We start from the raw sequence: 129,847 nt of genomic DNA on the forward strand, positions 1-129,847 counted from the left end.
AATTAGATAATTGCATGAATACAGGTGTACCTAATAAAGTGATCAGTGAGTGTATATTTCTCATTTTAGATCAGGCTATGCAAAATACTTAGCTAGCAATCAGTTAGTGCTTTGTTACATCCTTTATTAACCATTAATACTATAATAGTAAGTCTTCCTAAAACAGTAATTAACACATGAATTAAGCACAAATGTATATTCAGTTCAATACATATAAAATAATGCCTTTTTAATGTTCTTATAAACACTTCTGTACCACTGGTTTGCATCAACTGAAATACATTAGTTCGGTATGGATAAGCGCTTTACTAAAAATGAAAAAACATTATCAAAATGAATATATATGAACTTATTAAACAATAAATCTTTTGCTGCAGTGAATATAAACAAATAACATACTATTTCTATATGGCCTGTTTATGTATTACCAGTATTGGAACAAGCATTTGTAATTGATCAATTAACTATAAACTAATGCTATAGAAATACTTTATACTGTGAAGTTATAATAAAGTGTTACCTTTTTTTATGCAAAAACACAGACAGAAAATTCCATCTATTCAATACTAAGGCAGTTAATGGCAGCTCCATGGACTATTTTCGGCATGGTCTACTTTTATATGTTTGGATGCTTTTTTTTTTAAGCTTTGAATTGAGTCACTATCAACTGCCATTGTATTGTATAGATAGACTGGGATACTTATTAAGATTTTCCTTTTGTATTCCACAGAAGAAAGTCATGCAGGTTTGGAACAACATGTTGGTAAGTACATAACGGCAATTTTTGTTTTTGGGTGAACTGTCAATTTAAATCTACTTAGCTTGCATGAAACTAAAATAGTGTCCATAAATACTTCAAACCTCAGAGCTCAAAGATTAAGCAGCAGATCTGATATAATAGTTTCATTTCATGCAAGTTAACGATCAAGCTATTAACTACTATATAACCGAAGGTAAAAAGTGTACATTTGCAATTCATGAGAGGACAAATTTCATAACTAAACATTAAAAGCTTTCACATTTCAAGAGGCTAAAGATTACTCTTTAGCTTCTATCCATTATATGTTTATTCACAGCAGTGCCATGGCCAAATGCAGATACACGTTTTGGCAAGAATTAATGAACATTTACAATACAATAAAACAATGATAGTTTACAATTAACGCATATTCAATTCAATTACAATTAAAATCAATCAAACCCAAAACAACACAGTTCATTAAATAATAAGCTAGATAAAAAAATAAATGCAATTAATAACCTTGTGTCTGAATGTAGTTATATGTTTGTTCCAAACATGAACAGGCTTCAATGACAATTCCAAGTCAGTTAGATTGGAATAATTTAAATTTACATCACATGCATTTATGAGCGTTTCATTCAGCTGCCATGTACTACTGGCCTGGTCATATAATGTAACTATATGAAGTAATTGCCACATTTGAAGCTTAAGCCCCTAAAATTGAGCCAAGTGCATATAAATTAAAATAATGTAATTGAATATTTGTCTTGTTCCATTTAAACTGTGATACAGAAAGTGACATCAACTTGCTCACTGTGTAGTGAGTTCAGATTTGTAAACTGTTGAGAAAAAAACAGCACAGCAAATGAGTTTGTGAATGAATAGCAAAACTTATTTCTTATAATTTATCCTAAGAACTTCCGGTTTTTTTTCTTCCACTTTTTTGTGTGAATCCAGCCTCTGGACAGTTCATTCGCTAACATCTGCAAATGGGCGAGGAATGTTTGAAAACCTCTGCTCAAAATGTTAACAATGTGAAGTTACTATAGACTGACAACTGCACTGTGGCAATACCTTGAAAACCAAGTGAGATTACCCAAAATTAGCTTTATAGCAGGGCTGCATGATTATGACAAATCATAATTGTCAATTATTTCCCTTCATATTGCCATTGAGATTAAATGTACATTAAAATACATATTTAGTGTGGAGCATGTAATATGTAGGCTACACATCCAAAACAAGCAGAAGGAACGGTGTTCCTGAGTGACTTTACTGTTTCAGTATATATGCTTTATAAATACCAGTAAATCACATTGGCCCTCTTATTATCATGAAAAACAGTTTGAGTAAATTAAACACAGAAAAAGAGCAATGTGCACGTCTGTGATTGGTTGCAATGCTCAACCCCTGCAAAAAATATACTGATGTAAAGGGAGTAGACCAAAATGAAATGCTTGGTAATTGACCAAGCAGTAAACGTCATCTCAATTATTTATTTGATTAATTGTGCAGCCCTACTATATAGCCACTGGGGGAGTTTGAGACTTTGTTGAAAGCCAACTACCATAGAAGCAAAGGACTACAATGTCGAACTTCAGGATGAAGGATGAGAACTGGAGTTTTGTTGTACCTCCACAGATGTCACGGGTTTTTAGAATGTGCATGAATGTGAGATTAGAGTTTTTGTCTAAATACTTGTGTATTTACAACCCAGTTTCACTGATCGGATCTTCTTACTTTTTCCTGAAAGAGAGAAAAATATTAGATCACAATCAGTTCCCTACATCTATGAATGGGTGTTTTTGTGAGGTGAAGTCAGTCACCTGTTGAACGCTACTGTGATTGGGAAGATTGGGTCGATCTGTGCTGCAGATTTCACAGCCTGGTCTTGTGGACTTATTTATGAATGTACAGGAAGGACAAGACCATCCTGACTAAAGAGAGGCAGAGAGAGAGATGCAAAGAAAAATGTTAAATTCGACTATTAGCAACGAATTTCAACTATTTGTGTATCAGCGCTCAATGTAATCCAAAGAACTAATTAATAAATACACCGATCAGCCACAACATTAAAACCACCTGCCTAATATTGTGTAGGTCCCCTTCGTGCCTCCTAAACAGTGCCAACCCGCATCTATCCCGCAAACATCCATTGAGCGACAGTTTTGTGGACGGAAATGCCTTGTTGATGAGAGATGTCAACAGAGAATGGCCAGACTGGTTCAAACTGACAAAGTCTACAGTAACTCAGACAACCGCTTTGTACAATTGTGGTGAGAAGAATATCATCTCAGAATGCTATTCTGAGATGCAAGTTGGCGCTGTTTTAGTGGCATGAGGTGGACCTACACAATATCAGGCAAGTGGTTTTAATGTTGTGGCTGATCGGTTTAAATAAATATACACATTCAATCTTAAAGGGGTAGTTCACCCAAAAATTTAAATTCTCTCATTTACTCACCCAAACGAAGATTTTTAGAGGAATATTTCAGCTCTGTGGGTGGCCAGAAATTTGAAGCTTAAAAAAGCAAATAAAGGCAGCATAAAAGTTATCCATACGACTCCAGTGGTTAAATCCATATCTACAGAAGCTATACGATAGGTGTGGGTGAGAAACAGATAAATATTAAAGTCCTTTTTTACCATAAATTCTCCCTGCCCAGTAGGTGGTGATATGCACGAAGAAAATGAATTGCCAAAAAAAACCCCAAAAAGAATGTAAAAGTAAAAGTGGAGATTTATAGTAAAGAAGGCCTTAAATATTGATCTGTTTCTCACTCACACCTATCATATCACTTCTGAAGGTATGGATTTAACCACAGGAGTCGGATGGATAACTTTTATGCTGCCTTTATATGCTTTTTGGACCTTCAAAGTTTTGGTCACCATTCACTTGCATTATATAGTCCTGCAGAGCTGAAATATTCTTCTAAAAATCTTTGTTTGTGTTATGCTGAACAAAGTCATACACATCAGGGATGGCATGAGTGTGAGTAAATGATAAGATATTTTTTTTATTTTTGAGTGAACTATCCCTTTAAAAGACATAAAATTATTTTTCTGACTGATATTTTAATTAGCATTTTCAAACAATAACAACTTATAATAACAACATGCCACAATGGTCAAAAACTTTTTTCATCTCTTGCTTGTTGAAAAACTAATACAAGATGTGACATCTTTGTGATGTGTCATTACACACAGCAAGAACATAATAAATACATCCATAATAATACTTAATAATCTATAAAAATACTTGGTAATCTTATTTTTTATGCACATTAAATACAAATACAATAAATAATCATTCAACTGTAATTTAACATTCTTATATTTAGCAGGCTAGACCAAGACCTCTGCTCCACCTTGGAGAATGCACTCAGCGGAAGGGTGGAAGCCAAGCTTAATATGTTTAGTGACATTGTTTATGAAGAATGTGTACGTAGATTTGGGGAAGCGTCAGTGAAGGGGCGTGGTCCCAGGGTGTTTGGTAGTGGAGAAAAGGAAATACTTCAGCTGGTGAAAGAGCGGAGGCAGCTTCACAAGGCATGGAGAAGAGCAGATGAGCATGAGAAGGGCTTGAAGGTATTGTGGGATGGCATATGGGCTATGATGTTGGTTTTGAAAAGGGCAGAGAGAATTTGAGGAGAAGGGAGCATGAGAGGAATGAAATTCGACAAGAATCCTTTTAAATTTGCCAGAAATCTTCTCGAAGAGAAGAGGAGTGGAAAGCTGGTGATGGCAAAGCAAGATCTAGAAGATCACATGAAAGAACAACTAGGGGATCCCTATAAAGACAGCCCGCTAGGCTCACCAGCATATGTCCCTCAGCCAGCGGAGCCAGTAGTGGAATTTGAGTAGCTCCACCCAAGTTGAGTGAGATAAGACAAGTGGTAGAAAAAGCCAGGGCAACTTCAGCCCCGGGCCCGAACGGGATACCTTATGGGTTGTATAAGCGGTGCCCAACAGTTCTTAAACAGTTATGGAGACTACTGAGAGTTGCCTGTAAGAAGCAGTGCATACCCCTAGAATGGTGAAGGGCAGTGGCCATCTTTATACCCAAAGAACAGGAATTCACCAACATAAGTCAGTTTAGGAGTATTGCTCTACTGAATGTGGAGGGAAAAATTTTCTTTGCGGTGGTAGCAAGCAGAATGTCTCATTACCTCCTGAAGAATGGATACATAGACACAAGCTGCTAGAAGGCATGCGTACCAGGTTTTCCTGGATGTGTGGGGCATGCGTCAGTAATATGGGAGCAGTTCCAATCCAATAGAGATAAGAAAGACCTCCACGTAGTCTGGCTTGTCCTGACAAATGCCTATTGATTGATTCCAAACCAGCTCGTCAGCTATGCACTGGAGTTTTTCCATGTACCAGAGTGTATAAAGAGCTTGGTAGATAGTTACTATGGGGACCTGAAAATATGTCATGTAACACAGGAGAACATAACTGGATGGCAGCAACTGGAAAAAGGGATTGCGATGGGATGTTCAATCTCTCCCATCATGTTCAAAGCTACATTCGAGATCATCCTAATTGGTGCCAGACAGATGGCCTGAGGAATCTGTGCACAATCTGGGGAGAGATTGCCAGCACTGTGCAGCTATATTGATGATGTCACAAGTAACCTCCAGATTTCTGCATGTACAAACAGACTCTTAAAAAGACTGGAAGAGCTTTTGGCATGGGCCCAGGTCCGAACAGTTCGTGCCTGGAAGGCAGAGAAGGTTGTAAACAGGGTGGTTTCAAGACTGAAGCAGCATGAGATTGTTGGAAGAACCCAATCAGGAACAGCAGGCCTTGAATGGGGGATGGCTCTCAAACTGTGGTCAGCAGCCTCTAAAAAAATAACAGAAGAAAGTGATGGTAGAAGTAACTAAGATGGAAGTGTAAGGGTATATGATTCGAGCAGTCAGCCAGCAGCAGCAAGGGTGCTGGACAGTATGGGAAGGTGCATTTAATAGAGTTTTAGGATGGGCTGACCTGTGGAAGATACGCCAGGCTGTTTTCTAATAAGATCCATCTATGAAACTCTTCCAAGCCCTGGAAATTTGTCTCTGTGGTATGGTAAAGAAGAGAGTTGTCCTCTCTGTGAGGCCCCAAGAGCAAGTCCGCAGCATGTGTTGGCTGGGTGCAAGACTGCCTTGGCACAAGGACAGTACAGGCGGTGGCATGATCAGGTTCTGTGAAAGCAGACAGGGATCCTTGAGGTGTGTAGAACAAAGGCCAACAAAGTCCATCATGCTCCTCAGAGGAAGTACATTGAGTTTGTTAGAAAGGGAGGTGCTGCACAAGGCATGGCATTTAGGGATGAAAGGTCAATCCTGGCACATGGAAGTGATTGGTCAATGGTGGTCGACCTTGGTCAGCAGCTAAAATTTCCTCCTGAGATTGCCATTACCTCCTTGAGGCCAGACATAGTGTTATGGTCAGCATCAGCTAGGAAAGTCATAATGATTGAACTTACTGTCCCATGGGAAGAGGGACTGGAGGCAGCCTATGAGAGGAAGAAGCTAAAATATGCTTATCTGGCCACCGAGTGCAGGGAAAATGGATGGAGGGCTGCCACTTACCCTGTGGAGGTCGGGTGTCGAGGGTTTATTGGAACATCAATGCAGCACCTGTTGAAGAACACTGGTATCTTTGGATCTGCGTTGAAGAAGTCTCTCAAAGAAATGGCAGAGGAAGCAGAAAAAGGGAGCTTTTGGCTATGGTTAAGAAGGAAGGATGAAAAGTGGGGTGTGCAGAAGTGAGAAAGTAAGAATAGGGAACAACTGTGATATGTGGTGAGGTAGCATGTAGAAGAGGAAAGGGGTGGGGAGGAATTATTTCTGCTGACCCACTCGCTCCTTATCGGGGGTTTCTGGAAGGGGATTGAGTGGGGGGTAGCGAAACCAGGCCAAGCTAGGCATTGGAGGGGCGGCTGACGCAGTCTCGCGACTCGCCTCTCAAGTCGCTCTCCTACTCAATCTGTTGGAGGACTGGTTTAAGGATAGGCACTGGACAAGTGGTAGGTAGAGATTGATAGCTTGTGTTTTTCTAACAGAGAAGAGATCTTGGATGTAGCTAGGTCTGCTCATGGGGGGTGGGGGGGGGTGGTATTGATGTATTGATCGATTGAAAGGAGGAAGGTTTGGTGGGAAAGCAACAACGAGAGACAACCCGAAAGGATCTGGTGTCCAGCTGCGGGAGGTGGCAGGGAGACGTCCCTGACCATTGCCCCACCACAAGGAGATGTTCCAGGATTTATGGGGCAAAACATCCTTGATAGGTGGCTCCCGGCTGATGACCCTGTAGCTGGTCAACTGAAGGCACCGGTGGAGGTGCGGAAGGCTGTAATGCCTAACATGTTAAACATTTACCTGTGCATCTGATTAAATATCCAAGGTTCCCAACCTTTTTGACCAATGAATTTCCATTACATTTCCATGACCCTTCCAGTCATGTCTGACTTCTGAATCATTTTCCCAATTGACCAACTGGCTAATTAATCATCCAGGCCGATTTGTGAACCATTTCAACTAATTAAAGGGATAATTCACCCAAAAATGAATATTCAGTCATTGTTTACTCACCTCTGTGTTGTTATAAATGTCTTTCTTTTTCTTAACACAAAGGTAGAAATTGTGAGACAAGTGTATGGTGACCACCTCTTCAAGATTCAAAAGGACACAAAAGTATAATTCACAAGTCTAATTAATTATTCCATGAGACTCATGATTGTTATGAAAGCATACAACAAGGTTTGGTGAGAAACAAACCAAAATCGAATGTATTATTTAGTGAAAATGTTCACTGACCGTTGATCTCCTGTGCACGCTCATGATAGGGCATGAGAGCAACAGTTCACTCAGCCCCCTCACGATATTTGAGTGTTCGAGCGAGTGTTCAAAAACTTGTTTATCAAAATACAGATCCACCACAGCGATAGCGACAACAGAACACAACACAGCTGCACACAAACCAGAGAACAGAACTTACTAAACATGTCTGAAAAATTGATGCATTTCTATATACAGCCTTATTTTTTTTTAAACTGTTTGGACTGGTGCCAGTTCATAGCGGCAAAGTTACATGCACGATGCTGAAAATAGAAAACAAGTGATCGATAGAGTGTACCCTCGCTCATCACTGCTGGTTAGGACAAAAACTCTGATTAACATCAAAAATATACATTTTATCATGTGTCGTTTTCCATCAGGTTAGGACATAGTGTGTCTGTGGCTGCCTGTAACCTCCTCTATATTTCGGTTTGATTTCAGAGTACTCCGTTCAAAAAATAATGCATCCATTCTTCGACTACAAGCTCTTCAGACCTGTTTAGTAAGTTCTGTTCTCTGGTTTTTGTGCAGCTGTGTTGTGTTCTTTTGTCACTATCGCTGTGGAGGACCTGTTTTTATATACACAAATCGAGTTTTCGCTTGAACGTCCTTCGCCGCGAGGGGGCTGCGTGAACTGCTTCTCTCGTCCACAGTTTCACTAAATAATACATCAGATTTTGGTAGTTTCTCACCAAACCTTATCATTTGCTTTCATAACAATCATGAGTCTCTTTTTTAGACTCATTATACTTTTGCATTATTTTGAAGCTTGAAAAGGTAGTCACCACAAACTGCCATTGCATGACATCACTGAGCACAACATATTTTCACAATTTCTCCCTTTGTGTTAAGAAAAAGAAAACAGGGGTGAGTAAACAATGACTGAATATTCATTTTTGGGTGAACTAATCATTTACTTAAAAAGAACCAACTCAAAAGAACGATTCGCTCACAAATCGAACACCACTAGTTTTACTCTACACAAAAGCAATATCTAGGTGATTAAATATTTTTTAGAGCGGAGCAAAACTATTATTACTAATTATTCACAATAGATATTTCAATGACTTTTAGGATTTGATTAATTTCCAGGACTTTTCCAGGACTGAAAAACACAATTTTAAAATATATTTCCAGGTTTTCCATGACCGTTGGCTCTAACAATTTGCTTTCAATTATTAGTCACGTAGATAAGACACACATAAGACTTGGTAGCCAAGGTGCACATCAAATTATGGGAATACAGTTTTGTAGGAATATGTGTTGTTACACTACGTTGGAATCGTTCCAGTTTCTAGAAGCATTTTATTTGTTTCATAATATGCAGGAACATTGACATGAAACTATGATTTTCTATGCTACACTGACACACTTCACTTTGATACACTGTGAGTGTACATTTCTAAAAAAATTCTTAAATCAGTACTGTAAATAAGTGACCTGCTTTCATGAGAAATCAGAAACCATGTGCTGGTTTCAAGAAACTGTAAATGTGCATATATCTCAAGTGAAATATGTCACCATTACCTGCATGTTACTTGTTTTCAGTTTGGACCCTCCAAGTTGCAACCTCTCAAGGTTAATTATGTCACTAGTTTTCTCTGTGCCACACCCACTACCACCTGTTTAACCAATCGGAAACAAAAAATTAGTTAGGTAATAGGTACCAAAAGACACAGCATGGCATACTAAACTTAACTGCTTACAAACTTAAATCAGTACTAGTTTTGATTACTCATCTATTGAACACAACACACCATAACCTAGAGCAGTACAAAAGAAAACAAAGGACAACAAAAAAACTGATTATGTAAGAAATGACTGTTAAAAAGTATATGATCTGACTTGATGTAAGCAGCATCCAAAATTAACTCTAGCTAAGTGGTAAATGTGAGCAAAAATAATTGGGAACTGCAATGCTGGGTTCCAGCCCAACTTTCAGTCTAGGTAAAAAGCTTTTTTGTTGGTGTAGAAGAATTACACAAATTAACTGGCAAATTTTTGTCAGGCTGAGAGACCCAAGCTCACCTGTGCTACTGTGGCTAAATCGGGGAGGTAGCGTGCTGTAGCCTCTCCAGTCGTGGCCAACGGGGACGCTGCTGGTTGGTGTGGGGGCCGTTATGAGGGCTGGTGGTGGTGCAGGCATCAGGAAGGCTTTCTTCTGGTCCTGCTGACACAGCTGGTGACTGAGGCAGGCGTGACGGGCAGACAGGAGGTAGAGAAACACTGTGTCACCGTCCCTGCATACTCCGTACGACGCTAAAGAACGGCCATCAGTGCACAGACACTGACTGATCACCCAGCGCTGTACCCTAGGGTGAAAACCATACTCAAGAAACATCTGCAAGAGACACGGAGAGAGAAAAAGATTAGAAATAAACATTAGAGTTGTGGCTTTAAGTCTATTAGCTTTAAGGTCTTCATATGCTTGTACATTATAATTAATTTCATGGGATTTTCAATTCAAAATTCAACAAATCAGAAAGACAGCAACCCAGCAGATATTTTTACTTCATTTTGTCAAGATGTTATATCTTTCATACCTGCTGCTTAAGAGAAGCAATAGTCATATGAGGGAGGATTTTAACTGTGACGCAACAGGAAGATGACGAGTCCTCTACTACCACTGTTAAGCTGAAAATACAAACAAGAGGAAGTAAATAAGCATAGAGGGTCTTGACCCATGACATGCTGTGAACTTTTTTTTTTCAATGTTAAGACTTAGGTTAAAATTTAACTATACAGCAAAAAGTTTTAAATACTTGACTAGGCATGTTCCGGTAAGATATTTGTTTTTGATAATTGCTTAAAACTTTTATTGTGGTACATGGTATTATTGCAGTGTTGTATTACATAACAAAACAGGCTAAAATATAAACAAACTTTATTATTGTATAATTATTTTAGCTTGACAAAGCCAACATACTGTTATTCTACAGACATGGTTTAGGGTTTTTCCCAACTCCCTAAACCAAGACCAAAACTCCTACTACAGCTTTAAAGCTACAGTTGAAGTCAGAAGTTTACATACATTTAGGTTGAAGTCATTAAAACTCATTTTTTAACCACTCCACATATTTAATATTAGCAAACTATAGTTTTGACAAGTCATTTAGGACATCTACTTTATGCATGACCCAAGTAATTTTTCCAACAATTGTATACAGACAGATTGCTTCACTTTTAATCGACTATATCACAATTCCAGTGGGTCAGAAGTTTACATGCACTAAGTTAACTGTGCCTTTAAGCAGCTTGGAAAATTCCAGAAAATGATGTCATGCCTTTAGGCAATTAGCTTCTGATAGGCTAATAGGAGTCAATTGGAGGTGTAACTGTGGATGAATTTTAAGGCCTACCTTCAAACTCAGTGCCTTTTTGCTTAAGATCATGGGAAAATCAAAAGAAATAAGAAGTCCAAAATTTTTTTTAAGTCTGGTTCATGCTTGGGAGCAATTCCCAAATGCGTAAGGTACCACATTCATCTGTAAAAACAACAGTACGTAAGTATAAACACCATGGGACCACGCAGCCATCATACTGCTCCTAGAGATGAACGTAGTTTATGTACACCTTTTGACTTCAACTGTCTTGAGATGTTGCTTCAATATATCAACATAATTTTCCTTCCTCATGATGCCATCTATTTTGTGAAGTGCACCAGTCCCTCCAGCAGCAAAGCATTCCTACAACATGATGCTGCCACCCCCATGCTTCACGGTTGGGATGGTGTTCTTCAGCTTGCAAGCCTCACCTTTTTCCTCCAAACATAACGATGGTTATTATGGCCAAAGTGTTCAATTTTTGTTTCATCAGACCAGAGGAAATTTCTTAAGTAATATCTTTGTTCCCATGTGCACTTGCAAACTGCAGTCTGGCTTTTTTTTTGGTGGTTTTGGAGCATTGGCTTCTTCCTTGCTGAGCAGCCCTTCAAGTTATGTCGATATAGGACTTGTTTTACTGTGGATATAGATACTTGTCTACCTGTTTCCTCCAGCATCTTCACAAGGTCCTTTGTTGTCGTTCTGGGACCAAACTACGTTCATCTCTAGGAGACAGAATGCATCTCCTTCCTGAGCGTACCTTCAGGTGTTTGGAAATTGCTCCCAAGGATGAGCATAGTCAATTAAAAGTGAAACAATCTGTCTGTAAACAATTGTTGGAAAAATTACTTGTCGCGCACAAAGTAGATGTCCTAAAAGACTTGCCTAAACTTTAGTTTGCTAATGAGTGGTTAAATTTGTTTTAATGACTTCAACCTAAGTGTATGTAAACTTCTGACTTCAACTGTATATCTATCCTAAAATATAAAGTTTTATTTGTTTCACATTTATGGTGGTTACATGACAAGTTATGTTATTTAATAGTTTTGACTTTACTATTATTATGAAATGTGGGAATCTGTTACAATAAAGAATGAGTAGGTGTGTTCAAACTTTGACTGATAGTGTTTGTATAAGAGAAAGTTTCTAATTTAGGTGCTGTAATTGGTCGACATTTCTTAAGTTTATAATCACTTTTAATCACCTTTTGCAGTTCACTAAAATAGTCCTGTGGTATGACAAATTCATTTTTAAAAGTAAAAATATTCCATATAGTCTCATGTTTGATATGAGGTCACAAAAATGACATGCAGAATAAGAAAAACAGTTTAAAATAGTTTTAGATGAAGTACAGCATGTCACTGCTTGAAATTACATGAAGAGAGCACACAAACCTTATCTCTCTGTCCTCAGTGTCCTTTAGAGCTGGCTGAATACTCAGTGCTGTCTGCTGCTGAGCCAGATCTGTGGTGTACCGAACCGCTGCATGAGTGTCTCCTGCCTCTATTGCTCGAGAAAGCTCTATACACAACTCCTCTACAGCAGATGCAGGAGAAGCACAATAACACAATGCTTACTAAATGAATTGGGAATAATTGGACTTGTCTTCTGACACAATAGCTGTATTACAGTGGCATTGTTAACCACCACACAAACTATATAAATGTGATCTATTCTTCCTAAATCAGATAATCACATAATCAGATGTCAATAAATAAAATCCTAGTGTGCTTTTAATGGAGGTTGGAACCTCAGCCATTTTCTGCACCCGTTGGGGCTGCGGCCATTTCATTTGTTCCCTTTCGGGCAGCCGTCACAGGTCCCCCTCTCACCCCGGGCCACAGTGTGGCAGCACGTCCTGTAGTTATGCCAATGCATACAGTTTATTCTGTGACTGTAAGATTGTTGCAGCGAAATAAATGATCAAGAAAAACAACACATACCTTTTGTTAAGAGCGACAAGGTAGAGTTTTTCTCTTCACACTTCATATATTGTAGTTCATCATTTGACGTATGTGAAATGTTGGCAACTTTTGAGAAAAAAAAAGTTAATTAAAAGTTGAGTTATACACTGTAGTTTTAAAATGTAGATGGCTAGAACACGCTGAAAGGCCATCTGGGATGTTAGGTTTGTTGTATTTTCTGTAGGTCTGTGGTCTTGGTTCAAAAATAGTTTTCCCTTTCATTTTCTTCATAGAGATTTCAAATAAATAATAAACCTTGAAACAAATCTGCGAATTTTGAGATGAATCACAACATAAAATTGTCATTTTACAATGGGATGAATTACTAATTCCATAAAGCACTGCGAATGATTCAACTGAATCCAAAAGTGACAGTATAAAACAATTGACTGTTATTTTGTAGATTTTAATGTAGCAATGACTTCTGACCTCTGTGTGCCTCTCGGAGCGACGACATCATAACAGTTGCCCACTCCTGGGCCTCCTGCTCGCTGCGGAAGGTAAACGTCAGACAGTCATGAGGCGGCTTGGTGAGATGAAGTTCGTGACTTCGAGCCGATGTGACCTCGTACTTCATTGAGCGCAGATCAAACTCTGCTAGAGACTGAGAGAGAGAGAAAGGCTTATTAGATCTGAATGCTGCAACAGCAACCTTTAATCACCTGAGAGTATTTCGACACTTTTAGATACTTAAGCCACTGTTACAATGCAGGTATAGGGTGGACCAAACTGATATCTATTGCATCAGAGAACAAAATATCAAAACAAGTGGCATCTGCACACACACAAAAAAAAAAAAAAAAAAAAAATCAGAACGAAACTTTTCTGAGCAATATTTGCAATGACTTTTAAACAACTGGTGCAAAGGTGATTTTTAGTGGATGTATGAAGTCTGTTCCCCTCAGATGTAGTTTCAGTATGTAGTTTCAACCGTAAAGGGTCTAAATTAGGTGTGTCAAACTCATTTTGGGTCGCAAGCCTGATTGGACCAAGCAACATTGCTTGGGGGCCGAAGTCTATATTTATAAATTATATACTGTGTGTATATATAAATATACAGTATATATACACACACACACACACACACAGATCAGCCACAACATTAAAACCTTTAATAATAAAGCCTAATAATGTGTAGGTCCCCCTCGTGCCGCCAAAACAGCACCAACCCGCATCTCAGAACAGCATTCTGAGATGATATTCTTCTCACAACAATTGTACAGAGTGGTTATCTGAGTTACTGTAGACTCTGTCAGTTTGAACCAGTCTGGCCATTCTCTGTTGACCTCTCTCATCAACAAGGTATTTCCATCCACAGAACTGCTGCTCACTGTATGTTTTTTGTTTTTGGCACCATTCTGAGTAAATTCTAGAGACTGTTGTGCATGAAAATCTCAGGAGATCAGCAGTTACAGAAATACTCAAACCAGCCCATCTGGCATTCATGTGTGTCATGATGCACAGTGCTCATTATACAGGGTCTCATCACTCCATTCAGATAAGGAAGCACTACTGTTGTTGCGCGCCTCTGACACCTAGCGGTAGGCTCTGCCATTACATCCCTTATTTCATCAGATAATTTCATAACCAGCATAATGCATTTTTCTGCCTTATATGATCAAGTCATACAGGGGCGCGATTCCTATTTCACAGTATATTTACATTTTATTACTCATTCAGGCATCATTATAGTGCAGAAATGTGTATTATCTGTCTATACGTGAATCATTTATTCTTTTATCACTGTTCGGACCATGTTTCAATCAATGAGGACTTTCAAGCATTAGGCTTTATCAATGTTCCAAATTTCAAAGGTCATCACGAGTTTAACAACTATGTTTGGCTAACTACATTACATTTTAAGTTAAGTATCAATGCATTTCAGTTTTTGCTCTGTTCACGTTTAATGCGCTCGTGGTTGGGGCTGTTACATTTAGTATCAGGTAAGTAAGGTTTTGTTTAATCATTGGATAAAACCTGTGCCGGATTAGTTTTCACAGCGTTCGAAATTTCAAAAGCTCTTTATTTTTTCCGGTACTGTTAATTTTCTGTTCCTACTGGTAAGTCATAAGCTCCCTCTTAATGCTTTCCATGTCATTTCTACAACCATGTTTGCCTAAACGCATTTATTGATTTTTAAAGTTAACAATGTTTTTGCTTTTCGCTCCATTCACTGTAAATATATTTGCGGTAAAGGCAGATTACATTTAGCAGCAGATAAGTAAGATTCGTTCACTCTTGGATAAAATCGTGCCGGATTAGCATTATTGCGGAGCAGATACTGAATATTCATTCCACTGAAGCTTTACATGTCATGGACCATGCATCGTGCTGTTGGTTTTACGGGCTTTATTAGGAGCTTAAGCTTCAATCATCACATCTTTCGCATCTACATACTTCAACCCCATTCAAGGCTGGGCACGGCACCCTCCTCTCCAAAGCAAACATCAAGACACTTCCAAAAGTCATACCCATTCACCCCGTTGCTCATTTTAGCATCATGAAGCAAACTGTACTTCACTGTCCGGCTCACAAATGACTGTAGTTGTAGTCTGCACATTTAAATCTACGTCTGATGGCTCATGCCAGATCATTCCAATATTTTAAGCTCCCACCCATATGCACCTGCTCCTATTCTCTGCACCTCTATTCCCATGCCACTCTCAGCTCTGCCTGGACGTTTAAAAAACAAAACAAAAACAATTCTCACAAACTGGGCATACCCTCTCCAGTGGAAAAACCATAGCCCTTCTAACGTTTCTCAGTTTCCGGCATCGTGCTCTATTTCCCCCAGATGCAAGCTTCCCCGCCTCTCTATTAATTAGACAGATCATTAGTTCACATTTCAAATCAAATCAAATCAAATCACTTTATTGTCACACAGCCATATACACAAGTGCAATGGTGTGTGAAATTCTTGGGTGCAGTTCTGATCAACATAGCAGTCGTGACAGTGATGAGACATATACCAATTTACAATAAACATCAGATTCACACAACACAATTTAAACATCTGTTATACACATAATTACACTCAACAATATACAAATAATAACATACACTGTACAGTATACAATACGCTGTTTTTGTTTTTTTTTTTGTTTTTTTTGTTTTTTACTATAAAAATACCCATTATTCAATAAAAATTAAATTAAAATATATATAAAAAATATATGTATATATATATATATATATATATATATATATATAGAATGTACAGTATTGTACTGTATTGACATTCAGGCTGTCGGTTGATAGTCAGTTGTTAAGAGAGACATAATAATAATAATATAATTTATGACAGTCCGGTGTGAGATATAAGAGTAAGAGTTATAAAGTGCAGTGCTGATGTATATTGATCGTGAGAGATCAAGAGTTCAGAAGTCTGATTGCTTGGGGGAAGAAGCTGTCATGAAATCGGCTGGTGCGGGTCCTGATGCTGCGATACCGCCTACCTGATGGTAGCAGTGAGAACAGCCCATGGCTCGGGTGGCTGGAGTCTCTGATGATCCTCCGAGCTTTTTTCACACACCGCCTTGTATATATTTCCTGGAGGGAGGGAAGCTCACCTCCGATGATGTGTTTGGCAGTTCGCACCACCCTTTGCAGTGCTTTGCGGTTGTGGGCGGTGCTATTGCCGTACCAGGCGGAGATACAGCCAGTCAGGTTGCTCTCCACAGTGCAGGTGTAGAACCGTGCGAGGATGTGGCGGTTCATTCCAAACTTCCTCAGCCGTCTCAGGAAGAAGAGGCGCTGATGAGCCTTCTTCACAACGACTTCAGTGTGGATGGACCATGTGAGTTCCTCAGTGATGTGGACACCCAGGAACTTGAAGCTGCTGACTCTCTCCACTGGTGCTCCATTGATGGTGATGGGACTGTGTTCTCTGTCTTTCCTTCTGAAGTCCACCACAAGCTCCTTTGTCTTACTGACGTTGAGGGAGAGGTTGTGCTCCTGACACCAGTGTGTCAGAGTGTGCACCTCCTTTCTGTAGGCTGTTTCATCATTGTCAGTGATCAGACCTACCACCGTCGTGTCATCAGCAAACTTAATGATGGCATTGGAGCTATGTGTTGCCACACAGTCATGTGTGTACAAGGAATACAGTAGTGGGCTGAGAACACAGCCCTGTGGGGCTCCAGTGTTGAGGGTCAGTAATGAGGAGATGTTGCTGCCTATTCTAACCACCTGGCGTCTGCTTGACAGGAAGTCCAGGATCCAGCTGCACAGCGAGCTGTTTAGGCCCAGAGCCCGGAGTTTCTCATCTAGCTTGGAGGGCACTATGGTGTTGAATGCTGAGCTGTAGTCTACAAACAGCATTCTCACATAAGTGTTCTTTTTTTCCAGGTGGGAGAGAGCAGTGTGTATTGTAGATGCAATGGCATCATCAGTGGAGCGGTTGTTGTGGTAAGCAAACTGCAGCGGGTCGAGATTGAGTGGCAATACAGAGCAGATGTAATCTCTGATTAGTCTCTCAAAGCATTTGCTGATGATGGGGGTCAGAGCAACAGGACGCCAGTCATTTAAACAAGTTATTTTTGATTGTTTTGGAACAGGCACAATGGTGGATGTTTTAAAGCATGTGGGGACTACAGACAAAGCGAGGGAATGGTTGAAAATGTCCGTAAAAACACCAGCCAGCTGGTTCACGCACGCTCTGATGACGCGGCCCGGAATGCCGTCTGGGCCCGCGGCTTTGCGGATATTCACCCGTCGGAAGGATCAGGTTACATCCGCTACAGAGACAGAGAGTGAACTAACCTCTGTAGCTTCAGCCGCGCGAGCTCTCTCCGTGAGGGCGGTGTTATTTCCCTCGAAACGAGCATAAAAAGTATTTAGCTCATCCGGTAGAGAGGCAGCGGTGTTCATGGCGGAGTTTTTATTCCCTTTAAAGTCCGTGATGATGTTAATTCCCTGCCACATGCTTCTAGAGTTGGTGGTGTTAAACTATCCTTCAATCTTGCTCCTGTACTGGCGTTTTGCTGTTTTGATAGTTTTTCGGAGGGCATAACTGGCTTGTTTATGCTCCTCCGCGTTCCCGGAATTAAAAGCGGAGGTCCGCACATTAAGTGCCGCGCGAACATCGCTATTGATCCACGGCTTCTGATTCGGATAGATTCGTACAGTTCTGGTCGGAATCACTTCCTCTACGCACGTTCTGATGAAACACATTACGCTATCAGCGTAAAGCTCGATGTCGTCATCAGAGGCGGACCGGAACATCTCCCAGTCCGTGTGATCAAAACAGTCTTGTAGCATAGAATCTGATTGGTCCGACCAGCACTGGATCGTTCTGAGGGTGGGTGCTTCCTGTTTCAATTTCTGCCTGTAAGCGGGCAGAAGCAGAATTGAAGAGTGGTCCGATTTGCCAAATGATGGGCGGGGGAGGGATTTGTAGCCATCCCGGAACGGAGAGTAGCAATGATCCAAAACCCGGTCCCCTCGTGTGTTGAAACTAATGTGTTGGTGATATTTTGGTGCGACTGATTTTAAACTGGCTTTATTAAAGTCCCTGGTCACAATGAACGCGGCCATTTCCTGCCAATTGGACCTCAAATTTGTTCCCCGTTGCTAATCACCGGAACTGATTTTCCCTTTCCATAACAAAACCCTGAAACCTCAGACGGCATGTCCTTTTGCACGGACGCGCTCCCTCTTAAGGTCTTGAGGCTACTGTATAGGAACATGATTCGCAGGGAAATGGCCAGACCGATTTTTCACTCCCCTTCATCTACATCTTCAAAATTCACCCCATCGTCATCGGCAACATATTATGGGGTCCCCCCTGGGCACGCGTGCGTATCGTCGTTTTTTGCAACACCACCACTGCCGCCGTGATCATCAAAGGCAGGTCCTCCTTCAGGCTCCTTATCCCCTACAGAGACATTTGACATGGCAGAGCACCAACTGAACCCCATTCCCTCAGCCGAGCACATTCCCAGGTTTTTTTCAATTCAATTGCTACTCTCCATCTCGTTTCAGGTGTTCCATTGACTATGTCCCTCCACCAGCATACTTCTCACACCTTTCGAACCTCTATCGGACTATGCCCCTCACTCCTCCCCTTTAGATTCTGCTAAAACTCGCCCATACATTTCACCCTTTTTCTCAGACACTCCAAAACAGACCATGCGGGGTGCAGTTGCAGCATAACGATATCTATAATCCCCAGCTCCTCCTGCCTCGACACCTCAACTGCATATATCTGTAAACTAGTTCATAATCCGCATCTGACCCCTCAAATATTGTGATCCCCTCCCCTAGTCTCGGGCACTCATTCAGAATTGGTGCGGCCACAACAGCTGCTCATCAAGGACTATCAGAACCCACAATCAGATGCTCAGCCTCTGGTCTTCTTCATCCAGAAATCTATTCGACCCAACCCTCATATCATCACACATGCTCAACTCTCCATCAGCCATAAGTTTTCATACCTATCTGGTGGTGGTCGGGGGCTCTCACTGCTCATCCACATCTTTTCCCACACTATTATCAAATTCAAGCACATCTATTGTGCTGCAAGGCCATTGCATAACCATATCCACCCTCCTCACCAGGGCTTCCACAATTCCAAGCATGGTTTTCCTTTGCATAGGTACTGCACAAGCCTAACTCACCTTGTCAGAGGGCTCATAATCAACATGGGATATCTTTCAACAAAGGGCATTACACAACAACATTGCCATTATCGTATGGCTTTATGCATGTTGTTCACATTTTGGCAAAGATGACCATCAAACAACGGCCGCCCTTGTTTGAGGGCTCAAGCCTCATAGGATATCTTTCAATAAAGGGTATTGCGCACAATGTCCCATTATCATATGGCTTTACGCTACGTTGTTCATCTTTTGACAAAGATAACCATCAAACAATGTCAGCCCTCTTCGGAGAGTTCATAATCAAATGTCGTTTTCTTTCAATGAAGGGTATTGCACGCAACGTCGCCATTATCGTATGTCTCTACGCTACATTGTTCATATTTCGGCAAAGAAATTCCAAACAACGCTGCCCTGGTCAGAGGGTTCATAATCAAATGTTGTTTATCTTTCAACAAAGATACTGCATAACAACGCTGGCCTAGTGTAGGGCCTCATATCACGTTGTTCATCTATGGCAAAGATTATGCACAACCATGGGCTCCTCGACAGAGGGCCCAAAATCTAACTCAGGGACAAGAAAATAATCAAACTCAACAAGGAAAAAACTAAAATCAAACTCAGAAAAACAAAATGCTCCCTCTATCATAAAAGCCACAATCCAATGCAAGCACAGCTTAACCTATTGCAAAGGTATTGCACAACCATGCCAGGGATATTGTGTATTTCATACAAGTGTCAATTCTAGGTGTTCACATGTCCTTTTTTCACTTCTCCAGAATGAACACCACACATGAGACCTGGTCTGGATCTTCTCTTATGGGGGTAGTATTTTTTTCCTCTCTTTTGGGGTAGGCTCCTCACCCCCTGCCTCCTATCTCCGGCAGGATATGACAGTTCCGAGTACAACTTCTTCGGTACACCAGACGGGGCTTACGCCAAAGAGAGACATTTCGTTTTTTTTATATTCATCAAATAAATGTCATCTTAAATTTTACTTAAGTCTGCGTGTCATCCTGATAGAAATGTAAGCGCGGCGTAGTTCTAGCAGGAAGACTCACAGCTGTACATCATTGCACCATTAGCTAGGTTACTCCTAGCCAATCATGTGTCAGTCATCACTTTATAAGCCTGCTTACAATCACATTGCTGTTTCAGTGTGCCAACACGGCAAGACGTTACAGATGTAATGACTGATGCATGTCCTCATGAAATAAGAGACTCTCTCCTTGAAATCCAAACTCAAGAGAGACACCCAGGTGTTACGGTGATGTCTCGCTTGTACATTTGTGATTGGATCACCCAAATTGTATCATAATACCAGTGTACACATGGTCTCAGCGGGGGACGATTGTTTGTGTAGTTGATACACTACAGTCCTGAAGTTTTTGCACCAGCATGACGAAAAACACCAGGGCATTTTATTTTCTTTATGGTGAGCAACTGTTTATCTCTTTGTCGTGTTTCGCTGTTGGTCCGGGGGATGTCAGAAGTTTCGTTGGGGAGCACAAGGAAAATCTTTGGGGGCAATGCCTGTAAAAAAAGTTTCAAATTTACAATATTCCAGGTAAGATTTTGTCCTGTAATATTTGTCTTAGTTCCCAACATGTTAAGTTTTTAATGTCAAAAAGACATTATGAAATGCAACAAACAACTTTAAAGTGGTCTTTTCTCAGTAATGGAATATCAGTAATATTCCTAACATAACCTAATGAAACCCTAGAGAATGTAAGAAGACTATTATCCAAATATCCGCCTCCTTTAGCTTGCTAAAGAGACTTCTTGAAAAAGGAAATACATCAATGCATAAGGGTCTCTGATGGTTAAACAATGTTTTTTTAAATGATACAGACAGATCTAGTTAAAGACAGTTTGAATGACACTGGCAAACTGACTAGCAGATCACAGACAGATATTGCTGATGAGTGCAGAGAGAGAGAGAGAGAGAGAGAGAGAGAGAGAGAGAGAGAGAGAGAGAGAGAGAGAGAGATGTGTGTGTGTGTGTGTGTGTGTGTGTGTGTGTGTGTGTGTGTGTGTGTGTGTGTGTTTGTTTGTTTACCACGCTGCGTCCTCCGCGGTCGGTGTGTCTGAGCGTGAGTGTGAAGAGTCCCGCTCGGTTCGGATTCATACTGAGCTGCAGCCGCAGAGAGTCTGAGCCCACTGAGAGCGGTCGAACCGACACCCGCACCGACATCAGCACAGTACTGCAGCCCGAGCTCACAGCCATGCCTTCAACAGAACGACCTGTACAGATCAATGAACGTTCACAACATCCTCACCACCACCATCATCATCATCATCAACATCACGATGGGTAACAAGCTGCCCATTTCAAAACAGGAAGAAGGTCCTTCTGATATTTACTTCTTTGTCTTTTTTTTTTTTTTTTTGTCGGTTGGCAAACCTGCTAATGGTGCATTACCGCCACCAACTGTACTGGAGTGTGGAACATCGTGAATAGGAGAAAAAAAGACTACAGGTGCATCTCAATAAATTAGAATGTCGTGGAAAAAGTCATTTATTTCAGTAATTCAACTCAAATTGTGAAACTCGTGTATTAAATAAATTCAATGCATACAGACTGAAGTAGTTTAAGTCTTTGGTTCTTTTAATTGTGATGATTTTGGCTCACATTTAACAAAAACCCACCAATTCACTATCTCAAAAAATTAGAATACATCATAAGACCAATAAAAAAAAAACATTTTTAGTGAATTGTTGGCCTTCTGGAAAGTTACTGTATATGTACTCAATACTTGGTAGGGGCTCCTTTTGCTTTAATTACTGCCTCAATTCGGCGTGGCATGGAGGTGATCAGTTTGTGGCACTGCTGAGGTGGTATGGAAGCCCAGGTTTCTTTGACAGTGGCCTTCAGCTCATCTGCATTTTTTGGTCTCTTGTTTCTCATTTTCCTCTTGACAATACCCCATAGATTCTCTATGGGGTTCAGGTCTGGTGAGTTTGCTGGCCAGTCAAGCACACCAACACCATGGTCATTTAACCAACTTTTGGTGCTTTTGGCAGTGTGGGCAGGTGCCAAATCCTGCTGGAAAATGAAATCAGCATCTTTAAAAAGCTGGTCAGCAGAAGGAAGCATGAAGTGCTCCAAAATTTCTTGGTAAACGGGTGCAGTGACTTTGGTTTTCAAAAAACACAATGGACCAACACCAGCAGATGACATTGCACCCCAAATCATCACAGACTGTGGAAACTTAACACTGGACTTCAAGCAACTTGGGCTATGAGCTTCTCCACCCTTCCTCCAGACTCTAGGACCTTGGTTTCCAAATGAAATACAAAACTTGCTCTCATCTGAAAAGAGGACTTTGGACCACTGGGCAACAGTCCAGTTCTTCTTCTCCTTAGCCCAGGTAAGACGCCACTGACATTGTCTGTGGTTCAGGAGTGGCTTAACAAGAGGAATACGACAACTGTAGCCAAATTCCTTGACACGTCTGTGTGTGGTGGCTCTTGATGCCTTGACCCCAGCCTCAGTCCATTCCTTGTGAAGTTCACCCAAATTCTTGAATCGATTTTGCTTGACAATCCTCATAAGGCTGCGGTTCTCTCGGTTGGTTGTGCATCTTTTTCTTCCACACTTTTTCCTTCCACTCAACTTTCTGTTAACATGCTTGGATACAGCACTCTGTGAACAGCCAGCTTCTTTGGCAATGAATGTTTGTGGCTTACCCTCCTTGTGAAGGGTGTCAGTGATTGTCTTCTGGACAACTGTCAGATCAGCAGATTGTGTAGCCTAGTGAACCAAACTGAGAGACCATTTTGAAGGCTCAGGAAACCTTTGCAGGTGTTTTGAGTTGATTAGCTGATTGGCATGCCACCATGTTCTAATTTTTTGAGATAGTGAATTGGTGGGTTTTTGTTAAATGTGAGCCAAAATCATCACAATTAAAAGAACCAAAGACTTAAACTACTTCAGTCTGTGTGCATTGAATTTATTTAATACACGAGTTTCACAATTTAAGTTGAATTACTGAAACAAATGAACTTTTCCATGACATTCTAATTTATTGAGATGCACCTGTAAATTCTGTTATATTAACCAATTTCTTTTAGATATGCCAACAATGCATCAAATACTGTGTACTGACCAGATGAATGTTGCAAAAACGTCTGTAGAGATATGTTGATACTCTTGTTTCTTAATTTTTGTATGAGCTTGATTCTTTCCTCATCATATGCTTTACAGGAGAGAAGCACATGCAGTTTCCAGCTGATCACATTGTATACAGTTTCCAGATACATGCTTTCCTATTATAGAAAGTGAAAAGTTCACACCAGAGTGCCCACTACAGAGACGTGATTATTGATTCTGCTCTCTCTGTCCTATAACTGCCTCTGCCAACAAAAATCTGTCTTTGAATATTATATCGTAGGGCTGAAACGATTAGTCGACGTTATTGACAACGTCGACAATAAAAAATTTACGACAAAAATGTTCACTACCGAATAGTCGTTTGATCTCATTTAACGTAACATGAGATCACATGAAACTCTAATGATGACGTGCGAGAGCAGTTCACGCCTGACTGATAGGAAGAATTACACAGATCACAGTCCAGATGAACTCTAAACTTTCCAAACAGCTTCAGGTGATGTACATCACAAAGTTTGAGGGAATTATACAAAAATACAAAATAAGTAAATACAGAAGCACTCTCATTGTGGAATAAGCGGAGCCGGAGCTCTTTAAAGGAAACACCTCGGCGTTACATCTTAAATGCAGTTATATTTAATGCGTTATAGCTTTATTAAAGTTCAAATAATACAGAAGCAGATCATGTAAATAACTACAAACTCTGAAACTGTCATTTCTCTGTACGGTCAGCGCCTCTTCTATGAGCTGTGCGAATGTCCTGATCTAAGGGGGAGGGATTGAAACTGCACCCGGTTGATGTACGCTCTGTCACGGGGATGCTCATCCCTCGAGCGTGCACGCTTGATGCAGCTAGATTATAACGTGATGGCACGCAACTTATTGTATCATAATATATGTCACTGTGCATTTCTTATCGTGAAGAAAATTGGCAATACGCAGCTTTATAAATAAGAGAGAGTTTGTTTTTTTGAGAGTTAAAGATGGATTGAAGTGAACAGAAAGGTGAGAGAGTCTTCGCCCCAATTTACACTGCAACAAAATAAATTTTGTATTAGTTTTTGTTTTGGCTTGTTTTCCAATATAAATATCTAAAACGCCTTTAAAACAATGTACATTTACTTTAGCAGCTATACTGCAGAAGAACAAATTGTTATCTGAGAATGTTGAATATAATATTAAAAATACAAATATTTTAAAATAGAACAAAATTCTTTAAAAAAGATGCATTCACCTGAGAATCAGCATATAAGATATTTAGACTTGCTTTTAGAGAATAGATCTTTTATAGTATATAAAGTATATTTTGTCTTTACTGAACTGACAGAAGTATGAACAAGTGAAAAAATACACTTATATATAAAAAACACTTATATTTAATATTCTCTTAAATCAAGTCTAAATATCTTATATGTTGCTTCTCAAATAAATGCATCTTGTTTTAAGGATTTTTAGACAATTTTAAATGAAAAAAAAACACTTGATAACAATAGGATTTTTTGCAGTGAATTTCTTTACTGAATTAAACTTAATAGAAAGTATTTCTTTCCCTTTAATTCAGTGAATGTCATTTAGAGGTATTTTTAAAAGATGATTTTGTCCTCTTTATTGTTAGTAAGCACGTTTAATACAACCTTTTAAGTCAGGGCACAAGCTGAATAATCGGTTAAGAGCTAATGATTAATCGTAGCAATAATTGCAGAATAGTCAAATATTCATTCTAATAATCATTAGATTAATCGATTTCTATCGGTACAGTTTTTGTTAGCAAACACTCTTAACCATCACTTTAATTCTGCTTTACCCAGTGTGATGTCTAAAGTCTATCGGTTGATGTTTTAAAGCTTGCTTTGCCAGATAATCAGCCTCTTCATTCCCTTAAACCCCTACGTGAGCAAGTACCCATAAGAAGTATATGACAATACCTAGTCTGTTAATTCTAAATATGCTTTGTAGAATTTCACAGACTACATCATCTCTGGATGATGGCCTCCCCCTCGCCAGAATACTGAATATGAGACAGCGCATACTAGAGCATTCATTGGTTGGATTTCCTCCACCCATTGCAGTGCTAACATAATTGCCAATAATTCTGTGGTATAAACTGATATATGGTCTGTTGTCCTTTTCTTTACATATATTTTAAAATGTGGGATGGATATTGCTGATGCTGTATGACCAGAAATAGGGTCCTTTGAACCATCTGTATAAATCTGTAATACAAAAAAATATTTCTGGTTTATATATTGTCTAACCACAACCTCCTTGTGAAATCTCACATGGTTTATTATTGGTTATTTCCTGTAGCTGCAGATCTACATTTGGCACTGAAAACAACCATGGGGTGTTGCAGACCAAACAATGGTGGGGCTAATCTCCATACTTCTCAGACCCATTTCCTGAGCCTTTCTACCAGCAGTCCAACCAAAACTTGTGACTTTGTTGTTTCCATGTTCCCAGGAATCCTCTAATATCTTTTTCACAGGATGATTATCTGCATGACCTCTAACTGATACCCAATAGACCATAGACAATTTATGTCTTCGTATGTCCAGCGGTATTTTGCATGAATCGTAATGATTCATGAAGCGTTCCATTCAACTCGTAGAGTCAGAATTTCCACGTTTCAACTAGAGAAAGTCCAACGAAATGACACATTGTGTCGGACTTCTAACTTGGAAACTCATGCAGAAATCTTCAACTCCCATTTCGTCGAGATGTAAATGTGTGTTATGTCACACAAACTTGTCGGCATCCAGGGCAGGGAGGTTTGCAGTCAGTGACAAACATTCACTTTTATTAAATAATATCCATTAATGAGTCAAAGTTCTTACATTAAATGATAATAAAACGTGTTAAGCAAACGTTTTGCAGAGACAGGTGTTCAAAACACGGTTAATTACACTCTCTTTTGATTATCCTAATGATAGCATTGCAGCATCGTATCCGTTTGGTTGCTATGAGAGGTCTCTGACAATCAATGTACCCCTCAAAATCACAATGTAATCAATCTCAAAATTAAAATTAAGCTCTTTGACACGTTTAGTTGTCAGGTAATTGTCACTGAATTTGAATTAATTGAAAAGTCACATCATGCGTGACCACCATCGATTATCATTTTCATGATAGATCATTGCTGCCACGTCTGAGTACCCGAGTACTTGAGTATTCGTGCCCAATCCTAGTGTGGTTGCCTTCCAGTCCGCTGCGTGTCAGCTGGGTGTCCAAGGAGGATACCTTGTCTTCGCCCGCGTGTCAGGAGCTAGATTGCCCTACCCTACTGGGTGTCATTCTGCACCTCAATAAGTTTCAACGGAGCTCTGCCGAGTTTTCGATGTGGCCTTGCTGCAGTATGATGAACCGATCACCGCCCGGAGGAGGCGGTGGAGGAACCAGGCGCCTGCTCCTCAGTCGCTGACAGCATCCACGGCCACGAGGGCTGGTTCTCTGCTGCTTCCAGCATCTACGGCCATGAAGGCCATTCCCCTGCCACTGCCAACAGCCACGGAGGTCATTCTCCTACTGCTGCCAACAGCCACGGGGGCCGTTTCCCTGCTGCTGCCATCGTACACTGCCATGGAAGCTGTTCCATGAGTCGCTGACTGCGTCCACGGCCATGAGGGCCATTCCCCTGCTGCTAGCTGCTGACAGCGCCCATGGTCACTGAGGCAGATCCCCTGGTGCAGCCAGCGCCCACACCTGCCATGGTCAACGAGCCAGCACCCTCGCCTGCCACGGTCAACGAGCCAGTTCCTGAAACCTCGGCCATTCCAGAGCCAGCACCAGAAGCCTTGACCACCCCAGAACCAACACCTGAAGCCTCAGCCGTCCTAGTGCCAGTGTCCTCGGTCACGAAGGCCATTTCCCAGTCGCTGTCATGCGTCTTCTGATAATTACAATAACAGAAAAACAAAACGTTTTTACATGTGTACACTTGTTGTCTATTTGTATGGCTTTCGCCCTATGTGGAAAACAAATGCGAGGTTAAGGAAACGGGAGTGGTTGGGAAGAAAATCATTGCACGCAGAGAACAGGTGTAATGGAAGTCAGCTGTTACGTGATAGCTGTGCAGTATGAATAAACCTCACTCCCCTGGCCTCAAGAGGCGCACTAACGACTGATGCTAGAGGCTGTAGCCTATAGCTTCCTTGTTAGTGCACCCGCCTCCCATGCCAGTTCAAATCCTGCTCAGAGCCGGTTGAGTAGGACCGGTTACAGTGGTGCCGTGACCCAAATGGGAGTGAGGTTTAAGGAGGTGAGTGTAACGGGAGCCAGCTGGTATGTGCTGTGCAGTGTGTGTAAACCTCACTCCCCTGGCCTCAAGAGGCACACTAGCGACTGACGCTAGAGGCTGTAGCCTATAGCTTCCTTGTTAGTGCACCCGCCTCCCATGTCAGTTCAAATCCTGCTCAGAGCCGCTCGAGTAGGACCGGTTACAGTGGTGCCGTGACCCAAATGGGAGTGAGGTTTAAGGAGGTGAGTGTAACGGGAGCCAGCTGGTCCATGCTGTGCAGTGTGTGTAAACCTCACTCCCCTGGCCTCAAGAGGCACACTAGCGACTGACGCTAGAGGCTGTAGCCTATAGCTTCCTTGTTAGTGCACCCGCCTCCCATGCCAGTTCAAATCCTGCTCAGAGCCGCTCGAGTAGGACCGGTTACAGTGGTGCCGTGACCCAAATGGGAGTGAGGTTTAAGGAGGTGAGTGTAACGGGAGCCAGCTGGTACGTTCTGTGCAGTGTGTGTAAACCTCACTCCCCTGGCCTCAAGAAGCACACTAGTGACTGACGCTAGAGGCTACAGCCTTTAGCATCCTCGTTAGTACGCCCGCCTCCCATGCTGGAGACGCCTTTAGCATCCTCGTTAGTGCTCCCGCCTCCCATGCTGGAGACGCTGGTTCGAAGCCCGTTCTAAGCGGTTGAGCATGACCGGTTACATAGGTAAACATGGAGTAAAAATCAACAGGAGAGTTCCGGTGCGGGATAGAAACTCGTGGAAAGGAGAAAACAGTCCCGCGCAGACCTGTATTGGGACGGATGATCATAGTGCTTTTTTGTCACTTTGTACAGTGTTTGCAGTGAATGTTATCATTCTTTATAGTGAATGGTCACTCACCTGATTTCCTTAAGCCCTCTTCACAGATGCACTTTAGTGCTGCGGTCTCGTGATCATGTGACATGCAGCACAGTCTACAGTGCACGTTCAAGACATATTTAATTTAAGATGACTGTACACAGTGTTTCCCCCGAGTCCACTCGAGTAACTATCATTTCCTGACACTGCTTTCCACTCCAATTTAAACCAACAAGGTGTAGCAGCCCCATTGACTAAAACAAATTTGATCTCTTTCACTGATGTTTGTGGTTGTGTTCCTTTTATTCCTTTCACATGTTTTGACTCCACAACACACTATAAGAGCTAAAAACAAGCAAATAAAACAATATGGGTATTTGCAGGGGGAAATGTATTTAAACAAACCAATGAGACAATACAATTTGCTATTTTACAACAAAATCACACATTTAGCCCAACATCTATGCATAAACAACATAAATCTGACCATAAACCAAAGTAACTGACATGAAGATAAATATATTCAAAATCTAAACACATAAAATTAACATTACTGACCTTGTGTGCTTATCAACCAGGTATCAAAAACAAAAAACTAAATGGGCAAATTTCCACTTTACAGCTCTAACTACACTGTGGCTCATTAAAGGTGCAGTATATAAGATTCAGAAACCCTTGTTATTAATGACACCTGTGGCCGTTAAGTGAACTGCAGTGCATGTGGAAGCTGGAGGAGCTGAACACGCAGCGCCAGCTGAAGCTGCAGCCCGACGATGTTAGGAAAGGTAGGTAGGGTGGTGTAGGTAGTTTTTTTGCAAATAGAGTTTTGATGGTCCAGAGGGAGATAGGTGGCGGTAATGCACCAGTGGGTTTGTGAACCGCCATAAAACAGCAAGAAGAAGAAGCAGTGAACTGCAGCCATCTACCCGTTGCTTGTGCTTGAGCTTGTGCACACACTCCATAGGGACATGAGCAAGCAAGCATCGGCAAAAACAATGACGTAACGTACAAAGAGGCTGAACGTGATTCACCGGCATCATGCTGACAGATGAGGTAGCATAATTTAGGGTGATCACACGTCCTCTTTTTCCCGGACATGTCCTCTTTTTCGGACCTTAAAAAAAGTGTCTGGCTGGGATTTCTAAATTTGCAAAAATGTCCGGGATTCGGCTTTAGTTGCATTATGATGTGCATCTGGTCTAATATTCTAATATTTATTATTCATTGTGTGTGCGCGCATATTTGCATTGCTTTAACCCCTCTTTGTAAGTCCCGCCTTCTCGCACACCAATTGGTCGATTATAAGAGGCTTGCAGCAACTATTGGCCAAATTCCTGCCTGTCAATCTCTCCGCGAACGCGCAAAGCGCTGTTGTGTTCAGCATCAAACAGTTGCTTGACAGCAGCAGCAAATGACAGCTGAGTGGAAACAATGCCCAAACGAAAGTGCAAATTTACAGAAGATTTGCACAAAAAATTCCCATGCTTTCGTTCAGGTCGAGATCCGTGGGAAGCAGAATGTATGACATGTAAAGCTGGCACTTATGTGTCAGTTGCTAATAAAGGTGCAAGTGATTTAGAAGCACACATTAGCTCTGCGAAGCATAAAGGGTCAGCAAAAGGTGAAAGTTAATCAAGTAAATTAACGGACTACTTTTTGCGACCAGGTAAAATTGTTATCACATTGTTTTATTTTCCATGGCCATTCAAAATAATAGTGATAGTAAATGAAGGCACACTCATGGCATCAAATATTTTATTTTAGTACATGGACATTCAAAAGAATGTTGGAAATTTGTATTTATTTATATATACATGTATTTATGTTATGCTAAGAGAGTGTATTTTTCACTGTATTAAAGTTTGTATTAGTAGTAACACTGTTTTGAACCCTATTATTCCACCCCACCCCAATACCCTCCCTCTTCCCCCCACGAAAAAAAAGGTGTCCTCTTTTTGGAAAACCAGAATATGGTCACCCTAGCAAAATTAAAATTCCCGCATAGCCAGACGGCTTGTTTTAGTACAAACTTTGAGACTAAACTAAAACTACTTATCAGCTAACAAAGCATACTGATACACACATACATCTACTATACCAGACAGTTTACTGTTGCACTGCACTGTTATGTTGCACTATTGTATGTTTTGTATGTCATATGTTGTACTTCGATCAAGAAACCAGCGTATTTGCTTAAATTTATCCTGTATACCCGACTTTTAGTATAAAGAGAAGATTGTTGAAATTATTTGAAAGTTACGAAGCAAGGTAGCTCGCAATTCATCAGCGTTAGCAGGCGAGATCAAGTTAGCTAAAATTACACAGATCAATCCTTATGGCACTATATTTCACATGCTTTGCAGTTATGTAAGCTTACCTGTCCAATAAGAAGAACGCCACTTCAGGATCGGTTTTGATCCCCAAAATCGAACGAAGGTCCCTCCAGTAATCAAATGACCTGCCGATGTTCACTCTAGTTTTCTCTCGACCATGATCATGTTCCCGCTTAACCAGACGGGATTCAGTAGATTTTTTATTTTTTTTATTTTTTTTGGGCTTACTCTGAGTTTGTGTAGGAGTCGGTCTTGTGCTGGGAGCCGGACGTTTGCTTGATTCCATCTCTAAGATAACATTACCTAGTGTTACAGTTTGTTGCTGCTGTTGAATAGTGGAAGAGAAGCTATTACTGTCTGAGGCAAGGCTCTCGGGAGTGTGCATAAACGTCATACCCTTTGGATTTTCCCTGCAAAAGTGACCTGCTCCCTTCGCGTGAAAATCAGTCTACAGGCTTTAGTAGGCAACCTTGAAAGTCTGGGAAGGGCTCATTTTTTAAGTTGCGTTACAAGCCGTTCACACATTGGCAAAAAAAAAGGTGAATACTATGTGAAAATTGTTACATACTGCACCTTTAACTGTTATGTATGTGGTGTGCTAATTGCTCTCTCCTCTTCTATTCTCTCTCCCGTTCTTCAGGGGCACTTCAAAATAAAACATAAGGGGGAAATAATAACAGTAAAAACATAAAAACTACCTGGTTTTATTGGAGGCCTGCCTCTGACTTGGGAAATTACCAATCACAGTTTAGAATTTGGGGTGGCACCTTGGGTGGCCAGTCAAATTCTAGGGGGGGAACACGCCCCTGCTGCACATGTTGGGGTATTATGGATTGAGGTTGCTAATAGATTAGCCTAAAAAGCTTTACAGGAGAGGGAAATTGATGTTCAGGTGCCTATGGTTGTAAACAAGAGCGTAGCCAGGAAATTACTTTTGGGAGGGCCTCAATAAAAATGGATGGGACAAGGTTTTGCCCACATTGTTTTTTTTTTATTTTTATTTTTATTTTTTTTTTTACAAATTCTCCTTAACAACAGAGAAGCGGCACATTCAATCAGTTCTTTCACACTTTCAGAAATCAGAATTTATGCATTTTTAAACTGTTTTATAAATATATATTTGAAGTCAAATAATAATCTCTAATATTCTGGGTAGTAATAGCCCACCCCGGCCCACCCTTGGCTATGCCACTGGTTGTAAATGAGACAAAATCTAAAATAAAGAAAAAGTTCATAAATAAATAGCAGGAAAGATGGAACAGAAGCAACTCGGGTGGTGAGGAAACTGCACAAGGGAGGGAATAGAAAAGCAGAGATGATGTTTTATTAACTAGATAAAATTGGGACATACAGGTTTTAATTCAACTTGTAAATCAAGGGTTAGCATGGAAATGGGATTTGTGATTGTTTTGGTGTTTTAGAGGATATGTAGTAGTGTCAGGTTTTCAGAGCATCATTTGCGCAGGTATATACAGTGGGTGGCGGTAATGCTACTAATGAGTTAACAAACATTAACAAAGTTTTTTTTTTTTTTTTTTTAAATGTACAAACAAACAAACAAGGCAACTTTAGAAATCAACCCTCTGATAACAAGGCAGACAGTCCAAAAAAAAAAAAAAAAAAAAAACATCATGACAAGTTGCACAGTGTTAGCATTGTGTAGCAAATAACACAAAAACATACAAAGGATATTAAGTAAAAAAAAAAAATAAAAAAAAAAATTTGCAATGGGATAAAGACACATTACAATGCATCTAAATCATGTAACATTTTCATAAGTGTAATAGCTTGAAATTATACATAGGGACATTCTCAACTTTCCAAGTTCATTTTTAAAATGTGGAAATGAATGGGGTCCATTATAACACGGAAGAAGAATCTCTGAAGCAGTTGTGACGTCATAAGGGTTGCGTCACTGCTCCTGAGTCTGCTGTGTGCTCATCTAGAAATGAATTTATAATTGTAAGAAACATTGTTTTTTTTTTATTCAGCAGGCTCCACTGAGATATCTGAACAAACAGATGAAGATACTGTGCTGCGAGTGATGAAACTGGTGAGTGTTTTTATTTTCATGTGTTATCAGATTTGTTCAGTTCATGTGACGATATTTCATGTGTTTGTGCAAACTAATATTGAAGATACTCTCTTAGAAGTCACTTGATAGTCTATGGAAAGAACTATATGCTGGCCGTAATCGATTAAACTGTGAATCCACGTGTTTTATATGTGACCATATGTTGGCGCAACTTTCATACTTTATGACAACACGCGACTTCCGTTGTTGCGCAGCGTCTCCGTGTTTTTTATTTATTTTATTTATTTTTTATTGAAAAGAATAACAGATTTACAAACAAAATAGGCATTAACAAACAATGTTAACCATTTACAGTTCTCAAAAGGCAGACATAGTTAACAATTATAATACGTGACAGCAATAAGCTTAAATTAAATATAAAGTAATAGAAAAAAAAAAACATATTGAGAGATACGTTTTTGCAAAGGGGTATCAAAAAGCTATGGGGTACTTAACTCGTTGAAAAAGTTGGCTACTGTAATAGCTTTTTCATTTGAAAGGGTACCAAGAGATGTGGCAACTGCTTTAAGTTCATTAACAAAGTAAGGAAAGGAAGGAGGGGTTTTTAAAAATCTGCATTTGTGAATAAAGTATTTAGCAAGTTCAAAAAGGTTATTCATCAAATAGTGTTGTGAACTAATCTTTCTTAAGTACACCAAACTTAATTTGTTTGTATTCAAGAGGATTTACACATGTAATAATACATGACATTTTACTATATAATTGGGACCAAAATCGCTTGGAGTAATTACAATCAAAAAAGATATGCTTAGTGGTTTCAATATCAGTTTCACAAAATTTACAAGTGTTTTCTCCAATATCAAACTTTGATATAAGGAATTCTTTAGATGGGTATATGTCATTCATTATTTTGAAATGAAGTTCTTTCACTTTAAATCTACCAATGAAAATACTTCTAATATATTTGTTGTTACATTTATGATCTCTAATAGACAAATTACCCAGACAAAGAGATGGGAGAGCGAATGTCACAGAATAGTGTGAAAGAATCCCTTTTATCAGTAGTATCATGTTTTTTGGTATGGCATTTATAACTGTATAAAATTCTTTAGGGTGACATACAAATCCATGTTTTGAACAAAAATCATTGTAATTGAACACATTACCATAATTGTCCATCATATCCAATAGGGAATAAATATTATATTGAACCCACTTTTCATAAAATAAAGACTTGTTATGGTGTACAATAAAACGATTGTTCCAAATACAAGTTTTATGTGGACTAAAGTTGTGAGAAAATGCTAATTTCCAATAAAGGAGAACCTGCTGATGGAATGCAGATAATTTAAGAGGCAATTTGGACAACTCAAAGTCACATTTAATCAAAAATTCCAAGCCACCTACTTTCCCAAATATTGAAGAGGAGACCGTAAACCATAGGCTGTTTGTATTACAAAGAAATGATCTTAACCATTGAGTTTTTAAAACACTATTCATTATCTCTAAGTCAATAACATTTAATCCGCCTTCTTCGTAACTATGAACTAAATCATTTTTGTTGATATAGTGATGCTTATTTTTCCAAGTAAAGTTAAATATTACAGTGTTACATTCTTTTACTAAGTGAGGTGGAATAGCTAAGGAGGAGGCTGGATAAACAAACCTAGAAAGTAATTCCATTTTAGTTAACAAGATTCTTCCATAAATTGAGATATCTCTTTGTATCCAAAAATTAAGAATATTTTTTGCTTTTAAAAGATTGTTTGCAAAATTTTCTTGGATGTTTTGATTGCTATCTCTAGTAATAGTTATCCCCAAATATTTTACAGATTTCTTTATTGGTATATTACATAAAGAGTCCAATTCACTATCATGAATTGCAATTAACTCACATTTATTTATGTTTAAGTATAGACCTGATGCCTTGGAGAACAGATTAATTAATTGGATAACTTTTACAATTTGATGTTGGTCCCTTAAAAAAATCACCGTATCATCAGCTAATTGGCTAATACCAATCTGTCTTCCAAATACATTTAATTTATCAAAGTTACTGTTTTTATCTATCAAGACAGCGAGCATTTCTACTGCTAAGATAAATAGAAGAGGGGAAATGGGACATCCTTGCAACCAATTCCTCGAGAAATATTAAATCTTTGGGACGTCCCAAATGAAAGTGAGATAGAACTATTGATGTCTTTATATAACATTTTTATAAAAGAAATAAATTTACTGCCAAAACCGAATTTTTCAAGAGTGTAAAATATGAAATTATGTTCAATTGTATCAAATGCTTTTCTAAAATCTAAAAAAAGAATATAGCCGTCATCCTCAATCCATTCATGATAGTCTAAAATATCTAGAATTAATCTGATATTATTATGTATTGATCTGCCTTTTAGGAAACCAGACTGCGATTCACTAATTACCTGGTTTAATTTATTCTTGAGTCTATCGGAAAATATATGAGCTAGAATTTTGTAGTCACAGTTAAGTAGAGTGATGGGGCAAAAGTTATCTATATGTCGTGTGTCTTTACCTGGTTTAGGGATAAGAATAATTAAACCTTGTTTCATAGTTGAAGATAGTGAATTATCTTGGATACACTCAGAAAAGGCTTTAAATAATAGTTCTCTCAAATCTTCCCTAAAGAATTTATAGAATTCGGAAGTGAGGCCATCAGGGCCTGGACATTTCCCTGAACGTAATTTATTTATTGCTTTATCTACTTCCTCTATTTTGATATCAGCCTCACATAAGTCTCTAGTTTCCTGGTCTAATTGTGGTATGCTAGTGTGTATACTGTCAAAGAAAATATTACAGTCTGATCCAGAGAAGGATGAGCTATATAAAGAACTATAGAATTGAAAAATTTCTGAGGAAATAATTTTAGGGCTGGTATTTATATCTCCATTTACGTAAAGAGAATTTATAGCATTTTTTTCTTGTCGCTTCTTTTCAAGCCTACAAAAATAATTATTACTTTCTCTATCCATCTTGCTCTTGATCTCACATACGCTCCTTTACCTTTTTGAGTATATAATTCATCAATTTTGGATTGTAAAGATAGAATTTGTAACTTAGTTTCATTGTCCATTTCACATTTATTACATAAATAATTTAATTCACTTGTTAATTCTAACTTCAATTTTGCTCTGGCCTTACTTAAATTTTTACTAAATTGTATAGAAAACTCTCGAATCTTGTGTTTTAAATATTCCCATTTACTTATGAATGACATAAGGTCCTTACACGGTGCCACATTTTTAATTAGGGATTTAATTTGCAAGCAAAAGTCTTTATGTTTTAATAAATTAGCATTGAATTTCCAGTAACCCTTGTTACGTGATTCTCTTTTGCCCGAGTAGAAGGATACAGAGATACAACAGTGATCTGTTAAAGGTGCTGCGGATATTGAGATATCTTCAATAAAATCAATTAGACTAGATGAGGTTAACCAATAATCAATTCTTGATTTAGAAGTACCATTATGTTTGAACCAGGAAAATTGTTTAAGATTTGGATTCCCAGCCCTCCAAGCATCTACTACATTATTTTTCAAACAAAAGTTAAGAAGGTTAAGATTGGGGTGAGAGGCATCAAATTTAGGTGGAAAGCGATCTATCGCTTCATCCATAACCATGTTGAAATCTCCTCCTATGATAATATTATCAGTTGGATATACGAGTTTCAATTCAAATAGAGAGTCCGAAATTTCAGAAAGTAATTTGTTGTTTAGGGGAACATTATTGTAACCATACACAGTGAACAAAATAAACAAAACATCATTAATGTTTAGAACAACTGAAGCCCAGTGTCCGTTTGAGTCTGTCTTTACCTTTATAACTTTGCCAGGTAAGTTGTTAAACAGTATTGCCACTCCTGCAGAATGTGTAGAAGCATGACTGAAAATGATTTTGTCTCCCCATTGACTCGTCCAGAACTTCATATCATCAGGGTTGGAGTGCGTTTCTTGCAAAAACATACAATGTGAGTTTTTACCTTTGCAAAAAAGAAAGAAAGCTTTTCTTTTGATAGAGTTACGGAGACCCCTTGCATTTAAAGAAATACATGAAAAAGATGATTTCACTGAAAACATTTAACAAGTAAGAGCAACAACAATATAATAAAATAAATAAATGAATAAAAGTAAAATGTGAAATAAGAAAGGACGAACAGTCAAATACGTTAAATGTAACTGTGCTCTATAGAACACAAAATAACGTTTCTCTCAAACAGAGCACTGTAACGAGATCTCGCTCAACAGCAAAAACATGGCAAGATATCCCATTTACACCTCTTGTCAACAAAGAAGGCGAAAGTGAACGGTTGTTGCAATCATCCGTCCTTGACAATCCGGGCGCCCTCTATGTAGCCATAGGGACCACGGTAGTATGCTTTCTTCCCTGCAGCTCTAGCTTCACTGATCCTCGGCCATAGTGCAGCGCGGGCTTCTCTGTCTCCCTTAGATAAATCTTCGGTGAACTTTACTCCCCTGAGTTTACAGACATCCGAAGCTTTGGTGGAGCGCCAGAACTCATCTCTGTGTTTCCGCATGCAGAACTGAATGATCACCTGCCTGGATTTATCCTTCGTTTTGGGACCAACGCGGCGGATTGTATCCACAATGTCTTCAAGCTTGTGCTGCAGGTGAGGAGCAATTTCCGCTAACAGCGAGACAACTTCTCTTCGAATGTCTTCACCTGCTGTTTCCTTCATTCCGATGACTCTGAGGTTCCATCTTCTTTTATAGCGTTCGAGCTCCGACGTGCGGCTTATCAGATCTGCGTGTGATGTGCTAACAGAGGAGAGTTGTTTGTCGAACAAGTTTAATTTTGTTTTACAGTCCTTTATTTCCGTCGCATTAAATTCCACGGATCTTGTCAGGTTAACGATCATTAAACTGTTCTCATTGATCTTGCGCTCAATGCTGCTTAATTTCCCATCTAGTAGATCAAATCTGACAACTAAAGTTTCCAGGAGAGCTGCATTGGAAATCTCGGAGCTCTCGTCACCTTTCTGCTTCTTAGCTAAGGTTTTGGTTGGGGTATTCTGCGAGGAAGAAGATTCTTTACGTTTCTCTTTGTGATCGTTGTAGTCGATTTCCATGGCGTAAACGAACCCGAAGAACCCGAAGTTTTTGTAGCCACCACTTTGTGTCCTGGAATAACTATTTTCGGATGATTAGAAGCTTTTTTTGCTGACATTGTCCATATACTCACTGATACGCGATAAATGGGATTATAAAAGGCTGAATATTAAGAAAAACTTAAAGGTTTGCTGGAGAGCTGAGAAAACTACATGTGCTTAGCCCGCCATCTTGTTGCCTCCCCAGCGTCTCCGTGTTTATCCACGAGGAACTTGAGATAATGGCGAGGATTTCTCCACAGTGGGCACAAACTTGGAGAATATTGTGGACTCTGTGCATGAAGAAAGGAGGTGGGACGAAATCGTCAGGTGGTCACAGAGATGAGTTCTGGCGTCTAACGAAAAACTCTGCGGTGTGTAAATACTTGAACATCAGTCGAGCACATTACCAAATAGCAAATGTCATCTGATACAGACATACTCAGAGAAATTTCTCCTCCATTGTTGTTCAGTCGTTGTACAAGTAGGCTGTGACGGTTGGTCGGTGTGGTTTTTGTCCCGTCCTTCCTCCACTGTGATTGGACGGCTGGGTAAAAACTGACAGTTTTACCCAAAGCTGAAAATGTTCAACTCTCGGCGACCAGAAAAAACGCTTTTGTGCTCAGCGTGGAATTAGACGCTCAGCTCTGTCTTTTAAATACGCGGCGCTCAGGAAAAAACGCTTTGGTGGACACACGGCCTAAGGGTTAAAATAATTGTTGCCAGCTGAAACATATTAATCACTGTAATAATAATCCAATAATAGGCTCTTAAGTATCTGCTTATTTAAATCGAAACGGTGACTTTTTTTTTTTTGTTTTTTTTTTTTGGCCAGGCAGTGTATCTGTTAACGTCTCAATGTGTTTTGGGGTTTCATGGACATTTAAAGGAATATTCTGGGTTCAATACAAATTAAGCTCAATTGACAGCATTTGTGGCATAATGTTAATTACAACAAAAATTAATTTCGACTTGTTCCTCCTTTTCTTTAAAAATAGCAAAAACCGAGGTTACAGTGAGGCACTTACAATGGAAGTCAATGGTGCTTACAAATTATTCATGCTTATGTTTCAGCTGGCATTATGTGTACGGTTGTTTTGTTTTTTTGTTGCAACAGATAATTTTTTCATCCTCTCGGTCCCTTAGAATGAAATCTGCATTACATGCCACTGAAGATGGAGATTGTTAAAGAGGAGTTTAAAGAGGAGAGTGAAGACGTCAGTATTTCAGAACCATTCAGACTGAAGAATGAAGATACTGAACAAAAAGGTTGGTGCCCATTCTTGATTTTTATTTAATGACTGCTGGAGAACGTTAACACTCATTTTGTATTTTGATCATGTTGACCCGAAGAGGATTTTCTTTTGCCTGAAAATACTAGTTAATGTTATACTATTAGACTAAAACTTTCTGACTCTGCTCACACAGGGTATCAAAGTTTACCCCCCAACATTTCAAATGTCCTTTTTTTTTTCTTTTTTTTTTCTCCACTTTGTTACACTTTTGGTGTTCCTGGTAAAAAATTACCGGCCTGTTAAAAATTGCTTATAAATCTCTCATTATGCTATATTATTAACAAATATTCTTTTTGTCAAATTGTTTTTTTCAATTAGGACAGGTTTTGTATTTCTATTTGGAACTTACTGATCGTAGGTCTCATTGACCTGAGCTTATACACCTCGGTTTTTAAATGAAAAAAGCATTCTTTTTAGGTTATTTTGACCAAATTAAATATCGTAAGAGAGCATCTTTACACACTAGTTTGTTTAAATGTTTAACAGGGAAGTTTGTTTTTAAATGCTTTTGTACAAAATGGCACAAAGTCACACTTGTGGTGTTGCCGGTCAAAAATGATTAAAATGATTGGGGGAGATAAAAAAAAGAAAATAGAGTGTTCAGGAGCATATGTGCATGTGTGCTTGCAAACATAAAAGCCTTGACCTGTGCACGCGCACATACACACACGTGCGCACGCACAGTCTTTAGTACACACTTGCTTTTTCACAGAGGAACTTTATACTACCCTGAACTTTATCCAACATTCATTCATCCATCCAATATTATCACACACACACACACACACACACACACACACCTGAACTTTCTTTGTCCCACAGTGACCCCTCTCCAATAGAATCTTTATTTCTTGATCTTTCTTTCATCACACCTTTCAGACAAAATATTATGACAAAGTGTTTTGGAATTTTCATGCTCTCACAAAGAAGCAGATCAATGTTTACTAATATACTGAACCTTTCCCACAGCTATGGTATATAAAGCCTCACACCGGGTTCACACATCCTCCGTGAGTGAGGCATGAGTGGCATGTTTTCGTTTCGGTGCACATATTACCAGATGACACTGTTTATACTGCTTGAGACGTGAGGTGACCCAGAAGTGTCCCAGACGCAGCAGTGAGCAGATAGTTTCTGTGTTGAGCCCGTTTTTGCAGCGCGGCTCATGCTGAGCTCAGTGGGTCTAGGTGCAGTACAACACTAAAATAATCAGATTATTGAAAAGACACAAAAGCAAATCAAAATTATTCAAACCGAACCTATAGTGCACTACATTTTATATGTCTGCATGAAAGTAAACTCAATAAAATATAACATAATAAAGTATTAATAAATTGCCGGACCCTTTTCTATTCTGTATATACGTAGATGTGTAGTATAGACAAAACATTAACCAATCAGGACCAAGTGTGCTGATAAAGATGAAGTGCACATGACTGCCTGCTGTTGTCCTTGAAGCAGCAATAATCTCAGCTTTGCAAGGCTAAAGCGATGGACGATGCCAGACTGATTGTGGAGGGGGAGAAATACAAAGTGCTTTACAACCCTCAGCATTCTTTATGCAAAGATTTGTTAGCCAAGGAAAAGGCTTGGGAGGCAGTAGCTTTGACAGTTTGTGCAGATGGTAAGTTAATAGTTCAATTTTTTTTGTTGCCAGGTAACATCACATTTCGAAGGTGTTATGTACATTAGAATATTAATCAACATTACATTTACGCCAACAAATTTAATGTCAATACATGCATCTTTAAGTTAATTTTATGTTAACACATTTACTGTGCAGTTTCTCCTCTGTAACCAGATGTGGATACAGAGTTGTACTTAATTTGTGTTGGCAGCCTATACATGTAACAACTTAGTTATTATCATGGCTCAATTTATTTTAGTTGAAAGATACATTTGTAATGACACTGCAATTGTTTTAATTCCAATGTTTATTTTTAGTTTTCACACATTTTTCACACAATTTTAAACAAGGAGATAAAAAAAGAGTGTTGAAGTATAAATAAAACTAATAGTCTAGTCCAGTCTTGTCAGTAATAATATCAAGGGATGCACCGATCCGATACCTGGATCGGTATCAGTATTGGCTCCGATACTGAAGCTTTTAGAAGGATCGGGCATCGGTCCGACAAGCCCGATCCAAATCCGATACTATGTGTTAGTCATGTTCGTTACTGTCAAGCTCAAAAAATGACATTGAAGAACCATAAAAACACCATTAAAGCAGTTCATATGACTCGTGCATTTTATTCAAAGCCATTTGAAGACGTGTGATAGCTCTGTGAATCACAAAAGGCTGTGTTTAATAAGTAAATATATAGTATGCACAGCGTTAGCGAATGGTGCTTCTCTGTTGACACATTCACGCACAGGCTGGTGATGCACTCGCGGCTATTTTTAGCCTTCACAGCGGTGCGCAATATTTGAGCTCCACTCAAGAACAGCATGTCAGATGTAGATGCTCAGTGTTCGGTTCACTTATAATATGCATTTAGAACGGCACCGGAGGTGCATTTTACCAGAATTTGAATAAGAAGCGAATTAAACTACTGTGAACTTGCCTACAAACAGACACATACAGGATTCCTGGAGAGTTCAGAATGTCAAAATAAAAGCGTGAGGGTTTAAAAAGTGCACGATTTAAATATATTACTGTTGTATTTAAAATTAAAAGTCAATAATAACAATATTAATAACAATTTATTTTTGTTATTATTGTCATCATTAGTATTTGTTTACAATTTATAACAATATCTAAGTTGAATGGGTTCCAAAAAATAACTGTGTGAATGAAAAGTGGACCAATGTCTTATAACTAAATTGAACAAAAAAGAGATCTGAATCCTTTAAAGTCCAGATGCAAGTTGAAAAAAATTTTGGGAAAAAAAAGGCAAAAATAAAACACTGGTTTATTTTCTACTGATGACTTATACTGGAATTACTGTTAATTTTGCTGCTACATTATCCAGTATACTAGTTAATAATAAAGAGTTTCTTAATAAGCTATCCATTTATACTGAAATAATGTGTAGTTAGAGGTTTGTGTTTCTTTACATATTAAAAAGTACTCCCAATTAGTTCCACACAATAATGTAAAGATATTCAAAACTGATTATGCAAAAAAACAACACTGGTATCGACTTGGGATCGGTATCGGCCGATACTGAGATTTCCGATATTGGGATTGGAAAATAAAAATTGGTATCGGTGCATCCCTTACAATATCAATGCAAAGTCTCTCATAACTCAGTTGACTTTGTTTTCAATCTTCAGTGCACATTGCAACAACTATGGCAAGTCATACACCATGTGGTTTTGCCAAGACTCACTGTCTTCAGGGGAGCAGAAAAATCTGTGAAGCTTTTCGCGCACATCATATGCTTCTCTGCTTCCCCTTGTTCCACCTATGTGTCTGGCAGGTTGTAGAACTTCTCTGCCTCATCAAGCTACCTTTGGTTTTGTGATGTCGTCAGTAAGTAGTTGTGAAGGATGTATGTTGCCATCACAATAGAGTCTGAATTCTCTGGCTTCACATTCATTCTGGTATGGAGTACAATCTATCTGGAACAAAGAATTCCAAATGTGCACTCCACCACCATCCTGGTTCGAGATAGTTGAAAATCCGTCTCCGCTGTGGAATATGGACTCCAGGAAATGGTCTCATCAAGTATGATTTTAAAGGAAATGCAGCATCTCCCACCATTTTGTATGGCATGGGTCCTTGTACCCCTGATTCCGGTAAAGGACAATCAGCAGGCACAGACATGGTTTTGGCTTCCATTCCTCTTCCAAGTGCAGAGCTATTATACACCCCACCATCACTGGCTCTGCCAAAGTCACTGACTTGGGCAAAGGTGAATTTGTTGTCAGCATCCACCAGTGCTAGAAGAACAATGGAAAATGTGTTCTTGTAGTTGAAGTACAAGCTGCCAGAATGTGCAGGAGCAGATATTTGCACGTTTACCATCAATGGCACCCAGGCAGTTGGGGAAGTTCCATTTTGTCCGGAACTTGAAGGCAATGTCTTTCCACATGGTTTCAGTACGTTATGGGAATTGTGTTGCTGTAAGGGGGTTTAGAGGAAAGGAGGAGGCGAGAACCGGCTTGACAACTTAAATAATAATTTATTAAACAAAAACACACAACTAAAAACACAGCACAGCTGTCTGTAATTCTCTCTCTCCCGAACTGTCGTCCCCGGCCGCCTTTATCCCTCGCGCGCCCCATCAGGCTGATTGGGGACCGGGTGTGTCTCATTCCAGCCCGGCCCCGCCCTCCTCAGCTCTACACTCCTCCCGGCGTTGCCTCAGGCCGGGGAGCCCCCGGCATGACGTACATCCCCCCCACCCTTCCTCTCCGGGTGGGGGGGCGTGCCTTATGCCCCGACTGCCGGCGGGTCCTCCCCGCCTTCCTCGACCTGGGAGGAGAAAAAACAACAACACAAAATGGCGAGGGAAAGGCCAACACGGAGCGGCAGAGAGGAGAGAGAGAAAAAGAAACTCACCGGTTCTCTGATGCGCCGTCGCGTGGTCCTCGATCACTACTCCACCCTCTCAGGCGGACTGCAGCCGCTCCTCCCCGGGCGGACCGGAGTCAGACCTCCGACCCCCAGCGGACAGAACGCCCCTCCGCGTTCCCGGCGTCCCGTGGAGACTCTCCTCCGCCCCTGGCAGCGGCCCTACCACTCCAGGCGGTCGGGGAGTCACTTCCCTCCTCCCCCCGCGGACGGCGGTCTTCTCTCGACCCCTCCGCGTTCCCGGGGGACGGCAGGGCACTCCTCCGCCCCCGGCAGCGGCTCCCTCGCTCCAGGTGGTCGTGGAGTCCCGTCCCCACTCGCCTCGCGGACGGCGGCCGTTCCCCGCGTCCGGGTAGTCGGGCTACTCCGTCCCCCGTCGGACGGCAGCGGCGCTCCCCTGGGTGGACGGCAGTGTCGAGGACTCTGCGACGGGAATCCCTCCTCCTTCCCGGGTTTCGGCACCAGTGTAAGGGGGTTTTGAGGAAAGGAGGAGGCGAGAACCGGCTTGACAACTTAAATAATAATTTATTAAACAAAAACCCAAACAAAAACACACAACTAAAAACACAGCACAGCTGTCTGTAATTCTCTCTCTCTCGAACCGTCGTCCCCGGCCGCCTTTATCCCTCGCGCGCCCCATCAGGCTGATTGGGGACCGGGTGTGTCTCATTCCAACCCGGCCCCGCCCTCCTCGGCTCCACACTCCTCCCGGCGTTGCCTCAGGCCGGGGAGCCCCCGGCATGACGTACATCCCCCCTCACCCTTCCTCTCCGGGTGGGGGGGGCGTGCCTTATGCCCCGACTGCCGGCGGGTCCTCCCCGCCTTCCTCGACCTGGGAGGAGAAAAAAACAACACAAAATGGCGAGGGAAAGGCCAACACGGAGCGGCAGAGAGAGAGAGAGGAGAGAGAGAAAAAAAAAAAAAAAACCCTCACCGGTTCTCTGATGCGCCGTCGCGTGGTCCTCGATCACTACTCCACCCTCTCAGGCGGACTGCAGCCGCTCCTCCCCGGGCGGACCGGAGTCAGACCTCCGACCCCCAGCGGACAGAATGCCCCTCCGCGTTCCCGGCGTCCCGTGGGGACTCTCCTCCGCCCCTGGCAGCGGCCCTACCACTCCAGGCGGTCGGGGAGTCATTTCCCTCCTCCCCCCCGCGGACGGCGGTCTTCTCTCAACCCCTCCGCGTTCCCGGGGGACGGCAGGGCACTCCTCCGCCCCCGGCAGCGGCTCCCTCGCTCCAGGCGGTCGGGGAGTCCCGTCCCCACTCGCCTCGCGGACGGCGGCCGTTCCCCGCGTCCGGGTAGTCGGGCTACTCCGTCCCCCGTCGGACGGCAGCGGCGCTCCCCTGGGTGGACGGCAGTGTCGAGGACTCTGCGACGGGAATCCCTCCTCCTTCCCGGGTTTCGGCACCAGTGTAAGGGGGTTTCGAGGAAAGGAGGAGGCGAGAACCGGCTTGACAACTTAAATAATAATTTATTAAACAAAAACCCAAACAAAAACACACAACTAAAAACACAGCACAGCTGTCTGTAATTCTCTCTCTCCCGAACTGTCGTCCCCGGCCGCCTTTATCCCTCGCGCGCCCCATCAGGCTGATTGGGGACCGGGTGTGTCTCATTCCAGCCCGGCCCCGCCCTCCTCAGCTCTACAGTTGCCATCAGTTGCCTTTCAATAGTTCTGCAAGTCATGTGCACACTCCCGGCAACAGTGCTTTTGCCAACTCGATATTGGGTAGCAAGGCTGGTAAAGCTTTCCCCTGTTCCTAAGAATCTGTGCAAACGGAGAGAAAACTGTTAGAATGTTGTTACACATTTAATTTTGTAACACATCTAATTTTTTTCACAGTAACTGATTGCAATCAGCGTTGGAAAGAACTTGGACACATTTGTTAAATGCAAAAGGCAAAAATATCTGCCAAGTGGTTCTGCTGGCGGTACAATCAGAGAGTGGAAGTATGAGAAAGTCAAGTCTTTTATTTTACCCCATATGCAGTCCAGAAGGTCAGCATGCTATACTGTATTCTATAGACCTGTCCTTAGATAAAAAGCAAAGTTAAGATAGTATTACAACTTTTTGCTAATTATTGATTTTGCAGAACTTTATGCAATTGACATTTTTTCTCAACTACAAGTTAAAAAATGAAAGTGTTTCAGTAACGTACAAATGAATGGCAAAATGAATTATCCAACTGTTAATACATCTTTAGCTCCAGAAACACTCTACGAACACAACCAGAGGAAGCACCTCTGGACATGAGTGTGGTTGAAGAGGACATTGAGCCAGAGCTGTCTGGCTTATCGAGACCGGAATCTCTATTCCTTTCTCTGTCAAGGCCTGCAACCCAGAACTGATAACCCCACCCCTTCATCAAGTCAACAATCAGCAACCCCCCACATCACCATTTGGAGCCCTGAGGTCTGACACCCCCTCCCCTCACCCCAGAGTTCAAGCACTGATGGCTGAACATCAGCAAGGGAGACATAAGAGGAGGAGATCTGTTTTGCCAAGTGTAGCTGAGCAACAGCTTTTAGATATCATTACACAACCAAACACTCCAGCACCACCACCTGTGCCTAGAGAAAAGGATGAAAAGAACTATTTCTGCCTCAGCTTAGTTCCTAAAGTGAACAGGCTGCTCCCAAGGAATCAAAGCAGAGCTCAAATTCATATACTACAGTACCTAGCAGACCTGGAATTGGAGGATGAACACCAGCGACAACAACCCACACCAGCCCAACCAGCTTTTACAACCACAACCAGCGAACAACCACAACATCCAGCATTTCACCAGTACCACCCCACCCACTCCTACTATCAAGAGCCCCCATCATCAATGTATCATCCTATGCTATACATTTTTTGGTTACTGTCAGTGAACCTATGCTGATTTATTTTTCAATTTTAATATTCCCATTTTAAATGGGAACATCAGCTATTCTTTATTTTGTATATATATATAGTTTATAGTTTGCTAAAAAATAAGTTTTAATGACTTCAACCTAAATGTATGTAAATTTCTGACTTCAACTGTGTGTGTGTATGTGTGTGTATGTATATGTGTGTGTGTGTGTGTGTGTGTGTGTGTATGTTTGTATGTGTGTATATATATATATATATATATAATTATGAGCCAATGGTTTCTTTGTCATTTGTTTTAGTCTGGAGCCCTGTTTTTCCTGTATCTGGGCATGTAAGCTCCACCCTGCCCTCAGTGTATGGGATGTGTAAATGGAAGTGTGGTGTCTAAACTAAAGTAAACACTATCCATAATATGCCCCCACTCCCTCCTCCTCCCCAAAAGGAGCAAAAAGCAAATATTAAAAAAATTACATAAATGTAGTTTTGTTTGCTTTCTCTAATATTAATCTTCTTATCACATCACTCCCATGAAAACTGAAGAATCGCATCAGTCCCATTGAATGTTTAAGATTCACACCAGTTCCTCAAGGTTGGGATCGGCCTCCTGGGCCCTACCGACAAATCTCTGTATTTCCAGTTTAGCTCTCTCCGTCTCCTTCTGATACTCTTGTTGAAACTGCCTTAATTCCAACTCAAACCGTTCTTGCTGCAAAGCCAGTCACTCTCGTTCCATTACGAGCATCTCTTGTTTATTATCTTTCAGTCTCATCTGTGATTCCAAACCACCACATCAGTTCTCTAAATATTTAAAATTTTCGTAATTTGGTGCTAAGTCAAGTTTATTAAAGACGGCAAGCTCTTTCAACAGTTGGGCAAAATCAGCACGGGCAAAATCTTTTCTGAAAAATGTGCTAGAATCAAATCTCTCTTGTTTTGATCATGCACAAAATGCCAGACAATTTACTAAAAAAAATTAATTAAAAAAAAACACTAACCAGTATTAGAAATCAAACAAATCACATGCAGTATTCATGCGCCACCAGCTCAACACACCTGGCTAACTAGCGATACCAACTTACCCAGGAGATCACTGTGAGCTCCACCCTGCACCCCAGTGTATGGGATGCGTCAATGGAAGTGTGATGTCTAAACTTAAGTGCACCCTATCCGTAATAGTGGACTATGCATAGAATTGGAACATTGCTCAGAGCAGGCGATTTAAAGTCTGATAGTGATTGAAATTGAATTTGTACACAAGCAGTGCTTTCAGTAAAGAGTATAAATCGAGACTTCTCAGTTTACTGGGCTGATAGTAACTCCACGTTAAAGCACAATATGCTGTCAGCATGCTTAAATGCTCTCAGAGAAGTCTTTCAATTCATCCCTCTAAAAGCAACATGCCAAAAAATATTGAACTTGCTAGTTAATTATTGGATGCCTAGATGAACATCCTTTCCCATTTCAGTGATGTGTTGGACCTCATCCAATGACTTCTGTCCACATGTTTTACATAATGGATATTCATCATCTTTAAAGTCTCTGTGAAGTGCCTTGATGGGCGTAGTTTCCCTTGGTCTTATTGAAACATTGGGAAATGTCGAATGGCTTGAACAGTTAGACTTTAGTTTCAAAAGCCACAGCTACACACACATATCCATGCCCACCATACTGCTTTTCATGCCAGAGCCAGTGTTTAGCCACGGAGTCTGAGGAACAAGCTCAATACCAAGTAAATGACTGGTTTTCCACTGACTTGAGAACCGAAAATGTATCTTACAGACAACAATACTACTTAACCAGCCCACAAGGAAACACAGCACATTGTGGTCTTTGCTGACAATGAGGCTGGAGCCGTTGTGCAAGTCCAATACAGATGAACAAGAAATGAGTAAATGTTGACAATATATCAGTGTTGTATTGTGATTCAAACACTGTTTATCTAGGTAAAAGAACACCATATATCAAACACGCCCACAGTGATGTACTCTCTACTGTATGTTAGTATTTATTCTGTGTACCATTATTAACACCATTATTTGCATCAGGTTATTCAGTCCTGAATCAGTATTTGTATTTTGTTTAGTAAGCCTAGTAGTGATAAGCTTGACCTGTACTGTACAGTGCTATATGCCAGTGTTTCCTGACATCTGTCCTAAAGTACCACCAACACTGCACAGTTTGGATGTCTCCCTAAATTAACACATCTGAAGAAATCCACAGCTCAGTAGTAGATGCTCCATAAACTGAATTGGGTGTGTGAAATAAGGGAGAAATCCCAGTTGTGGGGTGTTGTTATTCCAGGACCAGGATTCAGAAATGCTGCTAAAGGCATAACATTACTGGTTTCTAGCAGGTGAGGAGACATTTTTCATGTGCAGATATAAAGCAGTGGAAGTGGATGCTGCTCGGAAGTTACCAACTAGGGCACGATTCATTTTCAATCAGAGGGGCGGGCAAAAATGTGTTGCCTCTGTCATTCTCGTATTAAGTGGCTCATCTTGGAAGAGTTAACCTTGAGTTACTTTGTATAATTTATGTTGTTCACTTTTATCTCCTTTTCAGTTTTATCCCTCTTGTATTTATTGACTAATTTGTTTTTATTTTAGACCTGATGAAGCTGAAAGAGGAAAGTGAAGCACTGAATGAAGAGGAGAAACATCAGTACCAGGAGGCTGATAAATTCATAACTGGAAAAAAATCTTATTGTTGCTCACAGACTGAAATGAAACACTCAGGAAAAGAAACTCAAATAATACAAATAGAACATTCTTTCACCTGCCCTCAATGTGGAAATAGTTTCAGACATAAAATAGCTTTTAGAAAGCACATGAGAATTCACTCTGGAAAGAAACCTTTCAAATGTCAGCAGTGTGGAAAGAGTTTCTTAGTTAAAGGAACCCTTGAAAGGCACATGAGAATTCACAATGGGGAGAAGCCTTACTCATGTCATCAGTGTGGAAAGAGTTTCACACATAGCAAAAGTTATAATGAGCACATGAGAATTCACACTGGAGAGACTCCATACACATGCCTTCAGTGTGGAAAGAATTTCACACATAAATCAAGTCTTAATATCCACATGAGAATTCACACTGGGGAGAAGCCTTATACATGTAATCAGTGTGGAAAGTGTTTCACACACCACAAAAGTCATAAGGAGCACATGAGAATTCACACTGGGGAGAGGCCTTACTCGTGTCATCAGTGTGGAAAGAGTTTCACACATTGCAAAAGTTATAAGGAGCACATGAGAATTCACAATGGGGAGAAGCCTTACTCGTGTCATCAGTGTGGAAGGAGTTTCACACATAGCAAAAGTTATAAGGAGCACATGAGAATTCACACTGGAGAGACTCCATACACATGCCTTCAGTGTGGAAAGAATTTCACACATAAATCAAGTCTTAATATCCACATGAGAATTCACACTGGGGAGAAGCCTTACACATGTAATCAGTGTGGAATGAGTTTCACACATAAATCAAGTCTTAATATCCACATGAGAATTCACACTGGGGAAAAGCCTTACTCATGTCATCAGTGTGGAAAGTGTTTCACACACCACAAAAGTTATAAGGAGCACATGAGAATTCACACTGGGGAGAGGCCTTACTCGTGTCATCAGTGTGGAAAGAGTTTCACACATTGCAAAAGTTACAATGAGCACATGAGAATACACACTGGAGAGACTCCATACACATGCCTTCAGTGTGGAAAGAGTTTAATAGATAACAATTCCCTTAAAAATCACATGAGAATTCACACAGGGGAAAGACCTTTCACTTGCCATCAGTGTGGCAAGAGTTTCAACAACAAATATTCCCTTGTGGATCACTTGAGAATTCACACTGGAGAAAAGCCTTTCACATGCCCTCAGTGTGGAAAGAGTTTCACATATAAACCAAGTCTGAATATTCACTTGAAAACTCACACTGGAGAGAGGCCTTTCAAATGCCTTCAGTGTGGAAAGAGTTTCACACATAAAGGAAATCTGAAAATCCATCTAAGAACTCACACTGGAGAGAAGCCTTTCACATGCCTTCAGTGTGGGAAGAGTTTCGGGAAAAAAGCAACACTACGAGCTCATATGAAATGTCATTCAAGAGAGAAATTACACCATCTAACGACTAAAAGAGTGAAATTGTGTTAACTGTTAAATAATATTATTTTGGGCAGTTACTAATTAATTAATAGTATGCCTATTTTGAGAGACATTATTATAAGGATGAGATGGGACCTTCCTATACATATGAATGGTAGAAATCGTAAGTCTAAATATGGCAACTGGTAGGAATGCATTTAAAAGAGCTGGTTTAAGAACTGCTGATTTCCTGGAATTTCACACACAAAGGTCTCTAGAGTTTACTCTAGAGCCAAAACAAAAAACATCCAGTAAGTGACAGTTTTGTGGATGGAAACACCTTGTTGATGAGAGATGTCAACAGAGAATGGCCATACTGTTTTGAGCGGACAGAAAGGCTACGGTAGCTCAGATAACCACTCTGTACAATTGTAGTGAGCAGAATAGCGTCTCAGAATGCACAACACGTCACACCTTGAGGCGAGTGGGCTTCAACTGTAGAAGACCACGTCAGGTTCCACTTCTGTCAGAAAGCTGTGTGTATATATTCTTTATGTATATTCTGTGTGTATAGTGTGTATGTGTGTGTTTATTGCATTGTCTAGATTGCAATGTGAATTGTCAGCAGCAGCCATTCTTTGGATTGTGTGTGGTTAAGGAGCTACTTTCAGCCTTAAATTGTTTCACTTATTACTCTTTTATGAAAAATGAGTCCTAAACCTAGTTGCTCCTAAATTTCTGGGTTAGAAGTTACTTTTAGCCTTAAGATTTTGTGTGTGAATACGGGCCCAGATCAGCAATTTTAGACATTTCAGTCTTTCCCTGCTCACACAGATTGGAACTGTACTTGCATGCATTATTATGTATTAAAGGGACTTTGCTGTTTTGTAAATTGTTTGATAAAAACACAAAGTTTTGGACATGTGGTAGTTTATGGTTGAAAAGGGGAACATTAAATGTATTTTCTTATGAGGTTTTGTATACTATTTGGTGTTGATTGTATATTTTGCTGAATATAATGTATGAAATTACCAGTAATAAAGATTTTAATCTTGTTGGGGAGATTGGGCAAAAATATCTGGACATTTCGCAGGTACAGTACAATGAACAGTGTATATAAACCAATTTATCCAGTTTTAAAAATATATTCTGGATGTTGATGAATTGGCATTAAGCATTATCCCCAAAATAGTAGGTGTTGGGTAGATACTTTGGTGTAAGTCCTGCTAGTGACTAAAATAATAGTGATAGTGAGCTTGGCAGCCAAATGCGGGAAACACTATACAGTATATCACAATACAATATTTCGCAACATTGCAAAATATTTCAAATGAAAGCTCTTTTTCTCAGGAATTCAAAAGAATCACAAAGTGAAATATGATCTCTGTAAGAAATCAAAGACAAACTTCTCATTGTTAGTCCACCCAAAAATAAATCTTCCCTCATCATTTACTCACCCTCATGCCATCGCAAATTTGTATGACTTTCTTCAGCAGAACACAAACAGATTTTTAGAAGGGTATCTCAGCTCTGTAGGTCCATTCAAATGAATCGTGATCAACACTTTAAAGCTCCAAAAAGCAAAGACAATTGTAAAAGTTATCCATACGACTCCAGTGGAAAAATTAATGTCTACTAAAGCAAAACGATCACTTTAGATGAGCCATTTTTTACTTGTCTGTGAGCTTGCTTGGGTGAATAATCCAATGTTATATCTCAGATGTCCAGAACAAAATATGCAGTCCATCAGGAAAAGCATGATTAACAAATAATCTGCAAAACATATTTTCAACTATTGATAATATAATATATCATTGTCAGTGTCAATATGATATTCATTCAATGGGATCTCCATTTTCCAATGACACCTTGAGCTTCCAGTACACTGCCCACATACATCATCCAGGTGTCTATTTGATGTTTGATCACATCTGGAAGACATATTTTTTATGTTGTTTGCTCATCTGCAATTTGTATATAAGACATTCAGCAGGGGGGTATTCCAGAAAGCAGGTTCAGTGACTTACACGAGTAAGTTTACTCCAAGTAAGCGGATAACCTCAACTTTCGGTTCCAAAAACCGAGGTAACTTTCAAGGTTTGTTAGTGGCCATAGCAACTTACTCTCTGAACATAACCTGCTCCGGAGCAGGTTATGTTCCAGAGTTAGTTTATTTTAGATAAATGTCAGTACGTTTCAGAAATTGTTGCCGCATGTGTGACCTTTTGATAGTGACGCAGTGGGCGTGGAAGCTCAGATTACGCACAATATTCTACTTTTAAAGCATTATGACAAACAACAGTCTGTATTGTACCTCAGAAATCTGCTCAGCATTTTCAGTTTAACACACTGCTGATTTGCATTCAAAAGTGACCAAATTGTGTACACTGTGCTTTTAAAAAAAAAGTTGTTCTGTAAAAGGAACAATTGTTATATGATGTTACCCACACTGAAATGTAAAACTGTGAAAATAAACTGTACACAGGGAGGGAAACCACAAGTGTGTGACGGTAGTAAAAGCAGTGACTTAACTGAGAATAGCTAAAAAAGAAGATGGATGAAACAACAAATTTGCCACCGTTGACATCGGAGCTGATGTCTCCTGGCCAGTTTGAGTTTAGCGATGTGAGTGAATGGCCCAAATAGATACGACACTGAGCGTTATAGAATTGTGATGGGCTTAGACAAACAGTCATAGGAGTATCAGGTCAACACATTCTTGTACACAATAGGAGACAAATCTGAAGATATTCTGAATGACCTGCCATTAGCTGCTGAGGAGATGTCAAATGACAGAGTGAAAACAGCTTTCACACAGCATTGTTTTAGCAAACGCAATATAATCTTTGAGCGAGCACATTTCAACAGATGCCATCAAGAGCTGGGGGAGAGCGTTAAAGCTTTTATTACTGCTGCCCATGTGCTTGCGGAACATTGTGAGTTTGGAGCTCTAAGATAGGAATTAATAAGGGACAGGATTTTAGTTGGCATACTGGATGCAAGACTGTCTGAAAGTTTGCAATTAGACCCTGAGCTCACATTATCAAAAGCGATGACTAAAGTGAGACTATATCAAGGTTATAAAAAGACAACAGCCAATTCTGCGCGGCAGCTCACGTGACAGACAGACAGAAGAGAATGTTGATGCTGTATGCACAAAGACAAGACAGACACAAAAGAGTGTAAAATAGCAAAAGCCAAAGGCTCACTGTAAATTGGATAAAGACTGTAATGTTTCAGGTTGTGGAAGATGTGGATATACAAAGAAACACAACTGGAAAGGGTGTCCAGCAAGTGAGTCAGAATGCCATAAATGTCACAAAAAAATGTCCCAAGCAGCAGTTTTTCTGCAGATGTACATGGTGCTCTAAAGCCAGCCCGCACAGTTCTGTATGGGCTGGGAATCAGGCCCTTAATGCCCAAAATTTTTATTTTGTTACAGGACTGTAAAAAGCACTGTTGGGGCTTCCTGTTATCGAAGCTTTACAAATAATTCAAAGCCTACACACAGTACAGGCCAAACAGAAAGATTTCATTGCCTGTTACCCCACAGTATTCCAAGGCTTGGGAAAGCTAAAAGAGCTATACAAGTGTGGTGGAAAAGATGGTTGTCTCCCTGTATCGTTCTTCCAGAATATTTGTTTTACCACACCCCTTTAGTATTAGGTGGGTTTTGGTATCCAATCCACATGCACTGTGTGGTATATTACATGGAAAAGCGTCACTGTCCGATGACCGCGCCCCTTTCTGGTACTGCATGTTTCTACGCTAAAGGTATGTGGAGTTAGGCTGCCTTGCTATTCTCTGTGTGTGTATGTATGTATATACATAGGTGTTTACCGTCAGCTTCTCTTTTACGGTAGCGTTAGTTCATGCATACATTGCATAGTATTCTCTTAGCACTGTTGGTTGACTGCTGCTTTCCTTCAGTGTGTTTATGCTGTTCGTTTTGTGTGTTTGCAGATGAACTAATGACTGCATCTCCACCATTTCAGTATGTATAGTTTATTGGGGTGATTTCAGAGGGGTGCGGTTTCAACCTTTGGCTTTTTCTAACTTTTGTTTGTCTTATGTTATGCAAATAAACCTGCTGTTCGTTGTGTGTTTACATATGAATTAATAACAGCATCTCTGTCTCTGCAAATAAACCTGCTGATTTCCTCCAGCTCGTTTATTTTGTTCATGCTGTGTGTTTTGCTGACAAACTAATGATTACGTCTGTGCTTTCTCTGCAAATACACCTCCATTCCAGAGAGTGTCTGTTGCGTTAAAGCTTCAGGGCTGACCCCATGGTGCATGGTACCCCACGGTGCATGCGGATTGGATACCAAAACCCACTTAATACTAAAGGGGTGTGGTAAAAAAAAAACGCTCTGAGAGAACGTTACAGGGAGACAACGGTCTTTCCCACCACAATCTACTCCTCACTCTTGGATCGTCGCCCCGACGATCACTATCCCAAGCAACAATCACTTCAATTCTAGGGCCTAAAAATGGCTGTTACAGTACCAGACACCAGTTAAGGGAAAGTTCACCTGCCTCTCCCACTGGCCGGGGAAGGTGGTGCACGTTAGAATGCTGGCCAGCATTTACTTGCACTGTTCTCTGTAAAATAACCTCAGCTCCACTGGTTGAAAGCTAAATATTAAGCCGAATTACACGTGTAACAATTAAACGCTTGTATTATGTAAAAGTGCAGTGTTTCATAGCTGTCCGAATGTGATCTGCCAGTTCTAATTTTCCTCCAACATTTAGAGTGACAAAAAAAACACCTCAATAGCATCTTCACGTAGTAAAGGGGTGCTGTAGACTGTAGACACAATCAACTCTTGGTGAAAAATAGTTTCTGTGATCCCACATGTAATCCATTTTGATCGACTCTTCTCAGTAGCTTTAATACAAACAGGAAGTTATACGACAAAATTCTGAAGAGTGGAGCGCGGAAAAGTGTCGGGTGAATTAGGTGAATAGCACCACTGTCGAACCAGCTCAGTGGTGCGCTCTACAACCTAATGCCCATGCTGTTGATGCAGCTGTGTCAGGACATCTGACTTAAAGACAGCAGGTAAGACCAACTGAAAGACCTCCTCTTTCACTGGGATGCAAGACTATATGGTAAAGAAATCCATCTCTCTCCACCAGATGATCCCACTGGCAGAGCAGCGTCAAGGCTGACCTAGACAACTGCCATCGTTCATCTGGGTCTTCCGCCTCCAAAACACCAGAACTTTATTAATGATGGGGTCAGCTGCCTGCAACGAACCCAACTCACCAACAGAATAACCAGGCAGTGTGTTGACAGCACGTTAAGTCACTTGTACTACGGGGTCCACCCCCATCAACTGCTGCAAGGTCACAGGGACTGCAGTGCCCAGTACCAGACCTTCCATTTCCACTGGGTCAGGTGGATCCCGTTGTGAGAGTGCATCTGCATTCCTGTTGCTCCTCCCTGTGTGAAACCTGATCTCGAAGTCAAAGGCAGTGAGCAGGGCAGCCCGACGCTGCTCCGTGGTGCCAAACTTTGTGGAAGTCAGATGATGGAGGGGATTATTGTCTGTAAATACCACACATATATTTCCCAACAGGTACTCCCTAAACTTGAGTGCCAAGAACTCCAATTTCATGTAGTGAAAAGTAGAAGAATTCTACTGGGCATACCCCAATTCAACGTGTCCTGGGCCCCCACTTTTTCCCTGGTCTGATGAACCTTCAGATGTGCCAGCCATGGATGACTGGATAAGGAGTGAGCAGGCATAGAACACAGCACGTCCATTTCCAGTGAGCCATAAGATGGCAAAAGTATTAAGCCGACTAGACCCACCACTGAAACACAGTCAACGAGTGTGGTTGTCCACCCGGGACACACGCCTCAGGCTTCCCTCTAGTAAATTAAGTCTGAGGTACGTGGGTCCTTTCAGTATTATTAAACAAATTACTCCAGTGCCTTACAAACTTTAAATGCCATCTTAGTTTTGCATCTCTTTCACATCCATATACAGGTGCATCTCAATAAATTAGAATGTCATGGAAAAGTTCATTTATTTCAGTAATTCAACTCAAATTGTGAAACTCATGTATTAAATAAATTCAATGCACACAGACTGAAGTAGTTTAAGTCTTTGGTTCTTTTAATTGTGATGATTTTGGCTCACATTTAACAAAAACCCACCAATTCACTATCTCAAAAAATTAGAATACATCATAAGACCAATAAAAAAAACATTTTTAGTGAATTGTTGGCCTTCTGGAAAGTATGTTCATTTACTGTATATGTACTCAATACTTGGTAGGGGCTCCTTTTGCTTTAATTACTGCCTCAATTCAGCGTGGCATGGAGGTGATCAGTTTGTGGCACTGCTGAGGTGGTATGGAAGCCCAGGTTTCTTTGACAGTGGCCTTCAGCTCATCTGCATTTTTTGGTCTCTTGTTTCTCATTTTCCTCTTGACAATACCCCATAGATTCTCTATGGGGTTCAGGTCTGGTGAGTTTGCTGGCCAGTCAAGCACACCAACACCATGGTCATTTAACCAACTTTTGGTGCTTTTGGCAGTGTGGGCAGGTGCCAAATCCTGCTGGAAAATGAAATCAGCATCTTTAAAAAGCTGGTCAGCAGAAGGAAGCATGAAGTGCTCCAAAATTTCTTGGTAAACGGGTGCAGTGACTTTGGTTTTCAAAAAAACACAATGGACCAACACCAGCAGATGACATTGCACCCCAAATCATCACAGACTGTGGAAACTTAACACTGGACTTCAAGCAACTTGGGCTATGAGCTTCTCCACCCTTCCTCCAGACTCTAGGACCTTGGTTTCCAAATGAAATACAAAACTTGCTCTCATCTGAAAAGAGGACTTTGGACCACTGGGCAACAGTCCAGTTCTTCTTCTCCTTAGCCCAGGTAAGATGCCTCTGATGTTGTCTATGGTTCAGGAGTGGCTTAACAAGAGGAATACGACAACTGTAGTCAAATTCCTTGACATGTCTGTGTGTGGTGGCTCTTGATGCCTTGACCCCAGCCTCAGTCCATTCCTTGTGAAGTTCACCCAAATTCTTGAATCGATTTTGCTTGACAATCATAAGGCTGCGGTTCTCTCGGTTGGTTGTGCATCTTTTTCTTCCACACTTTTTCCTTCCACTCAACTTTCTGTTAACATGCTTGGATATACCACTCTGTGAACAGCCAGCTTCTTTGGCAATGAATGTTTGTGGCTTACCCTCCTTGTGAAGGGTGTCAATGATTGTCTTCTGGACAACTGTCAGATCAGCAGTCTTCCCCATGATTGTGTAGCCTAGTGAACCAAACTGAGAGACCATTTTGAAGGCTCAGGAAACCTTTGCAGGTGTTTTGAGTTGATTAGCTGATTGGCATGTCACCATGTTCTAATTTTTTGAGATAGTGAATTGGTGGGTTTTTGTTAAATGTGAGCCAAAATCATCACAATTAAAAGAACCAAAGACTTAAACTACTTCAGTCTGTGTGCATTGAATTTATTTAATACACGAGTTTCACAATTTGAGTTGAATTACTGAAATAAATGAACTTTTCCACGACATTCTAATTTATTGAGATGCACCTGTATTTCTGCTCATACCAGCGAGGTCAGCGAACAAATCCACTGACCAATATATAATAAAAGCATATTACTCTTACAATTTCATCTGTGTCAATATATTGCAGAAATAGTAAGAGTAGTATGGTTGTATGCTACTGCAGACACAGCCACTGAGTCCGTGCACCAGCAACTTTATTCTTCTATTAAAGCAGGGGTGGGATGATGCCACAGCTCCTAACAACCATAGCAAACACTCAGTAAACAGATTTGGAAAATGTAGATGCACTGTACAGCAATTAGGGAGAAAGTGTTTGGGGCTAGAGAAAAATTAATCAGTGCTATGGTCCTGAAAGCCCAGAGGCCTATTGCACAAAGCTATTTGAAAAAACTCACAGTTTCAGAGTAAGTTTCTGGTTGACAAAACCAGATACACTCAAACTTGTTTAGATCTAGTTCAGATGCTAGCTACAAACTCGGGCCTTGACTCAATACCCACACTTGCTATTTTTGGGCTTGCCTACTTACCCACTTGTCTAACATGTTTCCGGTGTTTGGCCACAGTGTGCAAGTAGATGTGAAGACTGCAAGTGGTCAGACACTTGTAGACTTACGATGTTAGTCCTGGTTGCAACAGCTGTTTCTTGTAGCTGTTCTCTGAAGACTGATCATTGTTGGTATTGGTGACTGAATAATGGACTTCTTAAAATAATAACTAACTTAACAGTTTACCCATCTTTTCATTTATCATTACACTACTAATTTGGAAGAGTATTGTGTTGTTGAAAATATGTAAGTACAATTTTCATTGTGTGATATTCATTTCGATTTTCAATACTTTGCAGATTAAAATATCTTCAACTGTAAAATTGTGTCTTCCATAATTGCTGTAAAATTTTAAATATGAGAACAAAAATTCTACTTTGTTCCTCAATACACTGAACAAAAATGAATTCTATAAACCTGTGTGATCCATTAAAAGCTACTAATACAAACCATTTAAATTATGATTTGGCTTGTCATTTATGACAATCAAAGACAACAAAACTTAGCAGTATGTGGTTTCATACAAAAATAAAAACATCAAAATATATACTTCAAATACTTAAATGCATGTACAGATATGACAAAAACAGTGGTAGTTTATACAATGTTATTTTTCAATTGTAACCCTTAAATGCATGGGAATTTTTCCAAACACTCTTACCTATTCTGTCTTTAGAGACTGCACGAATACTGTATCTATCAAAAATGGATCTACAAAATGCCCAGATAGTGTAACATTTTCAAAATATTTATCAAGACATTTAAAAAATAAAATAAAATTGTTTGATTTTTTATTTTTCATATTTCAAAGAGAAAATGCAACAAATCTAAAACAGGATTAATTTCTTTCACACTGAAATTTCATGAGACACAACTGACTATCAAACACATATTGAGCTACACATAACACATAAGCCACACATAAGTATTTTCTCAGTCAATTACTGAGTCTAAATAGATGCTCAACTTACATAATTTCAAAAGTGCACACAACCTACAATAGTCATATTATACTGTTCATGTGTTACAGTTGCTATAGTTTACTTCAATACTGTTTCTTCATCAAATAGCAATGTCAAATGTAAATCTACACTGAACAAATATACAAACGCAACATGTAAAGTGTTGGTCCCATGTTTCAAGAGCTGAAATAAAAGATTTCAGATGTACGCATTGATTAGAATAGATTAGGGCCTAATGAATTTATTTCAACTGACTGATTTCATTAAATGAACTGTAACTCAGTAAAATCTTTGAAATTGTTGCATGTTGCATTTATATTTTTGTTCAGTATAGTTAATCACTAAAACAAAAGCCCCACCTTGAGTAAGAAATGGCATGTATATTATGTATGAGTACACACATATGGGATACAGAAAATTCACCATTGTTGCACAGAAAATCAATGTGATATAGTATTTATTTGTATGAATATAGTACTAATTTATCTTGTAATAAACAAAGAAATATATACCATGTGATAGTAAACTTATATAGATATGAGATAACATTTATGGAAGTGCAAATAACAAAAAAATTAAATTTAAAAAATAAATAAAAACACACTTTTACAAACCTAGGGTCTCTGACTCTTTTGGTACTTTAAACCATTATAAAAAAATACATATTTTTGCAATTTGTTTGTGTTACACTATATATAAGAGATAGATTGGGGAATACTAAAGAAGTGCACATCTCCAAAAAAATGGATGAGGTACAGAGGGTGAAATGAGGTCCCGGGTCTCTAAAGACATGAGGAATGTGTTTAAGGGTTAAAACAACAACACTTACTGCATTATATACTGTATACCATACTGGCTGATAAATTACCATAACCAACAGAATTAGGCATAAACAAACCAAATAAGATGAGTATTAGGCAAGAAGGAGAAGAAAGAGGCATATAAATATACATACAGTAAATACATATTTAGTAAATGTAAGCTGCTATAAAGTTATACCAACCAGTGGTGAACATTGTATAATGCATTCAATTTAAAATTTTAATATATATACCAATGACATATGCAACACTTAAGTTTTACTATCTGATTAAGATAACTTGAAATGCTTTCCTTGATGTCATCTTGGTGAAAATACTCTACTTCACTCCGGGTGGGGTGTGGGCTCCTGAGCGTGATGAACTCTGGGATACACTTAGCCTGAAAGACCACTTTTAGTTTAGTTTGCTTTATTTCCACTGAGCAGTTCACGCTTAACATACATTGTGAACGCAACTCTACAGGTTCACTTATATAAATCTTTGTATTAAAGAAACAAATACGAAAGTGATTAAATCATAAAAAATACAAGAACATGTAATTTCTTGGACATTAATACTTCAGAGCAACACGTGTTCTTGGTTTGGTCGGGTACAGGTTTGCAAAAACATTGTTACATGAGAATTGAAGTTTACAAAGTAGCACATTAAATTGATCCATGGGAATCGGATTTATTTAATACACATAAATGGGGCCCACATTTAACTCACTGTGGTTCCACAAAAACCCCATATAAGGGGACATAATAAGGGCCCATTGTGTGTCCAGTGTGATCACCCATGCGGGCCCCGTAAGGGTGTTGGTGTAGCCTGTCATGTTTATTCTGTTGGTTCATGTTTTTCGTGTCTTTTATTTTGAAAATCTATTTCCTGTTTCATGTCATGTGGTCCCCTGGTCATGTGATTTCATGTTTCCCTCCATGTTCATGTGTCTTGTTTTCATTGGTTTATTGTCTAGTTATCTTGTTATCAGTTCTGTCTTTTCAATGGTTAACTTGCTTGTCTTGTTACCCTTGTCCATGTATTTAAGCCTCATGTTTGCCATTGTCCATGGTCAGGTATTGTTGTATGTAACTTTGGTTGTGAAGTCAAGCTTATGTCAAAGTCAAGCTTATGTCAAGCCAAATTTATGTTTATGTTTCATTCATGTTTGTAGTTAGGGTTTTGGATATCACGAGTTGGAATAAATTTGCACTTGGGTTTTTTACTTTATCGTCATCGACTTTGTCATTGCCAGTGCCAGCAACATCGTTACAGAACGTTACAGAATACCTGACTGACAAAAATGAACCCAGCAATCCAACTCCTATGCCTACGTCAAGGGAATTGTCCCCTGGAGGATTACGTGGAGGACTTTTGTGCTCTGGCATGCCAGGTAGACTTTAATGAGGTTGCCCTCAAAGACATTTTTCATTCTGGACTGAGTCTATCTCTTTGCTGATGCCAGGCGGTCAGAGTACCCACAGCCTGGCTCAATATATCGACCTCGCCTGCAGATTATTGGTTCCACGTTCACTGTGGTGAAGGTGGATGCTGAGCCAGAGTTCCACGTCATGGCTGCCGAGCCAGAGTTCCACATCATGGCTGCCGAGCTAGAGTTTCACGTCATGGTCTCCGAGCCAGAGTTCCTCGTCATGGTCACTGAGCTAGAGCCACCTTTTGCCCCGGATCCTGAGTCTGCCCCATGCCATGTCAAAGCAATGCCTCAGCCTGCTCCATGCCATGTCACAGCCATGCCTGAGCCTGCTCCATGCCATGTCACAGCCACGCCTGAGCCTGCTCCATGCCATGTCACAGCCACGCCTGAGCCTGCTCCATGCCATGGGCTGACATTTGGAGCTAATGGACAAAAGTCCCTTTTGGGTTGCCCATGCAGAGCCCAAGTGTCAACCCATCAAAAACCCACATTTATATATTGGATAATTACCACAGTTACGTCCAGATCTACACATTTGCATCAAAGAGTATAGTTCATAAAATAGGAGTAGCATTTATTGTTCCAGAGTTTCACATCTCAGCAGGGAAAAGGATCAGTGAAGGATTATCAGTTTATACATGAGAAATGCTTGCTATATTGTTAGCAGTACAGTGGATAGAGGATGCAAGACCATTGAGAGCAATCATTTGTTCAGACTCAAGCTCATCACTAGCCAGTTTACAGTACAGTCATTCAGACAGCATACCAATCATTTTGATTGAAATACAACAAACATTATACAGAATTAAAATGATGGGACTTACAGTAATATTTTTATGGGTATCGGTACATATTGGTATCAAAGGAAATTAAAACCTCAGCAGGACAGAAATCAAGAGCATTATTAAGCAAAGATTGAAGGAAAGGTGGCAAAAGCAATGGGAGGAAGAAAGGAAAAGACGATGGTTCTGTAGAATTCAAAGGAAAGTGGGAGAGATGAGGTGTGCAGGAAAGAACCCAGCTAAAAATGACCTATTGGTCCGCCAGCGTTTTTTGGGTGGCATGCCACCAGAGGCTTGCCACAGTTAATCCTCTGTTGGCCGACCACCGGCAAGCCGACCATCAGCAAGCACACGTCGGTCCACTGGCATTTTTTGGGTGGCAAGCCAACTGTCGGCAAGCACTCGTTGGACCACTTGCACTTTTTGGGCGACACGTTGCATGCTATGGTTGGGCCTCTGTCGGCAGACCACTGGCCAACTGATGGCAATTTGGTCCACTGTGGCAGGCCACAGTTATATGCTGTTAATGCAGAATGCATTGTTTATAACTTCACTTGACAAAAAAAAATTGCACCTCAAAATATCATGCATATTTGTTTAAAATGCCCATAACAACTGCTTTTTATGTGTGTTTTGTCATCTTTGTGAATGAGAGTTTTGGTGAATATAGGACAAAAATTACAGGAAATGCATCTTTATTTTACAGTATTTATTTTACAAATAAAAAATAAAATAAAAGTAATGAGACTGGTTTTAAGACACATAAATGCAAAGTTTTGGTACAGAAAAATAAATAGGTAATATGCTCTGCATAGACAAGCACAAAAGGGGTGCAGTGTTTGTAAAAACTACTATATAATACAAACTTAAACTACAAAAAATTGCAGGGGTGGCATTTTGCTCCAGTGAATAATACATTTAATAACTTAATTTAATTGACCCTGAAAAATGTGTTAGGGTCACATAAGGATTGTTAATTATTTCTATAATGTTTACTCTTTGTATATATGTATCTATACATTTAAGTATATTGTTTTGGCAGCAGGGGCGTGGTTGAGCATCCGTCCGGAGTGAGGGAAAGTGGTAAGGGTGCTTATACCTGAGCTAGATTATGTCTAACACCTGTCCGGGGAAGCCCAGCTTGCTGCTCAACAACTGCCGGCGGCTAACCTCCTGGCTTATGAGGACCTGAAGAAGTCCATCCTGCAGCGGGTTGGCCGCAGTCCAGAGCAGTACTGCCAGCTGTTTCGTTCCATGAAGCTGGAGAGGCCTGGCCGCCCGTTTGCCTTCACCCAACGGCTCCGAGACGCATGCCGGAAATGGCTACTGGCGGGTCTCGCGACGTCGTGGGAGTGATCGACCAGGTGGTGCTGGAGCAGCTAATCCATCGAATATCAAAAGGAATGATGGAGTGGGTCCAGTGCCACCGCCCGGCATCGCTGGAGGAAGCTGTCCAACTGGTGGAGGACCATATGGCGACGAACCCGAGGGCGGAATAGCCCTCCTACTCTCTCTCCCCTCCCCCTATGTTTTCCCCATTCTCTTCCCCCTCCCCTCTTCCCTCTCACTCTGCTCTCTCTCCAGAGCCCGTTCCTGCCCCGCGGAGGTGAGGTGCCCCGCCACCGAGGCCTGTTCCCCACGTGCGGGGGTTTGCGCCGCCCCCAGTATCTACAGTGCCCCGCCGCCCTCCCCCTCAGGTGGAAGTGTCCGCCGATGCAGGTGCGGGTGTGGCGCCTGGGCCAGGCTGCTGGAGTTGCGGGGATCCGGGACACTTTCGGGATCAATGCCCTGTGATGGAGCTGGGGACAGTGGTCTGGGTCTTATTCGGCATTAAGTCAATTCGCACCAGCGTTTACCATCCACAAACAGATGGCCTGGTGGAGCGATTTAATAAAACCCTCAAAAACATGATTCGAAAGTTCATGCACGAGGATGCTAGAAATTGGGACAAATTTCTCGATCCCTTGTTATTTGTAGTACGAGAGGTCCCGCAAGCCTCCACTGGGTTTTCCCCATTCAAGCTACTGTATGGGCAGCGCCCATACGGCGTGCTTGATGTCATACGCAAAGCTTGGGAGGAGGGACCTTCAACCAGTAAAAGTGAAATTCAATACGTTCTTGATCTTAGAGCAAAACTCCACACCTTGGGGCAACTAACACAGGAGAATTTGCTCCAAGCTCAAGAACGACAGAGCCGACTGTATAACAGGTACTCGTATTGCTCCCCACATTGGGCTCCAAATTACTCGCCAAGTGGCAAGGACCCTTTGAGGTCACACGACGAGTGGGGGATCTCGATTATGAGGTAAAGCAAACCGATAGGGGGACGCACGTCAAATATATCACCTCAACCTTCTGAAATTATGGAGAGAGGCGGTCCCTGTGACATTGGCTACTGTAGTTCCAGAGAGTGCAGAGCTCGAGCCGGAGGTGAATACAAGACCTAATCATATCAACCCGGTCGCTTGCGGAGACCACCTCTCACCGTATCAAGTCGTAGAGGTTGCCAAGTTGCAATAGGAATTTGCAGACGTGTTTTCCCCTCTACCGGGTCGTACAACCCTCATCCAGCACCACATCGAGACCAAGCCGGGGACTGTGGTATGTAGCTGTCCCTACCGATTGCCCGAGCACAAAAAGAAAATAGTTCGGGATGAATTGGATGCGATGCTCGATATCGGGGTAATAGAGGAATCCCACAGCGATTGGTCCAGCCCGGTTGTTCTAGTTCCTAAGAGCGACAGGTCTGTATGGTTCTGTGTGGATTAGAGAAAAGTCAACATGGTGTCTAAATTTGACGCATACCCAATGCCTCGCATTGATGAGTTGCTCGATCGGATGGGCACTGCTCGATTTTATTCGACATTGGATTTGACGAAGGGTTATTGGCAGATCCCCTTTACACCAGTTTCACGTGAGAAAACAGCCTTCTCCACACTGTTTGGATTACACCAATTTGTGATGCTTCCGTTTGTTTTTTTGGGGGGCTCCGGCCACGTTTCAGCACCTCATGAACCGAATCCTCAGACTGCATTCAGCGTATGCCGCTGCCTGTTTAGATGACATCATTATTTACAGTAATGCAGCATCTGAACGTGGTTCTGAGATCGCTGCGACGGGCGGGGCTCATAGCAAACCCCAAGAAGTGCGCGGTTGAGTGGGTGAAGTTACGGTATCTGGGGTTCCACTTGGGCCACGGCCAGGTGCGTCCCCAAATTGACAAGACTGCGGCGATTGTGTCCTGCCCGAGACCCAAGACCAAAAAGGGGCTGGCTGGCTATTATAGGAGGTTTGTGCCTAATTATCCGGATGTCATCAACCCACTGACTGATCTCACTAAAAAGGGAGATCCAGACACGGTCCAGTGGACGGAGCAGTCTCAACAGGCGTTTACGCAGGTTAAAGCCACACTTTGTGGCGGGCCGCTTTTACATGCACCCAATTTCTCTCTCCCTTTCGTATTGCAGACAAATGCTTCAGACAGAGGGCTGGGGGCCATACTCTCACAGGTGATGGAGGGGGAGGAGCACCCAGTGCTGTACATCAGCCACAAGCTCTCCTTGAGAGAAACAAAGTACAGCACCGTGGAGAAAGAATGTCTGGCCATCAAGTGGGCAGTCCTCACTCTCCGTTACTACCAGCTGGGGCGGGCCTTCACCTTCTGCTCGGATCACGCCCAACTCCAATGGCTCCACCGCATGAAGGATATCAATGCATGGATCACCTGGTGGTATCTGGCTCTCCCCCTTTAAATTGGTGGTCCACATTCCAGGGGTGCAGATGGCTGTCGCCGACTTCCTTTCCAGAAATGGGGCAGGGGAGTGGTAGACAGGCCAGATGGCTCCCCGGCCCGAGTCGGGCGGCGGGGTATGTGGCAGTGGGGGCGTGGTCGAGCGTCCATTCGGTGTGAGGGAAAGCGTTAAGGGCGCTTACATTTGAGCTAGATTTTGTCTAATACCTGTCTCTAATTCCAGTGAGCATAGGGAGAGCTGCATATAAATGGCCATGCCACCAGCAGAGGCAGAAAGAGTCTGGCACAAGGAAGCCTACAATGCTTGTGAAGCTAATGAGTTTATGTTGTGAAGCTAATGAGTTTATGTTGTGAAGCTAAATGAGTTTGACTGTCTACGTGCCTCTGAAACTGTTGAGTCTGTGAAAGTTGTAAAGCATTGAAGTGGCGATTAAAGCCTTACCTGAGTCTGGAAAACCCGCTTCCCTGTGTCCTCCTTCCCTATTGTTGTGGATTCTTTCACAATTGTGTTGATGACTTTAATGTATTTTAATGGATGTGCATTGAATGCTGGTGCTGCTACTGCAGAATGTACTCAAAGCATGTCGCATGTAACCACTTGACAAGAATCAGTAAGTGAACCTCAAAATACCATTTATATTTGTTTAAAATGCACATAATAATGTTCCACGTATTAATGTGTGTGTAAATGGCTCATCATTCTGAAGAAGAGTTTTAGTGAATATTTCAGACAAAAATTACAGGAAATGCAGCTGTATTTTACATTTAAATATTTTACAAATAAAAAATTAAGAAAAAGCTGAATAAAATAAAATGGTGAGATTGGTTTTAATTTATGACACATTGCGGCAATGATTAAAAAAAAAACAGATGGCCGCCATGCGGGGGTCGGATGTGTCAACGGCGTGCTCTGCGTACTTTGCTAGTTTTAATAATATTTGTGTCACAAACCGGTGAGATTCGATACACCCTGATCCTTAATTGTATTGGGAAGACAATATATCAAGGAATTCAAAATCCTCAGGCTCTGTAAATATTTAAAGACACATACATGCTCAGGCTGATTCCCCTCAGCGGCAGGCCACTTAATTCAGATGGTGAACTGAAAGAAATCCGGCGTAAATTGATGAATGTGTCAGCAATGCTGACAAAGGTTGTTGCAGACTTGAAGGATCTTGCTGTAATATGTCAATTGATCACTTCCATGGAGGCAAAATTCTCTGAGTTGGTTACAAGATTGTCGGGCGTCGAGAGACGGATCAATTATCTGGAGTCATCGGAGAAGGAATTAGCTGCTAACCCGCTAGTGACCAAGACAGACTTGGAACGCATTTGGGAAAAACTGGAGGATTTGGAGAATCGTAGTCAGCGAAACAACATCCGAATTGTTGGAATTCCTGAGCATGAGGAAGGCCAAAATATGGTAAAATTCCTAGACGAGCTCTTTCCGAGTCTGCTCGACATAACAGGCCATAAGCTGGAAATCGAGCGAGCTCACAGGGTCCCGGCTCAGAGATCCACGGAGGGAGACAGGCCCTGATCAATTCTGGCCAAATTTCCGATAAAGATCTTGTGTTATGCGAGGAGAGGAATAAAGGAAGGCTTTCTTGGAAAACCACAACATTTTCTTGTTCCCAGACTTTGTGAATTCAACAATAGTGAAACGTGATCGATTCAAGGAATGCAAGAAACTCTTACATTAACAGAAGGTCGCTTTTGCATTGATGTTTTTCGGCCAAGCTGAGAATAGATATTAAGGATGGATGTAGAGAATTTACATGCCCACAGCAAGCATTGACCTTCATAAAGTCAATGGAATGAGTAAGCCATTTGGTGATTTTCATGTTACCACCTAGTCGACCTGTCTCACTGAACATACACTCGACTGTCCGAGGAAACTTTGTCGTTTCGTTTTGTGTTGGTTTCGCCTAGCGGCTGGAGTTTGTGTAGAATCATTTCTTCGGGACGGTTGTGGATGAATCTGCTCGTTCTTTGTGCTTATGCCTCTTATCGACTGGAGTTTGTTTTGTGGAATATTTCTTGCAGGACACTGGAGTGATTAGGGCATGTGTTGCACTCTTGTAACGACCAAATGGACCGGCTAACTGAACATTCGTTTGACTGCCCGAGGAACTGAATGGCTTTTTATTTTCTTTTTTCTTTTTTTGTGCCGGTTCCGCTAGTGGCTGGAGTTTGTTTTGTGGAGGAACACACCATTGGGGATATCTACAAGTTTTTTATGTTTTTTTCCGCTTATTGGCTGGAGTTTGTTTTGTAGAATATTTTCTGTTTGTACTTCTGTCTCACAAAATGTGTATAGAAACACTGGACTTGAGCAATCCGATGGCAAAGTTGTCACGGGGGCTCTCGTAGGCATACATGGACTTTTTGAGTTTAGAGGGATGGATGCCGGTTGGCGCTGTCGTGCGTGGGGTTAATGCACATGTTTTTCTTTTTTCTGTTTTTTGTTTTGTTTTGTTCTGGGGGAAGTTTGGGGTTTGATTGTTGATCTAATGTTGGAATGTGGTCATTATAATTTTATTTTTGTTATACAATCAATTTTTTCTAATATGTCAAAATGTCAGATGTTAATATGAGTGGACTGTCTCTCTCCACGTGGAATGTGAATGGGTTGGGGCACCCCATAAAAAGAAGGAAGGTTATTTTTTCTTAAACGTAAGAAATATGATATAGTGTTTCTTCAAGAAACACATCTTTCCCCGCAGGAAGCTGAAAAACTTGGGAAGATATGGGGCGGGCATGTTTTCTTTAGTGCTGGCTCATGTTAAGAGCAGGGGAGTCATTACATTGATAAGTAAACATCTACAATTCAAATGTCTAAAACAGATTAAAGATAAATTAGGAAGAGTCATTATTATTTTATCTGGAATTCAGGGGCAAAGTTTTATTTTGGCTAATATTTATGCACCTAACGCTGATGATCAAGGCTTTTCTTGAAGGGATGTTGCAAGCTGCTGGCCCCCCTCATGGTATAATATCGGGAGGAAACTTTAATCTATTGGTGGACTCAGTCCTTGATCATAATGAAGCAAAATTGTGTAAGCCCCCTAGAGCAACATTAACACTTCACAGGATGTGTAAAAATCTTGGTCTTACAGATATTTGGAGACTTTTGAACCCATCTGGGAGGGGCTATACATTCTTTTCTTCAGTCCATAAGATTTATTCTAGAATAGATGATGTTGTTTGAAAGTATATCTTTTTATTGTTTTATTTTATTATTATTATTATTATTTTTAATGTTCTAATTGTTGGTAACCACTGTAGTGCATGTTTGCGTCAGGTGGGTGGTGCGGGGGAATGTTGGGGGAAGGGGTTTAATGTATATAATTGATTCCGTATTTTATGTTATGTTTGTATGATTTATGTATGGAATCAATACAAACTGTTTATAGCAAAAAAAAAAAAAAATATATAAAAAATAAATAAATAAATAAATAAATAAAATGTACAGTGTTTGTAGAAGCAACTAAATCTTATTTTTATAGTATTTTGACCCATTATTATGGTCCCTAGGGTGGCATTTTGCACCTATGAATAATAATTTAATAATTTAACAATCTGTGAACCCCTCCAAAATTAGTTTAGGTCACATAAGTAATTTAAATTATTGATATATTTATAATGTTTACAGTTCATTGTCAGAAATATGAAGCAGAAAGAAGGAATCTGATTCAAAACCTTAGAAGGATAAAAGTACACTTTGATGTAATAGATATTCTATGAAAAAGCCCGGAAAATGAGCGTTATGGAATCCTATTTCAATATCTTAGAATAAATAATTTGATTTAAAGGATATAATTAAGGAAAAGAAAAAGAAAATCAGGAAAAGGGAAAGAAGGAAAAGGAAAAAGGGAGTAAAGAGGGATGAGGGAAAAGAAGGATTTTTTTTTTTTTTTTATGGCTATTGAAATACTGACTAGACGTTCTGATTCACACTCCATACCAGTTGGTGGCGGTAGCAATTCGCTGTTTGCCAACCGCCAATAAACATCAAAAGAAGAAGAATCTCTAAAGCAGTTGTGACGTCATAAGGGTTGCGTCACTGCTCCTGAGTCTGCTGTGTGTTCATCTAGAAATGTATTTATAATTGTAAGAAACATTGTTTTTTTTTTATTCAGCAGGCTCCACTGAGATATCTGAACAAACAGATGAAGATACTGTGCTGCGAGTGATGAAACTGGTGAGTGTTTTTATTTTCATGTGTTATCAGATTTGTTCAGTTCATGTGACGATATTTCATGTGTTTGTGCAAACTAATATTGAAGATACTCTCTTAGAAGTCACTTGATAGTCTATGGAAAGAACTATATGTGGCCGTAATCGATTAAACTGTGAATCCACGTGTTTTATATGTGACCATATGTTGGCGCAACTTTCTTACTTTATGACAACGCGCGACTTTCGTTGTTGCGCAGCGTCTCCGTGTTTATCCACGAGGAACTTGAGATAATGGCGAGGATTTCTCCACAATGGGCACAAACTTGGAGAATATTGTGGACTCTGTGCATGAAGAAAGGAGGTGGGACGAAATCGTCAGGTGGTTACAGAGATGAGTTCTGGCGTCTAACGAAAAACTCTGCGGTGTGTAAATACTTGAACATCAGTCGAGCACATTACCAGATAGCAAATGTCATCTGATACAGACATACTCAGAGAAATTTCTCCTCCATTGTTGTTCAGTCGTTGTACAAGTAGGCTGTGACGGTTGGTCGGTGTGGTTTTTGTCCCGTCCTTCCTCCACTGTGATTGGACGGCTGGGTAAAAACTGACAGTTTTACCCAAAGCTGAAAATGTTCAACTCTCGGCGACCAGAAAAAACGCTTTTGTGCTCAGCGTGGAATTAGACGCTCAGCTCTGTCTTTTAAATACGCGGCGCTCAGGAAAAAACGCTTTGGTGGACACACGGCCTAAGGGTTAAAATAATTGTTGCCAGCTGAAACATATTAATCACTGTAATAATAATCCAATAATAGGCTCTTAAGTATCTGCTTATTTAAATCGAAACGGTGACTTTTTATTTATTTATTTTTTTTTTTTTTTTTGGCCAGGCAGTGTATCTGTTAACGTCTCAATGTGTTTTGGGGTTTCATGGACATTTAAAGGAATATTCTGGGTTCAATACAAGTTAAGCTCAATCGACAGCATTTGTGGCATAATGTTGATTACAACAAAAATTAATTTCGACTTGTTCCTCCTTTTCTTTAAAAATAGCAAAAACCGAGGTTACAGTGAGGCACTTACAATGGAAGTCAATGGTGCTTACACTTGTGAAACTTATACTTTTATAAAAGCACTTAAATGAATGTTAAAACTAGTGTTATTTGAGCTGTGAAGTTGTTTGAATCATTGTTTTTACGGAAGTTTTACGGTTTTACACTATCAGCAACAAAGTTGTAAAATTGGATATAACTTGACACAGAAAAGGTTAGCAAGCGATTTTATCACAAAATCATGTTAACACGCATATTGTTTACATTTTGTGGCAATACTTTTGAAACTGTGAGTATTTTGATGTTTATGGATTGGCCCTATTTACTTTCATTGTAAGTACCTCACTGGAACCCAGACTTTTTTGCTTTTGTTATTTATTTTTTACATTTTTGGGGTAATTAGCATTGTGCTGGCAATTGAGCTTAACTTGTGTTGAACCCGGAATATTCCTTAAAGTAACCTTGTTTAACACGTACCCCTGTGAATGACTGTTTTAGTTAATACAAGCTTAATTTAAAATTTAAATGTTGTGCTTCATGTTCCTGAATATCTGCAGAAAAATGTGATCATATTATGGGTTTTTCTGGATGCTTAAGGTTGCTTGTAGTCCAGAAATGTAAATGATTACCATCACTTAATAGAAATGTTAAAGTCCAGATGCAAGTTGAAACTTTTTTTGGAGGGGGGGAAAGGCAAAAATAAAACACTGGTTTCTTTTCTACTGAAGACTTCAAGACTGGAATTACTGTTAATTTTGATACTACATTATCCAGTATACTAGTTAATAATAAAGAGTTTCTTAATAAGCTATCCATTTATACTGAAATAATGTGAAGTTAGAGGTTTGTGTTTCTTTACATATTAAAAAGTACTCCCAATTAGTTCCACACAATAATGTAAAGATATTCAAAACTGATTATGCAAAAAAACAACAACACTGGTATCGGCTTGGGATCGGGATCGGCCGATACTGAGATTTCCAATATCGGAAGAGAAAAAGTGGTATCGGTGCATCCCTAAATTCAATATAATTTATTACAGCTGATATTTATGTGAGCAAACAAGGTTTGAACATCAACCGTAACAAGATCAAACTGAAGTTCACAACTTTTTAACACTTCTGTGTACAAATTTGAAGGCTTCTTATTGGATCAATACAAGTAAACGTCATATTATGCGACTATGCATTACTTCACGGAGAGCTTACAACCTACTAGCCAAGTCTTGCCTTAAAGGAATAGTTCATCCAAAAATGAAAACTTGCTGATAATTTACTCACCTTCAGGCCATCCAAGATGTATTGGAGTTTCTTTCTTCATCAAAACAGAATTTACGATTTTTAGGATTTCATTTCAGGCCTCCTCCTTTAAACAATGCAAGTGAATGTACATGTGTATTTTGTTTGACAGTCCAAAATGCATATTTAGGGTGCATCAAAATAATCCACACGACTCCAGTCGACAAAGTTCTTCTGAACCCAAACGATTGATTATTTTTAGAAACAAAACAGTACTTATATACTTTAACTACAAATGTTCGCTTCCGTACATCTCTGTGACACGTTCATGAGAGGGATGACGTAAGCTCGTTGGTAAGGTCATGCGTCACATGGAGGAGGCAGGAAGCGCGTCATTGTTTACAAGAGAAGTAGCGCTGTACAAAAGTGTAATTGTCTTTGCTGTAGATTTGTATTTGTATAAGTGTATTGTTCAAAATGGTCATTTGGTGTGTGTATCCTGGATGCTTCAACCTTCAGAAACCCCCAAAATATTAACTTTTCATCGATTGCCTATACATGATCATGAGCGATTGAAGCTCTGGCTTATCGCGCTGAACCTGGATATAAGTACACCCCTACATTCTCAAATATTGGAGGGTGTGCAGTGAACATTTTACCCCTGATCTGAAATCCTCATCGAAAGAAACAAAAGTTCAATATCTGAATTCATCGGCTGTGCCCGTGCTGTTTTTCCAGCGAACTCAGGTATGTGTGAAAACTCTGTCATTGTCATGCCTCCCTCGGGCTCTGCACCTTCCTCATCACCCGACTTCTGATTCACCGCACCTGCACTCAATTCACTCGCTCATCACTGCCTGCATAAATAACTCACCTTCATGCCACTTCACTGTCAAGTCTCACACAAAGGACACTTGTTTTCACTAACTACAACTTGTGTGGCTTGAATTCCTGACAGTCATATAGCCTTTATATTTCTGCTAAAGAAAAAGCACAAGTAGATAACGCAACGGCATTGCTCTGAAATAAAGGATGATTATTTACTGCAGTAGTGTTTTGTATTATTTGGAAATTATTTTTTATTTTAGATTGTTTTGAAATTGTTTTGGTTTGTGAACAGCGCTTGGTCTGTGGTCTGTGCAAGTTTCTCTTGTAAACAATGACACGCTTCCTGCCTCCTCCTCCACGTGACGCGTGACCTTACCAACGAGCTTACGTCATCCCTCTCATGAGTGTGTCACAGAGATGTACGGAAGCGAACATTTGTAGTTAAAAAGTATATAAGTATTGTTTTGTTTCTAAAAAAATAATCAATCGTTTGGGTTCAGATGAACTTTATTTGTCGACTAGAGTCCTGTGGATTATTTTGATGCACCCTTAATATGCATTTTGGACCGTCAAAAAAATGGAGTACATTCATTTGCATTGTTTAAAGGAGGAGGCCTGAAATGAAATCCTAAAAATCTTAAATTCTGTTTTGATGAAGAAAGAAACTCCGATACATCTTGGATGGTAAATTATCAGCAAATTTTCATTTTTGGGTGAAGTATTCCTTTAAGGTTGCTCGTAGTCCATAAATTTAAATGATTACCTTCACTTAATAGAAATGTAAATAAAAAAACTGTTATAACCATTCACAATTATTTTATAATCTAGAATATTTTCAGAGTCCTTTCAGAGGTCCATTTATAGTTACATTTTGTTTTTTGTTTTTTTGTTGCACCAGATAATTGTTCCACCTTCTCGGTCCCTTAGAATGAAATCTGCATTACATGCCACTGAAGATGGAGATTGTTAAAGAGGAGTTTAAAGAGGAGAGTGAAGACGTCAGTATTTCAGAACCATTCAGACTGAAGAATGAAGATACTGAACAAAAAGGTTGGTGCCCATTCTTGATTTTTATTTAATGACTGCTGGAGAACGTTAACACTCATTTTGTATTTTGATCATGTTGACCCGAAGAGGATTTTCTTTTGCCTGAAAATGCTAGTTAATGTTATACTATTAGACTAAAACTTTCTGACTTTGCTCACACAGGGTATCAAAGTTTACCCCAAAAAATGTCAAATGTTTTTTTTTTTATGTCTTTGTTACACTTTTGGTGTTCCTGGTAAAAAAAATTACTGGCCTGTTAAAAATTGCTTATAAATCTCTCATTATGCTATATTATTAACAAATATTCTTTTTGTCAAATTGTTTTTTTCAATTAGGACAGGTTTTGTATTTCTATTTGGAACTTACTGATCGTAGGTCTCATTGACCTGAGCTTATACACCTCGGTTTTTAAATGAAAAAAGCATTCTTTATAGGTTATTTTGACCAAATTAAATATCGTAAGAGAGCATCTTTACACACTAGTTTGTTTAAATGTTTAACAGGGAAGTTTGTTTTTAAATGCTTTTGTACAAAATGGCACAAAGTCACACTTGTGGTGTTGCCGGTCAAAAATGATTAAAATGATTGGGGGAGATAAAAAAAAGAAAATAGAGTGTTCAGGAGCATATGTGCATGTGTGCTTGCAAACATAAAAGCCTTGACCTGTGCACACGCACATACACACACATGTGCGCACAGTCTTTAGTACACACTTGCTTTTTCACAGAGGAACTTTATCCTACCCTGAACTTTATCCAACATTCATTCATCCATCCAATATTATCACACACACATACACACACCTGAACTTTCTTTGTCCCACAGTGACCCCTCTCCAATAGAATCTTTATTTCTTGATCTTTCTTTCATCACACCTTTCAGACAAAATATTATGACAAAGTGTTTTGGAATTTTCATGCTCTCACAAAGAAGCAGATCAATGTTTACTAATATACTGAACCTTTCCCACAGCTATGGTATATAAAGCCTCATAGGACCTTGCTCTTCACTTTGTGGCAGCACAATGGCCAAGCGGTTCTCTGTGCATAAGGCTCTTGATCACATACTTTAGCATGACACTAAACCACTTGCCATGGTTCATTTCAAAATGAGTCTCGTTGTTTGTGATTTTTTTATTTTTTTATTTTTATTTTTTTTCATTCATTTTCATTGGCCAGTCATTTTTGACTGGGAACACCACAAATGTGACGTTCTGCCATTTTTTTTTTTTTACTAAATAAAAGTGCTTCAAAACAAACTTCCCTGTTAAACATTTAGGTGGTGCACTCAAATTATGCTCTGATTCTGTACAACACCGTTCACTGGCAGTGATTGGCCCTTGACAACCGCCATGGTAAAACATTTATCACAAGCAGTGCTTTCAATAAAGAGAATGAATGCAGGTGTGTGATGTCACGCAAACAATGATAAACATTGACTTTTATTAAATATACATTGAGTCAAAGTTTCTATTTTACATGATGATAAAGCTTGTTTAGCAAACGTTTGCAGAGACAGGTGTTCAGAACATGGTGAATGATACTTATTTTTTTGATTATCGTAAACCTGAAGAACAAACGTTAGCATTGCAGCGCTTATCAGTTAGGTTGCTATGAGACTTCTCTGTTGACAATCAATCAAGGTACCGCTGAAAATCACAACGTAATCAATCTCAAAATGAAAAATAAGGCTCCTCTGATATGTCTGTGAATAGTTGTCACTGAATTTTGAATTTAGTGAAAAGTCACTTCACATTTTCATTATCGATTATTGTTTTCATGATCGATCATTGCTATCACTTCGGAGTACTCGTGCCCATCCCTACTCCATTCCTGATGGATCATTTTTCACTTTAATATACAATACTTCAAGTTTTACAGGAAAGGAACGGGTTGCATGTGTCAAAGTAATTAAAACAAACATTTGTTTATGCTCTTTGTGTAAAGTATCTTGTGTATCAAATCATGAATTCCGTATTGTGAATCGTACCAAATCATGAAATAATTGTTACGGCCTTAATCATTTCATTTTTTAAAATTTTTTTATTGCTCTTATCCGATTAATCGAAAAAATAATAAAAGATTAATCGATTAGAATAATCATTTGTTGCAGCCCTAATCCGGTTGCCATTCTCCGCCACACAATGAATCAAATTTTCCCACGTCACTTCCCAGGGCTGACTTCCTGCCACACTCGCACGTCGTCTCCTCTCTGACACCACCTCCTTTTACATGTTTCTGGGCATGTAAGCTGCCATTATGCAAATTCATGCAACACCAGCTCAACACACCTGTCTAACTAGCGATACCAAATTCCCCATTAGCTCACTGTGAGCTCCACCCTGCCCCCCAGCAGAGGAGGGCCGTCAAGGCCTTCTCTGCTGGCCTAGAGATTGTCAGAATCAGAAAATTATATTTTTATAATTTAATATACAGTTCATTAATGCTATATGTATTTTACAAAGTTCGCTCCCATCAGTCTATTAATCGTATTAATGTCATTTCATTGCTACTCTCTCCCTCAGTTGCGCAACGCGACTTGCGCTACTTCCAGTACAGCTCATTTAAATTAGAGCTTTTATCCAATCAGATTTTCCACCTGTGCTCTCTCCAGGTGAAAAATCTACCCTGAGGCCTTCAGAATTTCGAGAGAATCTCCTCTGCTGTTGAAGCAAATGGGGACAATGTTGTTGATTGCCATCATCTTTAACCAATCAGATTTCAAGTTTGCCATGTTGGGCGTATTCTTTGACACGCCGAAGCCTTCTAGCTGGCCTAGCCGTCTACGTCAGCATTTTTCATGTGGTGTGATCTGAGGACCGTTAGCTAACTGAAACTGAAATACAACTAACTAGCACAGACTTTCGTGTGACGTTTATATTTTTAGATGTAGTGCTTTTCGATTTTTTTGTTTCGATTTTTACTTAGCCCTGTTGTTTTTTTTTTTTTAATGCACAATGGCTGAAGGAGGAGAAGAAATGGATTTGGTGGCAGATTTACTGGCAAAGCCTTTTTCAAGAAGGACCTTTCAAGAAAAGCTAGAAATTGTGAGGAAGGGTCGACCAACCCCGCAGCTAGCAGGACTGTCCCAGCCAGGGAAAGGATTTGTGCGGCACTTTAAATCGACCAACTACGAAAGGTACACCTGGCTTACAGCGTCGAAGGAACATTGCAAATTGTATTGCTGGGAATGCCTGTTATTTGCAACTGACCGATATGGTGTTTGGAGCAACGCTGGGTTTGCAGACCTGAATTGTTTAACCAAGGCCGCAACGAGACACCAAAGCACGGCAAGACACTTACAAGCAACGGTGCTATTGAAAACGTTCGGAGACACCCAAGTGGATCTAAAACTCAACGAACAAATGCAAAGGGAAATGGAGCTCCACAATGAAAGAGTCAAGAAAAATAGGGAAATACTGAAAAGACTGATCGATTGTGTCATCTTTCTGGGCAAACAAGAGCTCTCATTTAGGGGACACGATGAAAGCAAGGAGTCCACAAATAGGGGTAACTATGTCGAACTTATTTCCTTTCTGGCCGAGCACGACAAAGATTTGCATTACCACCTTTCCACTAACAAAGTGTTTACTGGAACTTCAGGCAAAATACAAAATGACCTGATTAGTGCTATAGCTGAAGTGATGGGAGAGGAGATAAAAAGGGAGATCAATAAAGCACCTTTTGTCGCAGTTATGGTGGACGAAACTACAGATGCGAGTACTGCAGCCCAGCTGGCACTGGTGCTCCGTTATGTGACAGACACTGGTGTCAAGGAGAGGTTTGTCAGATTTTATGATGTTACCAGTGGCAAGCGGGCTGATGACATTGCTGCTCTCATTATCCGATTCCTGGAGGAACATGAATGCCTGGATAAAGTTGTGGCACAGTGCTTTGATGGCGCTGCCGTCCTGGCATCTGGACTAAATGGGGTGCAGGCTAAAGTTAAGGTGAGGGCTCCTATGGCTTTATTTATACATTGCTATGCACATCGACTTAATTTAGTACTGACTCAAGGGGCATCGAAGCTTAAAGAATGTAGGATCTTTTTTGCACGTCTCAATGGCCTAGCTGCGGTTTTTTCCAGATCCCCTAAGTGCACGCAGATGCTTGACGATATCTGCCTGCGTCGTCTTCCTCGTGTGGCACCAACAAGGTCACAATATAGTTCTAGATTGGTCAGCACAGTCTTTGAGAAGAGAGTTGCCCTAAAGGAGCTATTTGAGCACATATTAGAACACCATGATGAGTATGACGAGGATGCTGTGCGCTTTGCTGATGGATACAATGCACATCTGGATGATTTTGAGTTTTGTTTTTTGCTTTCCACTTTTCATGTGATTTTTGAGTATTCGGATGTGCTTTTTGGAATACTGCAGAACAAAACACTCGATGTACAATTCTGTCTGTCAAGAATGGATGAGTTTTGTGACACCATTGAGAGGGAGAGAGGGCAATTTGGTGAGATTTATGAATCTACTGTGTGCGAAACAGGTGCGCCAAGCATACGGAGAGGCCAGGTGCATGGGGACATTCGCGCAAGGTACCAGAAACTCCACAGTGACATTTTGGATAACATCCTTGCCCAGATACGGAACCGGTTTAAAGACCATGAGAAAGTCATGTTTCTCTCCCTCCTTGACCCTCAGCAGTTTCAGACATGCCGGAAAAAATTCCCGGATGCGGTCTTCTCCAGCTTAACGCAGAGCCACGGAACACTCTTTGACCTGCCCAGGCTTAAAACAGAACTGACTGTAATGTATGCCATGACTGATTTTGAAGGAAAAAGCCCTGCTGACCTCCTTGCTTTCCTTCAGCAGAAAGATCTATGTAGGAGCATGCGTCAACTTTACTCATTGGCATGTTTGGCGGTGACCATCCCAGTATCTACTGCCTCTGAGGGGACATTTTCAGCCCTAAAACGCATTAAAATATATTCAAGAAATAAGACTGGGCAGGCTCAACTGTCAGCACTGGCCTCCATGGCAATCGAGAAGGACCTTTTACTGGAACTGAAACGCACCGATGTACTGTACAACCGTGTCATTGAACTCTTTATAAAGAAAGAAAGGAGGATGGACTTTGTCTTCAAATGATGAGCAGTTTTGGTAAGTTTGATGGATTTTTATATATCTTTACTAGCCGGTTGTAAAGTTGTAGTGTTGTAGGTGCCACATTGTCCATGAAACGCAGCAGAGGAGATCGATAGACAGACAGATTTCATCCTGGCGCCGGGCCTGTTACTAGCCATTTATTATTATTGCTTTAGATCATTGCTGCTAGTGTGAATGATGTTCAGATTCAGTGGCCTGTCTGTGCCTTTGAGTGTGAGTGTGGCATGTGCGTTTAGGCCCAGCAGCTTGGCTGGAATCTGGGGAAGCCTGTTGAATCCTGATTGTGTTATTTGCGTTTTATGGTATTTTTGTTTGCTTGGTGGTCGTATGAGTAAATGTGACTGGTTGTTCTGAGTTTGTTCTCGTTTCTTTGGTAATAACATTGATTTGGGCTATGCGATGTCTATTTGTTATGCAGCATCCTGTCATATTGCGTAATAGTGGTACATTCTTGATGGTTTGATGGTATCCTTCCACAATTAAAATTAAAATAGCGGCTATGAGGTGGTTACGTCGAATGGCAATAGCGGCTGTTGAATAGCCTATAGCCCTAGTGTCATGGTGAGGTTATTTGAGGGTGGTTTAATTGCGGGAGGATAGCACTGAAGGCCTAGGTGTAAAGTACATTGCACCCCAGTGTATGGGATGCGTCAATGGAAGTGTGATGTCTAAACTTAAGTCCACCCTATCCGTAATAGTGGACTATGCATAGAATCGGAAACATTGCTCAGAGCAGGCGATTTAAAGTCTGATAGTGATTGAAATTGAATTTGTACACAAGCAGTGCTTTCAAGAAAAAGTATGAATTGAGATTTCACAGAGTTTACTGTGCTGATAGTAACTCAACGTGAAAGCACAATATGCTGTCAGCATGCTTAAATGCTCTCAGAGAAGTCTCCCAATTCATCCCTCTAAAAGCAACATGTCAAGAAATATTGAACTTGCTAGTTGCTTGTTGGATGACTAGACAAACATTCTTTCCCATTTCAATGATGTGTTGGACCTCATCCAATGACTTCTGTCCACGTTTTACATAATGGATATTCATCATCTTTAAAGTCCCAGTGAAGTGCCTTGACAGGCGCAGCTTTTCTTGGTCTTATTGAAACATGACGTTGGGATGGGAAATGTTGAATGGCTTGAACAGTTAGACTTTAGTTTCAAAAGCCACACATACACACACACATCTGTCCACCATACTGCTTTTCGTGCCAGAACCAGTGTTTAGCCGGAGAGTCTGAGGAACGATCTCAATTCCGAGTCTGACCGGTTTTCCACTGACTTGAGAACCGAAAATGTGTCTTACGGACAACAATACTACTTAACCAGCCCACAAAGAAACAGCACATTGCGGCCGTTGTGCAAGTCCAATACAGATGAACAAGAAATGAGTAAATGTTGACAATATATCAGTGTTGTATTGGGATTGAAACACTGTTTATTTTGGTAAAAGAACACCATATATCAAACACGCCCACAGTGATGATGTACTCTCTACTGTATGTCAGTATTTATTCTGTGTGCCATTATTAACACCATTATTTGCATCAGGTTATTCATGAATCAGTATTTGTATTTTGTTTAAGCCTAGTAGTGATAAGCTTGACCTGTACTGTACAGTGCTATATGCCAGTGTTTCCTGACATCTGTCCTAAAGTACCCCCAACACTGCACAGTTTGGATGCCTCCCTAAATTAATGCACGTGATGAAATCCACAGCTCAATCGTAGATGCTCCATAAACTGAATTGGGTGTGTGAAATAAGGGAGAAATCCCAGTTGTGGGGTGTTTTTATTCCAGGATTCAGAAACGCTGCTAAAGGCATAACATTACTGGCTTCTAGCAGGTGAGGAGACATTTTTCATGTGCAGATTTAAAGCAGTGTAAGTGGATGCTGCTCGGAAGTTACCAACTAGGGCACAATTCATTTTCAATCAGAGGGGTGGACGAAATCCAAAATGAGCCACTTAATATGAGAATGACAGAGTAAACCTTGAGTAAAAAAAGATCACAAATACTTCAGTTACTTTGTACTATTTATGTGATTCACTTTTATCTCCTTTTCAGTTTTATCCCTCTTGTATTTATTGACTAATTTGTTTTTATTTTAGACCTGATGAAGCTGAAAGAGGAAAGTGAAGCACTGAATGAAGTGGAGGAGATGCATCAGTACCAGAAACCTGATAATTTCATGATTGGAAAAAAATCTTATAATTGCTCACAGACTGAAAAGAAACACTCAGGAAAAGAAACTCAAATAATACAAATACAACATTCTTTCACCTGCCCTCAATGTGGAAAGAGTTGCAAACATAAAGTAGCCCTTAGAAAGCACATGAGAATTCACTCTGGAAAGAAACCTTTCAAATGTCAGCAGTGTGAAAAGAGTTTCTTGGTTAAAGGAAGCCTTGAAAGGCACATTAGAATTCACACTGGAGAGAAACCTTACACATGCCCCCAGTGTGGAACGAGTTTCACACATAAATCAAGTCTTAATATCCACATGAGAATTCACACTGGGGAGAAGCCTTACTCGTGTCATCAGTGTGGAAAGAGTTTCACACATCGCAAAAGTTATAATGAGCACATGAGAATTCACACTGGAGAGACTCCATACACATGCCTTAAGTGTGGAAGGAGTTTAATAGACAATAATTCCCTTAAACATCACATGAGAATTCACACAGGGGAAAGACCTTTCACTTGCCATCAGTGTGGCAAGAGTTTCATCAATAAATATTCCCTTGTGGATCACTTGAGAATTCATACTGGAGAGAAGCCTTTCACATGCCCTCAGTGTGGAAAGAGTTTCACATATAAACCAAGTCTGAATATTCACTTGAAAACTCACACTGGAGAGAGGCCTTTTACATGCCTTCAGTGTGGAAAGAGTTTCACACATAAAGGAAATCTGAAAATCCATCTAAGAACTCATACTGGAGAGAGGCCTTTCACATGCCTTCAGTGTGGGAAAAGTTTCAGAAAAAAAGCAACACTACGAGCTCATATGAAATGTCATTCAAAATTACACCAGTGTTCTAACGACTAAAAGAGTGAAATTGTGTTAACTGTTAAAGGATGAATTAAATAAGAACAAAATATTATTTTGTGCAATTACCATTTAATTACCAATATGCCTATTTTGAGAGACATTATTATAAGGATGAGATGGACCTTCCTGTACAAATGAATGGGTGAAATCGTAAGTCTAAATATGGCAACTGGTAGGAATGCATTTAAAAGAGCTGGTTTGAGTTTTTCTGTACATGCTGCCCTTCTTTTGGATTTTCACACACAAAAGTCTCGAGTTGAATTAGAATGGTAGCAACAAAAAAAAATTCCAGTAAGTGACAGTTTTGTGGATGGAAATGCCTTGTTGATGAAAGAGGTCAATGGAGAATAGCCAGACTCCGATAACCACTCTGTACAATTGTAGTGAGCCAAATAGCATCTCAGAATGCACAACACGTCCCACCTTGAGGTGAATGGGCTTCAACAATTGAAGACCACGACAGGTTCCACTTCTGACAGAAAGCTGTGTGTATATATTCTTTATGTATATTCTGTGTGTCTGTGTGTGTGTTTATTGTATTGTCTAGATTACAGTGTGAATTGTCGGCAGCAGCCATGCTTTGGATTGTTTGTGAATCACTCTTAGGGTTTTAGGAGTCCTCAAGACGACTTCTGAGATGTTGTGGGTTTAGGAGCTACTTTCAGCCTTAAATTGTTTCACTTATTACTCTTATATGAAAAATTAATCCTATAACTAGTTGCTCCTAAATTTCTGAGTTAGAAGTTACTTTTAGCCTTAAGATTTTTTGTGAATACGGGCCCAGATCAGCAATTTTAGACATTTCAGTCTTTCCCCGCTCACACAGATTGGAACTGTACTTGCATGCATTAACAATAACTGTAAAAGTATTACAAGGAAGTATTACAAACATGGTGACCTGAGTTGTATTAAAGGGACTTTGCTGTTTTGTAAATTGTTTGATAAAAACACAAAGTTTTGGTCATGTGGTAGTTTATGGTTGAAAAGGGGAACATTAAATGTATTTTCTTATGAGGTTTTGTATACTATTTTGTGTTTATTGCATATTTTGCTGAATATAATGTATGAAATTACCAGTAATAAAGATTTTAATCTTGTTGGTGAGATTGGGCAAATATATGTCAAATTTAATCTGGACGTTTTTCGCAGGTACAGTACAATGAATTTTGTACTAAAGCCAATTTATCCAGGTTTAAAAATATATCTTGGATTTTGATGAATTGGCAAATGTGATTAGTTGATCATTATCCCCAAAATAGTAGGTCTGGGGTAGATAATCTGGGGTAAGTCCTGCCAGTGGCTAAAATAATTGTGATAGTGAGTTTGGTATCTAAATGTGGGAAACACTATACAGTATATCACAATACAATATTTTGCAATGTTGTGAAATATATCAAATGAAAGCTCTTGTTCTCAGGAATTCAAAAGAATCACAAAGTGGAATATGATCTCTGTAAGAAATCGAAGACAAACGTCTCATTTCTGCTTCAATAACTGCTTGTGTGAGGCTTAAGTTGCCACAAACTCTATATCTGCTCTTACCTTAAGCTGTTTTCTTCAAAATGAGCCATTTTTTACTTAAAAGGTTAGTTCACCCCAAAATAAAAATTCCCTCATCATTTACTCACTCTCATGCCATCCCAGATGTGTATGACCTTCTTCAGCAGAACACAAACAGATTTTTAGAAGGATATCTCAGCTCTGTAGGTCCATTCAATGCAAGTGATTGGTGATCAACACTTTAAAGCTCCAAAAAGCAAAGACAGTCATTGTAAAAGTAATCCATACTACTCCAGTGGAAAAATGTATGTCTACTAAAGCAAAACGATCACTTTAGATGAGCCATTTTTTACTTGTCTGTGAGCTTGCTTGGGTGAATAATCCAATGTTATATCTCAGATGTCCAGAACAAAATATGCAGTCCATCAGGAAAGGCATGATTAACAAATAATCTGCTAAATATATTTTCAACTATTGATAATATAATATATCATTGTCAATGTCATATGATATTCATTCAATGGGATCTCCATTTTCCAATGACACTTTGAGCTTCCAGTACACTACCCACATACATCATCCAGGTGTCTATTTGATGTTTGATCACATCTGGAAGACGTATTTTTAGGTTGTTTGCTCATCTGCAATTCATATATAAGATATTCAGCAGGGGGGTATTCCAGAAACCAGGTTTAGCGACTTGCACGAGTAAGTTTGCTCCGAGTAAGCGGATAACATCTACTTTCAGATAACTTTAAGGTAACTTTCAGGGTTTGTTAGTAGCCATAGCAACTTACTCACTGAATATAACCTGCTCCGGAGCAGGTTATGGTCCAGAGTTTGTTTTATTTTAGGTAAACAGTACGTTCCAGAGATTGTTGGCGCATGTGTGAAATTTTGATAGTAACACGGTGGGTGTGGAAGCTCAGATTACGAACAGTATTATACTTTTAAAGTATTGTGACATACAGCAGTCTGTACTGTACCTCAGAAATCTTCTTCTGCTTGGCATTTCCAGTTTCACACACCGCTGATTTGCATTCAAAAGTGACCAAATTGTGAACATTGTGCTTTTTTTTTTTTTTTTTTAGTTCTGTAAAGGAACAATTGTTATATATTTGTTACCCACACTAAAATGTGAAAATAAACTGTGAAACCACGAGTGTGTGACGGTAGTAAAAGGAGTGACTGAACTGAGAACAGCTAAAAAAGAAGATGGATGAAACAGCAAATTTGCCACCGCTGACATCGGAGCTGATGTGTCCTGGCCAGTTTGATTTTAGTAATGTGAGTGAATGGCCCAAATAGATGCGACACTTTAATAATTATAGAATTGCGATGGCTTAGACAAACAGTCACAGGAGTATCAGGTCAACACATTCAAGTACAAAATAAGAGACAAATCTGAAGATATTCTGAATGTCCTGCCATTAACTGCTGAGGAGATATGTCATATGACAGACTGAAAACAGCTTTCACACAGAATTGTTTTAGCAAACGCAATGTAATCTTTGAGTGAGCACATTTCAGGAAACAAAAAGAAAAATATAATAAACATACATAATTAAACTAAACTACACTCTCTACATCCCCTCCCCAAGAGTCCCTCAAAAAAACTAAATAATTGGCCCATTTCTTAACAAATAAGTCCCAATACCCCAGCCTTCTACTTACCACTTCCTCAAAAGCAGCCACCCTTCTCATTTCCACACACCACTTCGAAAAAGAGGGCGTTCCATCCAACTTCCATCCCCTTAAAACTATTTGCCTGCCGATCATGAGACTGGTCAGGACCCAATTTTTAATGTGATTATCCCCCAAATTTATGACCGCCCCATCACCCAAAATACAGAGTCTGGGACAAAGTACAATTTGAGTGCTCAAAACGTCACACATACAACTCTGAACTTTCCACCAAGATTCTTGAATCTTAGCACACCCCCCAAAAAACATGGATTATGTCTCCATCTTCTGATTGGCATCGCTAGTAGGTGGGTGTATCTTTAAGACCAAGCCTATACAATCTAGAGGGGGTCCAATAGAATCTATGTAATATCTTGAATTGCATAAGGCAAACCCTTGCATCTCTAGATGCAGACTTGAAATATTTTAGAATCAAAATCAGACTGATCCGGGCTTGCGTCATGGTTGGCGGAAGCTTTCTGTAACGTATGCTGCTGGCGCTGGCAATGACAAAGACGATGATGATTAAGTAAAGAACCCAAGTGCAAATTTATTCCAATGTGTATTCCATAAACCCTAACTACAAACATGAAGTAAACATAAACATGAACTTGACATAACATAAACTTGGCTTGGCATAACTAGACTTGACATAGACTTGACTCTCCAAAAAAGTTACATACAAACAATCAATACCTGACAATGGACAAAGGAAAACGTGAGGCTTAAATACATGAACATGGGAGAACACATGACAAGGATAACCAATAAACACAAAGAACTCTAGTCAAGATTACAAGACAATCAACCAATGAAAACAAGACACATGAACGTGTAGGGAAACATGAAATCACATGACAAGGGAATCACATGACATGAAACAGGAACTAGAATTTCAAAATAAAAGACATGAAAAACTTGAACCAATAAAATACACATGACATATACACCCCACTAAGGGGCGGCTCCCGACGCACCAACACATGAACAAAACACATTAAACATGGCATAAACCTAAAGTTCTGTAGGGAGCTGGGGGGGGGTCTTGAAGCGTGGCTAGGCAAGGCATGGCGTGGGGCATGGCCTGGCAGAGTCAATGGAAAGTGGGGCCCTGAGAGGCTCGAGGGGTGGAGCCGTGGAAGGCGGGCCGTGAGAGACTTGAGGGGCAACACCAGGGAACTTGATGCCCGGAGAGTAGCCGACGGCTCGAAGGACCATGGTGGAGCCGGAGGTTCGGAGAACCGAGGTAGCGCCCAAGGCTCGGAGGACTGAGGTGGAGCTGGGGGATCAGAGGACAGAGGTGGAGCCAGTGGGACTGAGGACCAAGGCGGAGCTGTAGGGAAGGAGGTCCCTGGTGGAGCCACAGGCTCAGATTGACGAAGCGTAGCTGTGGGATTGGAGAGCTCAGGCGGAGCCAGGTGACCGACTGACCAAGGCGGAGCTGGAGGGACGAGGGACCCCGGAGAAGCCGATTGGCCGAAGGACCAAGGTGGAGCTGAAGGGACATAGAGCCAAGGTGAAACTGAGGGCTCAGAAAACCAAGGCGGAGTCCAGGGCTCGGAGGGTCTTGGCGTTGCTGTTACATGACATGGAGCAGGCTGAGGCATTGCTGTGACATGGCATGGAGCAGGCTGAGGCGTTTCTGTGACATGGCATGGAGCAGGCTGAGGCGTTGCTGTGACATGGCATGGAGCAGGCTGAGGCATTGCTGTGACATGGCATGGAGCAGGCTGAGGCATTGCTGTGACATGGCATGGAGCAGGCTGAGGCGTTGCTGTGACATGATATGGAGCAGGCTCAGGCGTTGCTGTGACATGGCATGAAGCAGGCTGAGGATCCGGGGCAAAAGATGGCGCTAGCTCAGCGACCATGACGAGGAACTCTGGCTCGGCAGCCATGACGTGGCGGCCATTTCATGAAACTCTGGCTCGGCGGCCATGACGTGGAACTCTGGCTCGGCGGCCATGACGTGGAACTCTGGCTCGGCGGCCATGTCGTGGAACTCTGGCTCGGCGGCCATGTCGTGGAACTCTGGCTCGGCGGCCATGTCGTGGAACTCTGGCTCGGCGGCCATGTCGTGGAACTCTGGCTCGGCGGCCATGACGTGGAACTCTGGCTCGGCGGCCATGACGTGGAACTCTGGCTCGGCGGCCATAACGTGGAACTCTGGCTCGGCATCCACCTCCCCCACAGTGAATGTGGAACCAATAATCTGCAGGGCAAGGTCGATATATTGAGCCAGGCTGTGGGTACTCTGACTGCCTGGCATTAGCAAAGAGACAGACTCAATCAGTCCGAAACGAAAAATGTCTTTGAGGGCAACCTCATTAAAGTCCACCTGACATGCCAGAGTGCAAAAGTCCTCCACGTAATCCTCCAGGGGACGATTCCTCTGACGTAGGCATAGGAGTTGGATTGCTGGGTTCATATTTGGTCTGTCAGGTATTCTGTAATGTATGCTGCTGGCGCTGGCAATGACAAAGTAAAGAACCCGAGTGCAAATTTATTCCAAAGTGTATTCCATAAACCTTAACTACAAACATGAAGTAAACATAAACATGAACTTGACATAACATAAACTTGGCTTGGCATAACTAAACTTGACATAGATTTGACTCTCCAACAAAGTTACATACAAACATTCAATACCTGACAATGAACAAAGGAAAACATGAGGCTTAAATACATGAACATGGGAGAACACATGACAAGGATAACCAATAAACACAAAGAACTCTAAACAAGATAACAAGACAATCAACCAATGAAAATAAGACACATGAACATGGAGGGAAACATGAAATCACATGACAAGGGAATCACATGACATGAAACAGGAACTAGAATTTCAAAATAAAAGACATGAAAAACATGAACAACAAAATACACATGACACTTTCCATTCTTTAATGATTCCATATAAACTTCTAACAAAAGTGGAGCCAGTTCTGTAGCATAAGATCTAAAAAACTCAGCTGCAAAGCTATCTGATCCCTTAGACTTGCCTGTAGGTAAGGCCTTAATTACCTCGTCAAGCTCCTCCAAGTTTATCTCAGAATCAAGAGAATGTTTTTGCTCAGTCGTCAATTTAGGGAGATCTAATGGTTCCACAAATTTTCTAATATCTTCATCAGTAGACGAAGACATGGAACTGTAAAAATCAAGATGGAATTCTTTAAAAGCATTATTAATATCAATGGCTGGGGTAAAAATTTCACCACCAGCAGATTTCACTGAGTGAATGGTAGAAAAAGAATCTCTCTCTGCTTTATATATCTAGCCAAGTGTTTTCCTGCTTTGTCCCCCGACTCAAAATATGACTGTCTTGCCCTGAATAACCAAAACTCCACCTTCCGTGTCAAAATAGTATTATATCTGTATTTCAATTGGGTCAATTCTCTGAGGCCATCAGACAACATTCGGCGCTTCAGCTCTGCCTCGGCATTTTTAATATTCCCTTCCAACTCAGTTCTCATGCTTTGAACTTTTTGATGAATGAGGCATACTGTATGATCCGACCCCTAAGAACCGCCTTAAGTGCCTCCCAAGCCACGCCCACAGAGGATACTGAGGACCAGTTGGTCTCCATATAAACATTGATTTCAGCCTTTAACATTGGTTGATTTTGCAAAAGGGATACATTAAAACACCAACAGTATGATTTATTTTTCTCCATATGTGGCAACACCTCTAAACTCACCAGGGTGTGATCTGAGACTAAGATGTTTCCAACTGAGCAATCAACAACAGATTAAATGTGCAGACCATTTACCATTTGTCTTACTGTACTGGCAGATTTTTATAGTCAAAACAAGTGAAAAAATCTACCAGTGCTGAAAAAGTAATCCAAAGTATTTAGAATACGTTACTGACCTTGAGTAATCTAACGGAATACATTACAAATTACATTTTACAGCATGTATTCTGTAATCTGTAGTGGAATACATTTCTAAGTAACCCTCCCAACCCTGGATATGTAACATAAATCGTCACTTCTTTTCTATAACTTCTTATCATTAATTAATTCTACAATTAGTTTTTAATAATTTCGAACATTTAACTATAGGTTGAGTGCTTAAACTTAAATATATACACTGGCGCCTGACAAGACAGCCACATCTATGGCAAGTGCTACAGGAAGCTTGGGGTGAAATGTCACCTGAGTATCTGGATAAACTGACAGCTAGAATGCCAAGGATCTGCAAAGCTGTCATTGCTGCACGTGGAGGATTTTTTGATGAGAACTCTTTGAAGTAGTTTAAGAAGTTCTGAAATTTTTTTTTTTCAAATTGTAATAGTAATTTTTCACATTATTAATGTCCTTACTTTACATTGTAATCAGCTGAATGCCACTTTGGTGAATAAAAGTACAAACTTCTTTCCATAAGAGCAAAATCTGTACATTATTTCAAACTTTTGGCCACAAGTGTACATATATATATATATATATATATATATATATATATATATATATATATATATATATATATATGTATGTATATATAAGCAATATCACATGAGCAAGAGTGCTATCAGCACTGCTGTGATTCGGTCGCAGGCACGAGGCCGTGGGTAATTAGGAAAAACTAATTCAAAAATTTCACTTCAGAAATTGTATCATGGCTTATGCTGTTTCTAACAAGTTATTGGATAACAAGGATGGATGGATGGATGGATGGGTGTGTGTGTGTGTGTGTGTGTGTGAGAGAGAGAAAGAGAGATGATGTGTGTGCGATCACCTGTTGCCACTCCCAGGCAGAGATGATGTCAGCTTTCTGAAGATCAGCTTTCTCAGTGGAAAAGTGGGGGTAATTCTACCTATTTCGCGGTAGCCGGTACACAAGAGTCTTTCACTATAGAAACTGCAATGTCCTCCATTTTAAACAGTGTGTCCACTCCAATGTGGAAAGTCCGATAAGAGGTAAGCGCCTTCAGTTTGTGTAATTAATCAGTCTGTTGTGTCTCTCAGCTGTGATGAGCTGTAATGCTGAAGTTGTTAGTTTAAAGCCGTTTAAAGCTATTTCCTATCTTTAGTAGTAGTAATACAAGTGATCATATAGTGTTGTATGTAAACACTGGCTGAGGCGGATTCACTTCACGTCACCTAACTGGCTCATATTATACATAAAAATGATCTTCTGCCACCACCTGCTGGCTAACATATGTAATGTCAAATAAATACAAAAAAACAAATCGTAGCTCTTAACACATCTCTTACACTTTAGTTTAGAACGGCACGAACACAAGTGGAGTGATACACACAGTGAAGCGTCTGAGTGCTGATGGTGTCATAAATCATAAAATAATACAAGAACATGTAATTTCTTGGACATTAAAACTTTAGAGCAACACATATTCTTGGTTTGGTCGGGTACAGGTTTGCAAAAACATTGTTATCTGAGAATGTAAGTTATCTGAAAGTGAATTTTACAAAGTAGCACATTAAATTGACCCATGGGAATCAGATTTATTTAATACATGTAAATGGGGCCCACATTTAACCCACTGTGGTCCCACAAAAACCCTATATGAGGGGACATAATAAGGGGCCATTGTGGGTCCAGTGTGATCACCCATGCAGGCCCCATAAGGGTGTTGGTGTAGCCCACTATGGCCCCATTATTAGCACCCGTTTGGGACCCAAGTGGCCCCATATAATGAAAACCCCCATTTAGGTTTTGGATGCATTTAGGGCCCACCATATCCCCATCATTTGCCCATATGGGCTGACATACATGTGGCCCATTTGGAGCCAATGGACAAATTTCTCTGGGTCCCTTTTGGGTTGCCCATGCAGAGCCCAAGTGACAGCCCATCTGAAACACACATGGAAATGTTGGCTGGGTTTTTCTTTAACTGCATGTATATGTGTTTAAATGTGTATGTATGTATGTATGTATGTATACTTAAGGTTACTATATTTTGGCAATGTAAATTTTTTCCTTTACCATGCCAATAAAGCTATCTTGAATCTTGAATCAGTAGGTGGCGGTAATGCTCCTAATGAGTGAAAAGCCATTAACAAAGAAGAAGAATCTCTGACGTCATAAGGGCTGCGTCACTGCTCCTGAGTCTGCTGTGTGTTCGTCTAGAAATGAATTTATAATTGTAAGAAACATTGTTTTTTTTTATTCAGCAGGCTCCACTGAGATATCTGAACAAACAGATGAAGATACTGTGCTGCGAGTGATGAAACTGGTGAGTGTTTTTATTTTCATGTGTTATCAGATTTGTTCAGTTCATGTGACGATATTTCATGTGTTTGTGCAAACTAATATTGAAGATACTCTCTTAGAAGTCACTTGATAGTCTATGAAAAGAACTATATGTGGCCGTAATCGATTAAACTGTGAATCCACGTGTTTTATATGTGACCATATGTTGGCGCAACTTTCTTACTTTATGACAACACGCGACTTCCGTTGTTGCGCAGCGTCTCCGTGTTTATCCACGAGGAACTTGAGATAATGGCGAGGATTTCTCCACAATGGGCACAAACTTGGAGAATATTGTGGACTCTGTGCATGAAGAAAGGAGGTGGGACGAAATCGTCAAGTGGTTACAGAGATGAGTTCTGGCGTCTAACGAAAAACTCTGCGGTGTGTAAATACTTGAACATCAGTCGAGCACATTACCAGATAGCAAAATTATTTTGGCCCGAATCTGGCTGAATTTCCGCCTGTGAGTTTGGCCCACATACCGCATATAATTACGGTCCTACCGAATGAAAGCCGTATCCACCCAAGAAAGAGGCCAAATCTCAGCCGCACTTATCGTGTCCCCACAGCATGCAGCCGCAACTGAACCACAACTGTGCCGGAATCCTCAGATTTCAGCCAGACAAGTCTTAACATCACCAAGCTCCATATGTAATGGAATATATTCATATTTTATCAAGTGGCAAAAAAAGCAAAGGTGTAGAAGTTTTATTCAGGTTAATTAAAACACTCGTGTCATACATTTGTCAACACTATTGTAACACTCATTAAAAAAAATAATAATAAATAATACTCGTACTTAAATCTTTACAGAAGTGTGAAAATATGTGAAGTATAACAAAAAAAGCTGCAGAAAGATTAACAAAAGCAAGCAATAAATGTACAAATTGTTCAACATTAAAAAATAAAATATCTAAAAAAATAGTCAAATATAATTATGTAAAATATGTAATGGATACATTAATATTACAAAAGCAAGCAATAAAAATACAAATTATGAACAATCAAATAAGCTGCAAAAGACAATAGAACTGAAACAAGAAATAAATGTAAACATTATTAAAAAAATAAAAAATGCATGAAACTTAACTGTTAAAACCAAAAGCAACCTAACAAGTTCGCTTATAGATATGCAAACTATGGGTGGTTTCACAAAGTCTGTTTAAAATTAACCAAACCTAGTTCAGTTAAAGTGAACCAAAAAGGGAACCAGCTGCAAATGACCTCAGTGCTTTTGGTGTTCGTAATGTAAAGTGGACTTAAAAGAGGACCCAGTTTAAATTTTTGGTCCTTTTTGCATTGATGTGATCTCAGACCCTTTTTTGTTCATACCACAATTCCTTCAGAACTCAGACCCCATGGCATTCACAAATACTGTATATCATTTGGCTAACAATAAATTGGCATATATACACCAATCAGCCACAACATTAAAACCACCTGCCTAATATTGTGTCGGTCCCCCTCGTACTGCCAAAACAGCACCAACCCGCATCTCAGAATAGCATTCTTAGATGATATTCTTCTCACCACAATTGTACAGAGTGGTTATCTGAGTTACCGTAGACTTTGTCAGTTTGTAAAGTTCACAATCACGGTTAAATAAAATAATCTCAATAAGGCTATTATGTAATGCAGCTGAATGGCAAGCTTCGAGGTACTTGTCATAACAAAATCAAAACTGACTGTTACCTCTTCGCCATCGCATAGCAACAGTCAATCAAACCACAAAAGCACCCGCAAACGAGGTGGTCTGAGTTCGGTTTATTTGTGGGACCTTTTTGGGGGGTTTGAGATCATTTGGGTTGTTCACATATACATGTTATATATTGCTCTGAGACAGTTTGGATTGCACAAATGAACTAGGAGTGAAAACGCCCTTAAAATGCAGTGTAGTGACTGAGAAAACTCACTGAGCCTTATTCATGAAGCACGAGTATAAAAAAAAAAATGTGTGTAATGCATTATGTAAATTGTCCCATTGAATTAAATGGGGCAATTTATGCAAGAATGGTGTTCTGCTCGTGTGTCATGAAAAAGGCCAGTTTACTAAATTTTCACTGTGTTAGGTTTTTTGTAATAAGTGTCAAACATCAATCTAGTTTTTAATTAGTATTTATGCCTCCAAAACACTTTTAAATCCTTAGAATATTTCTTGACATTTTACTCTTATATAAAAGTTTTCCAAACTAATTATACAAAAGATATTTAAATCTAAAGAGCTGTGCTCTACAGTCATTCATTGAAGGCACTGTTCCTATATTTTATGCTTATAAATCTATAGTCTGTAAATCCCTGTGTGTACTTTCTCACGCCACGGATCTGCCATTGCTAGGTCAAACGATATGCTCATTCCTCTGTTACGTATTTGAAAACTTCATGCAAGAACTAGTAACGACAGCTTAGCCATTCTGGAATTTCCACAAGCTGGACTGTTGTATTAGCCACACCCCCTCTTTCCAAAACCTCACACTCCAATGATGCCAAATTAGCTTTATTGACACAAGCAGAAACAGTTGTCAAAAACAACAGCAGCGAAATGGTCTGTAATGAACAAAATGGCATTAAGCCTCAATTCGCTGCAACTACAATACTGTACTATGAGAACTCACAATATGATTGACAGGCACAAAGCGTCAGAGACCGCGGTCCGCAGACACATTTTTGTTTGCTGTTAATAGATAGTCTAGTGCTGTCACAAATAGGGGTGAGATATCTCACGACACAATTATTTTATTAATATCGATCAGGGAGTAGGAAAAAAAAATTTATCAACTTTCCGTGGAAAAAAAGTGCTTGCAACACCTTTTAATATATATATTTTTTTTATCCATTCATAAAAGAAGTTAACAACCGGGGCTTGGGTAGCTCAGTGGTAAAAGACGCTGGCTACCACCCCTGGAGTTCGCTAGTTCAAATCCCAGGGTGTGCTGAGTGACTCCAGCCAGGTCTCCTAAGCAACCAGATTGGCCCAGTTGCTAGGGAGGGTAGAGTCACATGGGGTAACCTCCTCGTGGTCACTATAATGTGGTTCATTTTGAGGCGGATTGAGGCGAATCACTACGTGACCACAAGGACTTAAAAAGCACACTGGGAATTGGGCATTCCAAATTGGGTGAAAAAAAAAAAAAAAAGTTAACCGATTTACATGCAATATGGTCAGATATTACATTTTTCATATGTTTTCCATCCTTCATTAAACAAGAAATTAACCTTAACATCCGGCCTCTTTTTGTGCATGAGCTTGAAAATGACACATCCAAAGTAAAACTCTTCGAGTTCTTGAATCCTTTGGTCTACAAACCCAAACTTGGGCTCATTTGAAAGTAGAAACTTCGAAATTTGTTATATATTTTGAATAGTGACTGCAAATATTATTTATAAAATACTTTTTAAATATGCAAGACTATGCACAGTGCCCCAAAACATCTGATACAAAGCCACATGTCTGATGAAGGTCTGACACAATCTGACACATTTGATATGACAAAAACTCTTTGTTCCATAATGATTTATGTAAGTGTACTTCCAAAAAAAGGTCACTTGGAGGCGCCAATAGACCACTTGTAGTAACTCTGTAAACTAATTATCAAAGTGGTTCAAAACACACAAATTTTTTATATTTCAATGTAAAAAATACCACACAAACCAATATATACATGAAGATATCATTTTTTGATTTTTATTTTTTGGATATAATAATGCATTCAATTTACATTTATGCATTTTATAAACAATGTGAAAATAACATCGCAATTTGAAATGTTGCATTGGAAATAAACTTTAACATACAATTAAGATGCTTCTGTTCATTTTTTTCCCCCATGCAAATGCAAATTGACATTTTTCAGAGCTTTTGCTCTGCCAATCACCCAGGGCCTTTAGCCACTGCCTCAAGCCGGGAAGTCAGTGCATTGAGAGCGTGTGCTTCAGTGTCTAACTCGCAGTGAGCGAAGCCAGGGAGGGTGGCTCATCTCGGCTTGAATGACATGCAAGAACCCCCTGGATGTGCTGTTGAACAGTGGGTTTAATGAAGAAAAAATGCAGTCGGAGCTTGTGTTCTCCAAACCCTCAGTGATGGTGACTGAAGCTGTGGAGGGTGGATCAGATTGCGGGTCCAAAAGCAGAGTTCTTTGTCGACTGCACACCGTGCGTAAAAGTGTGAAACCCCCCCCACACACACAGTCCATGGTTTTCCCTTTTTTTTCATAAACAGTTTCCTGATATGTATTGTATATTTCGTATGTATTTTTCAGTCACCAAGAAAAATGATTCCAAAAGCCATAGAAAAGCAACGCACACTCTTGACAGTGTAGGGCTTTACTGGTTGTTTAGATCAGTGTTACTATCAGAAATAATTAATAATTATTTCTGTAGTTATTAATCAATATTTAAATTAATTAATTGAATCTAACTCATTAAAACCTCATATGGGGCTCCAGTAAATGAAGTGTGCTACGTTTAGGAGCAAGTTTGGTTATTAGCAATAATTAATAATTATCAAAGATAATTATTAATTATTAAAATCAATAGAACATTGATGAGAATCAATGTTAGCTTTTTTTAATCCTTTAAATCAACAGTTATCAAAGATAATCGTTAATTGTTAACGTCGATGAAACATTAATTAAAATTAACACTAGCTTATTGATCATTCAAATTCAATCAAAGATAATTATCAATTATCAAAATTCAATAGAATATTAATAAGGATTAACATTGACGGGGCACCACCCTGAAATCAGGGACTAATAACCGAATATTAAAACAGTCTCAATATTAGATTGTTTTCTTAGGAAAATTGACATCCGAAGAATATCGATTTTCGGGAAAAAAAACAATGAATGAAGGTTTGAATCCGAGCACTGACATCCCGTCAGCATGACACAGGCGTATGCAAAACGAACCAAAACACTTCTCTTTGTAATATAAACAAAGTTTATTTATGCAGTAATATCAATTAATAATTAATACAATGCAGTCAATAAACTTCCGACTTACAACTACAAACTAAACGGTGATATGATTAGATATGGAAATCAAAATAATCCTATAACACATAAGGTGTGTGTGTGTGTGTGTGTGTGTGTGTGTGTGTGTGTGTGTGTGTCAGTGTCAGTGAGAGAGAGAGAGAGAGAGATTATTAAGTGACAGCCCGAAAGCTGATTTCGCGATAGCTGGATATAAAGCAGCCGTGTTCATCACTCAGAGATGCGGTTTTACGAGCGGGGCTCGTAAAAGTCCTGTGTTATTTGACTCTAATGGATGAACTCAGTTGCTGTCTCACCCGCGATGGCGAAAATGCACAACAATCCAATTTGGTTGGACCACAATACAGCAAAACAAATTCATGATAATTAATACCCTGAGTATTAATAATGAGCGGACATGGCGGTCCGTAAACTGTACAAGCAAAAACCTTGAAACACAAGAATAACACGCTATAATATTCTATCTCTGCCCAGACGTAAACCTCTTACTTGAATCGCATGAGGACACAGGTAGAATGTGTTTTCCTCCGTCATTTAACTTTGACCCGGTTCCTTGAGGCTCGTGTGATGACGAGAGTTCGTTTCCTCGCGCTGTCGGCGGCCAGTACGGCTGTTGATTGTCGGCGGCCAGTACGGCTGTTGATTCTCAGAGGGTGGTACGGCTGTTGATTCTCGGCGGGCTGGCGGAGAACTCAGAAATGTCGACTTGATTGAAGATGGAAGAGAAATCTTTAATCTCTTCACTTCTGTAGGCCAACGGATGAAGATGCGAATTGCTTGGCGGTCTCCTTCGGATCCGTTAGAGTGTTCGGTTGAACCCAGAGTAATCTCAACTCATCCAGCGAGATGGAGATTGTATGGCTACAGTTTCAAGTCGGACATTACTTCCTTATGCCACGAGGCTGCACCGGAGAGCAGCAAAAAGCTACGTCCGTGTTCGGTGAACTAAGTCGCTGGAAGCCACTTTGGAAGCATTTCAGAATTATTTGAAGTCCTGATGATGTCATGTTTGAGGGACGTTCTGTTGTGTGCCTCATCCAGTAGGAGTTGAGAGCTCGATCCTTTAGAGGGCAAGGCTTCATGGATCTGTAGTCTGTTTTGGACTCCCTTTGTTTGATTTGGCGCGATTTTTATCAGTACAACATCTGACTTAGGAGGGGGCTTGAGGAATGTTTTTTATGACTGTTAGGCCTGCCTTTGTCTTCTATCTGAATACATGAGGCCCAACAACAGCCTGTCAACAACCTAGCGTGTCTGCTTAACATTAAGCATTATTGCACTATACATCGCTTAACAGAAATTAAAAACTGAAAATACATATACAGGTGCGTCTCAATAAATTAGAATGTCATGGAAAAGTTTTCAGTAATTCAACTCAAATTGTGAAACTTGTGTATTAAATAAATTCAATGCACACAGACTGAAGTAGTTTAAGTCTTTGGTTCTTTTAATTGTGATGATTTTGGCTCACATTTAACAAAAACCCACCAATTCACTATCTCAAAAAATTAGAATATGGTGACATGCCAATCAGCTAATCAACTCAAAACACCTGCAAAGGTTTCCTGAGCCTTCAAAATGGTCTCTCAGTTTGGTTCACTAGGCTACACAATCATGGGGAAGACTGCTGATCTGACAGTTGTCCAGAAGACAATCATTGACACCCTTCACAAGGAGGGTAAGCCACAAACATTCATTGCCAAAGAAGCTGGCTGTTCACAGAGTGCTGTATCCAAGCATGTTAACAGAAAGTTGAGTGGAAGGAAAAAGTGTGGAAGAAAAAGATGCACAACCAACCGAGAGAACCGCAGCCTTATGAGGATTGTCAAGCAAAATCGATTCAAGAATTTGGGTGAACTTCACAAGGAATGGACTGAGGCTGGGGTCAAGGCATCAAGAGCCACCACACACAGACATGTCAAGGAATTTGGCTACAGTTGTCGTATTCCTCTTGTTAAGCCACTCCTGAACCACAGACAACGTCAGAGGCGTCTTACCTGGGCTAAGGAGAAGAAGAACTGGACTGTTGCCCAGTGGTCCAAAGTCCTCTTTTCAGATGAGAGCAAGTTTTGTATTTCATTTGGAAACCAAGGTCCTAGAGTCTGGAGGAAGGGTGGAGAAGCTCATAGCCCAAGTTGCTTGAAGTCCAGTGTTAAGTTTCCACAGTCTGTGATGATTTGGGGTGCAATGTCATCTGCTGGTGTTGGTCCATTGTGTTTTTTGAAAACCAAAGTCACTGCACCCGTTTACCAAGAAATTTTGGAGCACTTCATGCTTCCTTCTGCTGACCAGCTTTTTAAAGATGCTGATTTCATTTTCCAGCAGGGTTTGGCACCTGCCCACACTGCCAAAAGCACCAAAAGTTGGTTAAATGACCATGGTGTTGGTGTGCTTGACTGGCCAGCAAACTCACCAGACCTGAACCCCATAGAGAATCTATGGGGTATTGTCAAGAGGAAAATGAGAAACAAGAGACCAAAAAATGCAGATGAGCTGAAGGCCACTGTCAAAGAAACCTGGGCTTCCATACCACCTCAGCCTTGCCACAAACTGATCACCTCCATGCCACGCTGAATTGAGGCGGTAATTAAAGCAAAAAGGAGCCCCTACCAAGTATTGAGTACATATACAGTAAATGAACATACTTTCCAGAAGGCCAACAATTCACTAAAAATGTTTTTTTTTTTTATTGGTCTTATGAATTTTTTGAGAAAGTGAATTGGTGGGTTTTTGTTAAATGTGAGCCAAAATCATCACAATTAAAAGAACCAAAGACTTAAACTACTTCAGTCTGTGTGCATTGAATTTATTTAATACACGAGTTTCACAATTTGAGTTGAATTACTGAAATAAATGAACTTTTCCACGACATTCTAATTTATTGAGATGCACCTGTAGTTATGAATGTCATGAAAATTTGATTTAATACATTTAAATGTTGATGATCTAATACTAAGAATTCCTATATGTTTGTTAATGGCAAATGGAAGTATTAAGTCAAGTGGCTTTTATTGTCATTTCAACCATATACAGCTAGTACAGTACACAGTGAAATGAAACAACGTTCATCCAGGACCATGGTGCTACATAAAACAAACACAGAACTACATGAGACTACACCGAACTAAAAGACCTACATATTTCTACATAAAGTGCATGTGCAAACAGTACAAGATGGTAAAATAATTGCTGAAACAGGACAATAGTCACAGTAATAGACAGTGCAGCGCTGACCAGTACACAGTTCTACTGTGGTGGTGGTGTAGTGGACTAAAGCACTGAACTGGTAAGCAGAAATTTGTTGGTTTGATCCCCACAGCCACCACCATTGTGTCCTTGAGCAAGGCACTTAACTCCAGGTTGCTCCAGGGGGATTGTCCCTGTAATAAGGGCACTGTAAGTCGCTTTGGAAAAAAGTGTCTGCCAAATGCGTAAATGTACTATACAGTCATCAATATATTATTAGTTTATTAGTGGCTTTCTGGCTTAAAGGAGACCGGTCAAGGCTGATGTAGTTTTGTGCTGTCTGTAAGGTTAATTGAACAAAATAATAACTTATTCCTTTGTCATGCATCAAGAATCTTTTGTTTTTTAAATCTGTAGTAATTCTTAATGCCTGCTTGTGTATATAAACTGTCCTTTTCAGGACACTGTATTTTAAAGAATTTTGTAAAAATCCAAATAACTTTACAGATCTTTATTATAAAGGGTTTAAACAATGTTTTCCATGCTTGTTCAATGAACCATAAACAATTAATGAACATGCACTTGTGGAACGGTTAAGACATTAACAGCTTACAAACGGTCGGCAATTTAAGTCACAGTTATAAAAACTTAGGACACTAAAGAGACCTTTCTACTGACTCTGAAAAACACCAAAAGAAAGATGCCCAGGGTCCCTGCTCATCTGCGTGAACGTGCCTTAGGCATGCTGCATGGTGGCATGAGGACTGCAGATGTGGCCAGGGCAATAAATTGCAATGTCCGTACTGTGAGACGCCTAAGACAGCGCTACAGGGAGACAGGAAGGACAACTGATCGTCCTCGCTGTGGTGGACCACGTGTAACAACGCCTGCATAGGATCGGTACATCCGAATATCACTCTTGCGGGACAAGTACAGGATGGCAACAACAACTGCCCGAGTTACACCAGGAACGCACAATCCCTCCATCAGTGCACAGACTGTCCGCAATAGGCTGAGAGAGGCTGGACTGATGGCTTGTAGGCCTGTCGTAAGGCAGGTCCTTACCAGACATCATCGGCAACAACGTCGCCTATGGGCACAAACCCACCTTTGCTGGACCAGACATGACTGGCAAAAAGTGCACTTCACTGACGAGTCGCGGTTTTCTCTCACCAGGGGAGATGGTCAGACTCTCGTTTATCGTCGAAGGAATGAGCGTTACACCGAGGCCTGTATTCTGGAGCGGGATCGAGGTGGAGCGTCCGTCATGGTCTGGGGTGGTGTCACAGCATCATCGGACTGAGCTTGTCATTGCAGGCAATCTCAATGCTGTGCGTTACAGGGAAGACATCTTCTCTTATGTGGTACCCTTCCTGCAGGCTTATCCTGACATGACCCTCCAGCATGACAATGCCACCAGCCATACAAGAAATCATTTGAGACTGGTGTTGGCCCACCTGAAGAACATCACTGGACCTTTTCTAGATCCCCTTCAGTTTGCTTGGAGCAAACAGGTCTGTGGATGATGCAGTCAACATGGGATTGCATCATATCCTGCAACATCTGGACAGACCAGGGACATATGCAAGGATCCTTTTTGTGGACTTCAGTTCGGCTTTCAACACCACCATCCCAGCTATACTCCAGAATAAATTACACTAACTCTCTGTTCCCATATCTATCGGTCTGTGGTTTACCAGCTTTCTGACGGACAGGCAGCAGCTTGTGAGACGGGAAACTCACTTCCAGCACCTGTACAATCAACACTGGTGCCCCCCAGGGATGTGTGCTCTCCCCACTACTCTTCTCCCTCTACACCAATGACTGCACCGCCAAGGACCCCTCTGTCAAGCTCCTGAAGTTTGCAGATGACACCACTGCCATCGGCCTCATCCGAGATGATGATGAGTCTGCATACAGAAGGGAGGTTGAACAGCTGGCTGTCTGGTGCAGTCAAAACAACCTTGAGCTGAACACGCTCAAAACGGTGGAGATGATTGTGGACTTTTTACACCCCAACACTGTCCCCCCTCACCATTCTAAACAGCACTGTGGCAGCAGTGGAGTCATTCAGGTTCCTGGGCACTACCATCTCACAGGACCTGAAGTGGGAGACACACACTGACTCCATTGTGAAAAAGGCCTAGCAGAGGTTGTACTTCCTTCGCCAGCTGAGGAAGTTCAACCTGCCACAGGCGCTGCTGATACAGTTCTACTCAGCAGTCATTGAGTCTGTCCTCTGCACTTCAGTATCTGTCTGGTTTGGATCAGCTATGAAATCAGACATCAGAAGACTACAAAGGACGGTTCGGACTGCTGAGAGGATTATTGGTTGCCCCCTGCCCCCCCTTCAAGAACTATACACTTCCAGAGTGAGGAAAAAGTCTGGAAAAATCACTCTGGCCCCCACTCACCCTGCCCACTACCTTTTTGAACTGTTGCCTTCTGGCTGACTCTTCAGAGCTCTGAGCACCAGACCCGTCAGGCACAGGAACAGTTTTTTCCTCAGGCTATCTCATGAACAGTTAAATTGCCTCATTGAGCAACAACTATGTGCAATACGCAGTTTAGTCTTTTTTTATATATATATTCAACACATCCAACCTCTTCTGCCATTTCATTCCTCTGAGGGGAAAAAAATTAATAAAAATTTGCACTGTACATAACAGATTTGTATTTTGCTCTTGTATTAGATTTGCACTATGTATGTGTATAATTATTTTTTACTATTATCTATGTCTTGCTGCTGTTTTTGTATTGTTGTGCACTGGAAGCTCCTGTCACCAAGACAACTTCCTTGTATGTGTAAGCATACTTAGCAATAAAGCTGATTCTGATTCATACTGCTCGTTCTGTGCGTGATTTCCTGCAAGACAGGAATGTCAGTGTTCTGCCACGGCCAGCAAAGAGCCCGGATCTCAAGCCCATTGAGCACATCTGGAACCTGTTGGATTGGAGGGTGACGAGGATATTTCCAACAGGTTCCAGACAGGCCATTCCCCCCAGAAATATCCGGGAACTTGCAAGTGCCTTGGTGGAAGAGTGGGGTAACATCTCACAGCAAGAACTGGCAAAACTGGTGCAGTCCGTGAGGAGGAGATGCACTGCAGTACTTAATGCAGCTGGTGGCCACACCAGATACTGACTGTTACTTTTGAGCCCCCCCCCCATTCAGGGACACATTATAGCATTTCTGTTAGTCACATGTCTGTGAAACTTGTTCAGTTTATGTCTTAGTTGTTGAATCTTTATGTTCAGACAAATATTTACATGTTAAGTTTGCTGAAAACAAAAGCAGTTGAAAGTGAGAGGGTGTTCCTTTTTCCTACATGCTCTGTGATACACACACAAAAAAAGACTGTGCCCCTAAATGTTTGACTGTGCCCTAGGGATGTAATAAAATATTGATTATTGATTGGCGCGTTATTTTATCAAATATTTTTGAGGCATCGATATTTTCATAATTAGACATTTAAATTAGAAGCCCAATTTGCTTGCTTTTCCAATTGTCTCAGTAGGCCCCTGTTTAACAGTCTGGCATAATAGCGTTGGGAGACCACAAGAGGGCAATATACCATGCATCACACACACCACACAGATAGGAGGAGATGAAGTGGCGCAGGAGATAGTAGTCCAAAGTTAAGGTTTTTGTACTTCAAGAATGAACAAAGTGACATTGAGTTTGCAGGTTTGTGAAACTGCGCAAACTGAACGATGATAAATGGCAACTTTTGTTATGCAATTTCACTGTGTGTACAGAAGCCTTTAATAGGTCATTCATTCAAGCTGTCGAACCCCAAAACAACATACTTGTAACTGAAAATAGGCTCTGTGAAATATACATGTTCACAATCGTTCATCCAGTTATACTAGAGTAAATAATCTTTGTCCTTTTGATAATGATTTGGGTCTAATTTAATGGAAAACTATGCGAGTTGCGCTCCGTGGCACTTCAGAATGTTGACGCAGGGCATTGGTGATGTGTGCTTACATTTAATAGAAAATAAATAATTGTTTCTAATTTCAGAACGCATGTCATCCGCCAGACGCGTCCGGTGATGATCTTTCGATTATCGATGCGTGAAAAAGGCATCAATCCCAAGCCTACTGTGCCCCTAAAATGTTTCACTTGGGGGCACGAGTGCTTGTAAACAAAAATGTTAGTGTAGAGCCCTGGTTTTTGGGGCACTGTATATCAATAATGGGACAAAAGTGTGAAGAGTGAAGCCGATAGAACAGTTTTCAAATCTGTAAAAAGATTTGGATAATTTGTTTAAACTTTTGAGAATGAAGTGAGAACAGCACTTTCTAGTGAGAAAGTAGACACTACCTTCAAAACCAGCATTGCTTTAAGACTTTACAATAATTCATAGATATTCTTGCAAGGATTGTTTGGGGTTTTAATACAAGTTAAACTGTATTGACAGCATTTGTGGCATGTTGATTACTAAAAATTATTTTAACCCATTTATTTTTTTTAAAGAAAAAGAAAATTGCGTGGAGTGATGCACATACAATGAAAGTAAACGTGTCCGATACACAAAACATTAAATGTGCACACTGTTTTTCAAAAATAAAGCCACAATACTTGAGCATAATGCATGTTAACATGACTCTAGTGCGATCAAATCTCTTACTAACCATGTCTGTGTAAAGTATTTCTACTCCATTGTCATGTTGATGTAACACCGGTAAACCATGTAGGCGTAAATCCCGGAAACTTCACAGAAAGCACAAGAAGAGTTGACAAGACTTTGAGTTTTCGGTTTTCATCATTGTCTTTTTTTTTTTTTTTTTTAACAAGGTGTCGCAAATCTTTTATTTTTTTATTTATTTTTTTATCAGACGCACGTGGAGAAGATGTGATGGGTGCTGTCTGAACAGAACAGCCTCTCATAAACAGCTGCTTCATGTCTGGAGCGCTAGAGTAACAGAACTGCAGCTGGTCAACAAATATGCTCAAACATGCAGTCCGTTCTGACTAGGGTCGGGAACCGAGAACCGGTTCTTGTTCAGAACTGGTTCCATTCTTTACAAAATACCAGAATCATATGATCTGCATGACTTTCGGTTCTGTTAATGGTTCCTCTTGATCAGTTTTCCGCTGATGCAGATGGAACACCGTACTAAAATACACTGTTTCCTGCAGCGTATTTTAGCAGCAGCACTGCCCTCTACTAGGTCTACAGTGTAAAACTCACAGATTTATCAGTGTATTTTGATCCCAAACAAATGAATCTTATGAGCGTGCTCTTTTGAATCTACAGCACAAAACATATGCCGCTTACGGTATAGTTCAATTGACGAAAGTGACTCATATGAGCCAGTTCTTTTGAATCTACTGCACGAAATGTACGGCGCTTCCGGTGTAGTTCGATTCATGAAAGAATGACTAATGTGAGCTGGTTCTTTGGAATCTACAGCGTGGAACATACGGCTCTTCCAGTGTAGTCCTGTATAGTATTAATCTAAGACTGATGTGCAAGTTATGAATTTCACTTGAAATTAAATAAGGACTGTAGAAGTCTTACAAGCTTGAAATACAACATTAGACACAATTAACCCAATTCCAGTGATTTCAGCAATCTCCTTGTGCAGTTTTCTTTTCTTTTTCTTTGCCCCTTCTGAAACACAGTAACATTTTTTCCATGACCATGGGATACGTCTTCTACGTGGTCGTTTAAGAATTGAGAAGCAACACACTGCATCAGTTAGTGTTAAAAGAATTGTTGCGAGCTGAAACATATTAATCACTGCAATAATGATCCAATCATAGGCTCTTAAGCATCTGCTTATTTAAATCCAAACGTTTTTTTTTTTTTTGGCCAGGCAGTGTATCTGTTAACATCTCAATGTGTTTTGGGGTTTCATGGACATTTAAAGGAATATTCTGGGTTCAATACAAGTTAAGCTCAATCGACAGCATTTGTGGCATAATGTTGATTTACAACAAAAATTAATTTCGACTTGTTCCTCCTCCTCTTTAAAAATAGCAAAAACCGAGGTTACAGTGAGGCACTTACAATAGAAGTCAATGGTGCTTACACTTGTGAAACTTATACTTTTATAAAAGCACTTAAATGAATGTTAAAACTAGTGTTATTTGAGCTGTGAAGTTGTTTGAATCATTGTTTTTACGGAAGATTTACGGTTTTACACTATCAGCAACAAAGTTGTAAAATTGGATATAACTTGACGCAGAAAAGGTTAGCAAGCGATTTTATCACAAAATCATGTTAACACGCATATTGTTTACATTTTGTGGCAATACTTTTGAAACTGTGAGTATTTTGATGTTTATGGATTGGCCCTATTTACTTACAATGAAAGTACCTCACTGGAACCCAGACTTTTGTGATTTTATTTATTTTTTACATTTTTGGGGTAATTAGCATTGTGCTGGCAATTGAGCTTAACTTGTGTTGAACCCGGAATATTCCTTAAAGTAACCTTGTTTAACACGTACCCCTGTGAATGACTGTTTTAGTTAATACAAGCTTAATTTAAAATTTAAATGTTGTGCTTCATGTTCCTGAATATCTGCAGAAAAATGTGATCATATTATGGGTTTTTCTGGATGTTTAAGGTTGCTCGTAGTCCATAAATGTAAATAATTGCCATCACTTAATAGAAATGTAAAAAAAAAAAAAAAAAAAACTGTTATAACCATTCACAATTATTATATAATCTAGAATGTTCTCAGAGTCCTTCAGAGGTCCATTTATAATTGCAGTTTTTTTTTGTTGCAACAGATAATTTTTTCATCCTCTCGGTCCCTTAGAATGAAATCTGCATTACATGCCACTGAAGATGGAGATTGTTAAAGAGGAGTTTAAAGAGGAGAGTGAAGACGTCAGTATTTCAGAACCATTCAGACTGAAGAATGAAGATACTGATACTGAACAAAAAGGTTGGTGCCCATTCTTGATTTTTATTTAATGACTGCTGGAGATTTATTTCTTTTTTTTTTTTTTTACTTTATACTTTTGATGTTCCTGGTAAAAATAAAATGACCAGCCTGTTAAAAATTGCTTATAAATCTCATTATACTATATTATTAACAAATATTGGATTAGATCTTTTTGTCAAATTGTTTTTTTCAATTAGGACAGGTTTTGTATTTCTATTTGGAACTTACTGATCGTAGGTCTCATTGACCTGAGCTTATACACCTCGGTTTTTAAATGAAAAAAGCATTCTTTATAGGTTATTTTGACCAAATTAAATATCGTAAGAGAGCATCTTTACACACTAGTTTGTTTAAATGTTTAACAGGGAAGTTTGTTCATGGATCATTTTTCAATTTAATGTACAGTACTTCAAGTTTTCAGGAAGGGAACGGGTTGCATATGTCAAAGTAATTTAAAACAAACAATTGTTTATGGGCTTTGTGTAAAGTATCTTGTGTATCAAATCGTGTATTCCGTATTTGTGAATCAAACCAAATCATGAAATAATTGTTACGCCCTTAATCATTTGTTTAATGTATAATTTTTTTTTATTGCTCATCTGATTAATTGAAAAAATAAAGATTAATCGATTAGAATAATCATTTGTTGCAGCCCTAATCCGGTTGCCGTTCTCCACCACACAATGAATCCAATTTTCCCGTGTCACTTCCAAGGGCTGACTTCCTGCCACACTCTCACGTTCTTCTCCTCTCTGACACCATCCCCTTTTTACCTGTATCCGGGCATGTAAGCTCCATAAATGGAATAATATGGATGTATAAATGGAAGTGTGGTGTCTGAAGTAAACTCTATCTATAATATGCCCCTTCTCCTTCCTCCTCCCCAAAAGAAGCAAAAAATAAAAAAATTACATAAATGTAGTTTTGTTTGCTTTCTCTAATATTCATCTTCTTATCACATCACTCCCATGAAAACTGAAGAATCACATCAGTCCCATTGAATGTTTAAGATTCACACCAGTTCCTCAAGGTTGGGATAGGCCTCCTGGGCCCTACCGACAAATCTTTTATCTATTAACTGTATTTCCAGTTTATCTCTCTCCGTCTCCTTCTGATACTCTTGTTGAAACTGCCTTAACTCCAACTCAAACCGTTCTTGCTGCAAAGCCAGTCACTCTCGTTCCATTACGAGCATCTCTTGTTTATTATCTTTCAGTCTGATCTGTGATTCCAAACCACCACATCAGTTCTCTAAATATTTAAAATTTTCGTAATTTGGTACTAAGTGAAGTTTATTAAAGACGGCAAGCTCTTTCAACAGTTGGGCAAAATCAGCACGGACCAGACCTTTTCTGAAAAATGTGCTAGAATCAAATCTCTCTATTGTTTTGATCATGCACAAAATGCCAGACAGTTTACTCGAGCAAAAAAAAAACCAACTCCATTAAACTTCCTTTGTTTCACTAACACTGACCGGTCTTAGAAAGCAAACAAATCACATGCAGTATTCATGCAACACCAGCTCAACATACCTGGCTACCTAGCAATACCCAAATTACCCACAAGCTCACTGTGAGCTCCACCCAGCGGCTATGCGGTGGTTACGTTGAATGGCAATAGCGGCTGTTGAATAGCCTATAGCCCTAGTGTCATGGTGAGGTTATTCGAAGGCGGTTTAATTGTGGGAGGATAGCACTGAACGCCTAGGCGTAAAATACACTGCACCCCAGTGTATGGGATGCGTCAATGGAAGTGTAACGTCTAAACTTAAGTCCACCCTATCCGTAATAGTGGACTATGCATAGAATCGGAAACATTGCTCAGAGCAGGCGATTTAAAGTCTGATAGTGATTGAAATTGAATTTGTACACAAGCAGTGCTTTCAAGAAAAAGTATGAATTGAGATTTCACAGAGTTTACTGTGCTGATAGTAACTCCACGTGAAAGCACAATATGCTGTCAGCATGCTTAAATGCTCTCAGAGAAGTCTCCCAAGTCATCCCTCTAAAAGCAACATGTCAAGAAATATTGAACTTACTAGTTGCTTGTTGGATGACTAGACAAACATTTTTTTCCCACTTCAGTGATGTGCTGGACCACATCCAATGACTTCTGTCCATGTTTTACATAATGAATATCCATTATCTTTAAAGTCCCAGTGAAGTGCCTTGACGGGCGCAGTTTTTCTTGGTCTTATTGAAACATGAAGTTGGGATGGGAAATGTTGAACGGCTTGAACAGTTAGACTTTAGTTTCAAAAGCCACACATACACACACACACACATCTGTCCACCATACTGCTTTTCGTGCCAGAACCAGTGTTTAGCCGGAGAGTCTGAGGAACGATCTCAATTCCGATTCTGACCGGTTTTCCACTGACTTGAGAACCGAAAATGTGTCTTACAGACAACAATACTACTTAACCAGCCCACAAAGAAACAGCACATTGCGGCCGTTGTGCAAGTCCAATACAGATGAACAAGAAATGAGTAAATGTTGACAATATATCAGTGTTGTATTGGGATTGAAACACTGTTTATTTAGGTAAAAGATCACCATATATCAAACACGCCCACAGTGATGATGTACTCTCTACTGTATGTTAGTATTTATTCTGTGTGCCATTATTAACACCATTATTTGCATCAGGTTATTCATGAATCAGTATTTGTATTTTGTTTAGTAAGCCTAGTAGTGATAAGCTTGACCTGTACTGTACAGTGCTATATGCCAGTGTTTCCTGACATCTGTCCTAAAGTACCCCCAACACTGCACAGTTTGGATGCCTCCCTAAATTAATGCACGTGATGAAAGCCACAGCTCAATCGTAGATGCTCCATAAACTGAATTGGGTGTGTGAAATAAGGGAGAAATCCCAGTTGTGGGGTGTTTTTATTCCAGGATTCAGAAACGCTGCTAAAGGCATAACATTACTGGCTTCTAGCAGGTGAGGAGACATTTTTCATGTGCAGATTTAAAGCAGTGTAAGTGGATGCTGCTCGGAAGTTACCAACTAGGGCACAATTCATTTTCAATCAGAGGGGTGGACGAAATCCAAAATGAGCCACTTAATATGAGAATGACAGAGTAAACCTTGAGTAAAAAAAGATCACAAATACTTCAGTTACTTTGTACTATTTATGTGATTCACTTTTATCTCCTTTTCAGTTTTATCCCTCTTGTATTTATTGACTAATTTGTTTTTATTTTAGACCTGATGAAGCTGAAAGAGGAAAGTGAAGCACTGAATGAAGTGGAGGAGATGCATCAGTACCAGAAACCTGATAATTTCATGACTGGAAAAAAATCTTATTGTTGCTCACAGACTGAAAAGAAACACTCAGGAAAAGAAACTCAAATAATACAAATAGAACATTCTTTCACCTGCCCTCAATGTGGAAAGAATTTCAAACATAAAGTAGCCCTTAGAAAGCACATGAGAATTCACTCTGGAAAGAAACCTTTCAAATGTCAGCAGTGTGAAAAGAGTTTCTTAGTTAAAGGAACCCTTGAAAGGCACATGAGAATTCACACTGGAGAGAAGCCTTACACATGCCCCCAGTGTGAAACGAGTTTCACACATAAATCAAGTCTTAATATCCACATGAGAATTCACACTGGGGAAAAGCCTTACTCATGTCATCAGTGTGGAAAGAGTTTCACACATCGCAAAAGTTATAATGAGCACATGAGAATTCACACTGGGGAGAAGCCTTACTCATGTCATCAGTGTGGAAAGAGTTTCACACATCGCAAAAGTTATAATGAGCACATGAGAATTCACACTGGAGAGACTCCATACACATGTCTTCAGTGTGGAAGGAGTTTAATAGACAATAATTCCCTTAAACATCACATGAGAATTCACACAGGGGAAAGACCTTTCACTTGCCATCAGTGTGGCAAGAGTTTCATCAATAAATATTCCCTTGTGGATCACTTGAGAATTCATACTGGAGAAAAGCCTTTCACATGCCCTCAGTGTGGAAAGAGTTTCACATATAAACCAAGTCTGAATATTCACTTAAAAACTCACACTGGAGAGAGGCCTTTTACATGCCTTCAGTGTGGAAAGAGTTTCACACATAAAGGAAATCTGAAAATCCACCTAAGAACTCACACTGGAGAGAAGCCTTTCACATGCCTTCAGTGTGGGAAGAGTTTCGGGAAAAAAGCAACACTACGAGCTCATATGAAATGTCATTCAAGAGAGAAATTACACCAGTGTTCTAACGACTAAAAGAGTGAAATTGTGTTAACTGTTATAGAAGAAATGAAATTATTTTGGGCAATTACTAATTCATTAACAATATGCCGATGTTGAGAGACATTATTATGAGGATGAGGTGGACCTTCCTACGCAAATTAATGGGAGAAATCGTAAGTCTAAATATGGCAATTGGTAGGAATGCATTTAAAAGAGCTGGTTTGAGTTTTTCTGTAACTGCTGATGATCTGGATTTTCACGCAGAATTCTCGAGTTTACTTAGAATGATTCCAGAAACATCCAGTAAGTGACAGTTTTGTGGATTGAAATGCCTTGTTGATGAAAGAGGTCAACAGAGAATGGCCAGACTGTTTCGAGCGGCCAGAAAGGCTACGGTAACTCAGATAACCCTTCTGTACAATTGTAATGAGCCAAATAGCATCTCAGTATGCACAACACGTCACACCTTCAACAATAGAAGACCATGACAGGTTCCACTTCTGTCAGAAAGCTGTGTGTATATATTCTTTATGTATATTCTGTGTGTCTGTGTGTGTGTTTATTGTATTGTCTAGATTACAATGTGAATTGTCGGCAGCAGCCATGCTTTGGATTGTTTGTCAATCACTCTTAGGGTTTTAGGAGTCCTCAAGATGACTTCTGAGATGTTGTGGGTTTAGGAGCTACTTTCAGCCTTAAATTGTTTCACTTATTACTCTTATATGAAAAATTAATCCTAAAACTAGTTGCTATTAGACATTTCAGTCTTTCCTCGCTCACACAGATTGGAACTGTACTTACATTAAAAAATAACTGCCTGGAGGTATTACAGACATGGTGACCTGAGTTGTATTAAAGGGACTTTGCTGTTTTGTAAATTGTTTTATTAAAAACAATAAGGTTTGGTCGTGTGGTAGTTTATGGTTGAAAAGGGGAACATTAAATGTATTTTCTTATGAGGTTTTGTATAGTATGTTGGATTGATTGTATATTTTGCTGAATATAATGTATGAAATTACCAGTAATAAAGATTTTAATCTTGGGGAGACTGGGCAAAAATATGTCATTTTTAATCTGGATGTTTTTTGCAGGTGTGTACCTGTGAAAAACATCCGGATTAAAGATGACATATTTTTGCAATGCATTTTGTATATAATAAGCCAATTTATCCAGTTTTAAAAATATATCCTGGATGTTGATGAATTGACAAATTTTATTAGTTATTAGTTTATTAGTGGGGTAGATAATTTGGGGTAAGTCCTACCAGTGGCTCAAATAATTGTGATAGTGAGTTTGGTATCCAAATGTGGGAAACACTATACAGTATTCACAATACAATATTTTGCAATGTTGTGAAATATATCAAATGAAAGCTCTCATTCTCAGGAATTCAAAAGAATCACAAAGTGGAATATGATCTCTGTGAGAAATCGAAGACAAACGTCTCATTTCTGCTTCAATAACTGCTTGTGTGAGGCTTAAGTTGCCACAAACTCTATATCTGCTCTTACCTTAAGCTGTTTTCTTCAAAATGAGCCCTGTTTTACTTAAAGGGATAGTTGACCCAAAAATAAATATTCCCTCATCATTTACTCACTCTCATGCCATCCCAGATGTGTATGACTTTCTTCAGCAGAACACAAACAAATTTTTATAACGAAATCTCAGTGCTGTAGGTCCATTCAGTGCAAGTGAATGGTGATCAACACTTTAAAGCTCCAAAAAGCAAAGACAGTCATTGTAAAAGTAATCCATACGACTCCAGTGGAAAAATGTATGTCTACTAAAGTGAAATGATCACTTTAAGTAAGCCATTTTTACTTGTCTGTGAGCTTGCTTGGGTGAATAATCCAATGTTATCTCAGATGTCCAGAACAAAATAAGCAGTCCATCAGGAAAAGCATGATTAACAAATAATCTGCAAAACATATTTTCAACTATTGATAATATAATATATCATTGTCAGTCTCAATATGATATTCATTCAGTGGGATCTCCACTTTCTAATGACACCTTGAGCTTCCAGTCCACTGCCCTGATAGCACACATACAGGTGCATCTCAATAAATTAGAATGTCATGGAAAAGTTCATTTATTTCAGTAATTCAACTCAAATTGTGAAACTCATGTATTAAATAAATTCAATGCACACAGACTGAAGTAGTTTAAGTCTTTGGTTCTTTTAATTGTGATGATTTTGGCTCACATTTAACAAAAACCCACCAATTCACTATCTCAACAAATTAGAATATGGTGACATGCCAATCAGCTAATCAACTCAAAACACCTGCAAAGTTTTCCTGAGCCTTCAAAATGGTCTCTCAGTTTGGTTCACTAGGCTACACAATCATGGGGAAGACTGCTGATCTGACAGTTGTCCAGAAGACAATCATTGACACCCTTCACAAGGAGGGTAAGCCACAAACATTCATTGCCAAAGAAGCTGGCTGTTCACAGAGTGCTGTATCCAAGCATGTTAACAGAAAGTTGAGTGGAAGGAAAAAGTGTGGAAGAAAAAGATGCACAACCGAGAGAACCGCAGCATTATGAGGATTGTCAAGCAAAATCGATTCAAGAATTTGGATGAACTTCACAAGGAATGGACTGAGGCTGGGGTCAAGGCATCAAGAGCCACCACACACAGACATGTCAAGGAATTTGGCTACAGTTGTCGTGTTCCTCTTGTTAAGCCACTCCTGAACCACAGACAACGTCAGAGGCGTCTTACCTGGGCTAAGGAGAAGAAGAACTGGACTGTTGCCCAGTGGTCCAAAGTCCTCTTTTCAGATGAGAGCAAGTTTTGTATTTCATTTGGAAACCAAGGTCCTAGAGTCTGGAGGAAGGTGGAGAAGCTCATAGCCCAAGTTGCTTGAAGTCCAGTGTTAAGTTTCCACAGTCTGTGATGATTTGGGGTGCAATGTCATCTGCTGGTGTTGGTCCATTGTGTTTTTTGAAAACCAAAGTCACTGCACACGTTTACCAAGAAATTTTGGAGCACTTCATGCTTCCTTCTGCTGACCAGCTTTTTAAAGATGCTGATTTCATTTTCCAGCAGGATTTGGCACCTGCCCACACTGCCAAAAGCACCAAAAGTTGGTTAAATGACCATGGTGTTGGTGTGCTTGACTGGCCAGCAAACTCACCAGACCTGAACCCCATAGAGAATCTATGGGGTATTGTCAAGAGGAAAATGAGAAACAAGAGACCAAAAAATGCAGATGAGCTGAAGGCCACTGTCAAAGAAACCTGGGCTTCCATATCACCTCAGCAGTGCCACAAACTGATCACCTCCATGCCACGCCGAATTGAGGCAGTAATTAAAGCAAAAGGAGCCCCTACCAAGTATTGAGTACATATACAGTAAATGAACATACTTTCCAGAAGGCCAACAATTCACAAAAAACATTTTTTTTATTGGTCTTATGATGTATTCTAATTTTTTGAGATAGTGAATTGGTGGGTTTTTGTTAAATGTGAGCCAAAATCATCACAATTAAAAGAACCAAAGACTTAAACTACTTCAGTCTGTGTGCATTGAATTTATTTAATACACGAGTTTCACAATTTGAGTTGAATTACTGAAATAAATGAATTTTTCCACGACATTCTGATTTATTGAGATGCACCTGTACATCACCCAGGTGTCCATTTGATGTTAGTTCAAATCTGGAAGATGTATTTTTAAGGTTGCTTGCTCATCTGCAATTCGAAAATAAGACATCCAGCAGGGGGGTATTCCAGAAATCAGTTATAGCGATTTGCACAAGTAAGTTTACTCCAAGTAAGCAGATAATCTCAACTTTCAGATAACTGTAAGGTAACTTTCAGGGTTTGTTAGTAGCCATAGCAGCTTACTTTCTGAACATAACCTGCTCTGGAGTAGGTTATGTTCCAGAGTTAGTTTATTTTAGGTAAATGTCAGTATGTTTTCAAAGATTGTTGGTGCATGTGTTACCTTTTGATAGTGACGTGATGGGTATGGAAGCTCAGATTACGAACAATATTATACTTTTAAAGCATTATGACATAAAGCAGTCTGTACTGTACCTCAGAAATCATCTTCTGCTCGGCATTTCCAGTTTCACACGCCGTTGATTTGCATTCAAAAGTGACCAAATTGTGTACACTGTGCTTTTTTTAAAAAGTTGTTCTGTAAAGGGAACGTCTTGGTTACTGTTGTAACCTCCGTTCCCTGATGGGTCGCTCTTGGGAGCCCTAAACACCTCTGATCTTTGAGAAAAGGCCAATGGGAATTGGTGAGTGGAATTTGCATGCCACTCCCCCGGACATACGGGTATAAAAGGAGCTGGCTCATAACCACTCATTCAGGTTTTGTGCTGAGGAGCTGAGACAGGGTCTCGGACATTTCAGCGGGTAGTACAGCGTTGTGGCAAGAGGGACAGAACGTGGGGGCCTGGGTAGCTCAGTGGTAAAAGATGCTGGCTACCAACCCTGGAGTTCGCTATTTCGAATTCCAGGGCGTGCTGAGTGACTCCAGCCAGGTCTCCTAAGCAACCAAATTGGTCTGGTTGCTAGGGAGGGTGTAGTCACATGGGGAAACCTCCTCATGGTTGCTGTAATGTGGTTCGTTCTCGGTGGGGTGTGTGGTGAGTTGAGCGTGAATGCCGCGGTGGATGGCATGAAGCCTCCACACGCACTATGTCTCTGTGGCAATACCCTCAACAAGCCACGTGATAAGATGCACGGGTTGAGATCCCTGTCTGTCACTCACTCGACGTTGTGTCAATGTAGTGACACTAGGGTCCCTATACAAAACGCCACAACTAGCTGAACTGTGTTACGTGAACTGCTGATGCTGGTCCAAGCAGGCTACTGCGTGCATAATAGCAGATGTATTTGGACTGCACGTAGTCAACCCCAATGCCCCAAAAAAAACGTTGTATAGTTCCCCACATCCCTGGGGGGGAAGAGACGTATCTAGTATGGGAGCAGGCCGCACCAGCCGCGGCCTTTTCTCTCTATGTTTTCTCTCCACAGAGTATTTAGTTATTCGGCTGGGGCCATTTCATGCTCAATATATGTGCCGGGGAAGGTTTTCTTTTCATATTCTATTTTTCAGGGAGAAAAGACCCCGCGGAGACCACATCCTGCCCGAAGGGGCGGTAACGTGGCAAATACATCATGTGGGCTCACCAGTCGCACATGGAAGAGGCGCGGTGGTAGGTTCTGCATCAAAGGGGAGGAGCTCTACAAACACAGCGACGGGGGGCAGAGAGAGCTCTGCCCAAGGGGAGACACGGGTCTTCCGACAGGGAGACCATACCACGGAAAATACATCACAAGGCATATTAGCACACGTACTGGGTCTGGCTGCGAATTCCTCCGCTGAATTCGCGAGCCACAGGGCTAGGGAGGAAGGGCATCCAGGGTTCACAGGTTCATGAACTTGCATGGAAGAAGAAGCGCACGTCTTCGCCTCATGGAGGGGAAAGGTGCTATACGCAAGCGATACACCTGGCCAGCTGTCCCGTATTCCCAAACTTACCTGACCAAACACGGGATGAAACCGGCTCAACCTGGAGATTGTAAAATCTCACAAAGTTATTGGGTGTTGCTCTGCAGGTATTGGGTGTTGCTCTGCAGATGTCTGCTAGAGAGGCACCATTGGCCAGTGCCTACGAGGATGCCACACTTCTCATAGAGTGCTCGTATTCCCAAAGGGGCGGGCACGGCCTGGGCCTGGTATGCCAGGGGATGGCATCCACGATCCAGTGAGAAAGCCTCTGTTTGGAGACAGCGTTCCCTTTCTGCTGTCCGCCAAAGCATACAAAGAGCTGCTCAGAGCATCTAAAGCTCTGCATAGATGCACAAAGCACACACCAGACACAGCAACGACAAGGCTGGGTCTGCCTCCTCCCGGGGCAGCGCTTGCAGGCTCACCACCTGATCCCTGAAAGGGATTGTGGGAACCTTGGGCACATAGCCCAGTCAGGGTCTTAGGATTATGTGAGAGTCTTCCGAACCGAACTCCAGGCAAGTATTGCTGACAGAGAAGGCTTGCAGGTCCCCGGCCCTCTTGATGGAAGTGAGCGTGGTCAGGAGGGTGGTCTTCAACGAGACGGCCTTCAATTCGACTGACTCTTAAGAGCTCGAACGGGGCTCCCCGAAGGCCCAGAAGGACCATGGAGAGGTCCCATGAGGGAAAGAGGCGGGGCCTAGGAGGGTTCAAACTTCTAGCGCCTCTCAGGAACCTGATGATCAAGTCATGCTTTCCAAGAGACTTAACTTCCACTGCGTTGTGGTGCGCCACTATAGCAGCTACATACACCTTTAAGGTGGAGGGGGACAGCCGCCCCTACAACTTCTCCTGCAGGAAGGAAAGCACCGACTGCGCATCTCTGGGGGTCTTCGCTTCGGGAAGAACATCAGCTCACGAACACACACCACTTCAGGGTATACAGCTGCCTCGTGGAGGGAGCCCTGGCCTGAGTGATTGTGTTTACCACCACGGGCGGTAGACCACTTAAGTCTTTCGCATCCCGTCCAGGGACCAGATATTGAGGTTCCAGAGGTCTGGGCACGGGTGCCAGATGGTGCCCTGTCCCTGAGAGAGGAGGTCCTCCCTCAGGGGAATTTGCCAGGGAGGTGCTGTCGCGAGGAGCGTGAGGTCCGAGAACCAAGTCTGGGTGGGCCAGTATGGCGCCACGAGAGTGACTTGTTCCTCGTTCTCCCTGATCTTGCATAGGGTCTGTGCAAGTAGGCTCATTGGGAGGAACGCATATTTGCGCGGCCCCCAGGGCCAGCTGTGTGCCAACGCATCTGTCCCGAGGGGGGCTCCCATCAGGGAATACCAGAGCGGGCAGTGGGAGGATTCCCAGGAAGCAAACAGGTCTACCTGTGCTTCGCTGAATCCACTCCAAATCAGCGTCTCCACTCTCCCCTGAGCGTCGCCTGCCGTTGCACTCGGTGCCCCGGCCTAACTTGGAGGCGTCTGTCGTACCCACGACGCGCCTGGACACTTGCTGTAGGGGGACTCCTGCCCGCAGAAATGCAAGGTCTGTCCAAGGGCTGAACAAGTGGTGGCAGACCGGCGTGATGGCCACGCGATGTGATGCCCATCTCGGGACTCGAGTCCGAAGCGTGACCGCCACCGAGGATGCCATATGCCCCAGGAGCCTCTGAAAGTGTTTCAGTGGAACCGCCGTCCTCCACCAGAATGACTTCAGGCTGTTCAGCACCGACTGCGCATGCTCGCTTGTGAGGCGTGCTATCATCGAGACCGAGTCTAACTCCATGCCGAGAAAAGAGATGCTCTGAACCGGGGAGAGCTTGCTTTTTTCCCAGTTGACCCGAAGCCCTAGACAGCTAAGGTGCGTGAGCACCAGGTCCCTGTGGGCACATAGCAAATCACGAGAGTGCGCTAAAATCAGCCAGTCGTCAAGGTAGTTGAGTATGCGGACACCCACTTCCCTTAACAGGGCAAGAGCTGCCTCTGCGACCTTCGTGAAGACGTGAGGGGACAGGGACAGGCCGAAGGGGAGGACCTTGTACTGATACGCCTGGCCGTCGAAAGCAAACTGTAGGAAGGGTCTGCGTCAAGGTAAAACCGAGACATGAAAATACGCAACCTTCAGGTCTACTGCCGCGAACCAATCTTGATGCCAGATGCTCACCAAAATGCGTTTTTGCGTCAGCATCTTTTTCTGCAGATGTACATGGTGCTCTAAAGGCACCCCGCACAGTTCTATGCAGGCCAGGAATCAGGCCCTTAATGCCTAAAGATGTTTATGTTGTTATGGGACTGTAAATAGCACAGTTGGAGCTTCCTGCTATCAAAACTTTACAAATAATTCAGTGCTTATACACAGTACAGGCCAAACAGGAAGATTTCGTTGCCTGTTACTCCACAGTATTCCAAGGCTTGGCAAAGCTAAAAGAGCTATACAAGTGTGGTGGGAAAGACCGTTGTCTCCTTGTATCGTTCTCCCAGATTGTTTGTTTTACCACACCCTTTTAGTATTAGGTGGGTTTTGGTACCCAATCTGCATAACCCTCTGCGAGCCCGAAAGCCTACCTATGAAGACTACCAGCTCTAACCCCTTGACCGTCAATCTCCAAACATATCCCATGCAAGTCGGTCGCACTCGCTTGACACCATAGGAGAGGGTACAATGCAGGAGTCAGGACTGCACCTGTTATGGTTAGCCCTTTCACACCTAAGATCAAACAGGTGTGATTACACTTGGCTGGACTCAGAGGCGTACGATCAAACAGGTGTAATCTGTATTCGTGCTCCTGTTTACCTGCAAAAGAGGGAATGAAGCAGAAGTTTTATGCAGCAATGCGGCCATGTTTTCTGATGGCAAACAAAGAATCTACAAACTAGTAAGTCCACTCCAGCCTTCTCTCATTCTGTCCGAAACTCATTCCATCCACCACTCATTCTAACAACTTCCGGTCCTGGGAAAGTGGAAGGGCTAGATTTTTAGAACCTTCTATGCTTCTATGGCGAACTCAGAATCTCATGTTGCATTGTAATCTTATCTATCATAATCAATCATTATAAATATCTAAAAACCATATTATATGTTTGATAATATATCATCTGACCTTCAGTGCACCTGCTGTGATATAATCCATCCTCCAGTGCATCTGCTGTGAAGTGTAAGGTAAGATTTTTTTTAATTACAGCATGCATTAAAGATCTCAAGCTGGGGGGGGGGGTCCATCAGTACAGGAGAAACTCACGTGTGAAAAGGTTAAGCTGGACATTTGCTATCTATCTTCCCAATCGGCCCAAAATTTTATCTCATTGATCTAGTAAATTGTCAATTACTCGAACCCACAACCATCATATATCATTCAAAATCGATGCTTTGATTGACTTTAGCAGCTGGAAATTTTATGGATTCGAATTTAGTACTTGTACTCCTCCCATCCGCATCCAGACATTTGAAGGATGGCCCCTCAGCACCTGTACCATACACCTCACTTCTAAAGTTGTTACACTGCAAACTGGGATTTTTCATGCAGAAAGCATCAAGTTTCCCTTCATTGCACCTGCGTGGATCACAGAGAGTAGCATGAGCCTCCGTGGTGTCATGCACAACGAGCCACTTGATAAGATGCGCGGATTGACCGTCTCAGAAGGAGAGGCAACTGAGACTTGTCCTCCACCACCCGGATTGAGGTGAGTAACCGCGCCACCACAAGGACCTACTAAGTATTTGGAATTGGGCATTCCAAATTGGGAGAAAATGGGATAAATAAAAAAACAAAGAATCAGTGCCACCTGCGATGTCTTCATGCTGTCACCCCAATGACCCTTTTCACACTTCCGGGTTTTGGAACGCAGAAGTAAATGATTGCAGGGTAAACCTTGATAGTGGTGAATGGGAGGCCATGGAAAATAGAATTTTTGCTTACCTATTTGCTCCAACATCAAAAGACAAATGTCACTTTTACGTTTCACAAGTTTAAAAATTATGAAAAAAATTGTGGTTGATTTCGACAAATTTACTGTCACTTCCTCAGCAGCTGTATTAGAAACCTCATCACAGCTGTGATAACTCGTTTTAAAAACTAATTCCAGGGTACATAAAATAATAATAATAAAAAAAAACATTTGCTAGATTTACGCTGCTAAAGATGGAAACGCATCATCATTGTCTGTAAAAAGGGTACATCCCTTTTCAAGTCTGCTGCATGGGAAAATCTCAAACAAACCATGTAATGGGCATTCCTGCTGTTTACTCTGATCTCTGTGAGGCTTTTAGTAAAACTGAACTTACTCAGCTACCTCCTCACTGACCTCAGGACTGTGCCATCGAGCTGCTACCAAGCACATCTCCTCCCAAGAGCAAATTTTATCCTCTGTCGGCACTAGAAACACTAGCCATGGAGGAATAAATCAATGAAGCCCTCAAACTTGGATTCATTTGTACTTCCACTTCCACGGCTGCCGCTGTCAGCTGCTTTGCTGAGAAAAAGGACATCAGTTTATGGCCATGCATTGATTATCGAGGCCTCAATGCCATAATGATAAATTATCGTAATCCATTACCCCTTGTCCCGGCCGCTCTGGAGCAACTACACAACTACTTAACCAAACTGGATCTCTGCAACAGCTATAACCTCATCTGCATATGAGAGAGGGATGAGTGGAAAATGGCTTTCATGATGAACACTGGAGACTAAGATTGCCAGATCATGCCCTTCGTCCTTGAAAACTCATCTTCTGTCTTCCAAGTGTTTGTAAATTAAGAGTTCAAAGACATAATTAATAGGTGGGTGATAATCTATGTTGATAACATTCTGATCTACTCTCCCTTACTCGAGTCTCACACTCTCTGTCTAGTCTGACAGCGACTAATTGATAATAAACAGTATGCCAAGGCTGAGAAATGAGAATTTCATTGCACCGCCATCTCGTTCTTGTGACTATATTCTGTGCGCACGGGGTTGTAATGGACAACTCAAAGTGTTTCTTAACTGACCACAGCCCAAGTATGTAACACTTTTTGGGCTTTGCAAACTTCTACAAATGATTAATTCACAACTTCAGCACCATAGCTGCACCCCTCACCTCTTTGTTTAAGGGCCAACCCAAAAGATGGAATTGGAACGACAATGCAGTACAAGTGTTTGAAGAATTAAAGGCCCCTTTCTTGAGCGTTCCCATTCACGATCCCACTTTACAATTTGTGGTCGAGGTTGATGCATCTGGGTGTGGAGTAAGCGCAATTCTCTCTCAACATCACAGAAAACCTCCCAAATTGTACCCATGTGCATTCTCACGCAACCTAACACCTGCTGAATAGAACTATGACTTGGGTAATCGTGAACTTTTGCAGATGAATGTGGTGTTTGAAGAATGGCGGCATTAGCTGGAAGGAGCGCAGCACCCATTCCAGGTTCTCACAGATAACAGGAATTTGGAATCTATTCAGGTGGCTAAGGGACTGAATCCTAGACAAGCATACTGTTCTCTGTTTTTTGCTTTACCCTCACCTACAGACCTGGTTTCAAAAACATCAAAACAGATGCACAATAATAAATATTAACAGAGGTCTAAAAATCAGTTTGTAATATGAACGTCTTATTAAAATCAGGACAGTGCAATACTGGACTTTGACACATGGTGTCTTTAATGTATTGTATGATGTCTTTCGTCCATCGAATCTGGTTTGAAGAGCTCTTCCGGGTAAAACATTAGAAATTGGGAACAAACCTTCTGTACCAACCTGCCATTCCCAGGAGGGACCTTACTTGTGACTTGTTCTGTGGCAGGGGACAATTCTGTATTGTTTGGATCTTGTGATCCTGGGGCTTGATCATCCCATTGCCAATCACGTACTCCACCAGGAGGTGCTACGGTAGACTGTAAATCATGCGTTTTGGGTATACCCCTTCTCAAAGTAAAATGTCATGCTTTACAAGGTCAATGTGTCCTGGTTTCTTCTGAAAGTCTTGTGGATCGCAGAGCTTCTGGACATCAGACTGCTGATCCTGCGCAAGGTGTTTAAGATCGAGAGTGGACAGAGCTGGGACAGGTAAATATTGGTCTTCCTCTTCCTCCTTATCTTCCACCCTTCGAATCAGATAAGGTACATCTTCGAATTCCTCCCTAGGTCTGGCAAACCACTTGTGACGAGGAGGAGAGTGTGCCAGGCTGTAATGATGGACGCCCGGCGCTGAATCAGCCCAATCAGGGGGAGAGGGATAAAGAGGAGCCGGGGATACCAGTTCGAGAGAGAGAGAGACACACGCGGCCGCATTGTGTGTGTGTGTTTATGTTTGTTTAAGTTAGCTTATGTAATTAAAGTTATGTTGACTGTTCTGCTGGTTCCCACCTCCTCCTTTCCCATCCTTTACCACTCCTTCAGCAAATTAACATGTAAAGTCCACGTTGACCACTTCTGTCCAGGGGCAGCGACTTCATAAGTGGTAGGTCCAAATCTTCTCAACATCTCAAAAGGACCATGCCATTTGGCAGTAAATTTACTTGAATCAGTTGACAACATTTGTTACACTACCAACATATAGCGATTCCCTGCCTTACTGCTCTCTAGTGGCCCCACTATGTCCGTACATAGTAAACAGAGGGACATCAATATCATATAAGTTGCAGAACAACAAACAGCCACTAAGTTAGAAGTTCAATGCAAATTTTAATTGGTTAACATTAGACAAGACAAAAGTATCACATGCAGGGGTTAAATTGGGCTGGTACAGTCCGGAACGGCGTTCCGGCTCCTACGATTCCAAGAAGAAAAAAAAAACTTATTTGTCAATCCATCCCATTTATTGTATTCTCCGATGCCCTTTATGTTTGCTCCTCTTGACACATTCTATCTCTATTTAGCGAGTGTAATTCTTCAAAAATATTTCATGCTCATTATGCTTCGCTCTAGTCAGTTGTGGACGCTGGAGGCAGCATATACGAGAGAGGCACAAGACCGCGCGCCCCCGCATAGACGCGCATTCCGCTTCTGTACCGCGCCGTGATCCAATCTCTGATACATAGAAATTGCGTAATATGGAATCAACTGCTCACCCGTTTCCTAGATCCACTGATATGCAGTAACGACTTGCTTAGTTTTGTTAAAAAGCTGAATACCCGAAGGGGTTTTGAATCAGGAGTCAATCATATCCAAAGTGACATCAGATCAAAATAACATAGGCCTACAACTTGAACAAAAGACCACTCGACCAACACACTGTAAAAGGTTTCACTGTTATTTGTATTTATTTTATTTATTTTTAACTGGAGGGAAACTCTTTAATAATCTTTTTATAATTTTCTGAACAAGCTGCTTTGCAATGAAGTGTGTTGAAAAAAGCACTATACCAATAAAAAAATTACTTGACAGTAGGGTGAATTAGGGTAATAAAGGACACTGTCATTGTAACCTTAACACTTTAGACCAACAAATGAGACCTAAATGGAGCCTTTTCACATTTCCGAGTTTGCAATGCTGAATTAACTATACAAGGGTTACTTCTGTAGGGTTATTCCATGTCAAATCAACCAAATTTCAGGAACTTCCCCAGCTGAAATTTTTAGATTTTGTTAATACTTTTAATGCATTCCAGAGCTTTATAGATGTACATTTCTGAAATACAAAAACTAGATAAAGGTATTGCACAAATGGACAAGAAAAACTAACTTCATACCATGTTACCCACATTTGGTTTTTGACCATTGAAAATGGGTAACATTTAACAATTTATGCATGGAGCCACAATGAGAGACCCATATCTCTGGGATTTAACCAAATAGGGCCTTAAAATTATAATACAAAAAAGAACGTTTGTTCAGAACCAGAATCTTAAAGGTATGTCTTTTTCCGATTCAAATTTGTTATTAATTCGTAGATATATAACAAAGAAAAACACAGCATATATACATTGAATCAACATTGAACCCCCACTGTTACCCCTTCCCACTCACTAACTCCACCCTGTCCCCAACGAACACCCCTGTGGTCACATATAAGAATACACACACACACACACACACAAAAACAAAACAAGAAAACAAAAAAGAAAATATAATAATCATACGTAATTAAAACTATACTTCTCTCTCCACAGCCCCTCCCCGAGAGTCTTCCAAAAATGCTAATAAACTACCCCATTTCCTATCAAACAAATCCCAAAACCCCAGCCTTCTGCATGACACCTCCTCGAAGCTGCCACCCTCCCCATCTATGCACACCACTCCGGAAATGAGGGCACTGGTCAGAACCCAATTTTTTATGTGTTTATCCCCCATATTGATGACCGCCCCATCGCCCAAAATACAGAGTCTGGGGCAAAATGAAATCTGAGTTCCCAATACATCACACATAAAACTCTGAACCTTCAACCAAAATTATTGTATCTTAACACACCACTAAAAAAATTGGGCTGTGTCTCCATCTTCTGATTGGCATCGCCAGCAGGTGGGTGTGTCTTTAAGACCAAGCCTATACAATCTAGAGGGGGTCCAATAGAATCTATATAATAATCTTGAATTGCATAAGGCGCACCCTTGCATCTCTAGATACAGACTTGACATTTTTTTGAATCCTTGCTCACACTCCCTCCTCCAATACCAAGTTTACATTTTTCTCCCATAACCTCATAAGAAAAGTTGAAGCTCCATCCCTCAGACTCTGAATTAGCAGGGAGCAGGAGTGGAAAGATTACTGAAACATCATACTCAAGTAAAAGTACTGTTATTTCCAAAAAATGTAGTGTGAGTAGAGTAAAAGTACCAGTCCTAAAAACTACTCAAGTAAGAGTAAAAGAGTAGCTCATTTAAAGGTACTCATGAGTATTGAGTACTGAGTTGCGAAAGCTATGCCCCATTATAATAAACACTGTATGGGTCACATGACACCATGCAAGAAGCAGACGTGTGAGCGACGAGCTCTGCGCACTTTGCTATATGTTTCATTATTTTCATGTTATAATCTGGTGAAATTCGATACACCCAGTTACACATTTGCTCTTTGAGGTAAAACATGGCAAAGAAGTCAAAATCCTCAGGCTCTGGAGACATTAAAAGAAACTTACGTGTTCAGGATGAAAGCCCCGACAGGCCTACAGACCGGGGACTCGATTTGGATGGTGCGGCAGGACAGGAGATCCAGCGTCATTTGTCCAACATGTCGGTGATGCTGACGAAGGTTCTTGCTGACTTGGAGGATCTCGCTGTAATACGTCGATTGATTACGGCGATGGAAATAAAATTCTCTGAGTTAGTTACAAGAATGACCGATGTTGAGAGATGAATCGATTGTCTGGAGTCTTCGGAGAAGGAATTAACCGCTAATCCGCCTGCAACCAAAGTTGATTTGGAACATCTCCTTGAAAAGCTTGAAGATCTTGAGAATAGAAGCCGCAGGAATAACATTCGAAATGTTGGAATTCCTGAGCATGAGGAAGGCAGAGATATGGTCTCAAGTCTGCTTGACATAACAGGCCACAAGCTGGAAATCGAGCGAGCTCACAGAGTTCTGGTTCGCAGATCTGCTGAGGGAGACAGGCCCCGATCAATCCTGGCCAAATTTCGGAGATCATCCGATAAAGATCTTGTGTTGCGCCAGGCGAGGAGCAAAGGGAAGCTTTCTTGGAAGAATCATAATATTTTCTTGTTCCCGGACTTTGCGAGTTCGACGAGGGAAATGCGATCGGTTCAAGGAATGTAAGAAACTCTTACATCAGCGAAAAATCACTTTTGCTCTAATGTTTCCGGCCAAACTGAGAATAGAAACGAAGGGCAGTCCCAAAGTATTTACATGTCCAAAACAGGCAACACTGACGCTTCACAGGATGTGTAAAAATCTTGGTCTTACAGATATTTGGAGACTTTTGAACCCATCTGGTAGGGACTACACATTTTTTCATCAGTCCATAAGATTTATTCTAGAATAGATTTTTTTTATATCCAAATCCCTCATTTCATCTGTTGTTGATTGCTCAATTGGAAATATCTTAGTCTCAGATCACGCCCTGGTGAGTTTAGAGGTGTTGCCATATACAGAGAAAAAGAAATCATATAGTTGGTGCCTTAATGTGTCCCTTTTGCAAAATCCTGATTTCCAACAAATGTTAAAGACTGAAATCAGCGTTTATATGGAGACCAACTGTTCCTCAGTATCCACTGTGGGCGTGGCTTGGGAGGCACTTAAGGCGGTTTTTAGGGGTCGGATCATACAGTATGCCTCTTTCACCAAAAAATCCAAAGTAGAAGAACTTGTGGAGTTGGAAGGAAATAATAAAAGTGCAGAGGCAGAGCTGAAGTGCCATTTGTCGTCTGATGGCCTCAGAGAATTGACCCGATTGAAATATAGATATAATACTATTTTGTTGCGGAAAGTGTAGTTTTGGTTATTCAGGGCAAGGCAGTCATACTTTGAGTCGGGGGACAAAGCAGGAAAACACTTGGCTAGATATATAAAGCAGAGAGAGATTCTTTTTCTGCCTTACCCTCAGTGAAATCTGCTGGTGGTGAAATATTTACCTCGGCCATTGATATTAATAATGCTTTTAAAGAATTTAACTTTGATCTCTATAGTTCCACGTCTTCGTCTACTGATGAGGATATTAGGAACTTTGTGGAACCATTAGATCTTCCTAAACCGACATCTGAGCAAAAGAGTTCTCTTGATTCTGAGATAACCTTTGAGGAGCTTGATGAGGTAATTAAGGCCCTGCCTACAGGCAAGTCTCCGGGGCCTGATGGCTTTGCCGCTGAGTTTTTCAAATCTTATGCTACAGAACTGGCTCCATTTTTGTTAGAATTTTATATGGAATCATTAAAGAATGGAAAGCTTCCGCCAGCCATGACACAAGCCCGGATCAGTGTGATTCTTAAAAAGGACAAAGATCCAAGCGAGTGTAAAATTTACTGTCCAATTTCCCTGATTCAGTTAGATGTAAAAATGTTGTCAAAAATTCTGGCTAATTGATTAAGTAAAGTTATGACATCACTTATACATATAGATCAGGTGGAGTTTATGCGAGGCGAATGATCAATCTCCGGTTGCTGCCATCTCACTTGACGCCAAAAAGGTGTTTGATATGGTAGAATGGGATTATCTTTTTAAGATTTTGGAAATGTATGGGTTCGGGAGTACTTTTATTGGTTGGATTAAGCTACTTTATAGACACCCTGTAGCGGCGGTACAAACAAATGGACTAATTTAAGATTTTTTTACTCTGGATAGGGGCACCCGGCAGGGTTGCCCTCTTTCCCCATTATTGTTCTGTCTTGACCTGGAACCATTAGCAGCCGCGATAAGAAAGGAGGATGATTTTCCAGGGGTGATTGCGGGAGGTGTGGCGCATAAGATTCTGCTTTACACAGATGATATTTTATTATTCGTCTCCGACCCTACTAGATCTATGCCTTGCCTCCACAGAATTATTCATTCCTTTTCCAAGTTTTCAGGATACAAAGTCAATTGGTCTAAATCCGAAGCTTTGGCTTTGACAGCGTACTGTCCAGTAACAGCTTTTCAGCCGGGCACCTTCCAGTGGCCCAAACAGGGAATTAAGTATTTGGGAATTTTATTCCCAGCAAATTTTGATCCCTTAATAAAGAGGTTTTGATGAATGATGTTGACAGGTGGGCTTCATTACATTTATCGATGATTGGGAAGGTTAATGTTATTAAAATGAAGTGTATTCCAAAATTCAACTACCTGCTACAGTCTCTCCCTGTAGATGTCCCCCTCTCTTATTTTAAGCAATTTGATAGCATAGCAAAGTCCTTTATTTGGAATGGTAAGCGTCCCAGGTTAAATTTCAATAAGTTAAATAGGCTGATTGACAAAGGTGGGTTAGGCCTACCCAAGATTTTGTTTTATTATTATGCATTCAGTCTCAGACATTTGGCTCATTGTTTGCTTCCACCTGAGAGAGCCCCTCCCTGGTTTTGTATTGAAAAGGAAGTTCTTGCCCCTATCTCGCCACTGCAGAAACTTTTGATCAAACTAGCCGGAGAGGTTAAGTCGCACCCTGTTATTTTGCATTTGCACTCGATATGGACAAAAGTGTCCAGAGTGTTTAATTCAGATATTTATTTAAACATAGCCTCGAGCATATGGCTGAACCCTAAACTGTATTAATAAGTCCCCTTTCTGTTGGTCAGATTGGATTGTGAGAGGGGTTAATGCACTCGGTGACCTAAATGAGGGTGGAGTATTGAGACTTTTTGAAAATTTGGCTCAACATTTTGGCATTCCCAGATCTCAGTTTTATAAGTATTTACAGCTTCACCACCTACTCAGCACTGTTTTTGGGAGTGGCACGCTTTTTGCCCCAGACTGTGTATTTTGGGTGATGGGGGCGTTCCTGAATATAGGTGATAAATATATAAAAAGCTGGGTCCTAACCAGTGTGATGATTGGCAGACAGGTAATCCTCAGGGGATGGAAGTCAACTGATGTGCCCTCATTTCATGAGTGGTCTAC

At 40.6% G+C, this 129,847-nt stretch overlaps 4 protein-coding genes across 7 annotated transcripts; 3 read left to right on the plus strand and 1 right to left on the minus strand.

The window, feature by feature from the left end:
* Nucleotides 1–1,005: 1,005 nt before the first annotated feature.
* Nucleotides 1,006–21,836, minus strand: sharpin (SHANK-associated RH domain interacting protein). The gene is made up of 9 exons (XM_051701293.1): nt 21,512–21,836; nt 13,286–13,460; nt 12,836–12,922; nt 12,287–12,428; nt 10,113–10,203; nt 9,598–9,910; nt 9,097–9,191; nt 2,569–2,679; nt 1,006–2,488 (listed from the first exon to the last, which is right to left on the minus strand). Exons 1-9 carry the CDS (start codon nt 21,677–21,679, stop codon nt 2,462–2,464), a joined length of 1,209 nt encoding a protein of 402 aa, XP_051557253.1. The 5' UTR covers nt 21,680–21,836; the 3' UTR covers nt 1,006–2,461.
* Nucleotides 21,837–32,867: 11,031 nt separating this feature from the next.
* Nucleotides 32,868–51,942, plus strand: LOC127442879 (gastrula zinc finger protein XlCGF26.1-like). Its single transcript, XM_051701168.1, has 3 exons — nt 32,868–33,021; nt 39,280–39,402; nt 49,412–51,942. Exons 2-3 carry the CDS (start codon nt 39,297–39,299, stop codon nt 50,953–50,955), a joined length of 1,650 nt encoding a protein of 549 aa, XP_051557128.1. The 5' UTR covers nt 32,868–33,021; nt 39,280–39,296; the 3' UTR covers nt 50,956–51,942.
* Nucleotides 51,943–70,763: 18,821 nt separating this feature from the next.
* LOC127442950 (gastrula zinc finger protein XlCGF8.2DB-like) lies at nt 70,764–84,329 on the plus strand. 2 transcript variants are annotated; one of them, XM_051701385.1, is made up of 3 exons: nt 70,764–70,917; nt 74,941–75,063; nt 82,285–84,329. In XM_051701385.1, the coding sequence occupies exons 2-3, from the start codon at nt 74,958–74,960 to the stop codon at nt 83,220–83,222; spliced, it is 1,044 nt and encodes a 347-aa protein (XP_051557345.1). In that variant the 5' UTR covers nt 70,764–70,917; nt 74,941–74,957; the 3' UTR covers nt 83,223–84,329. The 2 variants fall into 2 exon arrangements, with proteins under 2 accessions (XP_051557345.1, XP_051557346.1); XM_051701386.1 differs by lacking the exons at nt 70,764–70,917; nt 74,941–75,063 and adding an exon at nt 80,016–80,167.
* On the plus strand, nt 70,780–113,104 carry LOC127442929 (gastrula zinc finger protein XlCGF8.2DB-like). 3 transcript variants are annotated; one of them, XM_051701326.1, is made up of 4 exons: nt 70,780–70,842; nt 92,530–92,606; nt 107,585–107,713; nt 110,926–113,104. In XM_051701326.1, exons 3-4 carry the CDS (start codon nt 107,602–107,604, stop codon nt 111,951–111,953), a joined length of 1,140 nt encoding a protein of 379 aa, XP_051557286.1. In that variant the 5' UTR covers nt 70,780–70,842; nt 92,530–92,606; nt 107,585–107,601; the 3' UTR covers nt 111,954–113,104. The 3 variants fall into 3 exon arrangements, with proteins under 3 accessions (XP_051557286.1, XP_051557287.1, XP_051557288.1); XM_051701327.1 differs by lacking the exon at nt 70,780–70,842 and having other exon boundaries at nt 92,460–92,606; nt 107,556–107,713; XM_051701328.1 differs by lacking the exons at nt 70,780–70,842; nt 92,530–92,606 and adding an exon at nt 96,676–96,775.
* The last annotated feature ends 16,743 nt before the right edge of the window (nt 113,105–129,847 follow it).

The sequence above is a fragment of the Myxocyprinus asiaticus genome, chromosome 6, assembly GCF_019703515.2.
Source record: "Myxocyprinus asiaticus isolate MX2 ecotype Aquarium Trade chromosome 6, UBuf_Myxa_2, whole genome shotgun sequence".
NCBI lineage: Eukaryota > Metazoa > Chordata > Actinopteri > Cypriniformes > Catostomidae > Myxocyprinus > Myxocyprinus asiaticus.

Excerpts from the sequence above, each read along its gene's own strand:
- sharpin (XM_051701293.1), bottom strand. The coding sequence starts at position 21,679 with ATGGCTGTGAGCTCGGGCTGCAGTACTGTGCTGATGTCGGTGCGGGTG. Across the intron at positions 13,461-21,511 it reads ACCGCGGAGGACGCAGCGTG|TCTCTAGCAGAGTTTGATCT; the intron begins GTAAACAAACAA and ends TCTCTCTCTCAG. Across the intron at positions 10,204-12,286 it reads ACTGAGGACAGAGAGATAAG|CTTAACAGTGGTAGTAGAGG; the intron begins GTTTGTGTGCTC and ends TTGTATTTTCAG.
- LOC127442879 (XM_051701168.1), top strand. The coding sequence starts at position 39,297 with ATGCCACTGAAGATGGAGATTGTTAAAGAGGAGTTTAAAGAGGAGAGT. Across the intron at positions 39,403-49,411 it reads TGAAGATACTGAACAAAAAG|ACCTGATGAAGCTGAAAGAG; the intron begins GTTGGTGCCCAT and ends TTTTTATTTTAG.
- LOC127442950 (XM_051701385.1), top strand. The coding sequence starts at position 74,958 with ATGCCACTGAAGATGGAGATTGTTAAAGAGGAGTTTAAAGAGGAGAGT. Across the intron at positions 75,064-82,284 it reads TGAAGATACTGAACAAAAAG|ACCTGATGAAGCTGAAAGAG; the intron begins GTTGGTGCCCAT and ends TTTTTATTTTAG.
- LOC127442929 (XM_051701326.1), top strand. The coding sequence starts at position 107,602 with ATGCCACTGAAGATGGAGATTGTTAAAGAGGAGTTTAAAGAGGAGAGT. Across the intron at positions 107,714-110,925 it reads TACTGATACTGAACAAAAAG|ACCTGATGAAGCTGAAAGAG; the intron begins GTTGGTGCCCAT and ends TTTTTATTTTAG.